The sequence below is a fragment of the Talpa europaea genome (assembly GCF_964194135.1).
Source record: "Talpa europaea genome assembly, chromosome: 4".
NCBI lineage: Eukaryota > Metazoa > Chordata > Mammalia > Eulipotyphla > Talpidae > Talpa > Talpa europaea.
In genome coordinates, this window is record NC_140070.1 from 113,763,855 (window position 1) to 113,908,033 (window position 144,179).

A 144,179-nucleotide genomic window follows, 5' to 3' on the forward strand; every position below is an offset into this window, starting at 1 on the left:
TATTTGTATGACTGTGTTAATTTGTTTCACTTACCCAAAATCAATTCTCCCTTCTCTTAGTAAGAGAATCAGTTTTCCTTTGGAGAATTACTGCTTGCTCACTCTAATCCCATGAGGTTCAAGTCAGACTAATGCTACCCCTGCGGTAGTAATTGATACTAACCCACTCCTGGCTTGCTAGAACTTTCGCCATAAATAGATGCTGAATTTTGTCAAATTTTCTTCACCTCGTCATACGATTAAATGTTTTTCCCTTACATTCAAATTAAATGATAGGATTTTGTTGTTGTTAAATGAAACTTGGATTTTTAAAATAAAGTCAACTTGAGTATGTACCTAAGTTACCTTTTTAATGTATTGATAGAATCCATTTGTTACTATTTTGTTTCTATTGGTAAGTAAAATCTACCTATATATTTTTTTATATCATCCTAGTCAAATTGTGGTATCCAGACTATGTTGACTTTATAGAACAAGTTTGAAGGTGCCTCCTCTACCTTTTGTCTGGGATAGTTTGTATAAGGGGTGGGCATTATTTCTTCCCTAAATGCTTAGCTGAATTATTCATTGAATCTATTTTAAACATGAGTATTTTCTTTTGTGTTTTCCACTTAAGTGATACCTTATTATTTATATTTTTCTGTTTCTTACTTTACCTCATCTGTCTGTTTTATCCCATTATGTCTCTCATGACTTTTAAATTTTGACTCTGAGTATCTATTGTATTTATTTAGTTTTAAAAATTAAAAAAATACATTCAAACTTATCCAAATAAAAAAATTAAAACTGAATACTAGCTATGCGTGTATTTCCTCAAGAAGAGACTCTTGGGATGTTTTCTCTTACTTTGTCCTCCTCCTTCTTTAAAATGATTAGAATTTTTATTCTGAACTGCTAAAATATTTATTTCAGCATTCCTCTTCTATTTTAAGAATGTGATTTACGTTTAAAAATGAGATTTACTGGATACATTGAAAATCAGTATTTTTCTTATAAATTTCTTCTTCCCCAATCTGCTTTCTTCCTCCTGATTAAATGTTAATGTAGAAGGGATACTTCTTCGAACCCTTTGTTAAAAGTTCCTTGATGCAAATTTTTGAATTTTCAGTAATTTGTTGGATAACCAAAAAATTCACAGTCCTTTTACATTAATAGTCTTAAATAATCTCCAATATCTTCTCTCTCCTGGGGTTGCAATAAGAGCTCTGATGCACAAATCATTTTCTTTTTTAAAACTTGTAAAAAAAATAAAACTTGTAATGTGCTTTTATTGCTGAAAATTAAATTTTCATCAGAAAATATTTGTTTATATTATTTTTATTAGTCATGTGTGTAATTCTGTAATGTAATTAAAAATGTTGGTCTTCATTCAATTCTAGGAAATCTTATTTTTGATTATGTTTCTCTATTCTTTCCTCCTTCTCCTCTGGAAATGCTTATCTTTGTCAATTATATACCCTGAGTCTATCCTTCATTTATTTTATTAATAATTTTCATTGATTTGTCTCATTTGCTTTATATTCTAAAATATATTTTTAAATCAGTCTTTTTAGATGAATAATTTCAACAGCAGCAGGTAGATGGCTGGGGGTCCTGAATTGAGGAAGGGAGAAGATTGTTGGATTTATGAACTATTCCAGGAGTGAGAGAGAAAGGGAGACACTGGAAAGAGCAGTGGTGGTAATTTTATGGGCACAACACCTGAGAGGAGAAATCAAATATTGTATGAAAATGAACAACAATGTAAAAATAAATAAATAGACAATAAAATAAATTTAATCCATAAAAAAAAGAGAGAGAGGGCCTTCCTGGTGGTGCAAGAGGTTAAGCACCACACTATGAAGCAATCAGAAACCTCTGCAGCACAAGTTCAATCCCCAGCCAGGGAGCAACAAACATGGCGCAACAGACCTCTCCTGTCTCGCCCACTGCTCCCCTCAGCAGCGTATTTCAGTCAGTCTGCCTGTTCTGCTCCCCACTCTGTCTCTGGTGAATCCTCTCACCCCCCGCATCTCTGGCCTGTACCCCAGCTCTTGTATGCATAAATAAATAAATCTTTAAAAAAAAAAAAAAAGAGAGAGAAAGCAGTGCCCTTCTTAGGACTGTTCCACCCAGGACAGCCAGCAGAGCTTTTTCTGGGATTGTGAACACTACTGGCTGGTTCACTCCAGCCTTTGTTTCTTGCCCTTAGATGCAAAACATCACTCATCACAAGCAGGTCCCAGGCAGTTTCTGCATCATCTCTATAGAAACGGAGACTGCAGTCAGACAGGTGAGACTCTTCCAGGCTTCCTTTCTTCCAGGGATGTTAATCATGTGATTAACTCCTCTTAGAGGAGTGCTAAGGTAAGGAATGTGTTTAAAACAGAGTAATTCATTTTCTCTCTATATCTTTAGAAAATATACTTCATTATTTAAAAACCAAAAGTAGAAATTATTTTTAAAGAGGGAACTCATGACCTCGTGGAATCAAGGTGCTGCACTAGATTCGTGACCTGGAGCCAGCCATGCCCACACTCCTCCTTGGTGAAATGGGAGAGATGGAATGGGCCTGGGCTTCTTCCCAACAAACTCATAAAAATCAAACATTACAAATATGGAGTTACTTTCTTATAAGTAAATTGCTGTGAGAATACAAGCTGATATTGCTGTTAATATCAATGAGTTAGAGTTATAATAAAAAAGAAATAGGCTGCCTCATACAGCAATAAGCTCCCTGCTACTGGAAACACTCATGAGGAGGTCGCTCAGCCCTGTCTCAGAGATCTTTGGGGAGATGGATGCATCGGACATTAGAATTGTTAATCTCCAAGTCCCTTTTCAATTTTCTAAACGTCTGTGATTCATCCAGCGCTTGGAAGTGCCATAGGCTTGGGAACCAAAATTTCCCCAAAGTTAAACTCAATTCCATAAATTTGAAATCAAGTAGGAACAAATTTATACTCTAATTTGGGATAAATGATGGCCTTGATGTGTAGCTAATACACAGACTTCTCGTTCACTGATGACAGAAACAAAATTACAATGGGAATTCTTCAGTGAAATAACTAGCTGCAGCCCGTTGTGATCATCCTGGCAGGCTGAGGGAGAGATGGAGCCCAGACTTCATTAGCAAAATTTGACATTTTCTCTCTCCAGCCCTAGGCCATAAGTCCACCTGGTCCTGCTGCCTCTTAAGCTCAGAACTCCAACTCTCCAGTGTGTGCCTACATGGGGTATAAGTGGTCGAGTTCACAGGTGTCAACTGATCAAGAGACACTGCCCACCCATGCTCAAATAAACCTCAGCAAGACTCACATCACTGTCAATATATTCTGAAAAACCAAAGAACCTTGTCTGACTTCCACTGGAAACTGACAGTGAAGCCCCCAAAATGCATGAAAACAAAAAATCAAGATGAAAATTGAAAGGGAAACTCAATTTGGCTGTTGTGGCTTTGCTTGTTTTACTGGATTCATTAATTAGACCTACACTTACCAAGAATCCTCTAAGTGTTGTGGCACTTGGCTCAGCACTTTGGAGGAGACAGACTATGGTGACATGACACATCTACTGTCCCTAAGATATTTATGGTAATTGGCACCAACAAACTATGAAAAAATAGATAAGTAGAAGTAGCAGGTTCAGTGAAGGAGTGAGTGGAATATGGGAAGGTTCTTTCTTACAAAGAGAATCAGGGAGTTTTCATGGCCAATTAGTATTTGAACTCAACCTTGAGGAAGGGGAGGAATCGGATGTGCCAGGATGAAGGAGAGCTGAGGCGGAGAGTCAGGTCAATGCGGGAATATTCATGACTGAAGGAGCTAATACACAGCATTTATCAAATGTTTACCATATGCCACAAGCTCTGCAAAGATCTTTAACAAATTAGTTCATTTGATTGAGAAAAATGAGATACACAAAGGCTGACTAGCTTCCTTGAAGTCAAACAGCTTAGAAGAGATAGAATGTATAAATTGTCTGATGGTGTTTTTTAGGAGGATGGTACAAATCACTGATGCTGAGTCGAAAGGACATTTGATGTCAAGCTTAGGAGACCAACGTATCTAGATATTGAGAAATTCCCTCTAGATCTTATTGTTGAAAAGGCTCAGCATATCTATCATTAACTAAAATTTTCTCTAGTCATAATGGTTGGGGAAATCTAATTCTTTCCTGTTATATCCTTTAATACACATTCTTTTTTTTATTATTTATTTATGCATGCATGCAAGAGCTGGGGTATAGGCCAGAGATGTGGGGGGTGAGAGGATTCACCAGAGACAGAGTGGGGAACAGAACAGGCAGACGGACCAAAATACATTGCTGAGGGGAGTAATGGGCGAGTCAGGAGAGGTCTGCTACGCCATGTGGGTTGCTCCCTGGCGGGCTGGGGATCGAACATGTGCTGCAGAGGCTGCAGATTGCTTCATAGTGCAGTGCTTAACCCCTTGCGCCACCAGAGAGGCACTTCTTTAATACACATTCTGAAGTGTGAACTTAGCAGAACTCTGAGATGATCCAAGGAAAGACTTCCTACTCTAAGTCGAACCCCTGGATTCTGGCTGAGGAGTGAGGAGCCTTGAGAAATTCCCTACATGAGATAGCATGTTCTGACCAACTGATAGAACATGAGATCTCACCACTTTGGACTGTATACAGTCTAATTATGTAGCAAATAGAATAGACCAGAACATGAATCAATAAAGCAGGAGTCAGCAAACCAAATTCAACTTGCCACCTGTTTTTGTAAGTAATATTTTATTGAAACAAAGCCACTCTCATTCATTTATTGCTGCTTGCCTGTAATAATGTCAGTTCTGAGTAGTTTCTACAGGAACTATAGTATGCAGACACTGAATTATTTAACTGTTCACAGTATAAGTTTGTTGTACTCTGAAATAGGAACATTGGACAATTCTACACATGGGAAAGAGGAAAAGGGATCATTTAATCAAATGCATTTTCTTACCCCTGACACATAGAAATGGAGGCCCAGAGAGAGAGATTTTCCTAAAGTCATAAAACTAGTGAGGGACCACAAATGGTGTCACTAACATTAGACTCCAGTTCCCTTCAATACACCAATACCAAAAAACTAAAGTGCCTTATTTTCTAAGCAATCACTCACTGACTAATTCCTAATGCTGGGTGTCCAATACTATGCTTTCTCAGGTGCTATGAGAGTAGTGAAAGGTTTTGCATCTTCCCATTGTGTGGCCTACACTGGAAGCATAAGGTTATATTATAATGTATTGTATATTATAATGTATTGTATCTTAATTCTCTCTTAAGTCAGCTTTTGAGGGAAAATCCCACAGGTCCAAAATTTCCCTTTAAATTCTCAGGAAGATCCCACAAGGGAGGCACTTAATGTCTCTCGCTGAGTCCAATACAACTAGTCAGCCATTCAGTCCTGGAACTGATCTTTGCATCTTGGTGAGGCCACAAGTGAAGTAGCTGGATTGCACTTAACAGTTATATAAATCAAAATGCTTTCCAACTCTGAGCTGCTGACAGGGAATCAGATCTGGTAAAGAACAGCAGGTTCTCACCTCCTGTTGCACATTCAGCTTGGCCTGGGGACTCTGTTTATCCAGTGAAGGGTCAGGTGGCATCCCCACATCACCCACATTTTATCCTGCTCTTTTCCCTCAAACTTGTATTATTGAGTGAGTGTACAATGTGACTCCACCAGATATTTGAAGCAATTTGCACCAGTGTGTGTTAAAGTTCTCTGTGTCAAGTAGAGATTGTCCATGTTGGGGATGTGTGTGGAGTGTATGTGTGTGCATGTAGGGGATTCTGACACAAATGTCCTGTGTGTTAAGATATTTTCCCAAACAGTAAAGTCTTTGTAGAAATAGCAGAAATTGATGTGGGTTTTATATCTGAGATTTATAGAATCTGAGAATCAGAATATTATTTAGGGGCCAAAGGTGCCCAGATTATGTGCCCAGTGCAGGAGTTATTGTGCCTGATTCTGCCTGAATCCTCCTGCTGGCACATACACTATGTCCTGGGGTTGCTCAGCTGGTGCTCAAACAACCACAATTTTCAAATGATCTTTGTATGGAATTGAACTTAGAGCTTCTAGTTCTGTCTCCCACAGTCACATAGAATCTCTCTTTTCTTAAGATAGTTTTTAAGAGTGCTTGCCCAAGTCAATTTTCCTGCCCCGCCTTCTGTTCTCCTGGTCATGGAGAATATGGATGGATGGCAGTAGGGCATGTGCACACATATGTAACATGTGTTGGGACATGTATGAAAGGGAGGAGGGAAGAGGATTTCAGAGATTTCTGAATTACTGAAATGTAAAAACCATTTTTGGCCTCCCTGGTGGCGCAAGAGGTTAAGCACAGCACTATGAAGCTATCCACAGCATCTGCAGCATGAATTCAATCCCCATTCAGACAAGAAGCTGACCCAAATGGCGCAGCAGACCTCTCCTGTCTCACCCACTGCTCCTCTTAGCAGAGTATTTCAGTCAGTCTGCCTGTTCTGTTCCCCACTCTGTCTCTGGTGAATCCTCTCACTGCACCCCCACCCCTGCACCTCTGAAAGTGAAAAAATAGGTAGGCCATACTGCAAGAGCATTATATGTCAAATTAAAAAGACGGGACTTCCTATAGGAGAATAACACAGTCCAGGAGTTTAGAAAGATTATTCTGCCTATATTGTAAAGGATATATTTGCAGGACCAAGACTGGAAGGGACAGTAGGAAAATACTGCAGGAGTCCTAATGTGAAATGAGGCTTGAGCAAATAGAGGTCACAAAGGCAGAGAGACAAAGTAACAATCAAGAAATGCTGATGGGGGAGCAAAAGACTAGGTGACTGATGCAGAGCTTGAAGAGGAGAGGCTTGAAGAGGGATGATACCAAGGTGTGACGGGACTGTCAAGAGATGGAACATTTCCAAAAGGCTGCACTACCTGAAATGCTCATTCCTTGGCCTCCCACCCCTCCCAAAGTACTCTCTGTAGAAAAAGAAATGATACATTAACTGGTATTGGCAAGGAAGGAGAAATAGGAGCACTAGCTACAGGCCAGGATAATTAACCAGCAAGCTTGGGATCAGCTGCTGTAACCTCAGCTCATCTGCCCCTGAAAATGCCAAGAGAGGATGGGAGGGAGGGGGAGTGAGGGCAGGACATTTTGCAAATGCTAAGGGAGCAGCTGAGCTCAGACCTTGGTGACACTTGGGTTTGATGTACTTGGCACTTTGGCTCTGTTTTCTGGAGTCCTTGGGGTGCCAAATGCACTGCATCCAGCCAGCCAGTTGTCCAAACATCACTTATGCCTCTAGGCCACTAATTACAGGGCTCCCCTTTAGCCTTATTGCCATACTCCATTAGGGGCTGGTGGTGACGTGCACGGGAAATGGATTGGAGGCCATTAGACCATTCAGGTTGAGAAAGGTCAGGGCTTGCCTCTTGGGAGAAAAGCCTAAATTCTAGTTTTATAATCTAGTACTTAAAGGAGGAGATAGAGCTCAGAAAAGAGGAAAGAGGGGTAAATTATTTCACTTCACACTGCCTGTTTGCTTATCTGTTACCTAGGGCATGAATAATGCCTGATTGTGAGGATCAAATAATATCAGAGGCACAGAAGCAGGTATTGAAGGAGCTGTTGCCACTGCCAATGTTATTTGCTCACCTGAATATTTAGACACATTGGATTGAGCATAAAGAAACCAAGGGATAGTTCCACCTCTGCCTGGTATGAACAAACTGACCTTTTATTTCAGTTTTGCCTCTGAGTCTCTGAGACTCAGTCATTGGTCCAAATGTGGCTTTACCTTCTTCCCAAGAGGAACTGGATGATGGGGGTCTGTCCAGCACTAGTTGGCAGGGCACTGTCTTGCTTTTTCTGAGTCTGGGGTCCTCTCCCTGAACTCAGTGCTAATGGGAGATGACCTGCTATTGGCTGAGTGATTGCATTGCTCTGGGCCACCTGCTGGGATCATTCAATACCTCCTGCTGATGGGCTCTCCCTTCATCGCACCACACAAGTCTCTGTCTGCTTACCAAGAACCTCACTCCTATGCGAGGTGTGAGTTGGCCACTCTAATGCAGCTTCCTTTCCAGGAGTATAAGGGGCTTATCTGCCTGCAGCCTGCCTCAGGCCTCTACAGTTTCCTGCCTTCCCCACTCCAACTTATAGCATAGCCAAGCTCATTTTGACCAGTCTGCTCCACCAAGAGATTTCAGCCATTTCTAATACTTCTCCCAGCTGAAAATTCAGAACCAGGGCAGTTGCTTTGGCCTAAGGAAAACCACTAGAACTCTCTGGGCCTTGTTCGCTCATCTTTGAAACAAGGGTGCCAACATCTGCCTTGAAGGATATTATCTTGCTTGAATGCTACTCCCCATCTATTAACTGAACTAAAATCCTACTGATCTTCAGGCCTTGGGTCTTAGATGTTACATCATAAAAGTCTCCCTTACCAACATTCCCCACTACTATTATGTGCTCTGATGATAGATTACTGTCATCTTTCGAAACTCCTTCAAGTCATGAAACTAATCATTATCAGCTTGAAGTGTCTCTCCCCTACTAAATCATGAAGTCCATGAGGGCAGAAATTGCCATGCTTGCCAACATTAAACATGGTACATAGCAGAAATAAAACATGTCTGAAGACTAACAGATGAGGTATTTGATGTGCCTTGCTCATACCATGTCTCAGTAAAGATTACTTCCTCCTCCCCTCCACTCCCTCTTCTGGAGAGCACCACAAGCTCAGGATGGGAGCTGCCCTCCCTGTTACCCCACCCTCCATCCCCCTACACACACACACACACACACACACACACACACACAGAGAGCAGAGCACCAGAGCAGAGCTGAGCTGGTTCGTGCCGGCCTTCCTTTGGGTCCCTGGGCTATCTGCAACCAGGTAGAAGTCACAAAATACTAGAAATGTGGTAAAAATGATACTCATCTCAGCAATTGTCCACCCTGAAATTCTCAACATCAAATTTCCCATCTGTAGATCTTTTCAAATACTGGTGCCGACACCCAACCCTTAGAAATTTTATTTCAGTTCATCTAGAATGTGCCCTGGGCTTTAATATTGTTTCCTAACCATCCCCCGCCCCCAACACCCATCCACAGGGACATCCCAGTGTGCAGTCGTGGGTGAGAATGATCCATTTTCCAGACATGAAGTTTGAAGCACAGGAGGGAAGGGAACTAACCCAAGAACCCACAGTAGCACTGGCATAGCTGGAGCTAGAACTTAAAAGAGTTAACTTTCCACCCACAACTCCTCCTCCTGCACCAAGTAACAAACTGAAATCCCCTTTATCAATTGCAGAGGCGGCTTTCCTGGCATCAGGCGAAGCTGGGGGCAGAGAGCTTGTTTTTTCCATCCTGGAAAATCTGTTATTAAAAACCTGTTTATGCAAGAAGGATATAATTAAAAGTGAATGAGTGTAATTCCTTTATCACAATGAATATTAATTGAAGGTAAACACAGCATCAATATTCATTTAGAGGAGGATGGAGGCTGCAAAGCAGACTGCTCATACTAGGGTTGTCAATCACATTAAAAAGTAATGGGACGACAGAGCCCCAATAGCAAAATGTTGCTCTATTTTCCTCAAATCCGCTTGGATTTAGAAGTTAGCCAACATGCAAATTTGCTGTCGGCTTGGGCTCCATGACCAGGGACATCTGTGTGCGTGGGCGCAGTCTGCCTTGCTCAGGGGCCTCTTCTGAAAGTTTTAAGCTGTAAAGACTTCTTAATGTGGGGATCAACAGGGTGGAGAGGCAACTGTCTTCTTCAACCCTCCTGCAGAGGGAGGGCCACACCCACCCAGAGCAGCCATGTTGTTCTGACTGTGCTAATGCACATAATTTCCCAAGGAAGAATTCCTCAGTCACAGCAGGTCCCCAGAACTGGCCAATCAGACTTAACTGGAGAGACTTTTCAAAGTGCAAATTTCCAGTCTCACTCTGGTCCAATGGAGTCAAAGTCTTTTGGGGTTGCAGTCTGAGAATGAGCATTTTAAGAAACTCTCTTATTAATTCTGATTTTTAGCCAAGCTCATGATCCTTGCTTTGCCAGGTTGGTTAAGGTCTTAAATCATTGATTTACTTACTCATCTGGTAAGTATTTAGTAATCACTAAACACTGTGCTAGTTATGGATGAGGACAGAAACAGACATGTTTTCTTCTAGTTCCTTCTGGTGGAGCATAAGAAATGCAATTGTAATGCACAGTGACACTGCCATCGTGGAGAGAGGAGTACAGTTGTATGGGAGCACCAAGGGAGGTGAACTCAACTTTGAATGGGGATCTCGGAGCACTTTGGGGAATATAGGTTTGAACCTCTACAAATGCATATTTTCACACTCATGCCCACCACCAGGGCCCAAATAACCCTCTACCATGTTCCGTAGGTGTCTCCCTCACCCACTTCCCCTCCACCTCCCCTCCTCTGGTTCTGCAGCCAGATATCAAGAATTTATTATTGGTTTGTTTTGATTGACTCTTTATTATGGATCTCTGTATTCCACATATACATGAGACCATCAGGTATTTGTCTTTCTCCTTTTGACTTATTGTGCTTAATTTTATCCTCTCCAGTTTCATCCATGTTGTTGCAAATGTATATTTTATAGCTCATTAATATTTCATTATATATATTTCTTTATATATATATACACACACATATATACATATATATACACACACATATATACATATATATATATGTATATATATACACACACCTAAGGCCCTGTCCTTGGGCACTTAGGCTGTTTCCATAACTCAGCTATTGTAAATAGGGCTGCAATAAACTTACAAGTACATACAACCCTTTGTGTTTTTGTATTCTTCAGGTAGATACTTAGGAGTGAAATTGCTGGGTGGTATAGTAGGTCTATTTTTAACATTTTGAGGAAATGCTATACTGCTTTGCCTAAGGGCTGGACCACTCTACATTTCTACCAACAGTGTACAAGTGTTCCTTTCCTCCACATCCTATTTAGAAGATTTTGAGATTTTCAGTTTTTATTTATTAATATTTGCTTTTGCTTCTCTTGCTATTGGAAATTAATCAGAAGATGTTTCTGAAGCCAATGTCATGGAAAGCTTAGTCTATTTTTCCTTCAATGTGTTTTACAGTTTGGGATCTTATATCCCTGCTCTTACCCAATTTTGAGTTAATATTTGTGTAGGGAGTGAGATGTCAGTCTGGTTTCATTCTTTTGCATGTGGTTGTCCAGTTTTTCAAACGCCATTTGCTGAAGAGACAATCCTTTGTCCAATGTGTATGCTCAGACCCTTTGTTGGAAATTAACCCTCCAGAAATGTGTGGGTTTATTTCTGAACTCTGAATTCTATTCCATCAGTCTGTGTGTCTGCATTTGTTCCAGTAGCATACTGCTTGATTACTGTAGCTTTGCAGTATATTTTGAAGTCTGGCAGTGTGATACCACCACTTGATTATAATTACCTTGTGCATTTTGATACCCTTTTGTTTAGTGTGTGTATGTACTGATAAGCATTATATCTTCCTGTGCTGGGTTTGTTTGTTTTTTTTTTTGTCTGCCCATTTTATTGTATTATATATTCTGCTCTAGAATAATTCTGTACTGTCTAGCAGTAGCAAACTGGAATCTTCAGGGGAATCCCAGGAGAGCACATTAGATGGAGGTGGATCCCACTCCTGAAACCCTACCCTGGCTACCAGCAACTTGGAAGCCATTTATTTGCTGGTCCTGTTCCCATGAATATTGTAGTTTTTGACTATACATTCTGCATGCAGGCCCCAAGGCCTCAGAGGAGGGAGGTGGTAGGTATGCCCTCAGTTTCTCCAAATCCCAGTCTAGAAAACACCTTGTCAAAAAAAATCTATGTGATTGGCAGTGCTGCCCTTTCCCCTACACTAGGGATAGACAAATGCCCTTGCTGGTAGTTTCTCTGTGAATACTGGCTAGATGTCATTTCATTTTAACTGATTTTTTTTTTTTTTGTGGGACCCTCGCCGGCAGCCAGGGAACGAACCTGCGCTGCAGAGGCTGTGGCCAGCTTCGCAGCCCAGCGCTCAACTGCTGTGCCACCACATGAGGCCCTTAACTGATTTTTAATTGATATACCATTAGTTTGCAAAACCATACAAGTTTCAGGTATGACTTCACACCTTGACGTATGCATATACCACACTGTACTATCAAAATTCTTCCACCCCTATCATTTTGACCCCCTGAACCCATTACTCTCACTCCTCTTCTGCTCTGGTAACCACCAATTTTTTCACAGTTTATGAGTTATTTTGTTGTGCTTTATTTATATTTCACATATGAGTGAGGCCATCCAATATTTGTCCTCCACTTTCTGACTTGTCTTGCTTAACACAACATAATCACCTCAAGTTCCTCCATGTAGCTGCAAAAGGTAAGATTTCATTATCTTCAGTGTTTCATTTAGTATATATATCACAACCCCTTCATTCAGCCTTCCATCTATTTTTAGGTTGTATACACGTCTTGGCTATCGTGAATAGTGCCACACAGTACACAGGTATGCATTTATCTTTTTGAATTAGTGTTTTCACACTCTTTGGATAATACCTAAAAGCAGAATTGCCAGATCATATGGTGTTTCTAATTTTAATTTTAAAAAGAACTGACCATTATGAGGTTGGCATTTACTTATGAGCAAAATTGTATCTACCAAGAGTTGAGAGAAAGAAAATATCTTATTAGAGAACCAATGTGTCTCCTGAGTAGGAAGGGAAGAGAGGAGGTTTGGATTTGGCACTGAGACCAGAGCAGTATTCAGCAAGGACCTTAAACTACCAACATAGACCTAGAAGTGCTTCATAGGCTCTTTTTAACCTAAGGCCCTGGACAGCCAATTTTATGAACTATTAATGAGTCAGCAGTGGTGTTTGGCTGTAAGTGGGAACAGAGCAACAGGCTGGGGGCCAGCTCTGACCACCAGGAGGGAGTGAGCCCTGTACTTATTCAAGTCTCATGTGTCCATTTTAGAAGAGACACATTCTCTTCTTTCTGACACTGGTCTTGCTGAATCAGTGTCCTTCAGTTCTAGCAGGGCCCACAGAGCTGCTCCATATCAATACTCAAGGCTCAGCTAGACAAAATGAATGACTGTCTCACATTCATTCTTTCATCTGACCCCTTCTAAATGACCTTCTTCCTTGAAGTTCCTGTCCTCTATTTCCCTGATTAGCAAAGTCAGCTAAACATTGGAATCACTGGGGACTTTTTAGATATACTGATGTTTTTGTTCCTCCCACAGAGATTCTGGTTTAATTAACATGAAGTGGGGTTTAAGAGATATAAACCCAGGTGACTCCAATGGGCAGCAAAGCTTGAGGGCCACAGTTCTTACTCTTAAATGGTCAACCAATGGGTGTTAGAAGGGAGTTAAGGAATTATTCAGCAGTTGAGGTGTTATCTAAGAATACTATTCCCGTATTGATAAAGGATGCTTGCTTTTCCTTTAATACTTATGTTGATGGTTTTCTTTGAAAACTCTAAAAGCAATTCACGCTTATTGCTGCAGTCCAAACAACACAATAACTATATTTTTCTATAATCTAAAATTACTTGCCTATATTCTCCCTCATTTATAACAGTAAAAAATTGACCTCTTTCTCCACATAGGGATCATTTTGGACTTGGGTCTAACATAATACTGATTTTTTAAATAGTTAAAATAATTAAGATTTGATTAAAAAAAATTCCTTAGTTCCTTTATTCCAGAATGTTTATCTCCCAAATGACTTTCTCTTGTATTCCTTTTTAATGTGCAAGACTAAAGCTCTCAGAAATTCTTATAGTGAAATCTGTTACAAATTTTTATGTCTAAAATGCTTTTATTTTGAATTAACGTCTTAATGGTCATTGGGTCATTATAGAATTCTAAGCTCAAAATCATTTCCTTTCATATTTTTGAAGATATTGTTCCAGTGTCTCTTGTAGCCATTACTGCCAATCAATCAAAGCTAGTTTTTTCTTAATCTGGTTCTTTCTTATTTGTAGATAATAATTGTTTTTTTTTCTCTGAAAGCTTTTAGATTACTCTCATTTTCCAATATTTCACTAGGATGTGTTTTGAGTAAGGTTTATTTTATTTATTCTGCTCAGAAATCTGGTCTGCCCTTTCGATCTAAAAAAACATATAATTTGCCAGCACTGGATTATTTGCTGTTTTTATATCTTTGATATTTTTCTCATTCATTTTATCTGTTCTCTGCATCTTTAACTCTTAATGTAAACTTCAACTCTATCCTCCAACTATCTCAACTTTTTCTATGTATTTCATCTTTCGGTTTTCCTAGTGCAATTGCTCAATTCAGTCCTACCATGTTCATTTTCTCTTCAATTATGTTCAGTCTGCTCATCAGCTCATTTATTTGACTTTATTTTCAACCGGCTTTTTTTTTTTTCATTTCTAGGATCACTAATTGATAATTTTTCTTAACATCTTGCTGTTGTTCAGTAAATGTAAATATTAATTTATTTCCCCCATTTTTATTCATTCCATTTTCTCTTACTTAGGATGCTAATTTTTCTGTTTGTGGTATTTTGTTCCTTTCTTTCACAAAGTTTATTTTCCTTAAATCTTTAATTCGTGGTAACATGATCAATTTATGAGCAATTGTTTTTAAGGCAACTTGACAGCGCTTTTTCTTTACCAAAATCTGACTCTAGTCCTGTGGTGGAAGATTGGGCTGTGTTCTAGGAAATGAATTGTGCATGCAATCAGAATTCTGAAATGTGGAGACTCCTAGTTATTCCTGTATGTTACATTTTCACTGCTTTAAGTTTAATTAATTCATTAACATGTTGAAATTAATTTAAAAATCTCTGTTAGAAAATATGGAAAGCATAAAAAAAGTAAAATAATATTAAAAAATCATCCATAATCCCAACACAATTAGCAATATGGCTCCAGTTTTGAAGTGTGGCTCAGGGAGGAGGAATTGTGGCAACAGTCTATGAAAGAGCATTGTCTGAGTCCCCAACACTAGCCCTCGGGACTTTTCTCTGATACAGGAGAACATTGCCTTTTTTTTATTATTGGTTGGAGGAACATGCACTGGCTGCATATCTAGGAACAGACAGTGTCTCATACAAGAAGCCTGGATGAACCTCCAGTTCTGCCTGCCCCTGTGCTCTCTCCAGCTCATAATCACATTGGTCACAGCACTGTCTGTCTCTAGAATTCCATGGCCTTTCAGAGCTGAGGAAATCATCCTGCATTTTGCTTGTCTTAAACAATTATTGTGGTATGCATTTTGTCATTACAAGTGTAGAGACCAGTCTGAGGGAAGGAAGCAGAGACTATGGGGCTATGCACCTGTTTCCCTACCTGCCTGGAAAATGCCCCTGAGAAGTCCAATATCACCTACAACTTGAAGTCCTCCTTCCTCTGTCCTGGCAGCTAGTCACTCTTACCTGTGTGCTTCTCAGCACCTACATTACTTCCCTACAACTATACTTCCCTACAACATTTTTATAGGCTATTTGTTTTGTTTTGTTTTGTTTTTTAATAGAGGCATGTTTTATTTATTTATTTGTTTGTTTGTTTGTTTGTTTATACATGCACTGGGTACAGTCAGAAGTTCGGGAGGGTGAGAGAATTCACCAGAGCCAGAGCAGGGAGCAGATCAGGCAGAAGGACCGAAGTACACTGCTAAGGGGAGCAGCGGGCAGCAGGAGAGGTCTGTGCGCCATGTGGGACCCTCCTCCGGTGGCCGGGGAGCAGCCGGGGATCGAACTGGCGCCACAGAGGCCGCGGCCAGCTTCGCAACCCAGCGCTCAACCGCTGCGCCACCGGAGAGGCCCGAGGCTATTTGTTTGTCTACAAATCTGTCTTACCTGATGGATTACAAAGTTCCTAAGGGTTCAACCCCCAGCACAACTTCAGCCACATAGCAGGGCTCAATAAGTTTGAGGCATCAGCGGCTAAAGAGTTGAATGAATAAACTTTACTGAGAAGTTCTACCAACTATTTCAGAAGCATTTTTTGTTGATAAAGAAAGACTGCTCCAAGAATAAGACAGCACAGTTTATACAACATGACATGTATCACAGAGTATTTCATAACTAAACCATTTAACCAGCCTTTCTTCTGTTAACACAGGCATTAATTTCCTGACTTACTATAGAATCAAGATGAAAGGCATGTGTATGGTGATTTACTCTAATGTCAAAATTACTGCCTGGGATTTATTCTATACAGTCCCTCAAAAGAGTTAATTCTCACCTTCTCCAGTTTCAGGGATATATCTGATTTCCAATTCACCCTATTTCAAATGTAAGATAATACTATTTTTTTATTTTGTTTTATTTTATCTTTTGTATTCAAATGTTTTAAAATTTTTTCTTACTGAACATTGATTATAGCATTATATAAGTTTTAGGTGTGTCTCATTAAAAATCTACTTATGTATATATTATATATTCAGTTTACCTATAAAAGTCCAGTTCTATCCTTTACCATACATTTGCCTACTTTTATGCAATTTACCCAACTCTTTTCCCTCCTCTTCTGGCAGACACTAATACGATCTTACAATCTAAAAGTTTTTGTTTGTGTGTTTTATTCAGTTAGTCCATTTTGTTTCTTCATGTGCCACATGAGTGAAATTATGGAGTCTTTGTCTTACTCTGTTGATTTATTTTTAAGATCCTTAAATTCAGCTGAGCTTCTCCCCAGAACTCCAGACTCTCATATACAACTGCCAATTCTATTAAAAATGACAAGCTTAACAAGTGCCAAATGGAACTCCCGATCTTACAAAAGCCTGTTCACCCCTATTCTCCATCTCAACTAAAGCAACTCCATTTTTTTAGATAATCAAGTCAAAATCTGGTATTCATTTTTTTAAAGATTTATTTATTTATGCATACAAGAACTGGGGTAGAGGCCGGAGATGTGTGTGTGCAAGGGGAGGGTTCAACCAAGACAGAGGCAGGGAACAGAACAGGCAGACTGACTGATATACACTGCTGAGGGGAGCACTGGGCGAGTCAGGAGCGGTCTGCTGCACCATGTGGGTCTCCTCCATGGCCGGGGATCAAACTTGCGCTTGCAGTGACTGAGGATGTCTTCATAGGTCGTGTCTTAACCCCTTGTGCCACCAAGGAGGCCCCGGTCTTCATTTTTAACTCCTTTCTATCTCTTCTGCCACAGATCCAAGAAGTGCTATAGACTGTACATTGTGTATATGTGTGTGTATTTGTGTGTAATTTAAATGCTTCTCATCCCTCTGCTGAGCTATAACAGTGTCTCACCAGGATTATAGCAAATGACTTCTAATTGGTCTCCCTACTTCTTCCCTTGCTCTTTAAACTCATTCTCAACACAGTAGTCAGAGACACCCTATAAAGCATAAGTTACATTAAGTCAATTTCCTCAAGTCTTCCAGTGGCTCCCTGCTTGATTAAAAAAAAAAAAAAGTTAAGTCTTTAAAGTGTTTCCCTAGGTTCTTCATGGCTTCTGCCTTTCCTACATCTCCTGGTCTGATCTACTCTATCTCCCTTCTACCCTCCACTCCAACTAAAGGGCTCCCTGCTGGCTCTAGAGCATCCAGGTTGCTCTCACCTCACCATCTTTGTACTGACTGATCCCGCTGCCTAGAGCAGTGTTCCTCAGGAACCACAAGGATAACATTTTACCATCTCCATCCCAACTCAGAAGGCACTTCCTCGGTGCGATCTACCTGGATCGACTCTGTGATGTTATGGTCCCTATTTTCATATATTCCCTTTCCCTTCCCCTGTCACATCACCTCCAAATTACAATATAATTGACTCACCCATTGTGGTTAGCATATATTTTCTGACTCCCTGTATCTAAAGGGCAAGGCTTGATTTTTCTGTTTTGCTTATTTATTTTTAAATGTGTAATAAGTGCCCAGTAAACATTTGTTGAGTGAGTGAATAAGTGAATGAATGAATGAAAGAATGAATAATATAAAATGTTTAGAATAATATCTGGCACAAAATAATTATCAGCCATCATCAAAATTACTTCCCATTACTTAGATCAGATTTTGTAGCATGAAAATCTAGGAGCTCGCTGACATAGTGCACCTTAAAAGAAAGACCTTGGGTGAGGAGGAAACATGCAGGTTAATGAAACTTATCCAAGGCTCATTTATTTCCAGTTGACTTTGCTCTTTCAGTTTCCAACTGCTCTCTTGTGCCAGCTGTGGATGGATCCCTGGGCCCTGCCCTGGCAGGGCACTGTGAAAATCACTGCTCTGTGCTTCTTGGGAGAACCTCAGGCCCAATTTAGCCAGCAGCAAATAAAAATTAATAACCTCAAAGAACTCTCTATTTTTGCTATTACTTCACTGCCAAGGTTTTTCGATCTTTAAGAGAAATTAAGAGAATTAGATCCAAACCCAAAAGCTGGTCAAGTAAATGCTATTAAACAAGGATGGGTAGACCCCACACTGTCAGTTGTCATGATGATCAGTAAAGAATACTAGCTTATTTGTTTTTGTTTTGTTTTTTATGGAAGGGTTGCAAGGGGATTGACTTAATGTGATTTATGCTTTGAGGGCCACTTTAACTGTTAAACTAGTGTCTAGAGAGCAAGAGTAGAAGTAGGGAGACAGGTAGGAGGCAACTGCAGTAATGCTTGTGAGAGACACAGAGTGCAGGTCAGGGTGGTGGAGCGCAATGACCAGAAATGGTCAGAGTCTAGGTATCTCATGAAAACGGAGTTAAGAGTATTTCCTGACTTTTGCATGTGAGCAAAAGAGGCTTCAAAATGACAGTACAGTTTCAGAACTGGGCCCCTAGAGCCTTCAAAATACCTCACACAACCCACAGGACAGCTTGATATTCAGAAAATTGGGTGGTGGGGGTGGAACTAGAGGGGATGGTTTGATTAAATTATTTGCTTTGTACATGAACACTGCAAATATATGTTCTTTAAAGTCGAAACAAATGTCCTTCAAATTTCCCAGAAATAAGAGAGAAGGGTTTATCCTCAGAATCCCTAATTATTACTTTCTCCTTTCCCTGCTGGTCTATGCTATGCAGGAAAATCAGTTTCCTGAATAATTTTACACCGAACAGAATAACTCAAGTCTAATGCATTGCTCAGCAAAATGCAATTTTAGTGACATTCACACACCCCCACCCCAAGTGAACTCCGACCCTCAACATACAGGCTTCATCTAATAGCCTCAGAGTTGATTTAAAGCCCACCCATTAAGAGGGGTGGGTGTCCAAAGGCCTGAGAGGCATTCTGGGGAGAGGAGAGGTACTGCATGCCACATTTCTAGACACCTGAGGTGTGGCAGAGCTCACTTTCTGGCCCAGAGGGGCTCTTGGACTTCTGCTGCAACTTGGCATTAGCCTGCCTTCCCCAGAGGAGTTGTCCAGCCTGGAGGGAAGGTCAGGGTAGAGACAAAGAAGGGTTAAGAGTGGGAAAGGGTATTCAAAGTCTCCCAACTCCCACTACTAATATTATATTACTTTATATATGCAAACTATGGGTGTGGGAATCTCTGTCCCATGAAGCTGTAAGGTCAGAAGGAAACCTTGTCTGGTGGCTTTTAGAAATCAGTTTGCTGGGAGATTGCAAGCTCTGTGGAGAAGAGCACATTCGATATAAGAGCATGGCTACTGCCAGTACCCAGGACATCCAGAATAAGTTGAGTTACAGCCAGGAGAAAGCCAAGGGCTCTTTGTATGTGTGATCCCTAAGCCGGGGCCACTGGTCTTAAGGAAGTGTTGAGGCAACGCCCAAATGGATCTGTGTCACAATCAGCTTTCCAATGCTTCACTGCATTCTAAATTAAAGTGCCAACTAGATTGTTCTTTAATAATGTCACCTTTGTGACCCTTCTCATTTGCCTCCTTCAAGAAACAAAATAAATGGGATTAAACTGGGAATTCAATAGGGGAATGTCTGTAATCCTGGCAAGGTCTAAGGGGCCATATCCAGCAAGTGGGACTCATAGATCATGGTGTGGAATCATTAAAAGGTAGGGACAGCTGTCCCAGCATGCAGGGCTGATACCTCAGACCAAGAAATACAACAGAGCAACTGAAAACAGAGGAAGTCTGGACTGAGAAATGTGGGAAGAGACAGCTCTCTAGGGGTCTCCTGGAACTGGATAATCACACACCAGTCACTTTTGGCCTTTGGGGAGAGACACGTGAACTCTTGACATGCTCCTCAGTGAAAAGAGAGAGCTGTTGTTGCTTTGCTACTAGGAAACTTTGCACATGCTGGATTCTTCAGATTGTGAGGTGGGATTTAGTTACCCTAATCACCTAACAAACTTCCAATGCAGGGAAAAGCCTCAGACATGGAGTTTAGAGATGTTACCTCTGGTCTTGGGGCTGATTGGGGCTGCCACTGAGTCTTTGTGATATGGACAAGTCAGTTTCCTTCTCTGAGCCTCAGTTTCCTCATCTGTTAAAGAGGATCCTTATAACCTCTTCAGCAGTAACTGAACTCAGTACAGTAGCAATGTGATTACTTAGATTAGAAACTTGTTTGGAAAAATATTGCCTAGAACTCAGGAGATGAGTTACTATTGAATTACCCAGGAATTGCCATTACCATAGTCTAAGAAAGAAATGCTAATAGCATGAACATAATTGGGTCAGCTAAGTCCTTCTGAGTAACAAATCACCCTAAAACTTCCTACCTGTTATGTTTCATAAAGCCACAGTCACCTAGTTGTCTGGTTGATATGGGCCTACTCAGCCATCCCGACTGGGTGAGTTCATGTGTCTCTGGCAGGTCAGCTGGCAGATTGGCTGAGTTCTCCAGGTCCCACCACATCTTGGCAGACATGTAGCCTGAGCATGTTCTTGTGAGTGTGGCATAAGTCGTAGAGAAAGCAAGTACTTTTTTAAGCCCCCTGCATGCATTAATTCTGCTATGGTTCTATTTTCTTTTCTTTTTTTTTAAAGATGTATTTATTTATGCATACAAGAACTGGGATGCAGGCCAGAGGTGCAGGGGTGAGAGGATTCACCAGAGCCAGAGAGGGAAGCAGAACAGGCAGACTGACTGAAATACACTGCTGAAGGGAGCAGCAGGCGAGACAGGAGAGGTCTACTGTGCCATGTGGGTAGCTTCCTGGCTGGGGATCAAACCTGTGCTGCAGAGGCTGTGGGTTGCTTCATAGTGCGGTGCTTAACCCCTTGCACCACCAGGGAGGCCCTCCCCTCATTTTTAAACAAAGTAGTTTCCCAATGCCATACCAAGTCAATTGTCCTTAATAATAATAATAATAATAATAATAGAGGCAAAGATTCAGGACTGGAGGGTGGGCATGAAGGTGGGCACCCAGCACTAGGTAGGGTGAGGGCAATGAGATCAAACAAAGAAAACCTTCAGGAGATGTGAAACACCGTGTCCTGCTAACATTCTCAACAAAATCCTACTTTTCAGTCCAAATACCAAAAAAAGACTGTGTGCTTTGTTTGACTATGCAGAATCATGTCTGTCCATGACTGTACCTGTAGTCCTCAGGGGCAAGGAGAGGCACATAACAGGAGCTCAAAGTCAAATAAATGAAACAAGAAAGAAGAGTCATTATTCCCATTTCATTTTTAAGGCCCAGTTAATATATGGCAGAGCCAGAATCACATGGAGACTCCCAATCCCAAGGTCATTGCTAGTTACCTTGCCCTATGAAGCTTCCAGGCCACGAGCTTTGGGAAGGGAAGAACCCCAAAAGCACAAGTGTGTGGAGCAGCTGTAAAGAGCACAAAAAGCAGGCAGAATCCCTGGAGCTTTTCAACACAAAGATTTACAGGGAATACTCAAGATGTGTGTAAGTACCTGGCAAGAAGCTCCTTGTCCATGCAGTGTAACAAAGGCACTTTCCCAGCAGGCAAGCAGTGGCTTTTCATTGCCCCCTGCAGCACAGCTTCAGAATGCAGCCTCCCTAGACAGCAGAAGGGCTCACCGGAAAACACAGTCCCAAACACATCATGATGCATCTAACTAATCTTTACAAGGTCCTCTACAAAGATAATAGCCATCATGAGATTTAGAATTCATCATGCCCAGGACTTCTCTAGAGTTTAGTCTTACTACAAATGAGGAAGCCAATGTGCATAACTAGCCATTGAGAGGGACTGCATGACATTAGGATCTCAAGACTGAGAATTCTGAATTGTCCATAGCCTGGGTCCCAGACAGAGGGTCTGAGAGCTCCTGAAAAGCTTATATATCATGAGTACTCTAGAAGTGAGTTTCCACTGACATTCATCAAATTCTCACTGGAGTCTCTGATTCAAATCCAGCCACACAAGGATTTAGAATTACAGCTTCAGGCCCTCAAGTGCCTGGCTCTCCTCAAAACCCCAGGGGTAGGGCATTGGTGCTTTCTTATGATCAATGGCACCCGTCACAGAAGGTAGCCTCCGAAATGCATCAACAGGCATGCAGAGGGCTGCTTTACAATTTTGTATTTAAAGACGCCTAATGAACAGTTGTTGTTTTTTTAAAAGTGAGGTTTTTGGCTTTTTTTTTTTTAATGAGAGTTTTCACTCACGTGTCTGGATGTAGGTAGAGCCTTACATAGAGATTAGTCCTGGAGCTGGTGTCACCCACCCCTCCTAGTTTGCATGGACCACCCCCAGGCTGAGATTTCAGTAATGAAGGCACATGCCCAAGTTTGTGCTGAAAGAGATCTTCTACTGCCATCTGGTGGCGAAACGGTTCACCACGTGTACCAGGTTCATATTTCTGATCTTTTCAATAATTTCAAAACTCAGTTCAAACTCCCCCCTTCACTTGTATGAAAGTTGAGTCCCAGGGATTGTATAAGCGATGTGTCACATGGCTCACCCGTGCAGAGTCAAGACGGAAGGCTGGGCTCTTTCCCATTGCTGTTTGACCTTTCCTACCTCTTCATTCTTTACCTAAAATGAATGGGAAAGATCTGGGCTGAATCTCCTCTATGTTCTCACATTTCTCTGCATTTCTTTCTGCAACAGTATTCTTTAACCAGGTTATCTCTACCCACTCTCCTTCACTCAACAAGAGATCCTTGGGAGCAGAGGTTGTTCACACCTCCTTGGGGCTAAGCATGGCACACATAAGCAAGTAAGTGAAGCTATGCATCCCCCAGGGGAGAGTGTGGGCTGGGAGCACCCACTGCTTTGTCACATGACCACCATGCTCCTGCTCTGCAGTCTAAGGTGCCTCTGCAGAGAATAAGTGGTGGTCCCAGCACATGGAGGTCCAGTCATGTAGGAGTCCCAGGAAGATCAATCACTGATCATGATACTGTGTGGATGTTTTATACTGTCTCAGCTGATCTATAACCAATGCTATGGTTGTATTTACAGGGCAGGGTGAGGGCCACCCCAAAACCCCCAAGTCTGTTCACTCTAAATGGGTTCTACCATGTGCTGCATCAAAACAAAACATATAGATCTCTAATGGAAAGGAACTTTAATACAATTAGTGTGCAACAAAGAAAAGACAAAGAATATCATTTCTAAATCAAGCACCCGAAGTTACCCATCCCCTCATGGGTAAATGCCCAGGCAAAAAGGGTTGGCCAAAGCAGGGCCACTGAAGTCTGCTGCAAGTCTAAGGCACCTCCTGGTGGGGACCCATGGGAAAGGGGCCCAACATGTCTGGGATAGAAGGAACAAAAACAAAATCGAGATAAAAGTGCCATTGTTGACCTCCCCACCAGTCTCTCACCCATATCTATTTTAACCTGTCCAGGACCAAGAAGCAAGCACAGTCTCTTCACATGTCGCTCTGCTCCAGGTGCTTCCATCAGGTCTCCTACGCTTCCTTCCTTCTCAGTCTCCTCTGCAGCCTCCCCTCCTCCCTGCTCAGCTCCACCCTCCCTTGGGTGGGGCAGGGAACCTGGAACCTCCTCTTTCCGGGGGAGGGGGGAGTGGAGGTGGGACCACCCTGTTACAGTTGTACCAGTCCTTGCGGTTCTATAACGACAGTGAGAGGCCCTTCATCAATAACTATCAAGACACTTTAAGAGAAAGAAGGTGTAGTTACAGGACCTGTAAAATATACAGCACACCTAGGACCACACAGCAAAGAGAGAGACAGCTCTTCTTTTATTGGGATGCAGGAACCCAGGGTTTTAAGAGTTCCCACTGTTGGTGAATTTAAAAGGGTGGAAATTTATTTTTTTCAAGATTTATTTATTTATACAAGAACTGGGGTATAGTCAGAGGTGCAGGAGGGTGAGATAATTCACCAGAGACAGAGCGGGGAACAGAACAGGCAGACTGACCAAAATACACTGCTGAGGGGAGCAGCAGGCCAGGCAGGAGAGGTCTGCTCGCCATGTGGAAAAATCTCCCTGACTGGCTGGGACTCGAACCCGCGCTGCAGAGGCTACGGACAGCTTCACGGGCACTCAACCTGCTGCACCACCAGAGATGTTCCTAGAGTGGAAATTCAAAGCAGGAGAAGAGCTAAAACAAGTAGCCCAGAAGGTCAGTTACTGAAATCAAACAAGTTTCCTAAAACAAAGGAGACTGGGGGTGGGAGAGTGGGGATGTGACCTGATTCTTTGTCTAGTCCTGGGAGTGGCCTCTTTGAAGTGGGTGCCTCAGCAATCAAAGCTTAATTCAGGCAATTGCATTACAAAAACAATGGTGGGGGGCAGGGAGTCAGAAAGTCTTAACACTTGGGGCACTTGAGAGCAAGAGTAGAACCAAATGAAACTGTGAAGCTCAAGGCAGTTTTGGAGTAGAATGTTTTAAGGTGGTTTTTGAGACTCCAAGATGAATTCAGGGGAAACTTGATGGAGGACATCTGAACAACAGAAACAGCCAGACCCAGAGCAAGGAGGTATATTAAGGGTTAACCAGGAATGCAGGGTACCTTTGAAAGGAGAGAGGGAAAACCCTGCCCAGAGCTGCACAAGGACCAAATCACAAAAGGCCTACAGTGCCTCCCTTGCTAGGGTTGAGAGCCCTGTGAAGAGCCCTGTGAAGGATTTTAAGGAAGAAAATAATGGATGGGGTCTGGGCAGTGGGGACCATGAATTGAGAAATATGAGAATGAGGAGTGTGGTCCAGGGAAGGTCCGTAAAGCCATTGTTTTCAAACTTTTATGTGCTTTAAAATTTTCAGGGCAAATAGTTTATAATGCAGACTCCCAGGTTCCCTTCCAGAAATGTTGAGCCAATATTTCTGTACTAGTGCCCCAAGAATTCATACTTTCAGCCAGAAGAAACTCTTCAGGTGTTTCTGATACAAATGGCTCCAGGTCATACTTAAGAAAATGTCAAAGAAGCCACCCTGTTCCCTCCCTGCCCCCCCCCCCCACTAATGAGGGGTGGAGCAGAGGGGCCCATTGAAGTATATATAACATGGATAACAGCAGAAAGACTTATGGAGAAGGGCCCCCCTGCTTCTTGACTTTGGACTTGCACCAAGAACTTGAGGGACTTGGAGGAGACACACACAGAAGAGACAGGTAGAGACATTTGGAGGGGAAACATGGGGAGGAGACACGAGGGGATGCTGACTAGGGCAGCTGTCAGGTTATCTTGATTTATAATTTGATCTTGTTCCTTCTGTTAGGGGGAAAAGGATGTCCTAAAGCTAATTCCATATAGGCTTTGTGGACTCCACCCCCACCCCAGGCCAAAGCCAAAGACACTGGGAACTCCAAATCCCATCACCACCAAAGGGAAGGTGGCTGGGACCTGAGGGTGGGGTTAAGCACCAGGTTGGTATAAAGCCAGACACGTGGGCTTTGGAGGGGTCCCCCATTTTGGATCTCCGCCAGCTCGCAGCGGCCGGCCAGCTCTGAGAGTGCTTTTTGGGTTTCCAGGTTGGTGGATCGGGTAGGACGCATTAAAGACTTTATTTCCCTATTTTCTCCCTGAGTTGTACATTTTCCTTATTTCCTTTTCCCTTGTAAATAAACCTTTTATTAACCTTTTGTGGGTGCCTGTAGTGGAGTATTCATAAGTCCCTTTAAAGTGCGCGGGTGAGGACCCACAGCCAGGCAACCCGTTCAATATCGGGGCTGCTCTTTCGGCCCAGACTTGCCTGCCACTTTTTGTAATAATGTGGCCCCCAGGAGGCACCTGGAGCAGAGAGACACGTGAACCTCCCCTTTTTCTGGGGACCACCTTGTTACATTTTCACCCTTTTCCCTTGGTTCCTCCCAGAGGGTGCCTGAGACTTGTGGCAAGTTGTTGACCCTGCTCCGGGCCAACCTGTTTAGCTAGACATTTCCTCATGACAGTACGGGTAACTCCAGGTGTTTTGTCTGGAATATTCTTTCTTCTCGTTCTGTGCACTGACTCCGTTAAAGTTCTATTGAGAGGAACTGAGACCGGGAGAACTTGGGGAACAGGAAAAGCTGAGACACGGGACAGTGGTTTTAAACAATATAGGAACAGGAGAAACAAAATTGCTCCCAGGAAAATAGAAGCGTTTTGCTGAAATGTTGCTCAGCTGGCCCCCACCTAGAGTAAGATCTGGTTACAGGATAATTAGGGAACAGAAAACAACCACCATGAAACTTCCCCACCACCTAGTGCCTAATCAATAGTCTGGCACATTGGTCAACAGGAAGTCTGACAAGATATAGTCACAGACAGGAATGTGTAAACGGGCATCCTCCCTTGGACCCCTCCTGCTGTCAGGAATTCTTTCCTCTTGCTTCAATAAACCCACACTTGCTTGCTCGCACATTTGGTGTGGCGGCTGTTACTCCTCAACTGACATGCACACCCAGACCCACAAGCACCCACTCTCCTAACACTTTCACATTGAAAAGCCTCCTTTGTCTTTGGGCCCACTGATGGCTGGATCTCTTTAGAGAGTGCAAGCCTGGGCGTCTGGGGTACATCTTGTGAAAACACTAATAGAACTGAGGGGGAAAAGGATGTCCTAAAGCTAATTCCATACAGGCTTTGTGGACTCCTCCCCCACCCCAGGCCAAAACCAAAGACACTGGGAACTCCAAATCCCATCACCACCAAAGGGAAGGTGGCTGGGACCTGAGGGTGGGGTTAAGCAGCCAGGTTGGTATAAAAGCCAGACACGTGGGCTTTGGAGGGGTCCCCCATTTTGGCTCTCCGCCAACTCGCAGCTTCCAGCTCTGAGAGTGCTTTTTGGGTTTCCAGGTCGACGGATCGGGTAGGACGCATTAAAGACTTTATTTCCCTATTTTTTCTCTGAGTTGTACATTTCCTCATTTCCCTTTCCCTTGTAAATAAACCTTTTATTAACCTTGTGTGTGTGCCTGTAGTGGAGTATTCATAGGTCCCTTTTAAGCGCATGAGTGAGGACCCACAGCCAGGAACCCGTTCAATATCGGGGCTGCCCTATAACAGCACCACTGGTGGAGAGGACCTAGGGCCGAAGCCAGCAGTAGGAATGGGAAGTGAAAGAGGTGCCTCCTCACGGTGGTAAATGAGGAGAAACAGCCCGAGGGGAGGGAAGGGAAAAAGAAACAGGCCGTGCCTGCCCCCCAAACAAAGGGAGATTGTTTTAAGGAGAGAATGGTTCCAAAAAACAAACTTAACATGAAGGTTAAATTAGGTAGGAACAAAAAGTGGGTTGATTGGACTTGCACAACTACATGCTCTGACGACTCCACCCAGCAGTGGTTTATTGGAAGAGGGGGGTGAAAGCCAGACACAGGGTAAGAAGGAACTGGAGAAGAGAAATACTGACATTTAGGAGATAGCATGCCTCCAGAAGCTTGAATGGGAAGGAAAATGAGAACGGAGCTGAGGCTGGATAGGAAGGGAATGATTGTGCTGAGGGGTGATTTTTTGTATTTTTAGATGGGAGTCTCAACTGCATTTCTGGCTGTGGGACATGGTGGATGGAGATCACAGCAGGGGATCCAAGAGAGAAGGGTGGCTGGGGAAGGGAGGCTCTCCAGAAACAAGCAGGAGTTGGGGAGAGGTCTCGAATCTTATGGCAGGGGGGGGGGGTCTCTCCTTTCCAGAACCAAGTGGGGAGAGGAAAGGCAAAGTGTGAATGAAAATGAATTTTCAGATTGATGAATTTGGGGACAATGTCATAACTACACAAGTTAATTGGTCAAAATTTGTGTTACTATAAATACAGATAGTGAATTCATTGGATAACTGAATGAAAAGTCAAAAAGATATTTAAGGTCTAGAATGAAGAGCTAAAAACTAGACTTAATAGTGCAAATGTAAATTCTACACTTGGTTTAAAAATTAGCTTCCTCAAGGCACACAGACCTCTCCTGCCCCCTGCTGCTCCCCTCAGCAGTGTACTTCGGTCCTTCTGCCTGCTCTGCTCCCCGCTCTGGCTCTGGTGAATCCTCTCACCCTCCTGCGCTTCTGACTGTACCCAGTGCTTGTATAAATAAATAAATAAGTCTTTAAAAAAAAACATAAAAAATTTTTTTTAAAAATTAGCTTCCTCAAATACATTAGGGCAACTTGACACAAGAGCAGTCAGCAATGTAGAACATTAACTGATGATATTCTCCACGTGACTGAGAAGGAAGATGGCTCTTCTAAAAGCTAAGAATTTGAGGTCAAGATGGAATCCCAAGGGTTTGTTAAATTCTAGCTTAGCAACTGTTACTCCCCACACCCACCTCTCCATCCTTATTCCCCTCCACTTTCCCCCACCCCCCTTCCTCACCACACACACCCTATTCTAAAGATTAGAGGGCAAGGAAGAGTGGAGCAGTGTAACATTTGAGACAACTAGTCTGTACCTGACCTAAATTTTTTTTTAGTCACTTATTTGTAAACCTTGATATATTCCATATAATTGGAAACAAGTTCCTTGCGATCTATCTCAAAAATGATTGCACTCATTTCACTAAATACAGCTCACAAATCTCCCTGACAACTGGGAAGCTTTGCAAAATTCAACAGACCTACCAGCCCCCCACTCCTCACAGATGTGGCCTGTGGAGGTCTGGGTGGAAGATGCTCACTGAATCATCCTGGTGATTAGTTAGGTTTGGAAGCTATAGAATTGATTAGGAAATCTTCAGAGGCATCTGGTTCCCATTCTGAGCTACTACAAAGAGACAGAACATCTTTCCTGGTATTTCACAAGCATTCAGGACTATCTGATTGTTCCTTTAGTGAATATGACAAACTTACATGTTTGAAACTGTGGCTAATTATGGTCTACTAATGGCATTTATTGATGTGGCATATAAAAATATAGGAAGTCTTGCTTAGGCCTATAAACTTTTCTTAGAAAAGTTTAGCTTTCAATATAAACTTAATCTTATACCCCTAACTACTCTTTTCTGTTTTTGCGATGACTAGTCATTATGAGCAATATATCTATGCATAATGATGCTGTGAATGCTATGAAGCAAGACTAATAAAGTAGTAAGAGGTGGTTTAGAGCCAATTCATCATGCCCAAAGAACTCAACACAAATGAACAAATCATTCATCATCTTTATGCTATAGGTTTCACTTTATTAGTTGTTATGTTTCTTGGAACTGTAATTTACATACCATAAAATAATCCTTTTTAAGTATACATTTTGATGACTTTCAGCAAATTTATATAGCTGTGCCTGCGTAACCATCATTTTAGAACTCATCCATCACCCCATAAAGTCCTTTCACACCTGCTAGAAACTCCACAGCCACAATAAACCTCTGATCTGCTTGCTGTCTCTATCATTCAGCCTTTGTCAGAAATTTTATATATTTATGACCAAAGTATTTAGTCTTTTGTGCTGGTCTTCTTTCACTTAGTATAACATTTGTGAGGACCATCTCTGATATATGTGAAAGTAGTTTACTTCTTCTTGGGTTTTGCCTGTGATCCTTTTTTTTCTTATAACACATTTTATCATAAGAAAGTTGGTACCTTCTCTACCCCATTTTTAAAGTAATGTCTGCATGTCATTTCAAGTAGGATCTAAGTTTACATGCTTATATATGTATGTACTTATTTTTGCACACGTAGACCCCTTGTGCCTCCACTATTTAAAAAGATTGCCCTTTTCCATTCAATTGCTTTGGCTTCCACATTTGTTAGAAATCAATGGATACACATGTGTAGGTTTATTTCTGGACTCCCTCTTTTTTTTTTAAGATTTTTTTTATTTATTTATGCATACAAGAGCTGGGGTACAGGCCAGAGATGCAGAGGGTGAGAGGACTCACCAGAGACAGAGTGGGAAACAGAACAGGCAGACTGACTGAAATACACTGCTGAGAGGAGCAGTGGGTGAGACAGGAGAGGTCTGCTGCACCATGTGGGTTGTTCCCTGGCCGGCCGGGGATCGAACTTGTACTGCAGAGGTTGCTATTGCTTTATAGTGCAGTGCTTAACCCCTTGCGCCACCAGGGAGGCCCTGGACTGCCTCTTTTATTTCATTGACCTGCATATCTGTTCCTGTAGGAAGGTATGTGTTGACTTGTGAAAACTTTGTTTCAGTTTTATGTATTAGAATCTGTGTGAAGTGTATTTCTTACTGAGAATGGTGTACAAATATTTTCTTGAAAAATATTTATCTAGATTGTGTCAGATAATATTCACGAGATTAAAAAAAAAAAAAGGAGTCCTAGAATAGGCTACTGGGACCCACATAATCACAGAACAGAGCAACAGAGCACAATCTCTCATTCTGCAGAAGGGGAAACGAAAGCCTGGGGGAAGGAGTCACTTATCCAAGGTGACAGCAGAACACAAAAGCCCAGGTGCCCTTCCTGGAAGCCTCCATCTTTCTGCTGCACCAGCTGTCCCTCTCTGCTCCTTGGCAGCCTCCCTCATCCACTGAGGTCCCGCTGACAGCAGCTGGCGGAGCCCACGTGGGTGCATGGCTGGGCAGGAGGCCCAGGGGCAGTCGCCCTCCTCCCTTTGAGTTTCAAACAGTGTCCCCAGACGGGCACTGCCCCAGTGGGTCTGGGTCCAGATTGCTGTTTCCTGTGCTCCTGTCCCTCCCTCTTCAGGCACGGTGGACTTGGCTCTTCTTCAGGACTCTTCTCAGAAGGGAAAAAAGAAATCAGCACCATCGACGTCAAATGTCTCTTACACAACGGCGGCATCTTGCCGAGAACCGTGTAAATAACCCAGGGACATATGGATTGAATTTCCCTCAACTTATCCAGGAATGTAATAAGTCAGGGCCATGGAAGAAGGCTGCCACTCGGCCATGGCACTTGTGGGATACTTGAAAGAGTCATCTTCCCCTACCTCAGGGACATCTTTCCCTGTAGATCTCCCAAACCTCCCAAGTCCCAAGAGTCCCTAGCCTCAGCAAGGCACAGGCGCTGGCTTGGCACCATTCCTGACAGACTGAGCTCAGCCACGATGGCAGAGTCCCAGGCAGCTCCCCGCTGCCTTCCTCCAGAGGAAAAGTGCACTTCCAACCTCTCAGACTGGCCAGACTGTCTGCCCCTTCATTCACTCACTCATCTGCTCACCCAGCATTTAGTGGCCATTGTCTTGGGAGTGGGAATACAGCAGTGAACAAGAAGTAAAATCCTGCCCTCATGTCCTAGTGAAAGACCTTTCTAGCACTCCAAGTCATCACCCTTTTGAATAAGTGTGAGTACGCAGCACTGGCAGTGTTCAAGCAGAGCCTGAGAAAAGACTCAAATATCAGATGAACAACTGGGCAGACAACCTTCAAGATATGCCTCCCTTGTGAGCATTTCTGCAGCTTTAAGTTCCTGGGGCCCTGAGCTTATTCCCTTCCAGCCTCCTGCCTGTGCAGATTTCTTTGACTAACTGAGGAGACCAGCCCCATACGTGGTTGTTGGAAGGCATGGTGGCCCCTGGAGAAGCAACAGTGGTGAAGGATAGAAGTGCCCTTTTTTTCAATTGAGAAAGCCCTTGTCATTTTTAATTCTTCCTTATTTCTGTCTTCTCTGTCCCTTCAGAAGAGATCAGAGAACTTTTTTCTTGAATGAGGATCAATCCGAAAAATAAAACAAAAACACACAAACATAGAAGTTGTGCATAAAATGTTCCTACTGGGGGAAATTGCCCAAAGGGGACCCTATGTTATTTCTTTTAAATGAATAAAAAATCTATAATGACCTCAAAATAAAAAATTTAAGCCCCCTAAAGATTCCTGACATACTATGCACACATAAGACATTGCCCTTAGAGAAAGCAGAGTGAGAAAGGTAAGGAGGGTCTATACTGTCTTCCCAACTTACCTGTGAATATCCAATTATTTTAAAATAAAAAGTTCAAAAACAATTTTTAAAAACACAAGAGGGCCTCCCTGGTGGCCTAGAGATTAAATCTCAGAGCTTTCACCACTGCTACCTGAGTCTGATCCCAGCCAGGGAGCTACCCACATGGAGCAGCAGACCTCTGTTGCCTCGCCCACTGCTCCCCTCAGCAGTGTATTTCAGTAGATCTGCCTGTTCTGTTCCCCACTCTGTCTCTGGTGAATCTTCTCACCCTCCACACCTCTGGCCTGTACCCCAGCTCTTGTACACATAAATAAATAAATCTTTAAAAATAAACAAACAAAAAAAGAAACCTTAAAAAAAAAAAGAAAAAAACACTTGAGCAGTTCTCACTGAGCTTGTCAAGAAGTAAGTTGAATCCTCAGGTCATCAATTCCCTTTCCCTTGTTTGCTTAAGACAGTGGTGTTCACACATATATCCTAACCACTTGGAGAACTTGTTAAAAACACAGATTGTAGGAGCCACATCCCCAGAGTTCTTCAGTAGGCCTGACACAGGACTTGAAAGAATGTGCATCTCTAGCAAGTTCTCAGGTGGTGCTGGCCCTGCTACTAACATGCATTCTTTGCAAACCCAACTATGAGTCGCAGGTTTACAAAGAAACATACCAGGGAGCTGGACCCTAAGGACTAGAGCCTGGGGAGAGAGACAGGAGGGGGTTTGGGAGATCAGAGCAGGACGCCTGAGAGGAGGGGCTTGGGAGAAAAGATCAGAAGGAGTTTTTCCAATTTTTCCACTTTTTCACTCCTTTCGTATCCCCAGTGAAGCACTTGCTCCTTCCCACCTCCTGTCACCCCAACCCCCCATTTTCAGTGCCAGGTGAGGTCAGTGCTCAGACTGAAGTGCCCACTGCACTGGAGGGCAGAATCGGGGAGGGAAGGAGGAAAATCTCCAAAGCCCAGGAAGCGCAAGTTGGGAGGGAAGTGGAAATTGAGTCAATTCCAGACTGGTTTGCTAGGGACATGTTGCTGGGTGGTTTGGGGGATCTGCGTAAGTAGGAGGTTGCCTGTGGCTGTGTTTGTCAACACCCATGTGCTCAATGGAAAGTGAGGTGGAGGATGAAGGCTGAGAAGAATAGCTAGCTTTTATTAAGTTTTTTAAGTTAAGTGCCCAGCCCTGAACCAAGCACTGCACACATTTTATCTCTATGAGGCAGGCATGACACCCATTTGTTCATGGAGTAACATTTCCCAAGTTACCCAGGAACCCACACCAGTAGAGGTCAGACTGCAGACCCTGCTCTCTCCATTGAAGGGAGGTGCTCTCTCCCACCTCCCAGCTCTCTCACCTTGGACAAGCTGTGTGACTTTGACCAAATCAAAGTTTCTGAGCCACACATTCTCTGTGACTAAAAACAAGTTGATGGCAACTACTCCCCAAAGGATTTTAAGGCACAGATAAAACAGTCAGGTGAGTCTGCTAAGTGAAATGCAGGTGATTTCTCTCAGCCCCATCTAAAGCTTAATAGTAATGACCCTGACTTCTGACCTTCACAAGGGAAGCCCCTTTGACCTTACCTCCGATTCTGGGCACCACTGGGTTAACATCTTCATCCTGTTTTAAATGAAGCCATAACTCACCAGTGTAACTAATGTTTTATTAGTATTAATTCCAAAACTATTACACCATGGAGCCAGTTTTAAAAGAATTGAAGACCAAAACAAACCCAGTAATAATGCCTGCTTTATAAATAATTTCTGTTTCAAATTCTAACTTAGAACAAAAAGCTTTTTTGGTACATTTCCTTTTACAGGGTATGATATAAAATGTTTTCATTGTATCTCTGTTTAGAATCCCAAAATTTTCAGAAAAATTCCATCATCACCACCACCACTAATAATTCTCTCCATTTTTACAGCTTCACTTGGTGTGTTGATCAGAGATGTGGATTACTGATGAGGAAACACACCCTGGTAAGTTACATGGATGCTCAAGTTCTTTGAGCTGTGTCCACCCATTCAGGTGGCAGGGGTGCAGACCCAGTGCTCTTTGTTTTAGACCATGTTACCAGCACAGACCATTTGCAAAAAGAGGGTGCCACCCTACCCAAAATCAACCACCCTACCCAAAACCCACTATATCCGCTATCTTCTTGTCAGTGTGTATTCACCATACCAAGGAAAATGCATCCTTAGAACCAAGACTGCCTCAGAGTTGAAAGGAACTGAGGAGATGGTCTAAGGATTAGTATGAGGCACAGGCATTTTCAGAAGAACCCAAGATCACAGGGCCTGAGAGGCTGGGAGCCTCCCCCACTTCTCTCAGTACAGAGATCTGAGCGGGGAGCAATTATCCAGGCAGCCCCAAAACTGCTGCTAGGAGAGGGTGCTGAACAAAAATGCATACAGTCTTCTCCACCAAACTCTGACTTTTCAGGGTGCAGCTGTTAAACACTTGAGGGATTTCTGGAACATCAGAATGTGAGAAAATGTAATATAAACTTTATCATATGTCACTGAATTAATAGTTCCTTCATAGAATCAGCGAAACGGAGTCTAAATAATATATTCATTTTTCAAATGGAGATACTGAAGTTCAAAGAACAAATATTACTTGTTCAAAGCTACATATTTTTCAGTATGATAAAGATAGTAACAACTACTAAATTTAAGAACTAGACTATGCACCAGGCACAATGCTGAGATTTTTAGGTAACATGCCCAAATAATGCTCAAAGGAATAAAGGAAGAAGGGATGCAAGTCTTCCTCAAGGTCAAACATGCAGGAAATGGCAGGAAACAGCCAGAACTGTCAAGTTTCAAACAAGCCTCCAACTCCATGCATCGCTGCCTCTCAATATGTGTTTGGGAAAGATCACTGGTGGGCAATGAGGGCGGGGAAGGCAGGGGAGTGACATGTATTAAAATTTAAGGTCAGTTCAAAGATGCTTGTAAAGTTCCAGATGACACAATAAGAGCTTGAGTTAGGACAGTAGCAGGAGGATAATGGAGGTATTTCAGCATTTGTGGAGGTATTTCAGCATTTGTCTGTCTCCTGCTGAGACCTGGCACACATGTCAACATGAAAATAAATGCCACCACCCCAGGGAAGCCCTGTAATATTTATTCTACAGAAGAAGCTATCAGCTGTGAACAGGATGGTCAGGGATATTCCCGACCTTACTCAGAACATCATGAAATGGACTTGGGGTACATTTCAGGGACAGCTTTGAGCCTGGACACCATGGAACACTCTAATAAAAATGGTTCACTTTTTTAAAAAGTCTCAAACCGATGAGGATGAAAATAACAAACCCTTTACAGACATGCTCTTGGACTCCTTCATCTGAGTCAATAAGGTCTTTTTGAAATGTCCAGTGCCAGGTTATTTCTAATATTCATTCTGACAGTCTCTTTTTTAATTAAACTGGTGTTTTTGGAGGATGAAGACCTGGAAGAGCACCGTGCAAGTCATCGCTGGGATCCACGACTGAAACTATTATAGGTGCGTTCCTCATACAGGTACGTTCCAGAACAGTTGACAGTATAAACTACAGGTATAAATACATGACTGTTACACAGATGGACCGAGCTCGATGCCCTGCAGAGGGAACGCACACTGGCTCTGAGACATGAAAAAAGACACAAGGGTAACGGCATTAATGAGGCTGTCCTAGCAGTAGAAAAAAGATAATCAGGTTGCTGCAGATGACTGTTAGGGAAGCAACCACGAGAGTCATTAATAGGACTCAGACACTGGTATATGATGTGACAGTGGTGTTGATGATTACATCTTCATAGTAAAATCCTGTACGGAAAGGTAAACCTTTCAGGCTTCTGATGGTAAGTGAAGTGTGACAAAAGGCAATGCTATAAACTGCCTGTTTTTCAGATGTCTTATTAGTCATTTAGATTAAGCAGATTGCACCCAGAGTACATAAATAATATAGCTTGGAAGAACACATTTGCTGGTGTGAAGAAATGTCATGTATGGGTGATTAATGCCAAAAGTTGGCTTCAAGTGGAAAAAGCAGTGACTTTTTCAATCATTTTGCGTTAGAGATGAAGCTACTGTAAATAGTGTGATGAGAGCACCTATGCAGAGTGTTTCTGGTTGAATTATTTTGTTATTTTCTACTAGGGAGTGGAAGTAAATTAGCAGGAAGATACCTGCTATGACTATTGTGCTTAAGTGCAGCAGGGCTGAGGTTTGGGCAGGGCCTTTCACATCTGAAGGAAGTCAGGGTGGAGGCTAATTAGGCAGATAAACCAGTGCAGCTTGAAGGAGTCCAGGTGGTGGTAGATTATTTTGGCTTAAGCTGAGAATGAAAACTTGCTGAAAATCTCGGGAGTTTAAGTAGATCTTATGCTATTGATACAATCAATTCATTTTGTCCCATGTGGCTACACAGTCTGCACAGAGGGCTCAGGATTTGCATCTGCTCTGTCTTATCATCCTGCAATTTATGAGGCTTTGATTATCCCTCCTCCTTCTTGTCTAATGAGAAGTTGGAAGAGGCTGTTGGCAGTGACAACAATTAGCCTGATAAGAAATGTAAATAAATATTTGAAAAATTAGTTACTATTTGAATGTGTATGTTATATTGAAAATTCTGTAATTTTCCATGTAGCAGAGTGCTACTGGGATAAATACTATTGAGAAATACTGTTATTTAAAGCTATAGGACAATAATTAGCTTGAATAGTTATTCAGTGTCGATTTGAGATAATGATTTCTTAGCCTAAATAAATGAATATTGATGTAGGATTTCAGCTGATAATAAAAGTATACAAGATAATAGTTTTTACATAAAGTGAGTGTAGGGTCAGGAATGGACCACAGCGCAGGTTTTCTATGATCCAGCAGACCGGGTAAAGGAGGAGTCAGAGGCCTCAGTGGTTTTTGCAGGTCTTTTATTGGGATTTACCTGGTACACAGCAGGCAAGGCTGGCAGGCCTCCCAGCCCCCAGCAAATCCTCACTCTGTCTGGGCTCTCCGGTGATCTCTGCTTCTGCTCTCGGCATCTGCTACTTCTTTCTCAGCTTCTCTTTCAGCTTCTGTTCGTTCATGGCTTCTGCTGACGTCCCCGTGACGCCGCCCTTAAAAAGCACAGCCTTAGCCCAGGTGAATCCCATCTACCTATGCCCACACCCTATTCCAGGTGCCCGCCATCAGGCATGCATTCAGGACCGCAAGGATCCATCATCTATCCTGATGGCGGGAGGGCAGAAAAGCCTGACATTTTTTCTTTACCCTACAGTGAGTATAGATTGTTTTTGTAAATGTTGGAGGTAATTGCTATAATTATTAAGACTAATATGAACAGTGAAATTCATGTAGAAAATGAAAATATATTTATTGCTTTTATTTGGAGTTGCAACAATTTTTTTTTGGTTCTGAAGAACAATGGCTTAATATCCTTCAAAGTTGAAAAAATCCACATTATTCTACATGATGGCATGAAATAGCAGTACTTGCATACTTTTTAAGTGAGTGAGAAGGTTTAAATTTTCATTATTAGACCTATAATTTAATGTTTTTAAAAGTGTGTTTGCAGTATATAGGCCCCAAAATAATTTGGGGATTAAGTGATAAAAGCAGAAAAGGTAATAGGTATAAGGTCAAGAGCACATTTTCTCCTGTGAATGATGGGTTAATATTATTAACGTGATATGTACATTTACTTCATTGTATGATGATCACCCCATAGAGGGAATAGAGGGTGGAATTAACTATTTCAATTCATATTAAACCATAAGAATATTCATGAAAATAATAACATTACTACCAATAATCGTCTAATTAGATTGATTGTTGGAAGTAGGACAAATTTGATGAGACTTGCCAATCAGTAATCATTATGTTGCTATTATTGAGAGTAGTGTTTGTGGCCTGTGGGTTAAAATTATAGTTCAGCTGTGAATTCATTTGTACATTGAGTTTTCTAGACAAAATAATATTGATGATGTATAATTGAAAATAATATTGACGGTAATAATGCCATGGGCAATTATCAGGACTGGGGCTCCCATATTACTTTATGGTAGTTGGATAAGGTTAATTACAATTACTAGTGCTACGTGTTTGATGGAAGAATATGTGATTAGTGATTTTAAGACTGTTTGGCATGAGTAGATGAAGCTGATTATAATTATTCCTCAGGGAAATGGTACAAGAGACGGATATGCCAAGCAGTCTGTTAGGGGACTGAGTATTGTTGTAATTTGTAACATGCAGTACCCACCTAATTTAAGCCATGCTGCTGCAAGCTCTGTGACCCAACTTCTACGTGTGCTTTGGTGCTAGTCATAACATTTAGCATTAGGTCATAGCATTTACTACTTGATTCTGTTATGCATACTAGTCAGAGGAAAATATTACATAAACTGTTGGATAATATTAGATGATTGTAAAACTTAATGAACCTATGATTTTCAAATAAAGATGAATGCCACAAGGAGTGGAGGCAGGTGATCCTACTGGTGTGTAGAATAGGAAATAAGGTCCTGTGTTTACTCATTCTGTTTGATTCCCTCAGCAGGTGATAATAATTGGGGTTGGAACTAATATGACTTCAAATAGAATATAGAATAAGGTTAGATCTGTGGCAGAATGTTCTATTTAATGTTTTGGGATAAAATTAGATTTCTGATATAGTTTTTGGGAGTAGGTGATTCTTTGGATAAGTGGACTTGACTGACTGAGTATTAGAGGGGAGCAGTCATGTTCATTAGTATTGATAAAGTTGCTGATATGGGGTCAAAAAAGATTAGTAAGAAGTTTGAACTATTATCATTAGGTTGATTTAGGAAGAATAAGCTAATAATGCTAATTAGTAGGGTATATAGTCTTAATTCAAATAACATGTATATTATTATGCTGGTGGGAATAATTTAATGGTTGGAATAATGATATTTAATATGGTAGAAGGTAAGGTTTTGTACATTATCATACTATAAGTGTTAGACGCTATAATAGTGATAATTCTACTGTAACTTTGCAAGTTGTGAATACTAATAAAATAACAGGTATTATACTGGTTAATGTGAAATGAATACTTGGGATTACCTTAGAGATAATATGAGTAGGGATAGTATCATTCCTTCTAAGCATAGCAATGAAGATATTAAATGGAATCTATGTATTAAACATTCCCGTAAGATATATATATTTTTAAAGATTATTTATTTGTACAAGAATCGGGGTACAGGCCAGATGTGTAGGAGGGTGAGAGGATTCACCAGAGACAGAGTGGGGAACAAAACAGGCAGACTGACAAAATACACTGCTGAGGAGAGCAGTGGGAGAGACAAGAGAGGTCTGCCGCACCACGTGGGACCCTCACCGACCGGCCAGGATTGAACCCCCGCTGCAGATGCTGCAGACAGCTTCACAGTGTGGCACTCAACTGCCTGCGCCAGCAGGGGAGGCCCAAGATATATTTTCAATGTTAGAATATTAATATAAAGTAAGGACATTTGGTAATTATGGGATTGACCATAATTTAATATGTTGAAATAATTTGTTTTATTTTAAGCTCATTATCATAGTTAACTCATTCTAATTTTTTTTTAAAGACTTATTTGTTTATGTATACAAGACTTATTTGTTTATGTATACAAGAGCTGGGGTAAAGGTCAGATGCGCCATGTGGGTTGCTCCCTGGCTGGCCAGGAATCGAACTTGTGCTGCAGTGTCTGTGGCTAGCTTCATAGGTTGCGTCTTAACCCTTGCGCCACCAGGGAGGCTCAACTCATTCTAATTCTTCTTGAATTCATGTTCATGATAGGCTTATAGCTACTAGTAACAATAAAATTAGTGCCATAGTAAGTATAGTTTTTAGATGATTAGCTTGGGATGCTCAGGGTAAGGGAGGAGTAGGATGATTTCCAGATAGACTAGTAGACATGTGGTAGCTACTAGAACAAAATTTATGAATAAGAGGAGTTGATACTATGATATCAAATCCTCATTCAGACGGGATTTTCCTGACTAGATGCTTAGTTTTTACAGCCAAGGTGCAGTGATGAAGCCTAAAATGTGTTAGTGAGTAATCTTAATAAGAGATGTATTACTCTTTCTTGAGCTAGTTAATACAGACACTAGTTAATTAGAAAGAAACTGCATGCCAATTAATCCTAAAAGAATATGATCTTCCTCAATAGCTAGAGACATACGGGACTAGTCAAAATACATCTACAAAATGGCAGTATCAACCAGATGCTTCAAATCTAAAGAATGATTATATGTGCAATGAAATTTAAGTGATGTAGGGAATACATAGAAAGGAAAAGGATCCGATAATTGCAGGTGACCTGTGGCAACCTATGACTACAAAGAATGTTGAACCATAAATTCCGTTTGAAATGCTAAATGTTCTATAATATTCTGAGACTTGTAATAACCTGAAATAAATTTCTAGGGAAATTGTAATAAAAAAGGTTTGAGTTAACTGTTTGTGACTACCTTGTATTAAACTATAATGAGCTCAAAGCAGTAGGTATTCTGGAAACTAATAAGACTGAACTATTTAGAAGTGGACTTCTGGGGGATTCAGGGGGAGAATAGCTGTGGGTAGCCAGCAGACACCTAATTCAAGTATTGAGACTAGGTTTGAATTATAAAAAGCTTAGAAGCAATCAGCAAAGAAGTTTTCTGAAATAATAAATAGGGTTATTTCCAAGATAGGTTTTTTTTTTTTTTTTTTTGAACAACTAGTGTGGTGGTGTGTGGCTAGAATGTGCTTTCTGGAATAGTATCTCATGCATTTGTATATGGTTACTATGTTGGCTAATAAGACTAAAGACACTTGGATGTGGACTGAAAGTGCAATCATATTTCCAAACAGATGTCATAAAGACTGATAAGACTCCTGTTTATGGACAGGGTCTGGGGTTCACTACATGATATGTGCGAATCATTAAATGTTAACATATAACTAGAGGCTTATTAGTAAGGCAAACACATCAACTTGAATTAAAGTTACTATAGACTCCAAGAATGGTAAGATTAAAATAATAAACATAGTGAACACTGTGGTGAGGCTACAATTTATTAAGGCTCAAGAAGTAAATTCTAGTTGGTGGTCGACAGTAAGGTTGGTTGTCTGTGGTTCTGAGACTATTGGTTGAATAAACTGACTAGTGAGTTCAATAATCAGTAGTACAGATAAAAGCAGGAGACAGGGCCCTACGGACAAGAAATGCTCTATGGAATCCTACTCAACAATCAAAAAAGATAAAGTCATGCCATTTGTAGCAATGTGGCAGGGACTGGAAGGGATTATACGAAGTGATAAAAGCCAGAAGGAAAAGATAAATACTGGACGGTTTCTCTTTTATGCAGAATATGAAGAAACCAAACAAAAGTCCAATGAGGACAAACCTTGATCTTAAACACCCAGAAGGTGGGAGGGAGAGGAGGAGGAAGAGGAGTGAAAACAGGAGGGGAAGAGCACATGAACTATGTCCAAGGTTACCAGAGGGGAGAGCAATAGGGTGAGCAAAGGGGATAGTGGGATCTATTGGCGGAACACTGGGGTTTTGGAGGATGTGGTGAAATAATACACATAATACACATAATAATACAAATAATACCCCTGAAATATATAAAGTGATGGAAATTAACATTACTTCAATTTAAAAAAGGGAGGGGTCCGACCACTATGGAGAGCTGTGTGGAGATTTCTGGACCTACTAAACATAGAGATTCCACAGGATCCAGCAATTCCACTCCTAGGTATTTACCCAAAGAACACAGAAACATCAATTCCAAAGAACACCTGCACCCCTATGTTTATAGCAGCACTGTTTACAATAGCTAAGCTTTGGAAACAGCCCAAATGCCCAAAAATAGATGACTGGATCAAGAAGATGTGGTACATATATACCATGGAATATTACTCAGCATTCAAAAAAGATAAACACATGCAATTTGCAGCAACATGGATGACGCTGGATGGGATCATGCTCAGCGAAATAAGCCAAAAAGAAAAAGAAAAATACCGGATGGTCTCACTCATAGCAGGGATCTAGAAAACTTAAATAAGGGACCAGGAAAATGAATATAAGAAAGTGAAAATCAAAATCAACAAAAACTATGAACCAGAGACACTTTTTGGGGGGTGGGGGGTGGGAGGGAAGGGATTGGGGTCAGAATGGGGGGATTGCAATTGTATGGGGAATATAAAAATAAAATTTATTAAAAAAAAATAAAATAAAAAAGGGAGGGGAATAACTGTGTCCTTAAAACAATTTGTAAAGGAGGTGCTGTCATTACTCCCATCTTATGGGGAAATGAAACAAACAACTCAAGACTCAAGAGTTTCCCAAATACTCTCCCTAATCCTAATGGTGTTGAACATCACATATTAGATGCTTAGCTATTAGGGTCTATTAGCATGTCTTCAAAAAAGTCATCCTTTCTCTCAGTGAAATATGGATAAAGACAGATGGTCCACAGAGTATTGTGCCCCCTTCTATGTGGTCTGAGGGCTGAAAATATTTTGAAGTCCAGCCTTTTAAAACAGTCCCCTGAAGGGTGACCAGCTTTTCAGAGATGTCTTTGCTATGAAGTATTTTTGTTTTCAAAATCCTGCTTTTAAAAAGCCACTGTCATTCAGGTCTGCTGTGTATGACAAGAACAGTGTTCACATTTGTCCTGTGGTTTGTGCGGAGAATGCTGACCGGCCACAGGCCCCTGTGCTCCTCGTGCCCCTGAACTTCAGCCAAGCTGTGCCCAGCACTGGGTCTAGCCAGGGGGTGTTTCCAAATCTATTCCAAATTGCTTTAGTCCAATCACATTTTCCCTACCTTCAGGAGTGCCATGAGAGTCGGGAGGCCTGGATACCCCCACACCTTCTATCTTCTTCCAAAAGGTATTTTTAAAAATTTTAAAAAGTATTATTGAGGTAACATTGGTTTACAACATTGTGTAAGATTTAGAGGTGTGGCATCACACCCTTCCTTTGTCCACTTGGCTCCATGTCTACTGTTGACTTCAACCCCTTCAAGAGTTCCCCCTCCTAACCAGGCCCACCTGATGACCTTCAGTGAGTGCTTGGGACTTTTGCCTCCCCGGACCCCTTCATCCATACAATAAATAAAAAGATAAAATAAAAATAACATTTTAGTGCTGCATTTGTATACAGGCAAATATAGTTCAGATTGCACTCATTACAATATATTCATTATTGTTTTATTCTTATTTTAAATATTTATTTTTAATATGTATGAATTTTTTATTTTTTTTTCTTTTCTTTGCATAGAAGAACTGGGGTGCAGGCCAGCGGTGCAGGGTTTGAGAGGATTCACCAGTGTAGGGAGCAGAAAAGGCAGGTCAACTAAAATACACTGCTGAGGGGAGCAGCGGGTGAGACAAGAGAGGTCTGCTGGGCCATGCGCATAGCTCCCTGGCAGGGGATCGAACTCAGGCTGGGGCAGTGATAGCGCTGAGACTTAACCCCTAGGCCACCAGGGAGGCCCTTATTCTTGTTTTAGAAGAAAATAAAATTAAAACACTCACATGGGCCAGGTTCTGTGGACACTGTATCTAAAGGGTAAGCCCAGCTGGCTCCCCTGCTGCTCGTCCTCCGAGTGCATTTCCTCACAGTTCCCAGAGGGACCTTTTATAATCATAAATTGGATTGTGCCGTTTACCTCACATGGAGTGCAAGACAAGGCACTAAAAGCTTTGTGTTATTATGGGTATAAACAAAGCCTCTTTCAACCACACCCTACACATAGTAACTGTTTGATGTATCACCTTCCACACTTTTTTCTACAAGATGCAGGGAAAATGTATACAAACTGTCTATGGCATGAACAAAATTTGTATTTTTTTGTGAGCCTATTGTTTTTTCATTAAATAGATGGTGTTCTGCCATACATACCATTTTTCAACCTGCCCCATTAAGACCCTGGATTTATATGCCATGTTTTAAGAATATGTTCAAATTTAAATGTTTTCTTGAAATAACAGTCTAAAAATAATTTGTTAAGGTCTTACTATGCGCAAGTCAAAGTCACTATTCCTTTTTTTTTTTTAAAGATTTATTTATTTATACAAGAACCAGGGTACAGGCCAGAGGTGTGGGGGTGAGTGAGAGGATTCACCAGAGACAGCGTTGGGAGCAGAACAGACAGATTGACTGAAATACACTGCTGAGGGGAGCAGCGGACGAGCCAGGAGAGATCTGCTGCACCATGTGGGTTGCTCCCTAACCGGGGATTGAACTCATGCTGCAGAGGCTGCGGATAGCTTCATAGGTTGAGTTTTAACCCCTTGTGCACCAGGGAGGCCCAAAGACACTATTCTCGGTTCTAAAATACAGCGGTAGACAAAAAAATAGAAAAATACTTGCCCAGTTGGAGATTGATATCCTGAGGGGAGGGGAGCAAACAACAAATAATTAATTAAAATTAATAGTATCTTAGTTTGTGCCATGATGAAAAATGAATCAGGATATGGGGACAGTAAGTGTGGGTGGGAATAGAAGTAAAACAGTGTCAGGAAGGAACTTGCTGCGAAGTGACATTTTTAAAAAGAGCTGAAGGGGTGGATTATGTGACTTTGTTGGGGGCCCATGGCAGAGGGGATCTAGCTTCCATTAGATTCTCAGTGAGTCATTGGAAAGATGAAGAAACTGAAGAAAAGAGCCAAGAAGCAAAAACCATTTAGAAAATATGTAAAGAAAGAATAATCTGCAAAGAAATGCTGGTAGCTGGTTGTTATTTTCAGAAACGCTGCAAAGTCAAGAGGACCTGATAGTGTGAAAGAAAGTGGAGTCAAAGGAGTGGATATTTTCATGAAGCTGAACTCTAAATATAGGATTATTAAAGAAGTAGAAACCTAGAAAGATAGGAGATTATAAACAGTCTCCTTCTCCTACCACCTTGTAGGGTGAATGGACAAAGGTGCCAGAAAGAGGGCCAGAACAACCCGAAGAAGGCTAGTTCTGGGTTTCTTTTTTCACTTAGTGAGATGAGGTAGAAAGCAAAAGATGGTGTGTGTAGGGTAAGTGAAAAAGTATCAGGCTTTTCTGCCCTCCCGCCATTAGGATTGATAATGGATCCTTGCAGTACTGAATGCATGCCTGATGGCGGGCACCTGAAGTGGGGTGTGGGCATGTGTAAGTGGATACACCTGGGCTTGTAAGGGCAGTGTCATGGGGATGCCAGCAGAGCAAAGAGCAGAAGAAAACAAAAGAGAATGCTGGAGAGCCCAGATAGAGTGAAGACTGGCTGGGGGCTGGCAGTCCTGCCAGCCTCCCAGGCCACCACCCCCAACCCCTCCCCCCCCCCGCACCCCTGCCTGCCCTGTATGCCCAGTTGTAAAGCAACCAACCCATTCTGAGCAGGTTTATGAACGGTTCTAGCAGCCACATGCTCTTCGCCGTGGTTTGTAGTCGCTCCAACACTCCTCCGTACACTCCACTCCTCCACCCTTAACACTGCACTACCACCACACCGCACTCTGCTGCACCACCCTTATATTATCAGTCTTTTAGCGCAGGTGTACCCACTTCAGGTGCCCGCCATCAGGCATGCACCCAGGATCACAGAGCTCCCTCATCTATCCTGATGGCGGCAGGGCAGAAAAGCCTGACATTTTCTTTACCCTACAGTCCACCCCCTCAGGGTTTTCTGCCATATAGTCTACGTATGTACAATTTTTTTAAGCAAACATAAACAGTGCAGCTCTGGACCACAAAAGCAAATACATCACAAAATGATTAAACTTAATTTTCCTAGGGGCGGAAGGACAGAGAAGTTACCGGTACCAGCAATGGGAGATCCCTCCCATCGGGCAATATACATGCCAATTTGGCATCCGAAGACAATATTGTTGCTGGCATCAGTGGCCTTCCAGGGCGTGAATACCACACTCGCTTTGCCAGTGAAGAGGCATCAGTGGGTTCTACATGCAGCAGGAGTGGAGAGCTCATAATGGGCCACAGAGTTATTACAAATGTCCCCTTGAGGATTGCCCGCTGATCTGTCACTCCAGGGTGGGTAACACGCACCCGCGGCGGCCACTGCGCACTCACCCATGGTTTTATCTGTAAATTGGCCTCCAGGCCACGACCCCAAGGGACTATCAGAGCCACCCACCGCATATGGGGAGCCTTCACTGTCCAGGGCCATTCCCAGTCCACAGTCTGCCCTGGGTCCACTCCAGTTGGGGCTGGCTATAGGATGTTGCCCTGCTGTCCAAGTCCCGGTTTTAATAAGATGTCTGATGTCTTTATTTGTAATTAGATGGGAGCAGCGGCACGATGTAGCAATGCCTCCACTGGAGCCAGGCCGCCTCTCCTGCTCCTCTCAATGTCTGCAACACCTCCCAGAGACGTCGGCTCCACCCGGCCAGCGTCTGAGTGGGGGCAGTGGCTCTTAGTCCTTGCTTCAGTAGGCCATTATACCTCTCTATAATCCCTGCAGCTTTGGGATTATAGGGACTGTGAAACTTCCATTCAACACCCATGTTCTTGGCCCACTGCTGCACCCGGGCTCCTGTAAAATGAGTCCCTTGATCGCTCTCCACTACCAGCGGACGTCCATATGCAGCACATAGGCGTGCCAGTGCTGCCAAAACTGCCTTTTGGTTCGCATGTGGAGCAGGGTAAGCTGCCAATAACCCGGTAGCAGTGTCCACACAGGTGACAGCATATTGTTGTCCATCGGAGCGAGGTAGTGGTCCAATGATGTCAATCTGCCAGCGTGTCAGGGGTACCTGCCCCCGCAACACCTGGCCTGTAGATGCAAAAGGTCTCCGGGGGTAAGTCCTAGAACATACTACACATGTTTCACATGCAGTCTGGATTTCTTTTAAAGTTACAGGTAGACCCCAGGCACGTACAGTGGCCCACATTGTCTTCTGCCCTGCGTGGAGCAAGCGTCTGTGTAGCCACTGCGCAACATCCCGCCCTGGGGCAGTTTCAAGCCATCGAACCCGGGCTAGGGTATCTGCCTCATCGTTGCCTGGTGAGGCTAATGGGGCATGTCCTGTGACATGATAAACAGTCACCTGCTTCTGATGCCCCAGATCCCATAGATCTTTCCATAGGGCCTGGCCCCACAATGGCCGATGCATAACTGTCCAGTCATTTAAATTCCATGTGGAAATCCACAGTGTCAGACCCCTGTACACAGCCCAACTGTCGGTACAGATTACTAGAGGGGAAGGCTCATGGGCCACCACCATCCATACTGCTCGCAGTTCAGCCCATTGGCTGCTCTGTCCCGTCCCGGTTTCGAACCAGATAGTGTCTGTTTCTGGGTGTACAGCCACCGCTGTCCAAGAGGCTGGCTGGCCCCGGCTGGAGCCATCTGTATACCAGGCCTCTGCTGGAATCGGTGCTCGACCCTCCTTGTAGGGACTAGCTTCAGGTTCGGCTTCTATACAGGCTTCTGAATTCAGTTCCATACTAGTATATGTCACAGGACCAAGAACCTCCTGCAACTCCACCCTTAAGGGGCTAGTTGACAGGGTGCAGCACTGTTCTAAGTATGCCCCCCACTTCGCCAAAGTGGGCGTTTGAGCAGTGCCACTATGGGGCTTTGTTGTCCAGTCCCGTACCCATCCAGCTATTGGGTAAGTGGTTCTCACTGAGACAGGGGCTGTGGCAGTTATACTTTCTGTGGCTAGTAAGGCTGCATATACCGCAGCTAACTGTTTCTCAATTAAAGAATACCTAACCTCAGCCCCCTTCCAGAGTTGGGACCAGAACCCAATAGGCTGTCGTAGCCTCTCTGATTTCTGCCAGAGTCCCCACCCGAACCCTTCCTGAGTAACATGTACATCGAGCTCACAGGGTCGGGCTGGGTCAAAAACCTGCAAGGCCTGAGCAGTCTTTATAGTTCGTTTGGCCGTGGCAAATGCTGTGTCTGCCTCAGCTGACCAATCCCACCTGGCTCCCTTACGTATTAACATATACAAGGGTCGTAAGAGCTGGGCCATGTGAGGTATAAATGCCCTCCAGTAACCCAGCAGACCCAGAAAGGCTTGCAGCTGCTTCACTGTGGTTGGAGTGGAGTAAGCTTGAATTTTATCTATCACAGCTTCAGGGATAACCTTTGTCTTACCCGACCAAACAACTCCCAGGAACTTAACTGACAGTCCAGGCCCCTGCAGTTTGCTTTCGTTGATTGCCCAGCCGCATGTTTTCAGGTGTGTTAATAAGAGAGGTACTGCCTTTTCCAGATCTGTAAGAGAGTCACTTGTCAATAAAATATCATCAATATAATGGTATAAACGCACTGAAGATGGCCTTTCCCACCGGGCCAAATCTGCTGCCACCAGCCCGTGACACAGAGTCGGGCTGTGCAGGTATCCCTGTGGCAGCACAGTGAATGTCCACTGCCGGCCTTCCCAGGTGAAGGCGAATTGGTCTTGACTTCCTGGGGCTATATCTATGGAAAAAAAAGCATTTGCCAGATCGGCTACAAAATGGTACATTCCCAGCTCGTGGTTCAGACGATCCATCAAATCTGCCACTGAAGGCACTGCAGCATGCAAGGGGGGAACTACCTTATTCAATTCACGATAATCTACTGTCATGCGCCAAGAGCCATCGGGCTTCTTCACCGGCCACACTGGCGAATTGTAGGGGCTGTGGGCAGTACTCACAATGCCCACTTTCTCCAGCTCTGATATTGTGCCTGTAATTTCTTTGTAGCCTCCGGGCAACCAATGTTGCTTGACTGGCAGTTGTAGGGGCGGATGCTTAGCGTGTCCTCTCACCACTGCCTTTACCACTCGCACTCTAAGGCGAAACTCTCCGACTGTGGTTTCTAGCCATAAGCCACGTAGTACATCCACCCCCAGGATGTACTCCGGGATGGGCGATACATACACTTTATACTCTTTAGGGGGTAATCGCCCAATCCCCAGAGATAGTTTACTGCTGTCACCTTGACACTCTGGCCTCCATAGCCATCAATATAACAAGTAGACCCATGAAATCTTTCCGGATTTCCATAGAGCAGAGTACATTCTGCTCCTGTGTCTACTAGCGCTAAAACCCTTTGTACGTTAGTCGGGGACCAGTGGATGGCAAGCTCCACATGTGGCCTCCGGTCCCCGCCCGTCCCCTGTGGACGGGTTCCTTGGCCCTCACCCTATTCAAAGGATATCAGGCCATCACCCGAGGACGGGGCTGGCAGCAAGTGGTCTTCCAGCCGCAGGGCGCGCGCCTGAGGCCTGGGGCTTCCAGGCTCCCCTTGAGCAGCAGTCCTTCTCATGGGTGTGAACCTCTGGTCTTCTCGCAGCTGCTGCCATAATTCCAACAAATATGCATTGGGCTGTGCGTCTATTTTAGTGCTATCTACGCCTGCTCTTATTAAATCCATCCACATTTGTTTACGGGTGACTTTTATAGGTTCTGTGATGCCAAGAGGCCTCCTTGCCCTCCTTGGCATTCCTTTTGACCTTTCTGAAACTACCCGTATTCCTTTCTGAGAGCGCCGGCTCTCAACTTCTCCCAAGCTGGCTATCATTGTGGTGACGTCATGTATCTGACGTCCCACATAGGGTGCTAGTACTGCCATGAGGGATCCAAAGGTAGATGAGGGGGCATCCTTTAATACCAAGTCTCTCATTCCTGCTGTGAAACGCTCGTCGTCAGGACCACGCGTATTCACATTAAACATGGCCTGCCGCATCCCCAATTCCCGAAGTACCTGCACCAGCTCGGCGTACGTCTGCCATCCGCTTACTGTCTCCGGCACGTCTCCCGCATCAGCCCATACTGTCCGTATGGCAGCCATTATCCACTCCAGGAGGGTGTGGTCGCCCTGGCCATAACGCCGGCTGTTCTGCAGCCTCTGTCGCAAGGATGGGTGTGAAGTCACGGAGGCCAGTCTCTCCATCTCTTGAGCCGTGCAAATAATCCCATCCACCCCCAGGTCCCATAAACGTAGCAGCCAGGCTGCCAAGGGTTCCCCTGGTTTCTGGCGGAACTGTTTGCCCAAGTCCACCAGTTCCGCCTGGGTGTAAGGTCGGTAGGTAGTAAATTCCGTCATCTGTGGTGGTCCCGCAGCCAGACCCCCTGGGGCCATGGGTCGCTGCCGCTTCATTTTCTGAGTCACCACTGGGCGGGCCCGGAGCATGGGCCCAGCCTCCTCCTCCTCTCCAGAGGAGTCCGGCATCTCCGGGGTGGCGGGTTGGTTTACCACTGCGGGTTGGGACTCAGGCAAAGGTTCAGCCTCCCTCTCCTCCTCTCCTGAGCAGGGGTCTGGCATCTCTGGAGTCGCAGGCTGGTTTGCCACCACCGGCTGTGATTCGCGCAAAGGGCCAGCCTCCCTCTCCTTCCTTCCTGAGACGAAGTCTGGCATCTCCGGAGGGGTGGGCCGGTTTCTCCGAACTTCTTCCTCCAGAATCCTCAAATGTTGTTGTTGTATCCGCATCTCTTCTCGTATCTCTTCTCGCATCTCATCCACTACTTGCTGGATCCTAGATTGCTCTTTCCGCCTGGACTCTCGCAGAGCCGTGAGAAACACCCATCCCCCGGCTCCTGCCGCCTCGCGGGCACTGCATCCACTCAGGGTTTCTTCTATTTCATACAGGGCCTGTTCCAAGTGCCCCGGGGATCCATCTACCTCTGGCCATTCCTGGGGAGGTGCCCACTGGGCGAGGAGGTCAGCCACCGGGTACCATCTGCTTGTGGCCGGCCATCCAGGGATCCTTCTCCAGATTTCAAAGGGTTTCGTCTGCGTAGAGCTGTCCTGCCTCGAACCGTCCTGCCGTCTACGCCAGTTGTAAAGCAACCAACCCATTCTGAGCAGGTTTATGAACGGTTCTAGCAGCCACATGCTCTTCGCCGTGGTTTGTAGTCGCTCCAACACTCCTCCGTACACTCCACTCCTCCACCCTTAACACTGCACTACCACCACACCGCACTCTGCTGCACCACCCTTATATTATCAGTCTTTTAGCGCAGGTGTACCCACTTCAGGTGCCCGCCATCAGGCATGCACCCAGGATCACAGGGCTCCCTCATCTATCCTGATGGCGGAAGGGCAGAAAAGCCTGACATTTTCTTTACCCTACACCAGTAAAATCCCAATAAAAGCCTGAAAAGCCACTGAGGGCTCCAGGACTCTCTTCTCCTTACCTGTCTGTTCAGATCATAGAAAACCTGCTCTGGCCCTTCCCGCCCCTACAGTGTGTGTGGCCAGAGATGTGCTTCCGTTACTACTGGCAAGCTTGGGCTCTGGTCTGGAGAAGAGCAAGGAAGAAGGTGGGATCAGATTAGGCTTAGAGGTGGGAGAAGGAGAGAATTGCACTCTCTTAGACAGAGACCAAAGTCAGTTCTAAAACTGATAAACCTAATGGCAGCTGAGAAAGCATGAAGGTTTTTTACTTCAAGAGAGGTCAAAACATCTTACTGTATGTCTTTATTTGGCAATACCGTGTGGGTTTTGTTTTAAAGTGCTCATGGACTGAGCTAGAAGGGATCACGCTCAGTGAGATAAGCCAGAAGGAAAAAGAAAAATATCTAATGGTTTCACTTATAGGAGGAATATAGGGGAACGAAATAAGAGATTAGGGGGGAAAAAGAATAACAACAATAATAATAACAAAAACTAGCCAGCAACCATAAATAAGAGACATTCTGCAAGGGAGGGGGAGGAAAAGGATCAAAATAGAGGAGAGAAGTGCACAAAGGACTTTGGTGAAGGTTCACAGGTGAATTGGTGGTGGGAATTTCGTGGGGAATACACAATGATGTAAAAGATATAAATTTAAAAAAATAAATTATAAAAAAAATAATAAAGTGCTCGTTTTCATGGAGGGACTGACAAGCTAATATAAAAGAGCAGGAAGAAGGGAGATCAGATCAGACCATTACCTAATTTCTATGTGACCCTGAATAAGGCATTTCTTCCCTCTGAGATTCAGTTACTTCATCTCAAAATTATTAGTCATATATGAAACATAAACATGATAATGTGTGACTTTATTGACATTTAAGGATACAGTGAGTAATAAAGGGGAAACTTTTTTTTTCCTGGAAATACATCCTTCTGTTTTATCCCAGAGCACATCCTGTTCTTAAAATTGCTTTGAGTCCATCTCAAACTGTAGTTCAGTCTTAGTAGGCATAAATAGTTATCATAAAGTGATCCGATAAGCTGTTTGAGTAGGAAAATATTTACTTATTAATCTTTGCTTTATATTGTTTTAATGTAAGCATTTTTAAAATCCAGTTATACATTTGTACTGCATTTGATCATTCTTTTTTCCTGCCAGTTTTATGAGTCATAATTGACATGTAACATTCACTTATTTTAAGGTGCACACCCCAATTTGATATATGTATATATTGAAAAGGGTTAGCAGATTAAGCTTAATGAGTATCCATCAACTCATATATTTACAATTTTAAGAAGACACCTAAGCCAGAATCATCATGGGAAATTAGAAATCAAAGCTGAAGAACAGACAAAGAAATCAAGTAGGATGTTGTCTCTATCTCTGGCATCTTGGCTCACAAACTTATCACAGTACTGGGCTGTTTTTATGGAGTTTCACCCTCTAAGCCATGTTACCAACATTTAGTCACCTTTACAGGTTTTTTTAAAAAAAAAAACATTTATTTATTTATGTGTAAAAGAACAGGGGTACAGGTGCGAGGGGTGAGACGATTCGCCAGAGACAGAGGGGAAGAGAACAGGTAGATTGACTGAAATACACTGCTGAGGGGAGCAGCAGGCGAGACAGGAGAGGTCTGCTGCGCCATGTGTGTTGCTCCCTGGCCGGGGATTGAACTCATACTGCAGTGGCTGTGGATAGCTTCATAGGTTGCATCTTAACCCCTTGCACCACCAGGGAGGCCCATCTTTACAGTTTTTTTTTTTTTTAATATGCACAAATACTCTCATGATATTATTTGTTTTATATTTTTATTTGCATCTACTCTGGATTTGTTGTCTTTTTATCTTTTTATTTATTCTTTTTTTTTTTTTTACATTTTAAAAGGAAAGGTTTATTAGGAAAATGAGAAAGACAAAGAGAGGCACCTGCATATTTACAGGTGGGCGAGAGAGCTGCCTGTTGTTTTTTTAATTCCACCCACATAAATAAGTTACTAAGTAGCAACTATAAATGTGGAAAAAAGATAATTGATTTTAAAATTGTTAAGTTCTAGCAGAATACTATTGCCCCCACAAAGCTCTACACCTGAGGCCCACCTTTCCTTCTTAAAAGGGAAAATAGCATTAACAGCTTAATGACACTCTCCTGAGACTTTCTTCTTAAATAGCACTTTCTTAAATAGCACTTAATATTTACTTCTTCTTAAATAGCACTTTTCTTCTTAAATAGACTTTCTTCTTAAATATTCTTCTTAATATCTGAGGTGAAAGAGAAGTGGCAGAAGGCAGGAATTTGGCATAAATGGTGACAGAAATTGAGGACTGACTCCTGCAACTCCATTTCTAACCCCTGTCTTCTTTACTGCCTGCCTCTGCTCTGTAAGTGGTAAGAGTATGAACTGGATTTCCCAGGCTTGTTGTGGTTGGTCGTGGCCTTATGACCCAGCTCTCGTCTGTGAGACCTAAACAGATGTCTCCTCCTCCTTCTAGTGTCCTGCTTAGCATATGGATATAACATCTGGGGCTGGAGCAACCATTTTGTAACCATGAGGTGACAACCATGAAAGGCTGTTAGAGCAAAAAGAAGGAAAATGTGCCAGATCTACTTACCTCCTCATTTCTTGGTATGTGAGGAAAATAAACTGTGTTCCATCATTATTCAAGATTTCCCTTATTACCTATCAAATAGAAACTTAACTGAGCCAGTATTTTTCTATGCTGTTTATGGAGTGCCTGAAATCAGCTTGATGCCTCTGGTGGTGAGTGTCTTGTGCTTTGGGAGAACTTCTGCCAGGAAACCTGGATTAGTCTGCTAGTATTGTCATAACAAAGCACCATAGAATGAGTAGCTTAAATAGCAGAAATTTGTTTTTTTTTTTTTTTTTTTTCAGTTTTAGAGACTAGAAGTTCAAGAGCAAGGTGTTGGCAGGTGTTTATGAAAGTTCTTGATTAAGGTGTTCTCTTGAGGCATCTCTCCTCAGCTCATAGATGGCCACCCTCTTCTGTATCCTCACATGGATTTTCCTCTTTTTATAAACACATCAGTTTTATTGGATTAGGGCTTGCTCTAAGGGCCCCATTTTAACTTAATCACCTCTTTGAAGCTCCTATCTATCTCCAAACAGTCATACAAGATATTGGGGTTTAGGATGTCCGCATATGAATGGGGGAGGGGTGCAAAATTTAACCCACAACTGAGCCTAATCATTTATTTTGAATAGAATGTATTTTTCCCTCTCCTAAAATCTTGCAGTCACATGATAGCATGACTCATAGGTGTTCAAAGTCCAGGATCAGGAAACTGCAGATGAGGAGGGAGAGTCCTGGGTTTGGGGTCAGGAGGTTGGGGTTCTAGATCACCATCTTCATCTTGCTGCCACATTTAGTCCCTGTGACCCTCAGAGTTAGATGTGAGTATTACATATATAATGCATAGGAAACTTACTGATGATATTTTATCAAATCTAAGATGCCATCAAATATGAGCCACCATTCTATTATATGAACCAAAAAAGGCAGAATCATATCACAGAAGCTTGTAAAATAAAAGATTCAGAAGACTGATACAGATTCAATGAATTTGAAACTCTGAAATGAAGCTAAAGGAATAATATTTTTCAATGGCGCATATTATTCTCATGATATGACAGACTCTGAAGCCTTTTCAGCCTAGCCCCAACATGTTGAACTATCCAAACTAATTCTAAAACACAATCTTGGGGACTATATATCAGTTTCATAGATAGTCTATTGGAAGCCTGGATTTCAGACTTTGCCAGCAAAAACTCAAAGACCAAATATTTTACATTTCCTAAGGCATTCGTGGAATTCCAGAAGGTCTCAGCTCAAGAGTTGCATATAACAAATAACTTTGGTAGAACACATAAACCAAGTCTGCTTCTAGCTGTAGGAATGCTGTAGCATTTTATCTCTTAGCAGCTTTCTGATCTCTTTCTCAGACTGTAACCTGCAGGCACTGAGACCACATCCACACTTCTACACTTTTCTGATTCTAAATGGCATACAGTTAGTTCCTTATGTGTATATTTTAAATTTTTTTGTCTGACTTGTTAAAGTTTAGTTGAATTTCCTTAAATATTATTTTTCCTATATAGCTATGATTGAATCCTGGGTGATGGAGTACTTTAATGACCACAGAAAAAGCAAGTGTCAAGATTAGAGAGCCACTCTGGACTCCTCGGCTCTCTTTCCAAGTTATTAGCAACCTACCTGACCATTCCCTAGTCCTCACACCATGTTTATTTGTGTTCCATGATCTCAGTTGAGGTCAGGCCCCAGATTTTACAGGGGGATAGACTGATGCCCTCCTAACCTCCCTAGTTAAAATAGATCATTTATCCAAGGTCATATACAGGTTAACCTACCTATGTTGAGTGTACCCCCAGACCACCATCCCTTCCATTTTTCCCTCTCCCCATGATCTGTCAACACCACCTCAGGAGTTGCTATCAAAATCACAGTGCAATACCACCAATCTAGCCCAACCAACGGGAAACCACCCTGAATTCCACCCAGACTGTCCACTGAGCCACACAATTTCTGTTTGCATGCAGATTCCATCTAAGTCTTGGCTAACTCCCAGGGACACACTATCAGATCTGCTGTATATTGGCAGAATGTTGGCTTAAAACATATTTCAAATGCCTCCTATTGAAAATTGGCAGCCTTGAAAAAACATGGCCAGGAAATTAGTCTGGAAGGTTCAATTGCTTTATGAATCTTTACAAGGAGAAGCTGATGGCTTCCCCCCACCCAAATTCTCCCCTTTGTGCATCTCCCCGTGCTGTGCGTGCTGTAAATTTAGGCAAGGGACTACGGCTCAGCTGCCGTCCACGTGGGGGGGGGGGTACCTTCTTTACGGGCAGGGGCCATCCACACAGAGCAGGATGTTTGCTGCCAAGTTCTTTCTTCTTCATTTTTAAAACCCTTGTGCATTCCAAGGGAAATGTTGTCCATGTGTTTCTGATTCATTTACACTTAAATCATTAAAATGTTGTTTTGTGAGAGTTATTTGATGTCTGTGGAGCCTTTAAGTCTTCTTAATGGGCCTTTTAAAGGCTTTTTCTACTCTGCCTGAAACAGAAAGCAACATTTTGCTAAAACAGTGCCTAGGCTCAAACTTATTCTTTCACCCCCTGTATTTGCACCCACATTATCAACCACAGACTCCTCATCATGACGACTTGGCAAGGCTGACATTTGTAAGGGTTAACATAGAGAAAATGGATCAAGGTGAATTCCGGCAGAGATTCAAGACACTGTTCCCCAAATGGCGAAAGTTGCGTTATCAGAGGGTGCAAGTGTACGCATTTGTTGCCTTGGATAGAAATGCAATTTCCAACCTCAGGACTCTTCTCATAATGCTTCAGATTGACTTTCTCTGTGGCTGTCATGTGTTTTAAATGCCATGGGCATTATGATAAATTGGTGAATAGTCTTACTATTGTAAGACTTACTAATGGCGAAGAGCTCAGCTACTTCCCACATTACTTTTGAGCTGTGTGATGCTGAGTTAGTCACTTAAGCTCTCTGGGCTGAGTTTCCTCAGACACTTGCCTGGAGACAGACAGATCAGTAAATATTAATTATCAGTGATAGTTGTGAGGGGGAATAAAGAGCTGGAAAACCTTGGCAAGGTGTAGGACCTGAGCCACAGGATTCCCATTTGTAAAATGTGCACAGTAGTATGTGGAGTGATAGAAATGTGTGTGGGAGTGATAGAAATGACATTTGTGCCCGGCACTGTGCCGAGCACAGAGAAGGTTCCCAGTAAAATCTATTCTTGGTGCACAGATGCCGCTCTCTTATGTGTTATTGGTCATCACCAAGGAGGAAGAGATATCTTATTGTTCAGCTCAGCTTAGGTCCGGAGTGTAGAGATCCTGGGTAGAGACACGTACACAGGCCCCAGTCTATCTTCACCCATGGGGTATAGGGTTTTCTCGCTGCTCTCTGGGCTGTATTAGACCACCGCACACTCTGACTTGGTAAACAGTGCAAGAACAGCTTGTGAGCGGGGAAGAGCAGCTAGCCCTTTGCAGGACCTGGTGCTTCCTCGCAGCCCCAGCCAGGGGCTCTGTGCGCAGGGAAACCACGGTTATTTACAGACAGATGGACTGAGGCTTCAGCGTTTGGGTCTTTTTTTTCTCTCCTAGTGGACATGTTAGTATTCCCTTCTTAGTTCTTTTTTTTTCCCTTCTGTTTAATTGGTGTTCTTTTACTGGTGCTCTGAAGAAGAACAGAGAACTATAGCCATCTGGCAAAGGAGATTGAAGGGAAAAATTAGACTTTGTCCCCCTCCACTGTACACACACATACACACACACACACAGATACAAATGCTTATCTGACTCTCAGTGATCTCTTTCAAGAGCTGGAGGCAGCCACAAGGATAAAGAAGCAGACTGGAAGAGCAGATCTTTTAAGGAAGAAGACATTCTGTTCCGTCAGGTTCCTCTGAGTGTGTATAAAAGCAAGCCAGGAGAGAGAGAGAGAGAGAGAGAGAGAGAGAGAGAGAGAGAGAGAGAGAGAGAGAGAGAGAGAGGAAAAGGCAGAGAGAGAGGGGGAGAGGGGATCTGTTGCAGGCAGGGGAAGGCGTGACCTGAATGGAGAATGCCAGCCAATTCCAGAGACACACAGGGACTTCAGAACAAAGATAAGGCATCGCTGACACCACACCCGGGACAAGCTCACAGACAAGTCAGGCTGGGGGGACCAAGGTCTGGCAGCCAGGAGTACCCCAGGCAGGAAAATGAGGTGAGTGCCAGGGTAGAAATGGGCAAGGTGCCCTTTCGGGGACCAGAGTGCAAGAAGCCTGTTGGGTCTGACCTTGTCTCTGGACAGACTCACCTGCATGTTCCACGGGTGGGTGGTGTTGAGCAAGTTTCTCCTCAATCCTGGGGGCTCTGAAAAGGGGAATATGGGCTGGGAGTCCTCCTGGAGACTCCACAGATGCACAACTTGAGACGGAGACTTTGTGCAAACCCTGCCCCACTCACGATGCAGAAGCTCAGATTTCTGCCTCTGCCCGCACAGGGTGCTGCCTGCTGGCCAATGTGACTTTCCTCCTGTTGCCCACAAAGCTGACTTTTCATTTTTGTCCTCTACAAAGAGCGTTGGTTTATCTCTTCCCACGTTTTGTGAGTTAGATACGTGTTTGTGTGTTTATTTGTTCTGGCCGGAAAAGGAACCAGCTTCCCACAGCTCAGCTCTGTGATTTCTTAAACCTTCAGAAGTTTGTCAGCCTCAATTTAGAAAACTAAAAACCTGTCCTCGTTTTACAGTTTGCTATAAATTTCTGCATTTCTCGCTGAAATCAGAGGCAGCTGATGGCAGGAATCGGGCTATGAATTGCACCAAAAAGCTCTTAAAGGGACACCACAAATTTCAAAAACAAAAAGAAAGTAAGAAAAGAAAAAAGGGATATTTGAGTGCTGAACTGAAGACTGGATTGTTTTTAAGCTTTTCAATGCTTCTTAGTCCTCAGCCTGTGCTTACTCGGCTTAGGGTTATTTGAGCCTTTTTACTAGACACGCTTCATACGTTTTCCTCTGCAAGTCTCAAAACCCAACTACTGTAACTATTTTTACTACTTACAAGTGTTAATGCTGTTAAAAACACGGAAGAAACAGGAAAACACTCTGCACATGTGTTAAGTCCCTACACACCTCTTTCCTCGCTGATTTTTTTCTCAATCGGAAAGGATGTCTATGGGTTTCTTTCCTGCAAAGTCACCTAGCAACTTTTCTGACTCTGGGTCCAAGGAGGAGCTTCACGCTGTGTTAACCCTTTGAGTTCAGATTACCTGTAGTTTAAACAAGTAATCAGGTCTTTAAGGTCTATTCAATCATTTTAAATCCACTGTAAATTTTACACCTGCCAGCTAGTTTCATTTTCCTTTCTCCTGAAATAGAGGAATTTTAGGAGATATTTACACCCTTCCACATTTGATTGATCTGTTCACTATCAGAATGTCACCAACCACCCAGTGCTCACTCATATCGAACTTCAAGACTGATTAACAGTTCTGTGTCTCCGTTTGTTTATTCCTTAATCCGGAATAGCCTTCCCTCTTATTTTCCACTTGGAGGACCTCGGTCATTCAAGTATCACCTCCTCTGACAAACGCTCCTCCCCCAGCATCTCCTTTCTGCTGTCTCCATCCTTTGAAGCTACATCTCTATTGTCTTTGAAATATTTGTCCATCTTCTCCTCCAAGACTGAATGTTTCTTAAGGTACAAGATTGATATCTTCTTCATCTATGCATGACCAGGGCCTAGCACAATCTGTTTCCTATTAAGCATTCCATGAGTATTGGCTGTATTGAATTCAATTTTATATAGCAAAACTACTACTGGGAATGTACTCCACCAGAAATCTCTAAAGGGTCTTGTATCACAGAGATGCAGCACTTTAAAGTCTTCAAAATACTTTCTTAGACACTGTTTCACAGGGTCTTCAGATTTTGGATGAGATTAAGCTTTATGGAGAAATGAAGATTACAAACAACTAAGCATCTTACCCATAGTCACACTGATGATCTTGAGAAAGCCAACTCAAACTTGGATCCTTGGGCTCCAAGTCCATGATTTTTTGTTTACTATATTCCACCAGACTCAAAACTATGTTTATTACTCTACACCAGCAGTTCTCAATCCTAGCTGCATGTTAGAATCATCTGTGATGCTTTTAAAAATACCAGTGACTAGACCTCACACTCCAGACCAATTAAACAAGAATCTGTTTGGAAGGGGCATTTGTATTAGTATCTTTTTTTAATTTTTGCATAAAGCCAAGGGGTTTTTTAATCATTTTTCACAGTATTAATTGCTTTGGCCAGATGCCTGGGCATGAGATGGGCATGGACCCAGCTTCTTCTGTGAGCTTTTGTTATTCCTTCTTCTGTTGAAGCTATTCACCATATGGTATTGGGCATCACACGTCACCTCTTGTGGTATCCTTTTGATCATCTGTCAAAGAAGGGTGTTGCCCAATGGATCTTCAGAATCTCTTTCAACTCCTGTTCTCAAAAACAGTGTTGGTGTGGTGTAGATTGAAGTGAGGGGTATGCATGGAGGAAAAGAGAGTGCTGTTCGGTCCACCATCAGAGCAGTGTGAGGGCATTCATAGCCTTCCCAATAGTCTGCTCCTACATTGGAGCCTATGGAATCTCAGTTTTGTATATTACTTTTGACATTTCAAACAGATGCAGCTAAACTTTTTGATTAGCTGGAGAATAGATAGCAGGTGTCGAGAATTGTACAGCCAGTGCCTGGTGCATGAGGAAGTCAAAAACATTCAGAGATTATGATGCGGAATGAAAGCCGCCACTTCAAGTTGTTTGATTTGCAGCCCCTAAAGCAAGCAAGAAGCATATGCTCAAGCCCATTATGTGAAAGGAGATATTTGTTTCATATGTTTGAAACTGTTTTGAGATGCAAACAAAATAGAACAGAAAGCTTGTCAGCCTGCCTCCCACGCTGACCAGTTGTCTACCACAAGCGGTTCTGGGCCTCCAAGGCGGGATGGCGCTGTCAGCCACCAGCCCTTGATAGAACCAGTGTTAGGACATGCAGAGTCCCCTCCCTGTGGTCTGGACAAAGCAGACATGGAGAAAGTTGACCTTTCAGCTTTACATAATCTGGGTGTCGCTATTGCAGGGAAGGGTGATTTGGGAGCCAAAGCTCATTCCTAACCCCTGCTTTTCGGGAAAGCAACATGATGGAGTAATCATCGCTAATATTTGCCTAGGGCTGGACAGTTAACAGTGTGCTTTCCAAACCGTCCTTACTTTGATAGCAGCCCTGTGGGAACTCATTAGTATCACCACTTAATGGATGAAGAAACTGAGACCTTAACTGACTTCTCCAAGATGGGTCAGATAAATAAAGTCAAAGGCTAGACTAGTATCCGGTTCTTCTGATCCAAAACCCATGCTGTCCCCTCCCCAGGCAGAACTGAACCGGAACTCCCAGCACTGGCAGCAACCTTAGATGACAGTGGGTCTGCCTGTGCCCTGAATGTCAGTTTTCTGGACCCAGCTTCCTGCTAATTCACTGGACAGCTAAGATCCATGCCTTCTTTTTCTCTACCTCAGAGGCTCTCCCTCCACAGACTGGTTAAAAAAAAATAGCTATTGAATTAAAACATCTTGTTTCCTTAGTTCCATCTCACGTATTGCTATTGAGGGACTTTAGAAAAATTTGAAATACGGCCTCCCCCGTGGCGCAGCGGTTGAGCGCTGGGTTGCGAAGATGCCTGCAGCCTCTGCAGCGCCAGTTTGATCCCTGGCTGCTCCCTGGCCACAGGAGGAGGGTCCCACATGGCGAGCAGACCTCTCCTGCCGCCCGCTGCTCCCCTCAGTAGTGTACTTCGTCCTTCTGCCTGCTCTGCTCCCTGTTCTGGCTCTGGTGAATTCCCTCACTCTGCCGCACTTCTTACTGTACCCAGTGCTTGTATAAATAAAATAAATAAATCTTTAAAAAAAAAAAAAAGAAAAATTTGAATAACTTCATTACTTTCTTTTTATTGAAAAAAAATAGTATAAAATCCTGCTAGACAAATTGGAGCATTTCATATGCACAAAAATAAAATTAAGAACACTCATGTTCCTACTTCAGCAATAACTGTTGTTAGTAGCTTGGTGTATATCCTCCTGGGCCTTTTTGCATTTATATATTTACATTTTACATAGATATTATATGAGATAGGTGGCTGATCTATGTATACAGCTATAGTTATCTTGTGTCTACATACTCCAAAATTCACATGTACACATATATGCACATGTATGCACCTGTGTACAGGAGATTTAGGCCTAGGGAGAAACAACTTCCCGATTAGCAAACGTGTAACTGTTAATTCAAAAATATTAGTATAATGTCCCAGCATTGATTTTCTAGGCTATATAAGACTCTGGCTCCACTTTCATCATTCACTCATCATCCATTATCCTACAGGCTCTGTACTAGGTCCTGTACACACATCATCTCTAATACTTATGTGAGCCCTGTAATTAGAGATTTTAATTCTCATTTTACATATGAGGAAACTGGGACTCAGAGAGATTAATTGCCCAAGATTTCACGCCAGTGAATACAAGCATTAGGATCTCAACACAAATACATCTAACTCCAGAGACTGTGCCTAAGGCAGGACAGTGTGATGCATGCTCTTTTAGAGACACCTGTGGGGAGCTGTGGAGTCTGGAAGAGTGAAGGAGATGCCACATCCAGGGAAACTGAACTGGGAGAATAAATAAGACAAGAAGGTGAGGAATGAGCAGGGCATGTGCAATGGGCCCAGGCATGTGTGAGCACGGCATGCTGGCGGAATGATGTGCCAGAGCATGGCACTGAGATGAAGCTGGCCAAGCAGATAGCACTAGATGGAAAAGGCTTATCAGCCATGCTGGGAGCAGATGCTTTATCGTGTGTTCTAGAATATCAACTATGGCTGGAGATCGCTAAATGGCATAAAATGTGGGGGCTGGGGAGCAGGGAGGTCAGCTAGAAAGCAATAGAAATAGACCAGATCCAAAACTTCAAACTAATTGACTGGTGAGAAGCTGATAAATTTCCAAAACATAGGAAGCCAAATAAATAGGACTTAAGGGGGAAGTTTATGAGCCAAGTTTGAGACGCTTGAGTTCAGGGTCCCCGGGTCTCACAGGGAACAATCTATTTGATGCATGGTGTGGTGTATATTGACCATTAGGGTTTGACCTTAAAATGTAATTAGGAAATTTATATTTTCACCTGTAAAATGATATGTGTTGGAATCCCAAAACTGGTACTTGCTAGAAACATTGATTACTATTATTAAATCTTCAATTACTATTATTAAATATTAAAACTGGAAGAATGCTCAGAAATCATCTGTTTGCTATAGTATGCTAGTCCCTGTAGTATAGACTGGGTAAGCAGGGCTCAGAGGAGAAATGTAATTACAGCAGGACAGTGACAGGGATGGTGTCTTGCTGTGAGTTGAGTTAAGCGGTGAGGACCTGTGTCCCTGAATGTAAGTAGATCCATTTGTCTTTCAGGTGGCTTCTTCTCTGTCATATTCTGTGCTTCTCCTTGTCGAAGGCTTTGGCCCACACTGTGGAGCTGAACAACATGTTTGGCCAGATCCAGTCGCCTGGCTACCCAGACTCCTATCCAAGCGACTCAGAGGTGACTTGGAATATCACTGTCCCTGAGGGATTTCGCATCAAGCTTTACTTTATGCACTTCAACTTGGAATCCTCCTACCTTTGTGAATATGACTATGTGAAGGTGAGACCCTTATGTTCTCTACTGGACCAGGTTCCCTACTGGGAGCTAGGGAAGCTCAGATGTGTTAAATGCTGTGCTCACCTCCCAGGGTGGCAGTCCAGGGAGATACACAAGAGATGAATGAAGCTTGGGGCTGTATACCAGGTAAGTCTGAGTGGGTAGACCAAGAAAGGACCATGAGGGAAACTGACATGAGCAAATTGTGACTCACCAAACACAACCACCCTTTCGCTTGTGGCCTCCTTTTTAATTTTTCCACTAACCTCTGCTTCAAAGTCACCTTTAATTCAACAAGTAGAAAAGATCTGAGACACCAGAGTAAACATTAATCAGAATGAAACATAGTTACATCCAAAGTTGAGGCCATAGAAAGCATTGTCCAGTTCCCTAAGAAATGATGGAGTATTTGGGAAATGCAGAGGTTACAGTAGTAAACTAGAAGGCCAAGTTGAGAGGCTGGGTTGGGGTGAGATTCTGAAGGGCCTTGAATGTCATGCTCAAGAGTTTGAATTTTATCAGCAAAGAGCATGTGCAAGGGACAAGGCTTGAGGAGGATATTATTAGAAGTGGATTTAAAAGGAAGAGGGCCTCCTTGGTGGTGCAAGGAGGTAAGAACAGAACTACGAAGCTCACTGCAGCCACTGCAGCACAAGTTCGATCCACGGCCAGGGAGCTACCCATATGGCACAGCAGAGCTCTCCTGTCTCTCCTGCTGCTCCCCTCAGCAGTGTATTTCAGTAGATCCACCTATTCTCTTCCCCACTCTGTATCTGGTGAATCTTCTCACCCTCTACACCTCTGCCCTGGACCCCAGTTCTTGTATGCATAAATAAATGAAACTTTAAAGAAAAAAAAACATACAGAAAATGAATAAAAAATTCTTACAACATCAAAACAATACTCCTTAGAATTTAGAGAGAAGCCTAAGCAGGGCCTTGGATGGGAAGCAGTTCTCCTATAAAAGAGCAGCTGAGGGGCCTCCCTGGTGGCACAGGCGGTTGAGCGCAGCACTGTGAAGCTGTCCATAGCCTCTGCAGTGCCAGTTCGATTCCTACCAGCCTAGGAGCAACCCACATGGAGAAGCAGACCTCTCCTGTCTCGCCTGTTGCTCCCCTCAGCAGTGTATTTCGTCAGTCTGACTGTTCTGTCCCCCACTCTGTCTCTGGTGAATCCTCTCACCCTCCTGCACATCTGGTCTGTACCCTGGATCTTGTATAAATTAATAAATAAATCTTAAAAAAAAAAAAGAGCAACTGATAAGGTTGGAGAACTTCTCAGAGTTCAAGCGTATTAACATTGTCTCTGACTCAAAAAGGTGTAAAGATCTAAGCACCTACATCCAGTCCCCCTCTCTCTGACTTCCTAGAAGAGGGTCTCATCAAACCACTCCAGAGTAGACTTGGCATATTTTTAGTATTGCTGTTGTCTCCTTTTTCCTCAATCTGTAATTTAATGATTTTCACAAATTGGATCAAAAGCAAGAAAGTGAATGTCTAAGGTATCTTACACTTACAATCTCCTTCAACCTTTAAAACAATCCTAAAAGATAGGTACTACTATTTCATTTCACTGGCAAAGAAAAGCTTGAGAGGGTGAAACATCCCCCCAAGGTTGTACAGCTAGTAGTGGTTGTCAAGGTTCCTCACCCACGTCTTGTGATGTTGAACGCCATGCTCCTCTGGTTCCCTCACACTACTCACAAGCTGTGCTCCACACTGCCCCACGATACTGTAGGGACTTACATAGCCAATGAAGTGGGTGGGAGGATGAGATCTGGTAAGTGAAGCGTGCGAACGCCTACCCAGCTTAAACTCACTTTCAAAGTTTGGTGTTGCTTATTATATACATTGAGTCTGCATGAAATATCCCATCTACAACCAGGTTTTTGTGTTTAAAATTAGTGTTCCATTGCAATTTCTCATTCTCAGCACTATTGACATTTTTAATTTTTTGCTGCGGAAAGCTGTCTTGAGAATTGTGGTATTTTTAGTTTCATCTTTGACATGTACTCACTAAATGCTGGGAGCTCTCTCCCTGCAGTTGTCACAACCAAAAATGTCTGCAGACAATGCCATTACCCCTGAAACAGCAAATTCTCCCCATTTGAGAACCACTGCTCATGGCATGCTGCTCCTCTTTGATTGGCTTGGGCTAGAGACTGTGAGAATTTGGGCTACAAAAGGTCTTTTAAAAGATCCTTTATAAAAAGAGATAAACCGGGGGCCTCCCGGTGGCACAGTGGGTTGAGCACTGTGCTGTCCACAGCCTCTGCAGTACAGCCGGCCAGGGAGATTCCCACATGGTGAGGCAGACCACTCCTGCCTCGCCCGCTGCTCCACTCAGCAGTGTCCTCTGTCTGTCTGCCTGTTCTGCTCTCGACTCTGTCTCCGGTGAATTCTCTCACCCTCCCATGCCTCTGACTGTAACCCAGTTCTTGTATAAATAAATAAATCTTAAAAAAAAAAAGAAACCTAGAAACAGTCATTGCAAGAGATGGAAGAGTAAGGACAGTGAAAGACTGACATGGAAAATGAGAGGAGGTGGAACTGGTCACTCTAAGAGATGAAAGGGTTTGGGAATCTAGACTGCATACAGCTTCTTTCTGTTGTTGTTCCTTGCATTATGGTTATTGCATAGAAAAAAATAGGCAATACCATTCCATTTCATAAATACCTGTTATCAATATGTCAAAATTATGGTAACTGATATAGTCTTTTGTGTATTCAAGGTCACACTCATGGGGTACTCTGACTAGCCAATGGTTTTTATCTTTAGGGTGATTTTTTTTCAGCATTTGATTTGACCTCTGATTTTTAGCACTATTGAAATTTATGAATAGATGAATCATTGGAAAGATATATAAAATTTAATATCCTCTTAAATCTCACTGAAAATCTAGTTTCTGTGCTGGAAATAGGCTGATCCTTTCTTGATCTACCTTTCCCTAGTAGATGAGGTTGTCCAGAAGCCTGCTGTGTTTCACTGTGCTCAGCATTGCTTCTGGACAGGATACTGGGTCAGTTTCAAGCCAAATTTAACTGTTTTTTCCTTGACATACAACTTACATAAATTTATTAAAAGTGGAGCCAACTTCTCAGCATCACAAGGATCAAGCAGGGGATATTCACTGAGACCTAAATGTTCATCATCCAAAACTGAACTTCCTGATAAAAAGTTCACTTATATCTTCCAGGATCTAATGCAACCTCTGAAAATAAGATGGTTTATGGATAGATACCATTAAGTTAAGTGGAATCCCCCAGCCCATTTTCCCCAACTAATGCTGGTCATAAAACCATGGCATTCTCAAACAATTGGGCTGAGAGCGATCTTGGCCAGAAAGAAAACGACCAGACAAACATGACTTAATACGACAGTGCGTTCCAGAGATTTGGTCAAGGCTAGGTGTGAATTTCCTAACTGCTGCTTTCCTGTACTTTCAAACATGTCAACCATCTAGAAATTTTGTCAGTGAGAACAATGATTTTATTGGAAACAGAGTCTTCAAGATATAAGAAATTACAGATTTTTTTCTTTAGTTATGACAGTGACTTACTGTCATGATTTCCCACTGCCTTAACCCCCAAGTGACTCAGTTCATAGGCTCTGAACAATCATTTCTCACAAGTTTTCTTTTTGTTCAGACAGGTACGGAGTTTGACCTTGTTAGGATTCCTTTACCAAGATGATAAACACGCTATAGAGGATTGAACTCATTCCTTTGCCCTAAATAAATTGAGTTCTTGGCAAAGCAGATTAAGGTGCTGACATCAGCTGCATTTCATAGTGGAAAAACATGACAAGGTACTTTTCAAGGGCAGCAATGGAATCTGAACACTTCTTCTGACACTGAATTAAGCTGTAATTCATTTTCACTATAATACGCATCTGCCCTAACCATGGCCTTTCTTTCTGAGCAATATTTTTGAAATTACTTGATAGTTTCTATCCTGGGTGGTAAAATCCTTTCCTGAAAGCCCAGCAAAATGGACCTAGGCCCTCTGGAAGGGCAGCATGGCTGTAGACCTTGCCTGGGATTTAGGAAAATGCCTGTTGGCATCTTAGATCTGGCACGAACTCCCAAATGACCTGGCATGGAAGAAAATCTTAGGAACTCTCTGCTCCCAAATTAAGCCTATGATCTCTGAGCTTAATGAAGAGTCAGTCTACCTGAGGCAACTCAGATGATGAGCTGCCCACCTGAGAGGGGCCCAGCTGTCCTGGCATCTCTGATTCAGATACATTTTTCTAATTCCTTTGAAAGGTTTTAACACGTTGGGCTGGAAGGGTAAGATATAATTCTCCACTTGTCTTACACAGCTGACTCCCTTCCAGAATGCAATCCTAAGCTTTGGGATAGGCCTCCCTGCAGAGCTTCCAGCAGCCATGGGGCCTCAGCTGGCCAATCTTCCCAGCATGCTGCACCCTTGTTGGCTGACACATGTTGCTCATGGGGAGACAGGCCTGTGCTATTGCCCACGAATGCCTGGCACAGTTCCCCTCCTAGAATCAAGCACTCACAGCCTATAAGGGTAAGGACCCTTTGGAAACTCATCTCTTCCCACAATGTAACAGCTATCACTGTCTTCAAATATTTTCTCCCCAGTGAAGATTTTCTTTTAACATGTCTTCATATAGGCCAGATATAGAAAACAGACAGAAGTGAAGTTGCTTGGGTTGAAGGTGACCCTCTACCTCATCCTCCTCAGTCACCTTGCAGGGATACATCTTGAGTTTTGCTTATGTCTCCCTGGCACTGATAAGGAAACTGAAGGTAGGGACAAGGCTAGCACTCTGACCTCTGAACCCCCAAACCCAGAAGTCTGACACATATGGATGAATCCTGCTCACTTTTTCCACTTACCTTCTCCCACCACCCCCAGATTATGTACTTCTCCTGGCTATGAGTGAGAAAGAAGCTCTTCCCTTTCCTCCTGAATAATATGAATATGCCAGGCCACCTCCAGTTAACTAAGCACCCCTCTCCAATATTCTGTTTTTTCATCTGTTTTTTCATTCAGTGAGAGAATAAAGTAAAATGATCTGGAAAAGGTACTTAGCAACCAGGATCGCTGAGAGAATAGCAGATTCACATATCTTTTCAAATTCATTTCATGGCATCTGTTCCTGGGAAAAGGAGACAATTAAAACCTAAGTTGAATTTTTATTCTCTCTCTTTTTTGTATTTCTCATGTTGGATGAACATAGCTCAACTGGCATCTGTTAAATGCTCACATGACATAAAACCCCTGTTCTGTTGATCCTACTTCTTTGATGAAATGAACATTTCTTCCTTCCTTTCCGCTGTTAGCCCATTAGTTCCAATTCTTTATACTCTCATCCAATCTATGGCATTAGTGTCCTAATTGTCTACCAGCTGCCAATCTCTACCCATGTCCAGAGAGAATTTCTTAAAACACTGCATTGATTGTGTCACTCTCAAAATCTTTCAGTGCCCCCTCTACACAATTGTCTATGGAATGAAGTCCAAGAACCCTATTAAAAATCGACATGAACTAGACATTGCACCAAAGACTGCGTCCTGCCCTCAAGGAGTTCACATTTTCATAGCGTGTTGTGAGACAAGTAATAAATAAGCATTGCACACAGTAACACAAGCAATATGAGGGGTATGTAGGTTGAGGGTATGTCTTAGTGGTCAGGAAAGGCTTCAGAAATAGTTGATGTTTGAGATAACTCTTGATGAGTAAATAGGAATTCATCAATGCAGTCAACTCCCTAAGCATCTTCATCTTCCTCAGCATTAGTTTTATCACCAGTTAAAAAAATTCATAATGATCCAGTACCTTCCTCACAGTTTGCAAGAGGACTGCAATGAAGCAATGCTGTAAATGGAATCAACCGTGTTGAATAGTTCAGAGATGAGACTTTAGAGTCAGTCAGAGGACAGGGCTCAAGTCCTGTCCTCACTGTAAATTGGGAATAATAATAATGCCCCGCATGGACTTACCGTGACTGCCAAGTGAAGGGAATGCTTTAGCTCAACAAATACTATTCTAGTGGTAATAATGTCAACAGCAGGAGATTAAGTGCCTACAGGGATCACTGGATGCTCCATGAATGTCATTTTTCTCATCTACTCTGATTCCATCACTAACTGATTATACATGACCTTGCTCATGTCATTTTTTTAAGGTAATTTATGGAAAAGTGCTTTAAAATAACTTCAAATGCAGGAAATTGCTTATTTCTCCCATGTTTTTATGTAGTAATAACACAAATTTATGAGGGTTTATAATCTATTGCCTCATATGATCTTCATGGAAAAAGGACAGTGATTATTACACCTACTTTAGAGAAAAGAAATTGAAGCATACAGAGATTGAGTGTTCCAGTCTCCATAGCAAGGTCAGGTTTCCATTCTGGCCTTCTAACTCCCTATGCCATGCTTCTGTGTCCCCATTTGGCCCTTCACAGAACAGGTTTTCTTCTGAAAGTGACTTTGATAGATGTCTTTATCAAGGAGTAATGTCTTATCACTAAGATATCACTCCCTATGGAGGTCCCTGGAGGGAACTTAAAGGGTCCTTGTTGTCTATCTTTTGTTTCAAAGAATCTTTCCTTTATCCTAACTTGATTTTTTTTTAAGATTTATTTATTTATGCATACAAGAACTGGAGTACAGGCCAGAGGTAGGGGTGGGGGTGGGGGGGAGGTGAGAGGATTCACCAGAGACAGAGTGGAGAGCAGAACAGGGGGATTGACTTCTGAGGGGAGCAGCGGGTAAGACAGGAGCAGTCTGCTGCACCATGTGGGTAGTCCCTGGTCAGGGATCTTACTGGTGCTGCAGAGGCAGCGGCTAGCTTCATAGTGCTGTGCTTAACCCCTTGCACCACCAGGAAGGCCCCCTTTATCCTAACTCGAGGAGGGAAAATATTTCACAAAAATAATAGGAAGTGGAAGCTAAACTATGAAGCTTGGGAAGGCACTCAATTTATCTGTCTGTGGTGTGCAAACTTGAATGATGAACTCAAGGTCATTCACTCTACTGTCAGCCCCACGTGCTCTAGGCCCATGGCTGGGTCTTATTCCAGCAGCAAGCATACTTCTTGGCAGTGTACTGAAAGGAAAGGGCAAGTCACCTCTGCTCTGTGCCTCAGTTTCCTCATCTGCACAATGAGGAAATTGGATTATCTGACCTCTCTGAGCTCTCCCACTTCTGATGGTCTACAACTCCCTTTGCAGCGCTCCTTTCCCCAGGGCTCCTTGGACCAGTTGCATCCTTGTGAGGAATTGGGGGTTAAGTCTTCCTGAGGTCCAGCTTCCAAGCTGCCTCTGCTGACCCCGCTCCTAATTTCCCTGAACATTTTGTGTTTACTTAGGCCGTGTCCTCGACCTTCAGACTGTGACTGACTCCAGCCACAGCAACAGCTCTGTTCATTCTCTGGGAGTGGACAGAGGCCTTGGCCCCTGAAGGAAAAGAGAAATGGATAAATATTTCTCATGAACTTTAATTGTAGTTCCCAGAACAATCCCTCCAGTTAGAGACACCAGGTCCCAAACAGCAATTCGAGCTGATTCAGAATACAGAAATGAAAATGAGCTTCAGAAAAGTGTGACAAAAGCAAATTTTATGCAAGAAGTACAAATAGCATGGCTAGGAGTGAATAAAGCAGAAGGAAGTTCCCAGAACCAGGGTAGAGAATGTGGTTGAGTGTGAATGAGTGTGAGGTATAGCACTGCAGAGTGTGGATCCACTTTGGTGTGCTCAGAAAGGACAGGAGAGGCATTCCTGTATTCATGCTCAATTTAACATTCATTTCCACTATAGTGAGAATATTTCAAGTTCGATATATACCAATTATATTTAAATGAACATTCACTTATTCAACTTATTCAAATAGGCAGCATTATTCATCGAATGCCAATTATTTATTAGAGCTTGGGGTACAGCAACAATTAACACAAACAGAAATCCCTGCCAGCAGTGTGCTTACATTACACTGGGGAAAACAGACAAAAAACACTAAATATAAATCATAAGCAAATTATAGAGTAATAAGGTGATGGGTATAGAAATGAAACAGAGCAGGGTAAAACATGTCTATTTGTATCAGGGTTGGGGAGTATAACTTAAATATGTTAGTCAGGGTAGTTCTCATTTAGAGAAGGACATGTGAGCAATGACTTGAAATACATGAGAAAGTTAGCTGTGTGGTCTCTGGAGGAAAACCAGCAACACAGCCAGTGCAAAGGCCCAAAGGTGGGCAAGTGCCTGGGGTGTTTAAACAACCACAGGAGGAAGGTGGACATGGCCATTTGACTGCAATGAGAGGTCCAGAGATGGGAGAGTAAGACAGAGAGGAGCAGGTCCAGGTAGGGGGCAAGAAAGTTGCTGCCAGACCCCGGGGACTGGGCAACGTTTGCTAATGCTGATAGGCAGTGTGGCAGGATTCACGGGCTGCTTTCATTTGCTTGCCTGGCCCTTAGAGGACAGTGTGTTTATGAAAAAAAAAGACTAAAGACAGAAGTGTGCTAGTCAATGATGAACAACAGGATCTGGGCTGGGGTGTACCGGGAAGAAGGGTAGAATAGAGGTCACACCATTTACCACTCAGCTGTACTAGACACTAATGATCTCAACATGGATAAAAGTAAAATGCTAAATTAGTTAGGAGGTGATGAGTTTTCTAGAATTTGCTTTTAATATAATTTATTTAATTGTAAGTTTATGAAACAATTTTTAATGACAGCTGTGTATAACAACAGGGTGGTAAAATCCTTGAAAAGTTGGCAAATAGGCCTTTTAAGCTGGTCTAAGCTCATGCTTGGGGAGGTGAAGTGGCTCAGGACAGCTGAGTGGGGGAGAGGTGACAGACCCTGCCATTTTTCCTCTATTCCAGCACCCTCCTAGAATTTCCAGGGGAAGAGTTAAGGATGTGTATTGGGGCTGGGGAGAGGCTCCTGGGCAGAGCAGAGGAAGGCCCCAGCACCACATTCCTGGAAGCAGCCTGTATGGCCTCTCTTCTCAACACACCACTTCCCTAATCACTGTTCTCACCGCCTAGCCTGGCCACCTCCGCAGCCCCAACTCCCCCTCCAGTCTTAGCACACCTTCAGCTGGGCTGCCCAGCCGCAGAAAAACACAGCAAGGCTTTGTTTTTTTTAGTCCAGAACTGTTAGGGGCCCAGCCTCCCAGTCCCCAAGGGGATTTGCATGTGAATGAAAGAAGGGGTGGGGTGGGGAGTCATTCTCCAGCCAAGGAGAGTGAATCCTTCCCCCGTCTTCATTCCCAGTCACCATTCCCAAGTGCTCCCAGCCCCACCCCCACAGCCAGCCCCAGCCTGCTGGGATGGTGGGCACTGCCAGTTTCCCACCTGCGGGATGCCTATTTCCCAGGCTCTCAGAGACCCTCCCAGCCAGTTTTCTTTTCCCTGTGTTCCTGCTGCCTAGAGACCATCCCTGTTTCTGTTCAGAGCCCTCGCTAGGGCACAAGGGCAGTCCTTCCAGGAACAGTGGGACTCCTGGACTTTAAGGACCTGCCAGCTGCTTTTTAGGCCCCCACATTGTTAATGACCCCAGCTTTATATATACAAGTATATAAAGGGGCTCATCCAACTCTGTTATGAGGTTTTCACTCTGATTAGCAAATAAGTAAAAACACTCTTCTGGAATATCAGTACACCCGAGCGCTGACCTTGACTCTGCCATTACCTGACTCGGACTTTTAACCAGTTACTTCACTTTCCTGAGCCTCAGTTCCCCCATCTAAGAAAAGAAAGAGATAAATTCGATGGTTTGGTGTCCTCCCCATCTCTGACCTTCTATGGGTCTCTGATTCCAATTACTGAACCAGGGCTGGAAGTGAGTACATCTGAATTTTTTCTGCTATTTTTTGGCTATGTGGTGTTGGGAGCTCATGTCACCTCTCTGGACCCAGAATTGTGAATGTCTGCTTAATGCATATTTAGTATAGGACTGACAACAGAGGCAAGTAAGATTTAAAAGGTGAAAATACCCAGTTACCCAGTCAACTGGAAAGTTCCATGGGGAGAGGGGGAGGGGGTTACTTCTACTCTTACCATTACTGCTACTGTTATAGGACAGGGAGAGGGGCAGCCCAAACCCCGCAAACCTGCCTATTCTAAATGGGTTCTGCCATCCGCCGCATCAACACAAAACATAGGAGACTTTAATGGGAAGGAACTTTAATAAAACTAGGAAACAATACAGGTAAGGCAAAGAGTCTAGTTTCTAAATGAAGCACCCAAAGTTACCCATCCCCTCATGGGTAAAAGTCCATCCATATGGGAATGGTGCAGAGCAAGGCCCCAAAGCCTGCCACAAGTCTAAAGCATCTTCCAGTGGGGACCCACAGAAAAGGGTCAGAAACAACCAGACAGGCCCGGCAGGAAAAGAGCAAAATCAACATCAAGATAAAAGCTGCCATTGTCTCCTCCCCACGGGTCTCATCCACATCTGTGTCACCCCATCCATGACCAAAAGACAAGCGCAGTTTCTTCACGTGTCTCTAGGCTCCATGTGCCTCCTCCAGGTCTCCTGGCTCCATCCTGCTCCTTCCTTCCTCAGTCTCTTCTGCAGCTTCTTCTCTCCCTGCTCAGCTCCACCCTCCCTTGGGTGGGGCAGGGAACCTCCCCCTTTCCTGGGGACCACCCTGTTGCACTACTACTATAGCTATTAATGCAATGATGATGATGATGATGATGATGATTTTATGAGCAAAGGACTTGAACCAGGACTGAAACATTAATGTCCAGCCCCTCTCAAATAAAGCCAACTTGAGCCTTAGACCCATCCCACTACTGTGCTATTTTTACTTACCTGCTTTTCAAAAGTTTCTGAAAAATAACACCTCCCCCCAATACCCCCCCCCCCCCCACACACACACATGCTTTCTTTTCCTAGTTCCAGGTTCTTGTCTGGTGTCTGGTGCCTATAACTTGCTCCTTCTCATGATCTTTAGCTCCAATTTAGAGAACTTGTGGTGAGGGAGAACTTTGGAGCACAGAGCACACACCTAATGAGACAGGAGTCCTGGGTCCCGAGCTGTCACTGAGTCATTCACCTAAATTCACACATCTTAGAGAAATCCTTTGACACAGGAAAATGCAGAAGTTCTTAGACTTAATTCTATTGTCTCATGCATGGAAGAACTAGTGATCCCTGATATAACTGTAAAATAAGAATAATATCATTTTCAAGTCTCCCACCTCCCAGACTGCTAGGGCATTTGTAAAATGCAAAGAATCAAATCAAAGAACCTGCCACCTGACAAATGAGGAGATGGGCTGCAAGGGAGCCATCAGCCTGGAATCTGGTTAATGCCTTTGGTGAGATTAGAAATGAAGCTGTGAAACCTGGAAACAAGAGGTATCCAGGGACAGATTCAGATTCTTAATTCTTCATCAAACCTAGGGAACCTTTAATTGGGAGTCCAGAAAGGTGTCATCTCAGTTGGCAGGTTGGAAATCAGTGGTCCTGTTTTTTCTCACCAACTTCCTAAGTGCCAGGAACCTTTCTAAAAATTTACATGTATTAACTCATATGTTCACAACAGTACTGTAATATGTGTTATTAATTTCACTAATTTACAGATGAGAACACACACATATACACACACAGAGTAAATATTGGCTTTCTAGGGGCTACCATAACAAATTACTATAGGTAGTTGGCTTAAAACAACAGAAACTTATTGTCCCACAGTTCTGGTGGTTAGAAGTCTGAAAACAAAGTGTTGGCGGGTCTCTAGAGGATACTCTGAAGCTGAAAAGGCTCTAGATAAGAGCCCTTCCTTCCTCTAAAAGCTCTAGAGAAGAACCCTTCCTTCATCCTGGTAGCTTTCTGGTAGTTATAGGCAATTCCTGACATTCTATAGAATGTGGCAACGTATCTCCAGTCTCTGCCTCTGGTTTCACACTTCCGTGTGGGTCTCTGTGAGAAAATATTCCTCTTCTACAAGAACACCAGTCATTGGCTTAGGGTTCATTCTTATCCAATATGATGTCATCTTAACTTGATTATATCTACCAAGACCTATTTCCATGTAAGGTCCCCATTCAGTGATACTAGAGGTTAGGACTTGAACATCTCTTCAGAGGAGTTGGGGCGGGGGGCAGGGAGAGGAGCACAATTTAACCTCCAACACAGAGAGCTTACGGAATTTTCCTAAACTTCTAATCATTGGTGAAGACTCATGTTGAAAGAGATTTAGTCTCAGTAAGGGGTAATAGCCAAATAAATAAAAAACTTAAAATATCTGAACGCAATTCAGCTGAATCTCTTAAGAATAAAAAAAAAGGGAAAAAGATGTTCTTATTGCAAACCTCCTTAAATTCCAAATTCCCCCTTTCTCTCTCCATTGTTCCCCTAAATTCTACCTGAACTCCAGAGAAAGAAACTCTTCCATCTCCCCTCATCCATTTACCATAAACCCCATCCACTAACTTACTCTTGAGCTTCATAACTGCAAAAACTTTTCCTTGATGTGAGGCCCTGCCTGCTAGACACCCCCATAGGTGAATTTTAATTATTCTGAGTTTCTTAATTGTGCTTCAGAATTTTCTCACCATATTGTTGGGTAGAAATAAAGCAGAGAGGGCCTCCCCGGTGGCGCAGAGGTTGAGCGCTGGGTTGCAAAGCTGCCCATGGCCTCTGCAGCGCCGGTTCGATCCCGGGCTGCTCCCCGGCCACCAGAGGAGGGTCCCACATGGCGTGCAGACCTCTCCTGCCGCCCGCTGCTCCCCTCAGCAGTGGACTTCGGTCCTTCTGCCTGCTCTGCTCCCCGCTCTGGCTCTGGTGAATTCTCTCACCCTCCCGCGCTTCTGACTGTACCCAGTGCATGTATAAACAAAACAAACAAACAAACAAATAAATAAATAAATAAATAAAACATGCCTCTATTAAAAATAAAATAAAATAAAGATTTATTAAAAAAATAAATAAAGCAGAGATTCTCATCTCCTTTTCAGCTCTGTTGGGATCCAAAGTCTAGAGCAAATGAGAGGGGTGCAGTGCATGAGCCATCCCTGACCAAGACCACTGAGGAAGGGGAGAGAGAATTAGGAGGTGTGAGAGAAGGCAGGACTGGAAGCCAACCTGGAACCTCCAGACTGGCTTAATTGCCCCTCCTGTGTTTCCCTTTGTTGACTTGAACTGACTGATTTTACACCATTGGGTGGAAGTTAGAGAAAACTAGCTAAAGCCCAAGTTTCTTTAAAATAATTTCAAAACATTAAAATGTAAGGGAAATAAAAATTAGTTTCATCGTAGTTCCATGGTTAACAGTTGGCTTTAATTCATATCCCTTTTTATTTTCAATCCTTAGTTTCAAACATACCTATAAAGTATGTGCATTTTTTCCTTTTTCATTCAATATAACCTACTAAGAATGTTTCTATATTATAGCAAGTTCCCCATTAATTGTGGTTGCCTTTATCTTGGAACTCTATAAAGAAGGAAATTCTAAGAAAGGTAGTTCCCAAATTAACTATGCTGACAACAGGACAGCCCATCATACTTCCTGAATATCTGCCTAAATTTACCCTGAAAACCTCTTCAGGTGCCTAGAGAATACGTCAGAAGACTTGGCAACATTAGGCCCTGTAGGATAAGTCTCCCTTTGCCTCTTTCCTTAAAGGATCCTGAGTGTTATTAGAGAGGCAATTAGGATGCTGCAATTGTTGACCTGGAGCCACTTGCTAGATAATGGCCTTGACCAATTCCTTCAATTATCTGAGTTTCAGGTTTCTCACATAAAACCAAGAGTAGTCACTGCTGAGCTAACTTCTCCAGACATTGTTCTGAGGACCCAGTGGCTAGCGATGCCTTTGTTAAACTCTGGTGAGATGATTTTAGGGACATGTGGAGGGCAGTCATAGCTGGCCTCCACAAAAATCTGGCCAACTTCTTGTTCTGCCTTAGCTTTACCTAAGAAGTTTCTACTGAAATAGAAAATTCTGCTGTTGGGCCTCCCTGGTGGCTCAGGCGGTTGAGCGCAGTGCTATGAAGCTGTCTGCAGCCTCTGCAGCACGGGTTTGATTCCAGCCAGCCAGCGAGAATCCCACATGGTGTGGCAGACCTCTCCAGTCTCGCCCGCTGCTCCCCTCAGCAGTGTGTTTCGTCAGTCTGCCTGTTCTGTTCCCTGCTCTGTCTCTGGTGAATCCTCTCACCCTCCCACGCCTCTGGCCTGTACCCCAGCACTTGTATAAATAAAAAATAAATCTTTAAAAAAAAAAGAAAAGAAAAAGAAACTTCTGCTGTTTCTACTGAAATAGAAAATTCATAGAAAATAAAGACTGATTCTTAGATAGATATCTCTTCCCAGGTTCCTATCTGCAATTGAGCCTCTTTTCTTATATCAGGTGGGGTGTGTGTGTGTGGAGTTTTATACTATGGGTACTGCAGGCCTTCACAGTTCCTTCTTGCTTCTATGAACTCACTATTACCTTCAATGCTCTACCTAATTCTACCTATCTAAATCTGATACATCTTTCAACCCCCAGTACAAGAACATTCTCTCCTTCCTGATGTTTTTTGACTCATCTCAGATGGATGCAATTTTTCCCTTCTTTAAACCCCTGGGGCTTCACATGTGTTAATACAATAGCTATGCCCTAACAATACCCTAACATACACAAAATTCATTACTTATTCTCCTGCTACATTTCACATTCCCAGGGCAGGCAACAAATGAGTGATTTTTGGCATGTTCTTGCTATAGGGGAAATAGAACTTGGTATATAAATATTTGTTTAATTCAGCTGAAAGAAAACAAATGAAAGATATGCAGTGGTGGTGCCCTTAATAACAGGAAGAGACATGGTTGCCCGTAATCAGAAATAGAGAGGGGGCCTCCCTCGTGGCACAGGGGTTAAAGTCTCAGCGCTATCAAGCTATTATCAGCCACTGCAGCCAGAGTTCGATCCCTGGCCAGGGAGATAACCAACATGGCATAGCCGACCTCTCCTATCTCACCTGCTGCTCCCCTCAGCAGTGTATTTCAGTAGTTTTGTCTGTTCTGTTCCCCACTCTGTCTCTGGTGAATCCTCTCACCCCCTGCACCTCTGGCCTACACCGCAGGCTTTGAATGCATAAGTAAATAAATTAATTAAATAAATCTTTTAAAAATCTTTTAAAAAATAAGAAATAGAGAAATGAAGAGTCTGTGATTTTCTAACCAGATTGTTCTCTATTATTATGAATTTTTCATCTTCATTTGATAAACTACTTCCCTCCCTCATGTTAATATGATAATTCTATAAATGGAATAGTCCAAACAGAAGTCTAAGCTCAATCCTATGCCTCAGTCTACTCAGAGGTAAATTATTCTTGTAGAATTTTACATTTCATAGCAGGGGCCACAAATATTAACTACAACCAGTGACCCCTGTGTTTAGATTATGGCTGGAGCTGTCACTGAGCCACATCCTCTCTGAGAGACAGTCCATATACCCAAGATAAGGTGTCAAGAGGCCCTAGAGTCAGAAAAGTTGTTTGGCAAAGTGTCTGTGTCTTTTGTCATGTATTCTCGGAGTTGGTAAGTTCCTTTCTCCAGGGTCAGAATAGTTTTGTTCCAAAAACAAAACTGATACCAGGAAATGCTTGTGGTTATCTCTCCAACTGTGAGCGAGTTACTTCCCATCTCTGTCCCTCCCCCCCGAAAGGGGGGGATTGAAATAACTCTTATATGTCCAGATAGAGCTCTGATATTCCAGAACTCTATTTTGGTCTGGCCGCTGGCTAAATTCCTGGGGCTTCAGGCTACTGACCTTCCCTCCCCTGCTTCTAAAGACAGATGTGGTTCAGATTTTCCCATGGGTCCAGCAGGGCAAGACCTTACCTGATTGCTGGAAGAGGGTGGCTCTGCAGGTGATGACTGTTCATCTGCAATCACAAAAAGATCCTTAAGCCTGAAATTACAATGAGGAAGCTTACTTATCACAGAACTTCATTAGATCTCCCCCAATATAAATTATTTCTGAATAATTTCACTGGAAAGTGTGCATGCTACAGGTACTGTAGTCCCAAGAGACCTTGAGAATGACCAATAACAGGAAGGAAACTTCTGTTTCCAGAAGTGTTCATGCTCAAGGCATGACTATTCATTGGTTATTGATTTTGTATTACATGATTATAGACCACAGACAAGTTCAAGCCCATCAAGCTCTTGAGTAACAATATGTGTTGAAATTCCTGCTCACTGACTTCTCTTCTGATTGGTTTATTTAATGCATGGATATGAAGACTTGTCAGAAAACCAGTAGATTAAAATTAAAGGGGAGCCTAGAACTCACTTAAACCACTGTTTTACCAGCTGGATAAAAAAAGAGCTAGAGAGTGGATCCCCATAAAGCAGCTTATCAAGTGTCAAGAATAGGGCCAGGACTTCCAAATGCCAGGTGCATACACCTGACATTATTCCAAAGCAGAGGTCACAAAGATAATGCATTTCAGTTCATGCTGACACTCACAGAATAATCCTTTTCCCAGACCCTTACTTTAAAACTACTTTGTCTTCTTTTTACTAAATTCTAACAAAAGTACCTTAACTGGTTTCTATTTTACAACATATTTAAGTTAATAGGCTGACATAAAGACAGGAAATAAAGTGTTACACAGAGAATACCTACAAATTGCCAAGGCATTATATTTGGGAGATGTTCAATGCAGGATGAGCAATACCACACAACCAACATCCTCAAGATGGTCGAAGTTCATATCCCTTTCCCTGGATAACCAAGAAATATTAGCATGATTTACCCCAAAGAGCAGGGATTTGTAGAAAGCAATTTTAAAGCATTACACCTAAAAAAAAAAAACCAAAAAAACAAACAAACAAAAAAACCCTTTTACTTATAGGTAGATGAAACTTCAGCTATCTGGAAAACTCAACTAACCAAAATCAGCCAGCTGTGATATTCAAGGAAGTGACATTTCAGCTGGGTGTAGATAGGCGTGTTCTACAGAAATAAGCTGGTGTGAGTTCGGCTAGTATCTGCAGACAAGAGGAATAAATAACAAAGCCATGATCTCATCTTCTGTTTACACTTCAGTTTCCAAAGTTAGTGATTAATTGTCCTTGTATTTTGTTGCCAGGGCAAATTGTTTTTCTTTAAAACTCCCACTTATTTTAAATAAATAAATCATTAGTTTCAAAACAGAAGTGTCAAATGTCAAGATACTTCTGACATACTAAGCTAATGAACAAAACAGTGAATTCATTAGAAGCTACTACAGATAGGCTTTGAGAACTTCCCATTAATGGTTTTGAAAGGCAGCAGAAATCATTCTTCTTGGTAAGAGATTTTCTCATGCATCTGGGTTAAAATATCACCAGAGGGCTGCAAACACAAATACCAGCTTAAAGCAATCAAGCTAGGTGTAAGATAATAAAATAGCCAGTAGCTCACATATTGGTTATCAAATAAATATACCAACCAGCTTCATCTTGTGCTTCCCAAACCAAACTCACACAAAATAATCTATAGACAACCATTTATATCTTTGCTTTGGTCTTTGAATTTACACAGGCCATTTTTGCTCTTCCAATGTAGGGAATTCTTTTAGCAACTCTGCAATTTTGCATTGAGTTTTAACACAAACACACAGAAAATTATTTCTGCATGATTTTAGCAGTTTCTGAATCAAGACTACCTATTCAATATAGTCCTGATTATATGTTCCTGGACTTCCTTGTTCAAAAGTTTTCATTGTCTTCCTTTAATCACAGAACTAAGAATCAGTTCTTGTTATTAAGGCACTCAAGGTCAATCATAATCTAGTTTCAACCTATGCTTCTTTAGTACATCTCCTGCTACAATCCCCAAAGACTCCCTGCTTTCTCACTGTCCCATAATGGGTCTTGCACTTTTAGCCCTTGATAACAAATATTTATTGGGTAACTGCTATGAGCCAGGTCCTGTTCTGTGCCCTAAAGACATGTCTATAAACAAAACAAAGTCTCACTCTCCTGCAGCTTACATTCTAATGGGAATTTCCACCTCCTCTGAGTATATCCCCACAACTACGTTCCTGCCAAAGCACCTTTCACACAGGCTAAACTGTGTATGTCCATTTCCCTGTCTCTGAATACTGCCTCCTTGTGCACTATGCCTTGTTCACTTCTCATCACCCCCATTCCATGTCTTGATCAACAGCTGCGTATACTGAAACTCAGTGTATTACTTTTGTTGTATATAACATTTATTTTCTTTGCAAATGTAGTCAATTCCTACAAAATATGGAATATATATAATCTATCTGTGAAGTTGTCTAACTTTTTAGAATTTTACCATAGAATTATTTTCAACAAATAAGTCATTTGGTTGTTAACAGAAATGACAAATGTCAGGCTTCTTCGATGGACCTAAACAAGATAAATGAACTAGTTAATTAACCAATAAGGCAACTTTCCTCAAATCTCAGATTCCCTGTTCCCCTTTCTCAGGGTTTTCCCAGTTTCCTGGTCATCTCATGGCTAACCTCTTTTTCTTTTCTCCTGGACACCATCAGAGAAACTAATCTGGGAAACTGCTCATCTCCTTCCCTTTCTTTTTGACCCCAAAGGTAGAAACTGAAGACCAGGTTCTGGCAACCTTCTGTGGCAAGGAGGCCACGGACACAGAGCAGACCCCAGGCCAGGAAGTTGTCCTCTCCCCTGGTGCCTTTATGTCTGTCACTTTCCGATCAGATTTCTCCAATGAGGAGCGATTCACAGGCTTTGATGCCCACTACATGGCTGTGGGTAAGTTGGGCGACGGGGTAGCTCATCCCCACCTGTCTCTTTCATCTATAAAAATTAAAATTGCCTTGTGCTCTCTTCTTCATAGTGAAAACCTGTGTGCTCACCACATAATTTTGCCATTAATCTCTTATTGCATTTGCTCACTCATAATTATACAGCTATCCGTCATCTATTCCTTACCTCTTCTTTTTTTGATGCATTTCAAAGTAAATTGCAGACATCAGTACACTGCTTCTTAAATATTTTAGTGTGCACATCACTTCGTAAAGTTCAGTGTCTGTTCACATTTTAATGTAATTTTGCATACAATGAAATGTGTAAATCTTACACACATTTGTTTTGAGAAAGTTATGTTTATGTGTAACCCAAACTCTTATGTCGAACTTTACCAAAAACCTAGAAAGTTTCTTCCTGTTCCTTCCTAGTTGAATCTTACTCTCATCTCCATTAAAGGAAATGACAATTATGATTTTTTTTCTACCACAGATTAGTTTTGCTTCTACTTTCCACCATAGATTTGTTTTGCCTCTACTAAAACTTCGTATAAATGACCACACAAAGAATATATTTCAGTGGAGAAGATTCTTTTACTCAACCTAAGGTTTGGGAGATCCAGATATGTTGTAATACATCTATGATTTGTTCCTTTTCCTGGAAGAGCAATTTTGCACTGTATGACTATACTACAATTTGTTTATTCTCCCATTGATGGATGTGTGGGCTCTAACTACTCTCTCACTAATCAAGTTTCTACGAACTCTCACATATTTTTGTGAATATATGTTTTCACTTCTACTGGGTTAAAATCTAGGAGCTGAATTACTGGTAAGTACATGTTAAGGTTTATGAAAATGCCAGACCTTTTCCAAAGTGCTTCTACCATTTTATATACTCTGCGAGAGCTCTGCCTGTCCCATAGCCCCACCAATATATGGTGCTGTCAATTTTTACATTTTTAACTACTCTGGTGGGCATATAGTGGTACCTCATTATAGTTTTAATTTGCATTTCCCTGTAACTAGTCATGTTGAGTATCTTTTCATGTGCTTGTTGGTCATTCAAATTTCTTTTTTGGGAAATATCTGTTCGAATTTTTTAATGGGGTTGAGAACATACATCTTTTTATCTTTATATTTCCAAGGCCTAGGACAGGGCTTGACCCAAATTAGGGACTTAGAAAGAGAGAGGCAGCAAGGAGGAGTTAAGAGCCTATGCTCTGGAGCTAGTCCTTGGATTTACATGGTAACTCCAACGCTTACACCCTGCGTGACTTGGAGGAAGTCCTTTAATGCCTCTAAGTTAGCTTCATTGCCTGTAGAATGGGAATGATTAAGGTCCTGCTTGCTGTTATTCTAACTTCAGAGGCTACCACATCACCAAGAGTCAGGTTGCCTGGGTTTGAACCTAATGTTCTCTGTGACCATGGGTAAATTACCCACCTCCTCTGAGTTGCAGTTTCCTCATTTGTAAGTGGAGATAATGGCGACTTCTAAGGTTTGCGTGAGAAGTAACAAGGAACTGCGTGCACCTCCCAGCACAGTGAGCATGTCCGCAGAGCAGTCAGCACTGGCTGACTGACTGACTGAGGAGCTCTACTGCCCTGCAGATGTGGACGAATGCACGGAGCAGGAGGACGAGGAGCTGGCCTGCGACCATTACTGCCACAACTACATCGGGGGCTACTACTGCTCCTGCCGCTTTGGCTACATCCTCCACACCGACAACAGGACCTGCCGAGGTAGGACCTGGAGTGGGGCTCCGCATGTGACCCTTCAGCACCATATTTCCCAGAAAGATTAGGGGAGGCTCAAAGGAAGGACAAATGTGCAATAGGAATAACATAAAGTGAAGTCAGATAGCTGTGCCTCCAAAACCACGTGGATGAAGATGCTGAAATGCCCACCAGCATCTGATTCTCAAAGGACCACATTTGAGAAGCCCTAGCTTCCAGGCCACCTTTCTTCCTGGGCAGCCAGATATTTCTGCTCTGGAGTCCCTCTGGCCTCTGCTACTGTAAGTAATAGGCCGAGCCAATGACATGGAAAACCTGGTTTCTCACTCCTCTTCCCCAGAGCCATGAAGTCAGAGATAGTTTCTTTTCCTCTTTTCTTCCATGGCCTCTTAGGTTCTTCTGTGATAGAAGAACTACAGCTCAGGGTCTCCCTGGTGGCCTAGGGGTTAAGTCTCAACGCTATCACTGTGATTGACTGAGTTCCATCCCTGGCCAGAGAGGTGACCCACATGGCACAGCAGACCTCTCCTGTCTCGCCCGCTGCTCCCCTCAGCAGTGTATTTCAGTCAGTCTGCCTGTTCTGCTCCCCACTCTGTCTCTGGTGAATCCTCTCACCCCTTGCAACTCTGACCTACATCCCCCGTTCTTCTATGCAAAGAAAATAGAAATATTAAATTTTTTGTTAAAAATAAAGAAAAAAAAGAACTACAGTTCAAAGGAGAGAAGCGGGAGGCAGGAGGCTAAGACAGAGAGCACCGGGGGTGGGGTGGGGGGGGACTCATTCCTTCTCTCTGCTTTCATCTCTCACCAATGTGCCTACTTTCCTGCCTTCTCAGGGTGGGGTCAGGGATGGAGAAATAGAAGGATTCACCTAACTTTCCATGAGAAGCTCCCGTGAGTGGGGTCATAGCCACATAAGCCAATGGTGAGATGGAGCGATGCTTTGCAGGACGAGTGACACAGCACAGCCAGACTTGTGTTGCCTGGAAACAAACATGGCAAACACTTCCCAGAGACAGTGATCCTTGACAGAAATGAGAGAAAAAGGAAAAGGGGTGCATTCCGGCAGGGGAACAGCTCCTGCAGACATTCAGAGGCACGATGGATATGGAATGCCTGGGAATTAGCAGGAGCTTAGCTTGACTGCAGAGTGAGGATCTGTGTTTTAGAAAGATCACTTGGAAGCTGGATGAAGGATCTTGGGCAGAGGACAAGGTTGAAAGCAAGAATTCTTTTCTTTCCTTCTTCAATAACTTCTGCTCACTTCCGAATAAAACCCCTATATGACCCATCAGTGTAAAGCAGCCACACACAGGCGTTTTCTGGAAGCAGGTGTTATTTCCTATGCTTTTTATTCGGTAAATATTTATTGAATATCTACTAAGGTTAATTATGATCTTAACTCTAGCTTAAGAGCAAGCAAGTTTCTCAATCTCTTTTTATTATCATGTATGTCCCGAGGAACCTTCTTAAGCATTATCTTTCTAATTACCCCAATCATGGATTTTTACTGCTGCAGATATGCTGTGAATAGGCCTATGTAGTGTATGTCTGCCTGCGTGTTCAAGCAAAAAGAGTAACACTCTTCTCCCAGAGAACCACTTTTAGTCCCCTTGGGTGATGTCACCCACGCAAGCATGCTGGAGCTGGGATAGAAAATTAAAACTTGGGGATTCAAAAAACCTCTATCTAAACCTCCTTCTGCAGCTCATAGTTTTGAGACTCCAAGTTAGTCACCCCCTCTCCAGAGCCACAAATCTCTCATGTGCAAATGAGCACAATGAACAACAACTTAAAAAGGACTGACAACCCAGATCTAGGATGGGACAGCTCAGGATGACGGTTCAGTGGAAAATAAAGGGATATTGGTGAAGCTCATCCCTGACCAGGACCGCAGGACCCTGGACTCTTCTTGGCTGAGGAAAATGCAGTAGGAAACAAAGCAGAATCCTCAGACTCATGTAATATAGTCTAGTGGGGGCAAGAATATCCACAAACTAATGTGTTACAGCATGTTCAGTGGTGGTCAGTGTCAGGAAAAACAGAAAGCCAGACCAGAGAGAGTGCGTTTGTGAGGGTCTGTGTGAGTCGAGGGTCAGGGAAGGCTTTGCACAGAGACCCAGTGGAGCTCTGGACTGAAGAGTAAGCAAAAAAATGGGGTCCAGGGCATCCCTGGTGGCGCAGCAGTTGAGCACTGGGCTGTGAAGGTGCCCACAGCCTTTGCAGCACCAGTTCGATCCCCAGCCACCAGTGAGCATCCCACATGGCACGCAGACCTCTCCTGCCTCCCCTGCAGTGTACTTCGTCAGTCTGGCTATTCTGTTCCCTGCTCTGACTCTGGTGAATTCTCTCACCCTCCCGTGCTTCTGACTGTACCCAGTGCCTGCATAAATTAAAAAAAAAAAAGTTCCTTAGAAAAAAAATGGGGTTCAAACTTTCCCTGCCTCAGAATCCTTCTCAGACCCTTCTTGCCCCCCACCAATACCAGAGAATCCCATGAAAAGCATTATCCCCCTCCTAGCCTTTGAGTCTTGACTGCAAACTACTAAATGTGTGACCTTGGGTAAATCACTTCCCCTGGTTCAGTTTCACTTTCCCCATAGGCAAAATGGGGATAATGTGGGCCTCCCTGGTGGCACAAGGGGTTAAGACACAGCACTATGAAGCTATCCACAGCCACTGCAGTACAAGTTCGATCCTCAGCCAGGGAGCTACCCACATGGTGCAGCAGACCTCTCCTGTCTCGCCCGCTACTCCCCTCAGCAGTGTATTTCAGTAGATCCACCTGTTCTGCTCCCCACTCTGTCTCTGGTGAATCCTCTCACCCCCCACATCTCTGGCCTGCACCCCAGCTCTTGTATGCATAAATAAATAAACCTTTTTTTAAAAATGGGGATAATGACTGCTCCCTGCTCACTCCTCAGGAACACTGGGAAGATGGTGCCTTAAGAAGGGGGTCGCTGTGGTCATGGCGGTGTGCGCCACCTCACTCCTGTATGTTTCCCACAGTGGAGTGCAGTGACAACCTGTTCACGCAGAGGACCGGTGTCATCACCAGCCCTGACTTCCCCAACCCTTACCCTAAGAGCTCCGAATGCTTCTATACAATCGAGCTGGAGGAGGGTTTCAGGGTCAGCCTGCAGTTTGAGGACATTTTCGACATTGAGGACCATCCTGAGGTGCCCTGCCCCTATGACTACATCAAGGTAAACATGCAATGGACACATGCTCTGGTGAGGCTGAAACATCTTGGCTGAATTGGGAAAACTGATAGTTATGGCTCTCATCCTTCTCACCAGGACAAGGGGTCATGCAGTTTCCTTCTCCAAAAGTAATTATTTAAAATAACATCTATCCCTTTAACCAGATCCAACCTAGGTTCTCTCCTGATCCAACCCTAGTCCCTTAGTCACCTGCAAATCCCTTTTGTCATGTAATATCTCATCATCACGACATAGCACCGGGCCATCTTAGAACGCTGCCAGCCACGCACGGGAGCCCAGTGCTAAGAGCTTTATCCTGCACTGAACTTCTCAGGGCTTCACTTTTCCCCATCCAAAGGTGGTGGGATGAAGATGTCACCCAGGATTGTCCAAGTCACCATCTCTCTCGGTCCTCAGAGATGGAAAGAAAAAGAGTAAAAGGCAGGGGCCAGAACTGGGAGAAGGGAGGTCTGGATCAGCTGAGAGGGCTGTTCCCTTCCCTCCATTGCTGCTCCATTCTAGTCCTAACCTGTTATCTCCTGGTCAACTGCAAGTCTTCCTAGCTGGTATTCTTGCTTCTATTTTTACCCTGTAAAATCTAATCTCCCATTGTATCAAGGCTGATCTTTATAAAAGCCAGATTCAATCAAGAGTGCACTAACTTTCTCAAGACATGTGCTATGGCCCGTGCCATAGCTCTCCCTTTTTTCTACCCACACTGGTTTCCTGTTTTTAAAACTTGACGAATTCCTTCCCGCCGTTGGTCCTAGCTCTTAGATATGTTGTTTTCTCTGCTGGGAAGTTATTTCTCCTTTTCAATGACAAATTCTTATTCATCCTATATGGCTCAAATCCAGTGCACCTCCTCCAAGAAGGCTTCCTTGACCACCTTTTGAAAGTTATTATCTATATTATTGTCTGTTGCATATGTGATGCATGATACAGGTTACATAGATTTTATTACAGAGATTAAAAACATAGCATGTACTTATATTCCATATGTATATCACCCTGTGCTGTTTATAACCCTATAGTTATTTTGTCTATTATTTAATGGTAGTATTCCCCAACTGGAATGTATGTCCTTTAAGAACATACATCCTAACCTGCACACGTGGACAGGAGTCAGCCTAAGCCATAAGATGTTGTTCATCTCTAAGCAGAGTAATAGCCTACCATGTCCACTTCCAGGGCCACTGCATTTTAGAAATGGGATGGCAGAAATGATGCTGTTTGGTTAATGGTAACACATGGTAAAAATGCCAGTGAACACCATGGGGTCTATATGGAGGCTTCCCGAAGTACTCCGGCCCTGCGACACCCACTGCTGCTCAGATAGGGTCCTTCTTCTCTATCTTGCCTCTTGCAGATTCAAGCAGGTTCAAAAATGTGGGGGCCATACTGTGGAGAGAAAGCCCCAGAGCTCATCAATACTCAAAGCCACAGCATCCAGATCATGTTCCGCAGCGACAACTCAGGCGAGAACCGGGGCTGGAGGCTCTCGTACAGGGCGACAGGTACTGTGACCTCCCCCTTCCTGGGTCCTGCTTAAAGGACAAGGGATGTAAGCCTGGGGCTTTCCTGCGGAGGTTTGGGGGGTTCCCGGCAATGCCACTGGGATTAAGGCATACTCTCCTTTGTGACTAGTTTCCCATTTATAAAATGGGGTTAAGGACAGGAGAGGTAGCGTATTTGACTAGATTGGTAGTGCTCAAAACGAGCTACCCTTTAGAATCATATGGGGGGATTTTTCTTTAACCTGGTTTTCTGAACTCCACCCCTTTGCCCCGCTGGTCACTAGGCTTGGGCAGGACCCTCGAGCCCCAGGCTTCTCCACACTGGGGCTGGAATCTGGATGTAGGCCTAGAGTATAGAATGCTTCATTACGGTGGTTGACCCCCAGAGACTGTAGAGGAAAGCCCACAGATCTTAAGGCAACTAGTGCTGACCCAAACCCTGACAGAGCCATGTGACTCAAGGGGTCTGCAGAAACTGCAGGAAGAAGAGGCAGAGCTCAGGAACAGGACCACAGCTGGATGTGACTCATGCAGTTTATAGACTGAATTCCTGGCCCTGCCTATGGTATCACATTCAGGGCCCAGTGCTGGGAAGAGGAGTGAAAATGCTGTTTACAAAGAAGTTTGTCGCAGAAAAAAACATCGAAGTTGAGGCCAGATCTGGGAATCCTGTCAGGTGCAGCCTTTTGAAGAAGTCTGTCAGAGACATAGACATGGTCACAGTCTCTAACACTTTGAAGATTAGTCCTGGGAAGAAAGAGTGATAGGGGGAGGGAGAAACAAGTGGGAGGAGTCCATCCTGATGGCCCAAGATGGCAAACTATGCCAGATGAGCAAAAATTACAGGGGCACAAATTTCTATTGAATGTGGACACACTCTCTTCTTTAATCATAGGAGTCATGTGGAAGGCTCAGCCTGGGAGGTATCAGAGCTCCCTGTCACAGTAGGAATGCAAATAAATATTTGGCCTTTACTCTGGAGGATGTTGTAAAAGAGTGCATCAGACAACGGTTGGCCTCAATGACATTTAATTTCCTCTCCAGCCGTGAGTTTTGATGAAATCTAGTCAACTACCTCATTTTACAAATGAGGAAATGGAGGTTCAAGTTGGAACGTGACCTGCTCAAGTTTCCAGAGTGAATCTTCTCCAGGATCTAGAAGGTCCAGACTTCCCAATACCTATTTTCTGTGGTTTTCCTACCGCCATCAAACCTTGGGTCTTGGAGCCAGCAAACTTCCTGTCAGACTTTTCCAGCAGGTTTTTCCCTGACTGCTCCTCTATTGCTCCCCACCAGGGAATGAGTGCCCAGAGTTACAGGCTCCTGTCCATGGGAAGATTGAGCCCTTGCAAGACAAGTATTCCTTCAAAGACCAGGTGCTCATCAGCTGTGACACGGGCTACAAAGTGCTGAAGGTACAGGCCCTCCCTTGGGGGTTGGGATGGGAGTGGGGGGTGGGGCAGGCAACTCACCAGAGAAGCTCTCCAGAGCCTCCCAAAGCAGATGGGCTTCATTTTATCATGGTCCCACAGAGTATTTCACAGCTCCGCATAAACCTCCAAAATACTCCAGAAATTCCAGGCTTCTGAACATCTAAAGCATGGGTCCAAGACTCTCCTTCTGGAAATAGCATGAGGATCTCTTTTATCAGAGCATGGGCTGGTTGAACAACCTTGCAAAACTGTCAAGCTTACTTTAGGGAAACTGGGATGGGATGCAGAGATCTCAAAGGTGGCAGGCGGGCACTTTTCACCCTCCTATCCTCTGAAACAGTGGTGCTCCCAGAATCAAGGCCATATCTGAGATCAGTCAAAAGCCTGTCACCTGGGTGAGTCCAATGTGCAGTCAAGCCAGAGAACCACCGCTCTCAAGAAATGGTTCTGCACATGGGGCCCGGGACCACAGCACCATCTACTGGGAATGCATATTCTGGCAGGCCAGACCCACCGAATCAGAAACTCTGGGGCAGGGTACAAACCGGAGATGCTGATGCTCAGCCACATTTGAGAAGTACTGCTCTGAAAAAGAAGTGAAGTGTATAGATCTCCTTCCCTTCCAAGGCAGTTGCTCATGACCTGTGCCTCTCTCCAGAGTTCCGTGGGGAATATGAATTCAGTTTCTCCCTTTCCCTTTTCTCCAAACTCACCTTGGCAACCCATGGGTAAACATCTCAGTCAAGGACAGTCAAGCTTGGAGTTTGATTTAGTTTTACTGGGAAACAAAACAACCACCAACCTGTTCTCCCCACCTCTCCTTCATGTTTCTTCCTAGGACAAGGTAGAGATGGACACCTTCCAGATGGAGTGCCTGAAGGATGGGACCTGGAGTAGCAAGGTCCCCACCTGTAAAAGTAAGAAAATAAAATCAGTTGATTGCAGGGATAACGAGCTCCCCAGCACAGGGGGAGACCATGCAAGGGGGAAATTTTGGCAGGTGCGTTGATGGGAGCCGAAACTCAATAGACACATGACTGTTGGACCAAAAAGGCTACTAATGCCCCTTTAGAAATCAGGCTTGAAGATTCTAAAAGAAACTTCTTATTGGTCCCAGCTTACTTTCTAGATACTCATTTTATGTCTACTGCAGACAGGTTGACAAATTTGCTAAAGGCATAGTACGGCTCCAGGCTGGAAACTAGCTCTGACGATTGCTAATTCAGGAAATTATTTTGCACCTGTGCTCAGAGCCAGTGACTTTGCCACCTCTCTGTGGCTATCAGCCTTATCCCTGGAGTCCTCTAGAGCAACTCCTGTTCAGGGCTGTGCAGCAAGGGCTTGAGGTCAGCAAAGGGGACATGTCTTAAGCAGGAACACATGACTGCACTGGCTTTTGGGATCCAGAGATCTTGACTTAACTCTGCTCCTAATACAGTGGCCATGAACAATGTCCTTCACTGCCACGGTAAAATGCAGAATTAGGAAGAACCTGAATATTCTCAATTGTATCTCAGTGGTTCTGAAATAATGCCATACATATAAATCATGTAGAGAGCTAAGTGAAAATACAAATTGCCAGCCACCACTTCCTCCCCCACCCAGTGATTTCTAGAGCAAGATTTACAAGGACCACAATTTTAGGAAACTTATCTGTGGCAACAGTGATGAGAGGAAGCATAGCGACAGAAAGAGGGAAGGAAAGAGAGAATGGGGGAAGATTTGCTTTCAAAAGAAGTGAGTAGTCAAGAAGTAGGGTTGGTCCCAGCCACCCTCATCCCCTGAGTTCACATAAACTGTGGAGTGCTGTCCGGGTCCCTTCTCCTCCGTGGCCAGTGCCTAGAAGGCAGGCAGGTCCTCCCAGGGTCCCATGGGAGGCACTCTCAGGGGAAGTTGGGTCTCCCTGAGGCAAATCTCAGGCCATTTGGAGCAGAATATGCTTGTTTTTTTCAGTTTTCTCTTTTATAGGATGATGTGGCTGGAGTCAGAACCCAGGGAGGGAAGGGGCGGAGGAGGGACTGCATTTTATGACTTGAACAAAAAGTTTCCCAAACTTTTACTAGATGCCTGTGCAGAGAGGTCTATAGGGAATTCAGCTGGAAAAGACACAGTCCAGACATCAAAGAACTTAAATGCCAGCCAACACATCTGCCACCTCCGCCCACACGGGGCTCATGTGCAGTGTGGTGACTGAGTTCTACTGAGGCACTCTCCAGGGCAAAGCAAGGCTGCCCTCAGGGAGGACAGAGGGAGGGCAGGATGTGGCTTGGCAGCCAGGAAGTTCTATATTCAAATCCAGACTGGACCCATACAGGGACCCAAAGCAATTTGCTCAGATGATTTTGGCCTCAGGTCCTGAATTCTAGATTGTTCTGAGGGCTGAGTTAATAATGTGCATCTCATACCTTGGAGCACCAGAAATAAGGAAAAGCTCAACTAAAGCTATTTCTTCCCATAACTCAACCTTCTCACTAGGAAAAGTTTCGCTTCTCTCTTTCATGCTTTTGGAAAGTAGGAAATGCTAATAATATTTTTTTCCCTTGATGAAACATAGGTGCTTTTCATTATAACAGATGTGTTGGTAGAGTAAGTAACAGCATTTGATGGTATCATTTTGTGTGACTTATGTTTGCATACAAAAGAATACCCCATCGTTCCACACTAAAGAGGAATTTTTTTCCCCCTATTAGGACGTAGTTCTCCGATCGTAGTCTCAACTAAAGTCTTACTAGACAAACTTGACATCTCTGCCTGTTCACTGAGCAGATATTTATGAGCATCTCTCCATCCCAGGCATGTGCTAGGTCTCAGCGGAGATGTGAAGTTGAACAAGGCTGAGAAGATGCGAGTCTCCCCTGCCTCCAGAGATGGGGGAAAAGTGTTGGGAGTATACAAAAAAATGTGTGTACAGTGATGAAATGAGCACTGGAATGAGAAGTGGAAATCTGGAATGTCCTGACCCTGTCTCCACCTTGCTGTGGTGATATGAACAAGTCCTGCTTCTGCAAAATGAGGATTTGGGACAGATAGATGCAAAGCTTTTTCCAGGGCCAGAATGATACACATAATCCTCAATAGCTAGGATTTATGACAGTGCAAATTCTCAGGCTGGTACCAATTCTGCAACCCAAACTGTCCTTCACACTGGCTGTATCCTTAACTGTGCCTCCTAATCAATTCTGATGAAATGATTTCTGTATTTCCTGCATGACTGTTTCTGCTTTGCTGGCTAATTTTTCTCTTTCTCTTCTTTCTTTCTCTCTCTCCCTCTCTCTGCATCCTTTCTCTGTATCTCCTGATCCCTCTTTGATCTTCACCATGGTTGCAGAAACAGAAATGGATGTGGAGAGCGAACTCAAGTCAGAGCAAATGACAGAGTGAATGACGGGACCCCACACAGTGCAGACATCCAAGAATGGACTCCCCACAAGGGCCTGGGGCCCCAGAGCTACTCCACCCCTCCCTGCCCCACCAACTCTCCATATCCTGGTTTAGTGTGGATTAGAATGGGTGCTGCACAAGGCGACACAGTCAAGCAGTTGAAACTGCTGGGTGTATGAGAACAATTCTCCATTTGTGGGTTTGCCTATCATTCAAACTTTCTCTGGAAAATGATGAAAAGACAATGGGGCATTTTATTTTTTAACAACTCTAAGTGGATTGTACTGCTCTCAATGGAAAATATCTTTGGTCTGAGAGACTCAGATTTAATATACAGTCCCATGGTTTTATGCTGACCAGGTCAAAGTGGACCTGCTCTCTACTCCACTCCATACTTCAATTTTAAAGTGGGCCAGAATGCCTGTAACTTTATGACTTCAATATTTTTACCTGTCACCAGTTTGGTAATAGCCATGAGTAGGTGAAATTAATAACTCATATAGCATGGATTTTAAGGAAATATAGACATGTTCTCCCACTACAAAGTTTCCCTTCCACTTATACCCAACCCAAGGTTGACATTCCATCATCAGAGGCTCTTTCCTCTTAGGCTTACAAATTTCTGAAAATTCACTAATTAAAGTTTTTGAAAAGCCAGGTATCACAATTGAAGGCATCAGTGCTCAGTTCTGGTACCCTCAGACATCACTGGGTCAAAAATAGTGATAAAGGAAGGGCTGTGAGGTGGCAGCCAGCATGCTGGGGATCTCAGCTTCTGCCTGGAAAACACCTGGACATGCGTGTCGGAGAACATGGGCACTGAATCCACCGTGACTACTCTGATAGCTGAATGACCTTTAGATGAGGGCAGCATCCCACAAGGGTGGACAGGGAGCACTGTGGGAGCAGAGGTGCCCTCCTAGGGCAGGAGTGCCTTTAGGAGGGGAGATGAGGCGATCACTAATGACAAGAGTGAGTTGAATCAGTTTCGCTAAGCATGCAAGTATAACGGCTAAAGGAATCATAATTTAGGTAGAAAACTTGATATGGACACAAACAATTGCAATGTCAGGTGACCTAAGATACCTGCATCAGAGAGAGAAAAGAGGAAGCCAGGAGAAACGAGGAAACAGCGCTACCCTCACAGAAGAATGAGAAAAGGCTTTCAAGAAGAAGCAATGTTTGAGCAAAACCTCGAGGGTGGCAGTGGCAGGAGCAGGGACCGCAGGGCCTGTGTGGGCGAGGCAGCAGGGAGACAGCGGCACCGTGAGGGAAGGACAGCTCACCAGGGGAAGGACGAAGACAAAGCATTGAGGAGGGAGAGCATCCCTGGAGCCTTAATGTTAGGGTGAGCCAATTGCACGCAATTCTCTAGGAGGCCCCAAAACTGTGGCAAAGCATGCACAGGACAGCAGGTTGAGAGATGTGTCTGAAGGAAAGCAAACAGCAGCTGGGTGACAATGGAGTCGAGGTGTGGAGAAGCACAATGAGAAATGGTGGCCCAGGGTGTGATCCCAGAGCATGGATGTGACCTGGGGGAGCTTTAGATGGAAGGATGAGAGAATTTCTAAAACACAGGAGGAAGATTACCTGATCAAGCAGGGTCTGAACACAATATCTTGGAATGTGCCAGTCAGAGCTGCTCAAAAGCCCCAGAGTAGGGAAATTGCCTCGAATTTCCTAAAGACATGGGTTTGGCCAGCACTGTAGACTAGGGCAGAGGTGCACCACTCCCTGTAGACTAGGGCAGAGGTGCACTCACGTAACCCACACTCAGTGACCTGTTTCCCACAATTATCACCTCCTCTGTTTGGTTGTAGGGCCAGTTTTATTAGTAGACAAGGTTATTTTTCTAGAGTGAAGTGAAAGCTGACCCTCCATCCAGAAAATATCCCCTCCCCCCAGTGCTGGCCATAGAATAGACTCTCCATAGCCTGGTCTGCTGGCCATGTCTGAGACCAAGCCTGGAATTCTTTCATCTGGAGCTAGGAACGAGGTCTGCAGATACCTAGAGCAAAATAAACTGCCAGACCAAAATTATAGGAGACAAGAACAATACCAAGATCCTGCGCCAATCAATGGCATTTCCTTAAAAAGGAAGAAAAATCTGCTTTGTCTTTTAGTGGGAAAATACATTTAAAACTGCCTATAGCTTTAAATAATAAATATTGTCACCTCTTGTTACCTAGTGCTGACCCTCACATGCTTTCCTGAGAGAGTCTCCCTTCGGATGATCAAAACAAATGGGAAAGATTTGTAGAGGGTGTTGGAGGTCAGGACAAACATGAACCAGGTCTTGGCCTTCACCTTCCTTTTGGTAAGAGCTAACTCATTTACTCCCATTCTCCATGCCTCTCCTCCACCCGGAAGGGCTTGGAGTTCTCCAGATTTTAAGTTAGAAAACTCTCTTTTTCAATTAAAAAGATGAATATGGAATCCTAAAGTTAAAAACACAATTCTGAGCACCACCCGAGAGGTAAACATCCCCCTCTCTGTTTCCCAAGGAGGAGGGAAAATCTGGAAACTCTTCCAGGGCTTTGCATGTGGTTCTCTACAACTATTGGAAGATTGACAGCTGGTGTCCGCCATGACCCAGCTAATAATGATTATAGGCTAATTTAACTAGAAAACAGACCCTTAACAATTGTTGGTTTGGTTTACTTAAAAGAACACTGAGTTTAAGGTCAAGTCTAGTTCTCTGACAGTAATTCCCTGTGATCTTAAACTAATTACATCTCCTCTCTAGACTCTGTACAGAAGATATTCGAGATTGCCTACCTCTGTTGTTGAACTGAAGGCACAAAGCCAAAAACCATGCCAGCAGTTTTTGAGAAAAGAGCCAGTCGAATGTGAGGTCACCTGGCAGGAGGCTGAAGGCAAGGCTCTCAAATCAGTATCCCCAAGGATGGGGCTTTGGGCATATTTATGGGGTCAAAGAACAACTATAGAAAATGCAGGTTGGTAGTGTCTGGTTGGTTGCTTTCTAATAAATCAAGCATAACTCGAATTTGGATCCAGAACTGCAACATGCTGAGCAGCCCTGGCTTCTGAATGTTGTCCCTCTAGCCATGAGGCGGGCACCTTAGTCCCATCTTCCAAGGCTGTGTTTAGTCCAAGGAACGAGATGCCACCCAAGGAGAGTAAACACTGTTCTGGGACTGCACTCTGAATACAACTTGTCAACTTATGGAAGATTGGGATTTTTCTTTCCTTATGTAAAATGAGTTGGGGTATTTTTGCAAGCCCATCGTTGCAAGCCCATCCTGCTGTTCTTACATGATAAGCAGAAATAGCAGATGACCAGTATGACCAACACAGTTTCACATTCAGGTTCCTTTCCAATGGTGAAGTCCTACGAATCCTCTATGACTCTTTAACTCTGGCATAGGCTGTTAGATTTACCATTAGAATTTCTTTGGAGATGAACACTACCCCTAACAGAAGCCCCAAATGGAGACTGATAAATTGGCTCCCCAGTCTCTGATCTGGCTCATGGCAGATGCATGCAGGACTCTGTCAGTGTCGGCAACTCCCCTTAGACCTGTCTGGACTGGGAAACTCCCCCAAAGCCATCTCTGAAGAACAGGCAACTTTGGTCTTATCCTACAGCCAGCACCAATGTCCCGTCATCAACAATTGGAAAAAATGAGCAGGTAAAGACTAAAACCTGGTTCACCCCGGACCCTGCCTCCTTCCTTCTGTGGCCAAGGGAGTTGCCTGCACAGTCAATGGGGTGGGGCTGGACTTACGAAAGAACCAGCTTCCTTTTGTTTGTTTTTGCTTTTGTTTTCCATGCCAAGCTCCAGTGTGAGCGTATTAACTATCCTTACTCACTTAACATGTGGTTGGGTCTGGAAGAACTAAAGAGTTTTTACTTCATATCAGCCAGAATTTTCTTATTGAACCAGGACTTCATGCTTGAGCAGAGAGATTAGGAAGGCTGCACAACAAAAGGGGAAGCTAAGGAACAAGCCTTTTGGGGAAGAGCCTGGGTCTGCTTGGCTCTCAGCAGATGTGCCCCTGTCCTGGAACTGACACAGGGCCAGGTGTGTTGCACCCAGTAGCACCTTCGTGGATGGGCCACCCAAAAGCAGGGTCCCTGATGACCGCTCAACTTGTACCTGCACAAGCCCTCTGGCACATTCTCAGACTATAGCATTGCGCTCTGAGGTTTTGTGCCATGCAAAACTGCACATCCCCCCAAGAGAGACCCACCAAACAGCACCAGAAGAAGTGCAAAGAGTAATCCATCATCTCACTCTTGTTTCTTTCAGTTGCAGACTGTGGCATACCGCCAGAGCTGGAACATGGTCTGGTCACCTTCTCATCCAGGAACAATCTTACTACATACAAATCTGAGATCAGATACTCCTGCCAGAAGCCCTACTACAAGATGCTTCACAACATCACAGGTGAACCCCTCCATGTTAAGCCAGTCCACTCCGGCCTCAAGCCCTCCAATTCAGGGTTGGTCAGGATGCTGTAACAACCTGTCTGCTGGCCACAGCCTGGGAGGAATTGAGAGGAGAAACAATTGGAGACATGTCTCACTCCAAGAGTTAGGCCTTGTGGCAGCTCAACATCCTAACATACACTCACAGCCCCAGCACAGAAGGAATGCCTGGGGAGATGGGAAGGCTGACAGAGTGACACTGCTACAGAGTGACACTAAAAAAATTGCCCTATTTTTCTAAGCCTCCAAATCCTCATTTGTCAAATAGTAGCGAACAGTGATAGTGTTCAAGAGCTATTGTAAGACCCCAGGAGAAGGTGCAGTCTGTTAAGTGATGATGATGAAGCCCCAGCTGGAACCCAAGCAGGACAGTTAGGAGGAAACAGCCCATGTGGGAAATAGAAAATACCTCCATACTGAAGAGTGTAGAGTTTGTTTTTAAGAGCAATGGATGTCATTGGTTATTTTGAGCAGGGGAAGGCCGTGATCAGATTCCCATTTTAGAAAGATCCTTTAGTTTCCACAGGGGACTCAAAGAGAGTGGCTTCAGAGACCATTCAGTCTTGTCATCACCCACAATAGAGTATTAAGAACCCAGATCTGTTTTCTGCGTGCCTCAAACCAACCATTGTCTCCTTCTCCAATCATTTTTAACTCTCCCAGGTATATATGCATGTTCTGCCCAAGGAGTCTGGATGAATGAAGTGCTGGGAAGAAGCCAGCCCACCTGCCTGCCAGGTACCTCACCCTCCAGTCCTTTTCCTCAAGGACTACCTTTCAAGGCCTTTGGGCTGTGAATGCCCAATGGATTAGTAGGGTGGGGGATGACATTTTGATTGATCATCAGGGGTCAAAGGTCAGAGACACCTAAGCTCACACCTTCTTAAACCAACCAACCTCGATATCCAGCCTGTTTTATCTGGCTCAGAGTTCCTGTGTCTCCTCTCTCTGCAGTTCTGCCTCCTCCCCACTAGGTTTTCACCCAACACAGCGTATGTGTGTGCACCTGCTGTGTGCCAGGGAAATCAATTAGACACCTTGTACTCAAGCTCTCCCTTTTCTGAAGGGAGAATGAATGACAGACCAATAAGAAATAATTATAACACAGAGTAAGAAGTTCTTCTAAAGAGCAACGTGTTGAAGTTTTTCTGATTGCTGCCTCCAAGTGTCTCACCTACTGACCTGACTTTAAAATGGAGAGAGAATTTTGTGGCAATAGGAAGTGTCACTGTGCATACAGATTTGGGGAATATTTTGTGGACATTTACTTTAGCATCAAAGGTATAGATGATTTGCATTGCAATCACAGTGCGAACATATATTCAAATTCACTAGTGAGAACATGATAGCCCTCAAAATGCACGATGTATGCTCAAACAAATAATCAACAAAAAATAATTTATTTTCTTCATGACATAGAACTTTACTTTTAAAAAAAGTAAGAATTATAACCAATATTGAATAGTAGTCAAAGATAAAACCATCAAGACATTTGAAGTATTGAGTAGCATCTTCATATTACTGAATTTGAATGTTAGGGAAGCTGAGATACTATATTTTTGAATGGTACATTTTAGTAGCCTTCAATATTTGCTCATTAAGCTTCTAGATGTTAGATTACAAAGGAAAGACCATGGTGTTGTCAACTATTAATCTTTAAGAACTGAAAAAACTATTAGCATAAAGTTTTAGTTTTGGCCATCACGGGTGCTTCAGGATCTCAGAGAAAGAAGTCACTGCACATGATTGTCTGGGAGTAGAGGGATGAAGACTGGTTAGGAAGACTTCATTTAGGAGGACTGTATGCCTGAGAAAGGACTCATGGGAGATAGAACCAGGAGAGGTCAAACCATCCACATTTTGTAAATGCCTTTATCACTATTAGGCTTTGCTGGTTGCACAGCCACAGACTATAATTAATGAAGTCTAAGAGAAGATGGGAAACGGTGGTGCTGTGGCAAACTACAGGTTCAAGTCCATATTTCACTAGAATACAAAGAAAACACTCTGCAAGTGTGTACCATCCTGGGTGTTCATATTGCAAAGGGAAGATGTTCTAGAAGGGAAAGATGCACTGAGCTGTAGTCAGGGGTCTGGCTCCTTGACCTCATGTTGCCACTTCCTGACTGATCTTTGGTAAGTAATCTCACCTCTCTGGGGCTATGAGTCCAGACCTCAGAAATGAGGGAGCAAGACCATGTGGTCTGTGACATTCTATGACTCTTAATAACCACTGCACTCTATACTTATCCAATGCATCTCTGATACAATGAATCATGAAACTCTTATAACACCTGGTGCTAGGAAAAACCAAGCCAGAGACTTCAAATTCTGACCTCTAAAGCTCTGAGATTAAACCCAGAATGGAGAAAGACATTTCATGTAGCAACACAATGTCTACCTTTCCAGAAACCGGGGAAGAAAATATTATTTATCCCCTTATTTTACACATAAGGAACCCAAGGATCAATGAAGTGTAATGATTTGTCCAAGGACAACCAGAGGAAATTAGGGGCAGAGCTGGGAGGGGAAACCAAGAATTCCTGTCAACACAAGCTATGCCGAGCCATTCTTGACTCTGATTTTGTTGCATGCCTCTCTCATGAACCCAGACTTCCAGATATCAAATTTTGTTTTAAGGGCCTTTGCTCATTTGGACTCTTCTGGAGTCCAAATCCAACTTCAGTGCAGCTGAGGTTCTGGTATTTTGAGAAGATTCTTTTGTGCCAAGAAAGACCAGATAAGAATGGTAGTAGGCAAAAAGAATGGTTCCATTTCAATGAGCTCTCTCAAAGACTTGTTGCATCATTCAACTTCTTAAAAGGACAAGAGCATTTCAAGAAGAAAAATAAACTTCAGTAGAGAAAAGGAAGCTGGAGTCAGAAGAAACAGGCTCCACCTCTGGCTCTGTTACCAATGACTTTCAGAAACTCACTTGCCTTCTCTGACCCTTGGTTTTCCCATCTGTAAATTAGCTGTTGTACAAGCTTCCCCATCTCGGACATCCTGAGAGCTGGCATCTTGGTTGGAGAAAGGCACAGTTCAATGCTGGCTTTGTTGTGATCATAGATTCTATCACAGAAATGTCCCCCATGAGGGCATTTCTGTATGAAATAAGTTGTTAAACAGTCACACACACCTGCCTTGAGATGTCACTGGTTACTTAAAACTTGAAGTCTGTCCTTTGAATATGAAAGGCCAGGTCACAGAGCGTTAGCAAAGGCCAGCTCAAGTCTGGCCTGGTATAAATGACAGGGTGCCTCAGAATCAAAAAAGAAGCATGTGGCATCAAAAAGAAGAGCCTCTGAAAAGCATGAGGTTGCTGAAATCCTATCCTCCCAAAGTTGCCCAAAAACTCAAATGCTCCTTGGTCTAGAGGATTACTGAAAGCTTCTCGGAGCCAAGGAGTATAGCCTGGCCATTGTAATCAAGGGAAGGCCCATGCTCACACCAGGCTTACCTCCCTGGTCTAAGAACCCTGCCTGGGAAGGTCATGTGTGAGCTTGTTTTTAGCCAGCAGGGGCAGGTACTGAAGACCCTCTGCTCCTGGGCCAGAGGATTTGGCTCCAGGAGGCTGGTGGTGCATGTGCATGCTCGGGGTACCACTCGGTGGAACGAAGTTTGCTCAGACCTTTCTTCTTCCCCTGAAGGTATACAGGACTCCTGGGTGCAATGATGGGTGGCTCAAGGCAGAGCCCATGCATCATTGCTGGTAGATTATGCCACCTTTTTATGACATTGGATAGTCTGGGCATCTATTCCTTTAGGTGGAAGAATAAAAGGTTAGCTACCACGTAGTGATGGTCATTATAAGGACCTTGTGGGATGTCACTTGTGGAATGACAGGTTATTGATGTCAGAATCTACTTAAAGCTGATGTTTAATTGCCATGTTTACTTGGCCTAGTTGTTTAACCTCTCTTAGTCTAATCTGTTAATGTTTTACTCACCTATAAATGAAGGTGACTAGGGCAAATGAAATGAAAATAGTAGGAATTTGGAATTTCAAGGATCCTTCAACATCATTCTCAATACCAGCTGCTTCATTTAGTAGATCAAAAATTGAAATCCAGAGAAAGAAATGAACTCACTCACAGTCATAGAAGAAATAGGAAAGAAAAGTCAGGTCAAGGTCTCAGACATCTTGGTTCACAGTTCAGTTTAGCTATGACCTGCTAGACAGCCTTTTAGGTTCCCTCATTCTCTCAAAGCCCATGATCTATGGCCTTCAAAAGTTTTCTTAGTGCCTGTAGCATGGACCACTTCTGGGATATGAGATGGCTTTCAAGGGAAGAAGGAGGAGACATGGCCACTGCTAGAGGGAGTCTTGGCCTAAAGATGGTCCAAATCAAAGTGATCTTGGCTGGAAATGGTCTGGGATGGTAGGATGGTACAAGGCCGAGAACAGCATGGTCTGTCCTGCAGAGGTCCCCAGCTATAGAATGGTGACTAAAAGGACATGGGGCAACAAAGACCTGCACAAAGCTCTCACAGGTCAGCAAGGCCTAGGCAGAGTAGGGTCTTATGGTGGCATAATCTACAGTGGGTGAGATGTTGAATTTCTCTTGATGTGTCTTTTCACATGGCTGAGCTGACCAATCTCTGTCTTTTGTCCCCGCCCCTTGCAGTGTGTGGTCAGCCCTCCCGCTCCCTACCAAACCTGGTCAAGCGGATCATCGGGGGCCGGAATGCAGAGCCTGGCCTCTTCCCATGGCAGGCCCTGATAGTGGTGGAAGACACCTCGAGGGTGCCAAACGACAAGTGGTTTGGAAGTGGAGCCTTGCTCTCCGAGTCCTGGATTCTCACAGCAGCCCATGTGCTGCGCTCCCAGCGCAGAGACAACACCGTGACACCGGTCTCCAGGGAGCACGTCACTGTCTACCTGGGCCTGCATGATGTGCGGGACAAATCAGGAGCTGTCAACAGTTCAGCGGCACGAATTGTTCTCCACCCTGACTTCAACATCCAGAACTACAACAACGACATAGCGCTGGTGCAACTGCGGGAGCCCGTGCCCCTGGGGTCTCACGTCATGCCTGTGTGCCTGCCGATCCCTGAGCTGGAAGGCCCAGCGCCCCACATGCTGGGCCTGGTGGCTGGCTGGGGCATCTCCAATCCCAACGTAACGGTGGACGAGATAATCAGCAGTGGCACGCGGACCTTGTCAGACATCCTACAGTACGTCAAGTTACCAGTGGTGCCCCACGCAGAGTGCAAAACCAGCTATGAGTCCCGCTCGGGCAACTACAGTGTCACAGAGAACATGTTCTGCGCTGGGTACTACGAGGGTGGCAAGGACACGTGCCTTGGAGATAGTGGTGGGGCCTTTGTCATCCTCGATGACTTGAGCCAGCGCTGGGTAGCCCAAGGCTTGGTGTCTTGGGGGGGGCCTGAAGAATGTGGCAGCAAGCAGGTCTATGGGGTATACACGAAGGTCTCCAACTATGTGGACTGGGTGTGGGAGCAGATGGGCTCCCCACAAGGTCTCGGGGAGCTCCAGGTCGAACGGTGAACTGACAGACTTTCTCAAGGCCTGCCTGCCCTGCCCCAGCCTGTCAGGCTGCACCACACACTTCCAACAGCACACTCCATGTTACCCACCAGGCCCAAAGGAATGGAACACACTGCTCCCATCTGCCAGAGACAGCCCCCCGGGACCCTGAGAGGCAGTTGTGTGGTAAAGGGAAAAGGGTCTCAAGAAGAAACTGGCCCAGGGCCCTGTACATTCTTTCTCCTCTCATGGCCTCACTGTTCCCAACAGTACAATGAGGAAGCTAGACCTCCTGGCCAATGGTAGGTCCTGTCTGCCATGCTCCCCCCATGGCCTTGCTTCACTCCATTCACTTATCACTCCCAATGGTTACCCCTGTTGGTACAGCTGAACTTGGACCTAATTATTAGAAAGTATTTCCTCGCATTGAGCTGGATTCTAACTCCACTTATTTTCCCAGCTCTGCCCTCTGGGCCCAGATAAGTGCAGGCCTTCTAGGAGAAAAGCACTCATGTTTCAGGAGACAGAGATCATACCCAGAAGCCCCTCTCTCCTAGTGTAAAAGTCTTATCGTGATGTTTCTCTCCCAAAATCTTCTTGGAGCTTATTCCTTACATTCTCTATTAAAGGAAGTCCAAAGGACAAAGAGAACGCTGGGGAAACGGGAAGAGTATAGCAGTGGGAGGCTCCCCAACCCCTTTAAATTCCTACTGTCAACTTAGAACATGTCACTTGGGTTCACATGTCACTGTTGAATAGCAGCTGACAACACAGGCAGCTGACAACCTGCCTCTCCAAGTGAGCTCAAAGCCTTGAAACATATAATCTGGAAAGGCTACCTGAGCCCCAGCTCCAGATGTGGCGACTCCACAGAACTGCTTGCAGTAGGCCCACACTGGAATGCACCGCGCTTCTGGGCAGAAAATGGAAGAAGAATAAACTTAGGACATTAGGAGTAACTAATCCTGCAGGCTGCCCGGCATGTCTGCAGAGAACCCACACAGCATGGGTGTTCAGAAGGATCCACCCCACCAATTTCTTGAAGCCAGAGTCAAAGGAAGCAGAGACTCAGTCATGAAATCAATGAAGAGACAAAGAGCTCAAAGTCCTGAGAGCTGGTCCAAACTCTGCCCCCTACTGGCTGCATAACCCTTGACAAGTCACTTTCCCTTTCTGGACTTCAGTCTCCCATATGTAAAAGAAAGGCATTATACCCCTTCAGAGTCCTTCCTACTCCAGCGCTCACTACTTCCACTGCCAGCAACCTCTCCCTGGCCTTCCCCAGGGCTGAGCATCCTCCTTCTCCTTGGAGCTCTAGCTCCTGGGGATTCTATTATAGAAAGGCAGTCGGAGAAGCCCCTCCGACAGATTCTGAAGGAACGATTAGGAAGTGCCCACTTTTCCAATTGGCTCATCAAAGTACACTCCTATGTCAGTGAATGGTGCATATAGAGGATGCTGTATTTTGTATATTTTATATCACAAGCTTCACTACTCTGTAAAGTGCCTCTGCACTCTGTTTCTATTATCAGGGGTATAAAGTGGAAATAAACCCTCTATGGATAATCAATAGCCTTCATGTGGGTTTGGTTATTGCTGTTTGTATATTTTGATGTTTCGAAGCGAGATAAAGTCAAAATCTCTCGGGCCTCCCCGGTGGCACAGCAGGTTAAGCACAGCACTGTGAAGCTGTCTGCAGCCTCTGCAGCACGGGTTCAGTTCTCGGCCAGCCAGGGAGAATCCTACATGGCGTGGCAGATCTCTCCTGTCTTGCCCTCTGCTCCCCTCAGCAGTGCTTTCCGTCCACCTGCCTGTTCTGCTCCCCACTCTGTCTCTGGTGGGTCCTCTCACCTTCCTGCGCCTTTGGCCTGTACCCCAGCTATTGTATAAATAAAAAATAAAATTTAAAAAAAAAGTCAAAATCTCCCTTACAGTACAACTTCATCATCTGGATATCATCCAAGGTGATGAGGCATGGAGTTGTTTATGGACATGTTTCCACTTAGAACTGCATATTCCTACACTGAAGTGCCACCATTTAAGTCCTTGACTTTAAGGAGTTCAAACTACAACGCAAGGCAAGGCCATGTGCATCCAGGTCTTATCCAAGCAAAAGGAGTTAAACGTCAATGAGGAATAGAAATTACAGTATCGTGCAAATTTATAGGAGGGAGGGATGCAGACCCCTGAAAGAGATCTGCGTAGTTTCCAGAGAGGTTCTGAAGAATGCACTGAGAAATGAGAGGAAGATTCAGAGCCGGCAAAGACCAAAGCAGGGAAGCCCCTGGTGACTGGAGTGGGGGCAGTGAGAATTGAGGGAGAGAACCGTGTCTTAGAAGTCATTTTCTGTTTGCAGTCTGCCCTGTAACCAGTGATTCTCTAATTTGGGGATATATCAAACTCACCTCTGGTGCTTATTAGACATGCAGATTCCTGGGTCACCCACATGGGAAGTTCTGAATCAACAAGTCTGTAAAAAGTGGAGGACAGGGTGACTGAGCTTGGGAAAGCATTTAGGAAGCTGCTCTGCACCCATTCTGGAGAGAGATGGTAAAAACCCACCTAATTTAGGTTATGACAGTGCAGATATGGGGGTGATTAAATAGTGTAATGGGCAGGGCTTGGGGTATCACATCATGTACAATGGTGCAGGCACTGCAAAATATGTTAACGAAGGCTCTCTGTGGGAGGCACTCATGGTGTGTCTTTGCTTTTGGCTTGTAACCTAAGGAAAGCATCATTTATTTACATGATTGAGAACTAACAGAAGCATTTTGTGCTTTATACTGTCTATGTAGCTGGTTTCAAGCATTGTCATGTGTTTTCAGATTTTCACTTTCCTCCAGATAGTATGTTGTGGCATACTAAGTAAGCCACACTGAGCAGTGGAAGGCACAGTGTTGCATGGAGAGCTCGATGTAACATGGAACAGAGGAGGCACCCTCTGCTTCTCCTGGTGTTTGTTCTTGTTTTTTGCCTTCCCAGCTTAGTGACTGATTCAATATGGGGGTTGAAGGAAGGGAGGCAACCAGAATGGGGTCTATGCAGGCATTAACAGACATCTGGAATGATGAAGGGGAGAAGGTTGGTAAAGGGCAGAGACCAGGGCCTGGTTTTGCTGTGCTTGAAGAGTCTGAGTAATCCAGCTAAAGATGGAAGGAAGGAATAAGCAAGGAAGGACTACTTCAGAGAAGGCAGATTAGAAACACTGATGGCAAATTGATCAGGGTGTAGGTGGTTTGGTGGCCTGGGAGGAGACAGTGAGCTCTGCTGGGAGTTTGCAGAGAAGAAAAGTGTGGACGGCAAGGAGAACAGAGAAACTCTGAGAAAGAGACAAAAATGAGAGATCAGAAACATAGGAAAATAAGGACTTCAGAAGCCCAGGAGGCTCTTCGATCTCTCGGACAGGGACCCAGACTCTGCTGTGGACTCTGAGACACAATCCAGGCAGCAGTCACTCTGCTTGTATTTAAAGTCCCTAGCCCTTCCCTATCTTTCACCAGTGTCTGTCTGTCTGTCTGTCTGTCTCTCTCTCTCTCTTCCCAGGTTTCACCTACATTTTTATCTCTTTCCTGTGGGGGAAACCACCCTAACAAATCTACTTCTCTGTGACTTATAGTCTGAATTATATGTTTATATCTCTGGGGTTTACTTCCTTGAAATCTTCACATCTCTCATTATTACCACAAAGGTTGACTTTTCAATGAAAATCTGTATTTCCAGACTGTTTTCTGCTTTGCTCTTCAAAAGTCAAAGTTGTGTCGAGCCTCATATCACCAGTAGATGTCCCAGCTTCATGTCTGACTCCACATTCCATACTATGCTGATGTTCCACTGAGGCCCAGAGTCATTGTGTCTCCGCTTGTGGTCGTGGGTATCCAGAATATTCCAAGGGTCACTTGATGTCCAAGTCTCTTCAGAAAAACTTTCTTTTTTCAAAGAAGGGAAGATGAAAAGATGTGGAGACTAAGTATCAGCTTCTTTTCCCAGAAGTTAGACTATGGAAGGGAAGAGAGGAAGAGACTGTGGAATAAATGGAAGCAGGGAAAGTGGAAGTTTGATTTTAGGAAGAAAAGCCTGGACCATAACTTGGAGGCATAGGCGAAGGACAGATAGAAGATAACAGGGGAGGGGCCAGAATAGGAAGTCAGGCCCCCAGGTGAGTGAGGCGATCCAGATCCCAGAGTGGGTTCTGAAGAGAAGATAGTTTTCAGCGAGAGCAGATGGAAAGGAGGCTGGTCAGGGTGTCCCCACCCAGTGGCCTCTGAGGATCTGCTGGGTGTGAGGGCAGCCGGCTGAGAGCGCACAGAATGACGACTACGAGGGACCATCAGGTACCTGTGCAGTCACCTATGACTTTCCCCAGGGTGCCCAGTGGGCTGGTGACAGCGGCAAGACAGGCAGTGACTGCTGGGATATAGGGGCTCGGACTGCGAGTACCCTGAGAAGTCATGGAGGTCAGTGAGTAGTGCTGGCCAGGGGAGGAGCCCAGAGTTGGAAGCTGGACACCTAGTCTTGCCACTAACTCATAAATTAACTTTTGTCAAGTCAAGTCCCTTTTCTAGGCCTCAGCTGCTTTAGCTCTATGACGAAAGGCACAGCCTACAGTGTTCCCAAGGGCCATTCAGTTCCCAAGCTTTGTGTGTCTGCGTCTATGAATCTAAATCACTGGAAACAGAGTATGAAACAGACACATATTTTTTGTGGAACCTTCAACCCCCAAGACCCTGAGGAAGGGTTTTTCTGAGAAGAGAGCCCTGTGGATGGAGCCTAAAAGATATTTGTTGGTCAAGATTCTTTTCTTTTAAGTGATGGAAACCCAACATAAACCACTGAAGGAAGAGAGGGATGGGGAGGCAGGGAGAGAAACGGTAAGTTCACGTAGCTGAGAATTCCACACCAAAAGGCTGAGGTGTGGTTAAATCAAGGGGCTCAAAGATCGAGGTAGTTTCTCTGGCTTCACTTATCTTCTAGCTCCACTTTTCTCTGTTGATAACATCACTCCCTGCACAGTCTCCAGGAGGTGATCACTAGCAGATCTGAGTTTATGGCCAGCAGCTTATCAAGCCCAGACAAGAAAGGCCTTCTTTTTTTTCTAATAAGTTTAGCAAAACTGTCAATTCAGTCTTTTGTCAGTGTGGTCAGGGTTACAGTCCCATCTCTGAGCAATTCTTGGGGGTGAGACGCCTTCTTCAGTCAAGTCTGGGTCTTATTCCAACACCCTAGAACTTAGAAGCTATAAGGACTAATAAAGGGAATAGGGGAGCTCAGCGAAAATTGGGATGCAGCTTCTGAAACTCGCAATGGGTGCTTGAAGATTGAAAATAGCAGTTGTTCCTAACAGAGGGTGATAAGATAGGAGCTCTGCCAAAAGATGGAGCCCAGATTGTGATCTCTATTTCCCTCCCTTGATTGCAGTGTGTGGTCTCCCCAAGATCTCCCGGACACTGATGGCCAGGATCTTCAATGGACGTCCGGTCCAGAGAGGCACCACCCCCTGGATTGCCATGCTGTCTCACCTGAATGGTCTTCCCTTCTGCGGGGGCTCCCTTCTAGGTAAGGAGAAACTGGCAGTGGTGGGGACCCAGGGGTCAGGAGCAAATGAAACATTTTTCCTGGTGCTGACCAAGATTTCTTCCATGAGACTCACTGTCCCCACCACTAGTAAAGTCCAAAGCATTCTTAGTTGGAGCCAGGAGGCATGTGTCTCTGTGTTCTGAATTCTCCAACCCACAAACACCTACTGAGTCGGTCTCTGGCACTGGGAAAAATCAGAATAAAGCCCCGAGCAAGAATTACACATAAGGCACTTGCATGTGGCACAAAACTCAGGTGTGTGCCACACCTGGAGAGAAGCAGGAAACTTACCCTGGAGGAGTTACAGGGAAGGGAAACTTACTACCACCTTAAATGCCACTCTTAGGGATTCAGATTTATCCTGAACAAGGCTGCAAGTTTATAAGCATGTTTTAAAAAATTCTCTCCAGGGGCAGCACAGAAAGAAAAAGGGTTAATTTGGACACCAGATGAACATCTGGGAGATGTTCAGAAAGGGAGCTCCTATCACAATAGTGGGGAGGGGAGTCTTCTTCCTCTCAATTAGGACTGGGGACTGAGAAATAAAACAGATCCCAAAGCACTGGGAAATAGGATTGTTAGAATTTTATAATAGATTGAATGTGGGTACATGTGGGTGAGTGAGTGGGAAAGTGATTGTTGCAGGGCAGGGAGAGGGGCAGCCCAGACCCCGCAAACCTGCCTGCTCTAAATAGGTTCTGCCATTCACCGCATCAGCACAATACATATGAGACTTTAATGGAAAGGAACTTTAATGCAATTAGGAAACAATACAGGAAAGGCAAAGAATATAGTTTCTAAATCAAACACCCAAAGTTACCTGTCCCCTCCTGGGTAAAAGTCCACCCAAGCAGAATTGGCCCAAAACAAGGCCTCAAAGCCTGCCCCAAGTCTAAAGCAGCTTCCAGAAAAGTGTCAGAAACACCCAGACAAGTTTGGAGGGAAAAGAGCAAAATAAAAATCAAGACAAAAACCATCATTGTCACCTCCCCACGGGTCTCTCACCCACCCACCAATTGTCTCGCTCACCTGACTCACCTCCAGAGTATAGTCAGGTGGGAGCAAATCCACCAGGGATCCCATGGGAAATTGGCAGTCCATGACCAAAAGGCAAGTGCAGTTTCTTCATGTGTCTCTCTGCTCCATGTGCCTCCTCCAGGTCTCCTTCTTGTTCTCCATCCTGCTTCCTTCCTTAGTCTTCTCTACAGTCTCTTCTCTCCCCTCTCAACTCTACCCTCCTTTGGGTGGGGCAGGAAGCCTGGAACCTCCCCCTTTCCTGGGGACCACCCTGTTACAGGATGACTAGGGGCTAATCCTGCCTTAGTTTGGTCAGGGTGATGGAAGACCATCCCAGGTCTGACATCACAAGAAAAATTCATAGCAATCTAGAGTTCTGGCCAGTTCTTGATCTGATCCCATCACAGAGGAAGGAGACTTGGGTATGTCCGCCCATGCCAGGGCAACTCCTGAGCTGCCGGGCTCGCTTTCCTGACTCACCTCCTCCAGAGTAGAGTCAGGTAGGAGCAGATCCACCGGGGATCCCATGGGAAATTGGCAGGGCCTAGGAAGGGCTGTGATCTGCTTGCTCCAGGAAATGTGAAATGGCAGCTTGGCCTTAGACCCCCTCCTCGAGGAATTCATTGATATATTCCTACAAACAGAGATAAAGGGTCATCTTCTATGGCGCCTCCAAAATCTGCTGAGTGAATATAGACATCCTTGCTTTTCCCTGGACCTTGGGATCCACATCTACAAAATGATCAGAGCAGTGGTGGCAGTAGACTCATTTGGGGACCTTTTGAAATGTAGTCGTGTGTGTGTGTGTGTGTGTGTGTGTGTGTGTGTGTGTGTGTGTGTGTTGGGGGGGACCTGCGCCTGTGACTTACTTGGTCAGGCTTTAGACTCAGACGTTGGTTTTCTTTTTATCTTCCTCAGTGGTGGGGATGTGCACCCACAGTGGAGAAGGACCTGTCTAGATCAGTGCTTTTCAAATGTTAATGTGCCTGGGAATTACTTGAGGGTCTTGCTAAAATCCCAAGGTTTTCCTATTGGATGCAGATTCTGATTCAGTAAATCAGAGATGGGACCTGAATGTCTGCATTTCTAAGCTCCCAGGGGAGGTTGATGCCATTATTCCAGGGATCACACCTTGAGTCAAAACACCTGAAGGGCAGTCAGTAAGCCAAGACCCCACCTTGGCCTGTGGGGAGCTCACCAACCCTGGTTTGGAAAAACTCTACTTAAGATGTTAAAAAATATATTCATTTTTAACCTGGGCTAGAAGAGACAGATGAAGTCACTGAGTTAAGGGATCCTCTTAAGAGCAGGATCATAGGAATGTCTGCCCTAGGGGTGAAATGCAATAGAAGGGCGTGCCCTGGAGTAGTCTGAAGGCCTCAGCTGGAGACAGTGGGAGGCAGGATAGGCAGTGCCAGCAGTGTGTCTCTTTCTGTCCTCAGGCTCCAACTGGATTGTGACTGCAGCTCATTGCCTCCACCAGTCTCTCGATCCCGAGGACCCAACCTTACTCGACTCAGACCTTCTCCGTCCTTCTGACTTCAAAATCATCATGGGTGAGTGAGGGGCAAGCTGATACCTGAAGCCATTGTCATTGTGGAAATGGGGTGTATCCCCCACTCCCTCAATACTCAGGGCAAGGCACCTGGGATGAAATCACACAGACCTCTGATACAAGGCAGGAAGGAGTGAGTTCTGTGGGAGAGGGACTGATACAGTGCCATGGTAGCTCGTGAGGAAAAGATTTCTAATTGAAGAATCTAACGCAAGAATCAGAGGGATTTTCATACCAAAATTGCAGGTCTTTAGGCCTAGTCTCCCAGCCAGGAATGGATCCCAGGCTGCAGGGGCAGCACTGAGTCCCAGCCACTAGACCACCACAGGTTGGCGTCTCATGAAGCTGCAGCAGGAATTTCACAGCCGCTCAGGCAAGCAAGTGAGAAGAGGCAGGTTTGTTTAGAGAAAGAAAAAGTTTATTAAGGAGAAAAGGAGCAGAAATAAAGTGGGACTCCCAGGCCATGGAACCAGGCCAGGGAGGGCCAAGGAAGCCGAAGTGGAGTTGTGTCTCAGGGTATTTATACCTTCTTTCCCTGATTATTCTAAAGCTTCACCAGTCTCTCTGTGATTGGTTAGTTCTAGGTGGTCTCACTCACTGCCTAAATGTCTCTGTGCCCAGGACTAAGTCTCTGTGTCCCAGACCTTATCTTGACCTTAGACCTGGGGTGTTTGATTAGCCCCTTTTGGAATTTGTTGCCCTTATCTCTGGAGCCTTCCTTAACTCTCCTCAAGTCCCTGCACTGCCCTTAAGGCTGCCTAATTATCCTTAACTTGCCCTAGGACTCAGTTCCATGGAGGAGGGAACACATGGCTTAGACACTGAAGGGTGACTGTATGGTTTGAACAATTGGCAATGGGCAACAGAGTGAGTATTATAAGGCAATGGCATCAACTCATAATGAAAGCCAAAGATGGCAGCCCACAAGAACATGTGGGGAAGACCAAGAAGGGGGCATTGTTAGCACATGCCTGCAGGCACCCAGGAACCCAAAACTATTAAGGGGTGCATGCTCTAAATAAGGTCTTCAATCTGCCACACAAAAAGTAAAGGGAGCATACACTTAGTGTGAAAGCTCTTTAACAGAATTGATGTGGATAGAGAGGGAGGAGAAGAAATGATACTCCTAATAATTGTTTCCCAATAAAACTCTCAAATTTAACCATCCTTTATGGGCAAATAGCCAAGCAAACTAGGTCACCATAAAGCACCTTCTGGCAAGAAACCACAAGAAAGGGGTAAGGCAGGTCTGGAACAAAAGAGCAAAATCGAAGTTCAAATCAAGACAACAACTGCCATTGTCTCTGCCACAGACAGTCTTCCCACATCTCTTTCCAGTATCTCTACATGTCTCTCCTCCACATGTCTCCTTCTAGTGTCCTTCCCAGCAGTACCAGGGTGCAAGTCGGGCCACAGAAGCAAGAACACAGGCTTGCCTGCCTTTCATATGATGTAATCTGCTCGTTCCACCCCTAGTTCCCAGTATCTCCCTTCTGTAACAGGATGACTGGGAGAGGCGGGTGAAGGGCAGGAAAGAGGGTAAGGCTGGAAATTTGGACTGGATGGGACAGGGGCTAACAGGAAACAAGGGATAACTTCATCCTACAGGCCTCCATCATCCCCATGACTCACATGCCTTCTTCTTTTCAAGGCAAGCATTGGAGGCGCCGGTCAGATGAAACTGAACAGCACCTCCAGGTCAAACATATCTTCCTCCATCCGCTGTATGACCCCAACACATTTGAGAATGACGTGGCTCTAGTGGAGCTGTTGGAGAGCCCAAAGCTGAATGACTTCGTGATGCCCATCTGTCTGCCTGAAGGGCCCCCACAAGAAGGTACCCCTCCCCACCCCCTTCCTGCTTCTGCTGAGCAGCTGGTGCCTCCACAGTGCTGGAGAGGCTCTAGTGCCAGCTAAGCCAGTTGGCAGTGTCAGTGTCAGCTGTCCCCTGCCCCCAAACAGTTAAGTCATAACAGTTTCTGCAGCAACATAAGTGGTGGACGAACAGTGTAAACAGCAGGACTGGTCAATTACTGCAAGTACTCTAATATCTCAGGGTCCAAATAGGAAAACAGGAACCAGCCTAGTTTTTTAACAGAGAGAATTAATATTGGGTATTGAGGGACTGGAGGAGGGAAAGGCTGAGCTGGTAGAAATATACTCACAGGAAGAAACCACCACTTCAAGGACTGGGGCAACAAAGGGAAAAGGTTGGAGTTAGAACCTAGGACCTTAGAAATGGGCACTGGAGAGCAGGAACTCAAACTTTTGCACCGGAGGCTGATGGTACTGAAAACCAGAGTTGGGAACAGCTGGCTACACTGAGGGAGAAACCACTGCTATTGAATGTCAACAGCACGAGCAAACCTTCTTGGAAGTGCCCCTATTTTCAGGAACCCTGACAAAGTGGGTTATCCGTCTTATCTGAAGCATCACAGCAGGGTGTAGAAGGGCCTCCCTGGTGGCACAAAGGGTTAAGCACAGCACTATGAAGCAATTCACAGCTTCTGCAACACTAGTTTCCAGCCAGGGAGCAACCCACATGGCTTGCAGACCTCTCCTGTCACCCGCTGCTCCCCTCAGCAGTGTATTTCAGTCAGTCTGCCTGTTCTGTTCCCCACTCTGTCTCTGGTGAATCCTCTCACACCCCCCCATCTCTGGTCTGTACCCCAGCTCTTGTATGCATAGATAAATAAATCTTCAAAAAAAAAGAAATAATTACTCTATCAGTGCAGGACCCATTTTACATCACCTTAAGAGCTATTGATTTCACAGACTTCTAGAACAGCAGTGATCAGAAGGGTTTTGGAGGCTAACAAGCTGAGCCTCTTTATTTTATGGAAAGGAGACTGAGACCCCTCAAAGGGGAGGAAAGAGGGGTTGCTAAAGGTGGTACAGCTTACTGTGGGAAAAGCTTTTTATTTTTTCACTTTTTATTTATTTTTTTATTTATTCATAATTTTTATTTATTCACAATTATTGATTGAGCACCTCCTAAGTGCTAGCACTGTCATAGGCGTGGGGATATAGCAGTGAACAGTACATGAGATCACAGCCCTGGGGGAGCTTGAGCTCCATGCTAGTTGGGAGAGAAAAGGCAACTGAAAAAATAAGCCAGCTGAAGTCATAGGAACAAATACCCAAACCTCTGCTGCTGGTAACCTCCCATCCAAGTCTTTTTTCCTGCCAGCTGCATTTTCCTTTGGGGCCAATTTTGGTCCTTCCTCCATAGGCAAAGGATGATGGGCTACAAGATGCAAACCTCTGAAACACCCACCTTCCCAGCTCTCACTGTGTCTTCTCTCTCCCAGGGGCCATGGTCATCGTCAGCGGCTGGGGGAAGCAGTTCTTACAGAAGTTCCCAGAGACACTGATGGAGGTAAAGTTCAGTTTTTACCTCACACCTCTGCCCTGTATCAGACCTTCCTGCTTCATGTTGCTCTTTAGGGGGTTGGAAGACTGGAAACAGGGTGGGGATAGAGATGCAGGGACATACTCACCTCCAAGGCTCACTATGACCTTGAATCCCAACAAGCTCGGTCTATTTTACATGGCAGGAGCGCTAGTCTGTAAACATCATTCTAAGCTTCTAGACCTTATTAAATGCTCAGCTTAAAGAAAACCTTCCAGAAAACAGTAGGTTTGGACACCCTACAGTAGGTATGGGCCGCCCAACAGCAGGTATGGGCCAAAGCAGAGGCCTCACTGAACTTAATTGTTGCATTCAGAAGTCCATATTCACATCATTTGAGAACACTGAAACAGGAGTAAGGGCCGTGACTCCAAGTCCTGGCTCCTACTAACTCGCCGGGCAACCTGAGAGTAGCCATTTTGCCTCTCAAGACCACCATGTTGTATCAAACTGCAGTGAGGGCGACACTGGATAGGTAGCAGGAGCTGCCTGCTCTGTCTCTCATGTCTATGTCTCATGTCTCTCATGTCTATAAGCCACAGCTAGTGTCTGAGTCCTTTAACAAACTGTACTTTAAAATTTTAAGTTTGCAACAATCATTAGCTCCCAGGGGTTTATTTGGAGTCTCTTATATACCAGACACTGTACTACCTGCTAAGGATGCTGAGACACAAAGGGAAAAATCTGTTTCCTGGGTTCCTTGGACTTACAGGCAAGTGAGCGAGATAGAAAGTAGTTACCAATGTGATAAAAGTAATGAAGAAGAAGTACAGACACTCCAGAACAAATAACAGGGAACCCAACCTTGTTTTAGGGGCTCAGACGGACTTCCCAGAGGAAGAGAGACTTAAACAGCATAAAGGCAGGGAGGATAGTGGCCCCAGAGGGTTTGTAGTTTATGAAGCATCTGCTCATCATCTCCTCTTTCTATGACTCAGATGAAGAAAGGTGTCTCAGAGACAGAGTCTCAGAAGTCCAAAAAACACAGATTAAGCCTCATGTCCCAAGTCCCACAACTAGAGGGGTGGGAGGAACAAAGACTGATGTAGGTTTTACATACATTGCCATACTAGAAGCAATGCATGAGTCAGGAAAATATTATTATCTCCATTTTATAGATGAGAGAACTGAGGCCCAGAGAGGGCAAATGCCTTTTCCAGGGTCACACAGCAAGGTCAAGACAGATTGTACCAGAATAAGTGTCTCCTGATCCACCATTCATTGTTCTTTCACTTGCACCATAGGGCAGTTTCTGAGATCAGATCTAAGGCAGACCCAGGCTCACCCAGGCTCATCCAGGGAAAGTGTAGGGAGAAGTTAGGTCTAAGGGTGCCAGAAAAACAAGGAAGCTTCGGTTGGGAGTGGGGACCAATAATGGCTTTGGGTTCCAGATTGAAATCCCGATTGTTGACCACCACACCTGCCAAGCAGCGTATGCAGCATTGAAAAAGAAAGTGACAAAGGACATGATCTGTGCCGGGGAGAAGGAAGGTAAGGCAAAAAGCTGGCACACAACAGGGCATCACACCCAGGGAGTGGTGCTGAGCCCTGCAATGGAATGGTAGGAGACCTCTAATGCTGGTAGGCTGAAGAGTGGAGCAGGAGGAAAGGGAGCTCATGAGAAGCAGGATTCAACTGGACACAGTGCCAGAGAGCAGCAGCTTAGGAATTTCCATCATTTCCTTCCCCAAGCCAAACTTTTTCCGTATGAAACAGAAAGTCATGATCCTGAACTTTCTAAAATCATTGAGTTCCAAGGAGGCCTGACCTCCAACTGCTCAGAGCCCAACTTTGGGTCAAAAGGTCTAATGTGCCCCCTAGTGCCCTGTTCACAAAACTACAAATGAGATGTGGGGAGAAGGAAGCACTTTGAATTTGGGACTGGGAGAGAACACGCTACTTTTAAACTGCATTTCTCTGTGGGGGACTACACCTGAGGGGGGGCAGGTAAGCAAAAAAAAGAAAAGAAAAAAAAGCAAACGTTGTTTAAAAATGAACAATGATGTAAAATATATATAATTTTTTAAAAAAGTATATGAGAAAATGACAATTAAAAAAATAAACTGCGTTGTTGTTCCTCTAGGAGGGAAGGATGCCTGTGCAGGCGACTCTGGAGGGCCCATGGTGACCCTTGATAGAGAGAGAGGCCAGTGGTACCTGGTGGGCACAGTATCCTGGGGCGAGGACTGTGGGAAGAAGGACCGCTACGGAGTATATTCCTATATCTACCAAAATAAGGACTGGATCCAGAGGGTCACCAGGATGAACAATTGACTTCAGAGCCTCACCGCTGCAATGCATGTCCATGCCATCAGCAGCGGAGCATAATTATCTGGTGCAAGATGCCCCTCACCCCCCTCATTCAGCCCATTCATTCTGGCCAATGAAGGGGGAGTCTCAGCCCCCCCCCCCTTCACTCTCTTTCAAGAAGTAGAGCAGCAGAATGGTGAGAACACAACCAAATCCAGCCTCTGTCACTTACTAACTTTGCAACATGAGCAGGTAACTTCACCTCTTTGAGCCTCAATTACTTTTTCTGTGTTCTAGAAACAGCATACCTGACCTACCTCACAGAGTCTGAACAGGATCAAAATAACTAATCTAAACCTAGTCCTTGGCACCATGCAGGCATAAACTAGGTGCTCAATATCCTTAGCAGAAGGCTCCTGTATTTACTAGGCAGATGAAATTCTCTTGTAAATCTTGTTGGGTCTCAGGGCTGATCAGTGGTGTATCTTTCCCTTTAAACTTGACTGTCTTCATCTGGCCCCAGGTGCTCTCTGTTTCTGTGCTACCACTCACTTTTCCCAACCCCAATCCCTGCTCTCCAGAAAAAGGGACAACATTCTTAGTCTCTGGCGTACCCCATGGCAGTGAATTTACAACTGAACCAGATGTCAAACACTGAGTGGGCCTGGAGAAGTGAGGATAGAAAAGAGATGGGTGGTGGATTGGGAAGTCAGATACCAGGTTCAAAAACAGGCTCTGTCTCCACCCGCCTCCACCCTGTCTCACTCTGGACAAGTTCCTGCCCTCATCCCAAAAAGTCCTCCCACCTCTGCAATCTAGGCTCCAGTGAAGCCTTTTTCCCCATAATAAGATGACTTAAAGTCAAAGTAGCCAAAAGGGAAAATTTCCTTAGTTTCAATAGAGCCCTCATACAGACAAAATACTGCTGCTTTTGCAACACACATGCAGTCCGGAGCTCTGAGGAAATGCTGGCAAATGATCATTCCTTATTCCTAACCAGAGCATCTGCTCTAGGCCTTTGTCTTCCTGAATCTCGAGCTACACAAGGTCGGCCCTGGCAGCCTTCACCAGCTTCCTCCCCCATGACTAACCTGATCCCCTAGCATTACAAGTTCAAAAGTGTTTCCCAAGCAGAAAACCTCCCCCTGCCTAAAGCCACCTCCTGTCTCAGGAAGCTTCCAGAGGCCTCCTCCTCTCATGAGCTCTGAGATGTAAGTCCTTCAAGGGAACAGAAGCCTCAAGTCCTTGTTTTCTGCTCTTACCAAATCGTTCCTTGGAGATTTTAGTTCTTGACCTGCACTGTAGCTGCTGAACCATTCAGGATCTCTGATTAAAAGATGATACTAAGCAATGACAACATCCTGACATTAGCCCTAGGCTGACTTCGCAAAGGCAGCAATTTATGGCCTGCCTCTGGTCCTAGGACCACATCCTTCTACCTCTCTGTTTATTCTGTAATGGGAAGATGGCAGAAGTACCCAGCTCCATCAGACATTTGCCAAGCAAGTTGGAGCCTTATTTCAGAACCAAAGAAGTGTGAAGCAAAATTTTGGAATGGCCCTAAGCCAATTTCCATTTCCTAGCACTGCCTGGGCACCCTCATGTCTGTGGTGACTGGTACTAGGGGCTGCCGAGAGAAGGCGAACATGGTTCATACCTTACAGTCCTAGAAGGAAAACTGACACAGACAAGAGAGACTGTCACAGTGAACACCGCGAAGTGATATGTTTTGGAGCAACACAGAGACAGAAGGAAGGCCCTTCTGGTATGGCCGCCCTGGATAAGGAAGCATCAGGAAACCTTTGCAGAGGACATGGTTTTAGAGCTGAGCTTAGGGGGAGGGTGGTAGGGGACACTTTTCCACAGGTAAGATAGAGGTAGTCCTTCCAGATGGAAGGAAGATAAGAATAAATGTCCACTCATGCTCTCCCCAGGTTACATTAGCTTCTCTCACAAAAATGACACATCCAACAGACTGGCAGTTTAATTGTGGGACCAGAGCCAATATCTAAAAGACCCTTTCTCCATTTAGTCAGGCAAACAGGCCTTGAAACAACTTCAAGATCTACGTACAAGTACTGACTTCTGGCTGGACCCAGATTATCCTGTTTATTTTCTCAATTGCAAACTTATCCCTGTTCTGAGGAACTTCCTCAATGTGCCTTGCAACTTCTGCTTACCCTTTATCTAAAGCATTTATTAGATGACCAGGCCCTGCTTGACTGCTAAGATCCAAGAAGCCCAGCCCTCTCACAGAGTCATAGGAGTGCTGTTAGGACTGTCTTGTCTAATACTATGACCTCATTCTTGACCACTTCTAGAGATGGGAAACTCACTACCTCCAATGCATCCCCTACCAACTTTGAAATGTACCCCCTTAGTAAACGTCTCTCTTGTATGCAACCAAAATCCATCTCCTTAAATTTAAAGTTCTGATTCCAAGCCATGAGCGTTGTTATTATTAGCAATGATGATCACGCTAGATTTTATTAACAACAGATATTGTTGTTCTCGTGGGTGACTACACATTTGCTCCAATAAACATCTGCATTGAGTCAAACATCCCATAGGACTTGCATATTTTTTCATGCACTGATGATTCTGGTGAATTGTGTTTCCATTTATCTACATTTCACTGTACCTAATTAAGATCACTATATCATGAAGAGAGAGACTATTCTGGGAAGATTGTATTATTGACACAAAAGCATGTCTTAGATTTTCCAGATCAGTTCTGTTTAGATACCTTGTCCCTATTGATCCTGTAAGTTATTAAAATATACCAGGATGCCAGTCTTTCAGGTTCCAGATTACATTCTTTGATCATCATCCATACTTAGAATAAAAAAAATTGTTTTTCAGATTGTAAATTCATTGTTGGTTCATAAAATATGGATCAGAATATGTCATAGTTGATCTTGTTCTCTGCTTGAATGAATCATAGAGTCAGCACCAAGAAGCCCTTATGTAAAGGTAGCCAAGGAGCAGGGAGGAGAAGTCTAGACCACTCCTAGAGAAGAAACAGTGGCCAAGCTATGTCTACCATGGGTCTTGAAATCAAGAGACTAAAGTTCTATTAAGTGAGATCCCTCATCCAATTATAACTTGGGTGTTAAAATTCCCCAGATGATTCCAATGTACAACCACTTTGAGAATGAGGTTTGCAGGCTATCATGCTGAATATATGTAACCCCTGAAGAATTTTGGAAACTTATTTCCCAAGTTTGGACTTAATTCGAGTCACATAACCGTTAAGTAACAAAAAAGGGAGATGCCCCCCTGTTCTAGCCCATGAGCCAAAATATTTCTCTGACTCCTAGTCTCCATCACTAAGATGTTTCAAGACTTGTGTTTTCCTGAGAAGAATGGTGCTCTCTTACTTTGCAGCGGTAAACTGAAGAAGGAAAAACATGCTAGGTACAGGCAAACAGTTGGGAAATGCAATGGCAGTGGGTGTTTGGGTAACATGAGTAACATGTAATTCCTAAGCATGATGGGTATAAAAAGACTACCTTCAAGACTATCTGAATTGTTGCATTGGATACTTGACTCGGTTTTGGGAATAGGGAGGCAGGCATTTAAGGACTTTGAACTAAGACAGGTCAGTTACACTTTTCAAGCGGAGCAAAGAGTAAACTGAGGGAGAAGAGGCGAAAAGCAGGGAGATTCAAGATGGTTTCAGGACATCAGGCAATGACCCCTCTGGTCCAGAATGGAGTCCTTGGAGAAGGAGAGCAGGAATCTGCCTCCTGGGACTCTGAGAATTTAGCACTGAACATAAAGAACCTGCTTTTAGGCGATCCCCTCTGTTAACATGTGAGGGTGAATTGGTAAGAAGAGGAGAGGAAACAGGGCAGGGACACAAAAGCAGGAATAGATTTCAGGTCCCTGGTTTTTCTGTGACCTGCTGGTATCAGTGCTGGTCTCCGGAAAGGAAGCCAAGGATTCTTTGAAATTGAGGGGAGGAAACAAACAGGGAATTTTCAACCATCTCCTGTATCTTGGACATGTTGACCTTTTTTTAAGAAGATAAGGAAAATATCATTTGGATGCAAAACACAAGTACAATTCCTAGCAACGAGCTTCCAGTCACAGGCAAATGAGCTGGGACCATTTCAACATCTAGACAGATGAAGTCTCAAAAGGAGTCTTCTCCAAGGGATGGGGTGTTAGGACAAAAAGAAGGTGTGTGGGTGAACAGACCATGTCCACCACCAACATCTGTCAGATTATGATCCCCAGTCCAAACCAACAGACCAACACCAATCAGAGCACCTAGGGATCTGGAAGGCTGCATATAGATGCAGTCCTGGTCCAAGGTCTTAGAAGACACTGACCAATTTCAAAAGTGAGGACACTCATCTCCCCCTGAGCTTTATCCTATGATATTCCTTCATCTTGCCCATCTCCTAGAACTGTCTGGCTTATTTCATCCTTGTCTATTAAATGATCACACATGGCCCAGGCTGGCCGACAGGATCCAAGACAACAGAATGCTCCCTTTAAACAACTCAAACAACATCTTCTTTTGGTCTGAGTTTGCATGTCCAAAGCCCAAATCCATGTTTGCAGTCTAGACCTCCCGCTGTCTTTTTATTTTAGTGTATTTTAAAATTATGAAATACTTCAAACATGCTGAAATAAAAAAACAGAAACAATTCCACATCCTGCTCAGACTTGACGAAATGACAGAGCCCATGCAGGAGACACAAAAAGGATTCCACCCCGAACAGTGAGTTGGTGTCGTGAGAAAGGAGGTGCTTTGGGCCAGGGAAAGCACTCTGAAAGCTGGCCCTGAAGAGCTGAGTTCCAATTCAAGCTTGACTGAATCTTGGCTCTGAACACGCAAGTGTATAGTGCTCTCTGCCTCGGTTTCCATAGTCCTTCTGTTGGGTTGTCCTCCCCAGTCTCTCTACAGGGAGAGCCCCAGGGCTCAGTCCTTGGGCCTCCTTTCTTTTCTATCTATCTTCACTCCCTGAATTACCTCATCTGCTCTCATGATATTTAATATCATCAAAATGCTGATGACTCCAATTTTCCTCAAACGTGGGTTTTTCCTTTAAATTGCAAGTGGGAATATTTATCCACCACCTCAGCATTTCTCACACTAAGTGTCTATCTAGCAGATTGCTCAAAACACCTCTCATACATCACATGTCCAAATCCGAGCTCCTAATATTGGCCCCAAATCTGTTCCTCACACAGATTTCCTTGTCTTAGAAAGGTAACGCTATTCTTCCAATTGCCCAGGTCAAAAGTTTTGGAACCTCTTTAATTCCTTTTTTCTTTTGTACTCCACATCTCAGTCATCAGCAAATCCTCCCTGCTCTACCTTTAAAATATAACCAGAATCAATTCTATTTGTTCTCACCCCACTGCAGGCTGCAGCCTCAAATGGGCCACAATTGCCTCTTCCTGGATTACTGCAGGAGCCTCCTAGATAATCTGCTCTTTCACTCTCGTCCCTGTTGGTACAATGATGGTCAATTGGACAACATCACCCATAGCTCAAAGCTTCCAATGGCTTCTTGTTCCATTCAGATTAAAAACCAATGTCTTGACAATGACCTATGACTTACATGGCTGACCCCATTATTGTTCTGATCCCCACCACTCTGATGATGACTAAGCCTGAACTCCATTCCCACCATATTGGCATCCTCCAAATTGAACATTCCAGGCTGCTCCTACCTGGGAGTCCTTGCACATGGCATTCTCCTTACTTGGTTTCTTCATCTTTTTTCAAAGGTATGCCTTCCACATCTAGCCAATCTAAAATTATAACTCCATCCCACACCCTTGCCTAATTGATTCTTCTCCTTAGCACTGAACACTAATATACCACACAGCTGATATTGTCCAATTTGTCTACTAGCCATTAAGTTAACTGATTTAATCAGTTTTCTCTCCAGTATATCTCCAGTGCCTAGAACACAGGCTAGCCCATGATATGTACTCAGTAAATATCTGTTGAATGGGTGAAACTTGAAGTGGAGAATATCTTATTACATCAGCAAAATTGTATGACCCTATTAAGACAGGAGTGATGAATTGTTGGGCTTATTTTAGAAGTGAGGGGATAAGACACAGACTGAAATTCCATTACTACCACCTAAGACCTCCTGTAAATCTATGTCTTTCAAAATATGAATGCCTTTAAGGGTGATCCAGTCTGCACAATTTTGCTGGAGGAGAGGAACAGAAGGGATGGAGTAGAGAGGGGAGAGGAGGGGAAGGGAGGGGAGGGGAGGGGAGGGGAGGGGAGGGGGAGGAGAGGACAAAAAAATAAACAGCAGTTTGTGAATAGGGTCAGAGCTGATTGGACCCTCCAGTTCAGCTGACTTCTTTGCTTCATAAATGAGGAAACAAGGGAAGGGGAAGACGAAGTCCCCCAAGGCCTGCAGCCTAGACGTCAAGACAATGGCTTAACCAGGACTGAAACTCAGGTTGCCTAGCCCCTGGGCCATTGAGATTTTTATAACACATCCACCATCCCATCCTATCCTCACAAGACCCTGTCCCAAGACAGCCGTACAGCAGGACGTTTTGTGTCCCTGATGTATGTGGCAGTATCCACGCAATGCCAGAAATAATTCCAAGGGAAATTCCTTAGCTAGGAGTCCTACAGAGAACCAAATGGGACTTGGAATAGAGCTGAATTCCTCCTGGGTATTTCAGCCAATGGGAATGGAGCCCAGAAATCACTGGTGTTTTCTCTTTGGAGCACTTTTTTTTTTGTTTTTTTTTTTTGTTTTGAACAGTTATCATAAAAGAATGGAGTGGCTACCATGCCTCTGGAAAAAAGAAGTCACTGCTTTGAAATAAATATGAGTGGAAGGAAAGAAATGTTTCTACGTATATTAAAATAAACCAGTTCTAAGCCTTGGACTGGGAAGTTAACCCTTGTCTTCCAATCTTTTTTTACTACAGCTTTTACCAACAGAGCTGCAATCACTAAGAAAAGGACTCCTTCAGGACTCGGAACAAAGGCTGCCAACTGAAAGGGAAAAAAGGAAGAAAGAAAAGAATGAGCATGTGCTCCGTATTGGACAATATCACACACAGGGTATTATTTATTCTTTACAATGACCCTCCAAACTAGACAGTATTATTCCCATTTTAATGAGGAAAGTGGGACTCAAAGAGCTTAAATAGCTTGGCTAAGACCATTAAAGCTAATAAGTAGAACTAGGTCTCCAGTATCTCTTAACCCCAGATTTTATGATTTTCCCTTACTCGTTGTTGTAAAATCTTAGCCAAATTTCTCATTTTCTCTGATCTTTAGTTCATTATCCATGACCTAGGGCCCTAGAACAAGGCATGTCTAATCTTTTACATCTCTCATTGTGCATGGACTTAAGATGTTGCGAATTTTCCTTATTTGGTGATCTTCTTGGTTATTGGTTCTCAGGCCTCCTAAGAAAAGTTCTTCCATTGGGTTGGTTTCTTGCCCTAGTGAGTTTGAAGGGCATGATCAAGAGAGCACTTCTTACTTATCCCACACTGAGGATTTCAGTCTCTGGCACCACAATTCAGTGCCTGTAGGTCCCCTCCTGGTGTGAACAGCAAGGCCAGTGTGCAAAAGCTCCAATGGGAGAGGCTGGGATCCTGAAGCACCCTGAGGAGTTTGTTTATAAAAGCTAGGGTACCTCTAACAAGTTCATCATGTGTCATGTGGCCTCGTGTGCAAAGAAAGAACTGTTTCAGAGACGATTTTGCCAAGACAAAACTAAAGAAAGAAATGTTGTGGCTAAGCCAGTGAGCAAGCGTTGAACTCTCCATCTGTAGCAAGTGTAAGGGATAATAAGAAAAGCTATGCAGATGTCTTCCTACAGAGCAGGAGGAGACTTACTGCTTTAGGAAAGAGTTCTAGAATAAAGCTAAGTGAGGATTGGACTCCTTGCTCTACAACTACCTGTCAGTGGAAGCTGAGGAAATCACTTCTATGCTGTGGTCACATTTTGTCATCTGCAAAGTGAAATGGTTGAGACTTTGATGATTCTTCCAAATCTAACATCCCAGGATGCTGAAAATCTTCCTTTCCCCAAATAGACCCTCAGAAGCATAATGTCTTAGAGCTGGAAAAGAAGTGAGAGGATATGAAAGAGGAAGCAGAGAGAGAAATGCAAGTTCTTAACAGAAGCACCAGTTCTATTCTTGCATGGAGGACATTGATAGGAAATAGCATAGGCTGGAAACTGAAGGTTGAGTTGGCCTTAGCCTGGCAAAGAGAAAAGTAGGACGGATAAAACAGCATGGGTGAAGCCTCATGACAGCCCCGTGTACAGGATGGGTTACAGGAGGGAGAGAAAGGGAGTGCAGGTAAGAGTCCATTGCAACAAAATGGCATGTTGGGAAGCTCCAAGTCTGAAAATGATGTTTGCCCATGGAAACATAAAAAAACAACCTGAAACTAGTTAAATCACTTCATAGGAATTCTGGGAAATGGTCAAAGCAAATGCCCAAGCAAATCAAGCAAATGCCCAACTGAGAAAAAGGCACATTTCAGGACAGTAGAAAATCTTGTGGTGTTTTTATTTGCCTTTAACCCAACCCCACAGACCCCAGTTTTGGTTTGAGGGAGGCAGCACCCCAGTTTCCAATTTCCCCCTCAACCAGAGGGAGAAAAGCAGACTTTGTTTGCAATTATTCTACCTGTATGGGCTGAACAAGGGGCTGGTCTCTGTCTCACCTAACTCAGATCTCAGGCAGAGGAAGCAGAAGGCACTGTTGATGATAACTCACTGGTTCACTAGTCACTCAGCAAATATTTATTGAGCACTTACTATGTGCTCAATAGAGGTGAACAAAATGTACAATATCTATGTTTCTTGGAACTTATATTCTAGCAAAGTGTATAACCATAGACAAGAAATTAGAGTAGTTCCCCCCCACCCTTGTCTATGAATTTAGTTACCTACAGTCCACCATGGTCCAAAAATAATACATGCAATATGATATTTTGAAAGAGAGAGACTGCATCCACATAACTTTTATTAGAGTGTATTATTATAGTTGTTCTATTCTTATTGTTAAGTTGTACAGCACCCTATTTGTCAATTAAACTTTATCATAGATAGGTGTATATATCAGAAAAGCACAGTATATATAGGATTTAGATGCATGGTTTCGAGCATCCACTGGGGGTCTCAGAATGTGTCTCCCACGGACAAGAGGAGCTACTGTATAGCAAAGTTTGATGTGCCTCCAGGCAAGGATGGTGGTGCTCACTCAATAATAGATACTCTAAGAGCAGGATAAAGCCTTGTGGTGGACAGAAGCAGAAAGGAGTGAGTAAAAAGCTGAGCCCAAGTCCTAGAAATCCAAGGGAGATCATTAAGGAAGATCTCAGGTTTCCATTATTATAAAATTGGGTGGAAGAGGAAGTTTGTTCCTCAGTTAGAAGTCATCAAACCAGGCAACATAGTTGGATCACTTGGGAATCTTATTCTAAACCTGATACTGAAGCCCTTTGCCCAGAAATTGTGATTCTATTCTTGGGCAGAGGCTGGGCACTGATATTTGTTTACAAATGCCCCAGGATTTTTTAAAGGGCAGCAAGAGTTAGTGCTTTTGCAGCAAATAGAGCTCTTTGACAGGAGGGCCTACCCCTCAGTACCCTTTGAATCCCACCACATCAGGTCTCACCCAATAAAAGGTACTCAGGGTATGTGTCCTGGATAAAGGAATGGATATTGTGTGGATAAAGTGGAGGAAGTCAAGTACTACAATCAGGGGAGGGCACATAAGACTTGCCTTGTGCCGAGTCCTCTGTATGACTGACCAAGGGCAGCCTGTGTCCCTCACTATGGACAGTATTGGCCCAGACCTTGAGGTTGAAGTCAGATAATGTCATATGTGGGGCCTCAGAAAGAGGAAAGAGGAAAGAGGAGATGAAGGAGTGGAAGGACTACCCAAGAGCCCATTACAAATTAGGGACAGTGTGGTGAATCCCAAGCACACATTAATGACAACTAAGCTTGATTAATGTATCCCATCTTTATTAAAAAGTGCCCCTCTTCCCTCCATCCCTTCAATGGTGGTGAATTTGCATTAAAAGGGGGAGCACTTGGGGAAACAGGGAGAGTGAGTCAAGTTATTAAGAGAAATAGGGTGAATGAAAACCCTCAAAAGAGCTGTGAAGCATCCTGCATCTGGCTCTATCCACACCTCATTCCAGATTCTGACAATCAGAAAATCTTCTCTCCTCCCACTCTTGACCATATAGCATTGCATTTTATAGCAATGTAGGATTCCTCCACATATTTATGCACTGTTCCATGGACAAAGCACTTCACATCTTTAATGTTCCCTCTCTTGCTCATGGACCCCCATTCCAATGGTTTTAGGTGGACAGTTGATTTTTGGTGAGGAAGCTTCGTGTATGGCCCGTGTGGGAAAGGCTCTTATCTAGGATTCAGCAAAAAGCCTGGAGACCATGTCCCTGCTCCTGTGTTCTAGCCATCAGGACTTTTGAGAATCAGGCAGACTTGGTACCTGAACTCTGAACTCTCTAGTACAAAGCAGTGTCAATCTACTTGTTTCCCAAAATTGTGTGTGTGTGTGTGTGCATGTGCGCGTGCACTTTACTGCTAATACTCTACCTTCTATAGAAAAATCTCCCTTGAATTCTCTGCCAGTTCACATTCAGAGAGAGGGAAGCCTAGCTTTATGGGACTCCACCTCAATCACCATCTTTGATCCAGACAGATGCCAAAATCTACCCTTAGGGGAGGGAAGCTGGAAGTTGGGAGTCTGGTGAACAGAAGCAAAGAGACTGTGCATGGAGTACCAAAGGGTCAGCCTAGTGGCCCCACTTCTCACTCTGCAAGAGGAATCTCTGCTGTGTGCATGGGTGCAGAGCTGTGGGTGCCGCTTATACCCTAGGTAGAGGCTAATTTAAGGCTGCAGCTCCAGATGTGGCAGATAATGAAGGTGAGGAGTGGAGGGTTAACAAGAGAGTAAGGATGAGCTCATCACTATGAAAAGGCCTTTTCTGATCACCTACCTGTCGTTTTCAAACTTTTTAAAAAGCAGTGGAACATTTGTTCACACAAAACTCTTAAATGGAACTCCATCTAAGAGTTCCCTTCTGATTACTGCCAGAGGAGGAGGAGGTAGGAGCTGGGGCAGAGTGGTTGGACCGGAATAAGAAACCCACTCACTCAAATTATATTCAAAATCCAAGAGTCCCTGAGACACTGAAGCAGGATTTTGGAACCCTTTCAAAAATCAATGAGCTTAGCCCAAACCTATAATTTTAGAATAGAAAAAACTTTAAATAGAAAAACTGGGTGTTTTGTCCCAGGTGCCCTTGAATCAGTGGCAGCGCCAGAGCTAGAATCTGATCCCTCTCCCAACCAGGTCTCTCTTCCTCCCCTTCCACTAGCTGGATGGCCCCCACAGCTCTCGGGCCCCATGAGTCCCCTGGACCCACCAAGGGAATCCTAGACTGAGCTGCGGAAGGAGAACTGCAGGTAGATGATCAGCAGCAGGACCGTGGCCCAAAACAAGCACCAGGGGATGGAGCAGAAGTTGCAGCCAGAACCTGCCTCGGCCTGCGGCTTGGTGGGGCTGGGAGCCCGGGAAAAGGTGTAGGTGGTCGCCTCCTCCTCCAGCAGCTTCTCGCTGGGCTTCCAGTGCACGATGCCTTCCTGGCAGGCCTCGCAGAATTCGCCCCGGTGCCGCCGGTGGTCTTGGCGGCTGGCCACGTGGATGCGGTACTGGCCGCCACGCTCGCCATAACACTGCTCGCGCAGGCTGGTGATGAGGTTGTCCACCAGGCTCTCGATGTTCTCCTCCAGCATGCTCGACTCGTCCAGCCGCGCCGTGCCGCACTCGTAGCACAGCTGCTTGAAGACGCGCATGCGCACCGAGCCTGCCCGCTGGGCACGGTCCAGGTACATGTGGAACAGGATGACCACGTGGGGCGATTGCCAAGTGTGCCAGCACCAGGAGCAGTGGAACCTGCAGGGACAGGGAAAGGAAGGAAGACAGGATGGAGTGAAACAACTGTAGAATAGAAAAAGGGGTGAAGGTCAGTAGGCAGAGCTAGGAAGTGGAGGTCCTGTGTTTAGGGCCCCTGGTTCATTAGCTTTCCCCACTTGGCTGCCTGGCCTGGCCCTTTGTGTGTGCTACTAGGATCGGATGCACTCTCCAGGACACACCTGACATCCAGCACTGCTCTGCCTTGCTAGCTACCTCCTCTGTGCTCTGCTGAGGACTCTGCTCCCTGTCTTTCAATCCCCTCAGGTCATACACCAGGGCCTTGGTTCTAGGCATCTTTCTTCATCTCTAAAATGCACACAGTGTACTAGATGGACCCTTCCTGCTCAGCCCTCCTTTGACTCTGAGTGTGGCAATGACCCACAACAGGAAACATATAATCACTCAGTGCACACATTGCTACCTGACTGTGAACTGCATAGTCCAGTTCAGAATTCAAACAATATTGTTACCACTTCTCAAACTCCAGGCTAGTGCTGAGTTTATGCATCCCAAGGTTTAGAAGTAGTCTATGTGCAGTCTATGTGCAGAATGAACTGCTTGGGGCCACCTGAAGGTCAAGGCCACAACCAGACCTGCAGGACCCACAATCCTCTCCACATAGCCCTATAAGCCCTTCAGGCCTTGGAGAAGGCACCCACCTTCACCCCATCCCCACACTGCCATCAAGTGCCCAGCCTTCTGTATTCCTCCCATCATCTTGTTTAGGGACTACAAGGTTTAATTCCCATTTCTTTTAATTATTTCCGCTGAAGGCTGTTTCCTTTTTCTCAAACTAGATTACAAAAATTGGGGTGGAAAATGTCAGCCCTGGTGTACTCATAGAAATCACCAAGTTAGCATTGGTATGTTTTACTCTGAGACACAGAGAATAAGAAAATGATCCTTGGCACATAACTAGTTAGAGACTGAGTCCATCCCCAAACAGACAAAAAGTGTCAACAGATGTTGCTTAAATTGAATTGAATGGACTGAGCCAGGGCTGGAAGGAAGGCCTTACTTCTGACTCCAGGTTGCAGCACTCAGTCTCCCCTCTGTGGCCCATAGGGAAGTCTTCACTCAATACACCCATGGACAACTGCTCAACAGTCAGCTCAGATACCATTGCTCATATGAACAACCCATGACCTTGTTAAAATGAGCGTTCTGATTCAGTAGGTCTAGGATGGGGATTGAGATTCTGAATCCTTAACAAGTTCTACGTGATGCTGATGTAGCTGGTCCATGACTACAAGGCAAGGTTCTAGGCCTCCTGCAAAATGGGAAAACGAGGTCAAAGGGAAAAACTGAGTTGCTCAAGGACCATGCAGCTGAGAGCAGGGTCAGTTTATAGCGCCGCTCACGTGTTCAATATTGCATATTAAGTCAAACTGAGTTAAACATACTGAAAGCAAACTTTCAAACTTTTCCCCGGACCAGAGTACAGGCCACTTGTGCTCTCCCCCCACCCATGGTCCTTAAGCCCCCCTTTTATTGGTTTTTAACCATTTTAAAGGATTATTAAAATTGGAAAATATTTTAAGTATTCAAAGAACAAATAAATATATATCACTTTTTTTTTCTCCCAGAAAACTGACTCAGAGAGCGAAATTACATGGGTGCTCAGTGGAAGAGCTGGAATCCAACTCCAGTGTCAAAGTTCTGGTTAGGGAGTCTCCCTCCCAGCCTACACCAGCCCAGCAGTGAGCCTGACCTGCAGTACCTGGGTTCTTGTTTCTGCCTCCTCTTGGAAGGTGCCCCAGGGGCAGCCCGCAGGACCCCTACTGACTGGGCTACTCACCTGCCTGAGGCGTGCAATTCCAGATACTGCTTCCAACCAGGGGCCAACACGTTGTGCTTGAGGTTGGGATCTATGATGAGGTCCCAGCTGTCTGCTGGCTTTGCTTCCTCCATCTTCTCATAGAAGACTTTCTTCCATTCACCTGTGGTCACACTTTTACACATGGTGTCGTCAGGGGCAAGGGAAGGCAAGCTCCACTTGAAGGAGAATGAGGGGAGCGAGGGCAGGTGCAGGGCTGGGCAGCGCAGTCTCCACGGTCTAAAAATCCTCATCGACAGGACCAAGGAGAAGCAGGACCCAGCTCCCTCCTTTGTCCGCAGTGGAACCTGTTTCCAGGGCAACCAGGCAGGGTGCCAAGAGACAGAGCTTGGGGAGGCAGGAGTCTCTGAAGAGGTGTTTCAGGGCCCTGAACTGAGGCTGCTGAGGCAGGTTTGTGGATCTAAATGACCCAGATAGGGTGGTAGACTAGAAGAGAAGCTGAGTTTCAGACCATCTCTCTCTAGCCTGCAAAGAACATGCGAAAGCAAAGACCAAGGAGCAGGCTCAATTTCACCTTACTGCCCCTGGAGGCATCATCAGCCTCTGGCTGCTATGGTAACCATGATGCCTTAGGGAGCTGAGGAGAAATCAGGGTTGGAAGATGAAGAACTATTAATAATAGATGTAGCAATAATAATAAACTCTGCACCCCCACCTATCTTGTGACTGTCACTTAGCCATTTACAAAATACAATTGGAGATGTCTGGACCCACTGTTCTCATTGCCACTGTACAGGTAAGGAGCCTGAAACATCCCTGGCTTATAAATGGCAGAGAGAGCACGTATACAAATCCATGCTGTTGACCCCTTACCAAATCACTAATCCATTCATTTAAAAATATCGATGTCCCAGACTCTGCCAGGTGGTTGTAAATAGGTATGTACCCAATAACCAAAATGCAATGGGATGCAGGCTGCAGTAGCCGTGTATAACAGCAGCCACCTGTATCAAAGGTAGAAGCTATTGCATCAGCTTGGCAGGAGTAGGAAAGATCATTTTCAACTTGATTATAGAAAAGGAGTACAATTTCCAAGGGAAAAACAGCCTTTATTTTAGGTATCTCTCATGCTGTTTTTAGTAAATTATTTTTCCTTAAAAAGGGTTTCTGCAGATTTATTATTAAAGAAATGGAAACTATAGATAAAAGAGGCACAAGTAAGACTCTGCCCAAGATGATGACTGTATTGATATATGCCACTGCCCTCCATTATTCTGCACATGGATATATTTATGTCTGTGTGTATAGGCACGTATGCATATGTATACATGCCACCTTGATAAATTCTACATACTACAATGTGATCTATTTTTTAAATAACTATATATTAAATATTTGTCTAGGTTCTTAATGTTAGTCCATAGTAATATCATTTAGGCTGCTTATATTCTACTATATGGATGGACACATTTTATTGAGCCATATTTTAATGTCCCCCTATTTGGGGCCATTAATTTTTTTATTACAATTATACACTTGCATCTATTTATATAAAACTTGATGAAGCTCATGGACTTGAATTGCAGGCATCATAGACAATGCTTGATAGGGTTGGATAACATATGTCTTCACTCCATTTTCTGCAGAAGCTTGATGTGAATAGAAAAATCTGAATAGGCTTTCCAAATAGTGGGATTAATGAATTGTCTGAAGAGCCTGAAGATTAGGGATGAAAAGAAGGACCAAAATCTCCAATCTGATATGGAAACTGACTTCTATATACTCTTCCTGCCTCTGCATGAATACTTAATGCCTTGACTTACCTTACTTTAGCCTTGCTTTATTCATCTTGGCAAAGGAATAATAACAAAGTAGTATCTGTAGTGATTAAAAGCAAGTGTTCTGGAGTCATTTGCCTGGGATTTTTTTAAATTCCCTTATATTCCTTTAATTCCCCATGTTCTCCTAGGTCGTTACTACAATACATTTAATGTATATCATTTCATTCTGGCAAAATGTGTTGAGGTTTTATGTGAATACATTTTTAATTTGCATAGTAATAACATCCCTATGTAGCATTTACTATGTATCAGGCATTGACCTAAGTGTTTTATACATATTAATTTATTTCATCCTAACAAAAATCCTGTGTAGGTAGATAATAGCAGCAGCAGCTGCTCCATTAAAAAAAAAAAAAGATAACTTGCTCAAGATTCAACAGCTAATAATTAGTGGAACTGGGATTTGAACCCATAAGGCTGTCTTCAAAACCTCAGCCTAATCACTATACTGCCCAACATGGCATCTAAGATAGAACCTTTGCTAAATAAATGTGTCTTTGTACTTTCTCATCAGTAGATATGGCCATTCCAGACACCAGTAATTGAAATTCATATCCTTTTGGCAAATGGTTCACCAAACCACTTTGAAGACATATACTCTGGGAAGAAGGTGAGTTGCCCTTGACCCTCCAGGCTCCCTGTTACCACTGTGGATGCCACCTCTACTGCTGAACTCAGTTGACCAACAACATCCTCAGAACCCTGATGCCCACTGTAGACATTTTAGAACTGAAAGAGAAATTCAGCTTGAAATATTACCAGCAGAAACATAGCGCATAACATCATCTCAAGGTACAATATCTTCTGTGAAGTCATAATTATTTAATGACAAGCCCACTGGCACCATGGAGACAGCTGAACTGGAAGTCAAGAAACGTAAATATCCCAGCTCTGCTACTGGCTGACTTTTGGCTTTGAGAAAGTCACTTCTCTTCTCTGGGCCTCCATTTGTTCATCTATTCAATGAAAAATTAGAGTACATGATAGTCTCCTCGGACTGTAGCCATATATAGTTTCAAAGAGCTATATACTTGGAAACCTGAATCCTTGGAGGGCAGGAGGAAGGATGGCAATCCTAGGTGGAGGAGAGAAACTCCTAATGAAGCATCCAGGTTGTACCTAGAGTCAGGGTCAGTCTCCTTGGGGGCTGGTCTATAATTTAAAAGCATAGGGGAGGTGTTACTCCACTAGATTTGTACTGGACATAGTAAGGACAGAAATTAAATCAGACCCACTGGATGTAAACACTGGAAATGACTTTTAAGTTCATTTAAACTTATATTCTTTAAGTCAGTTTTTTTGCCTGTGTATTAAGACAATCAATGTCCAGAGAAATAAACTGACTTAAGCAGCCTCAGAGGTGTGATGGGGGCAGTCACTAGCCAAGATCCAAGTGCAACTTATGCACATTTCCAGAAAGTTTATGATGCTGAGAGGAGCCAATGTATTATCCAGCACCAGGAATGAATTCTGTAGAAGTAGTTTGCAGATGTTGCTATGATAAACATTATGATGAAAAAGAAGAACACAGAAGGTAAGAGTCACCAGTATTGTGTGTGTGTGTGTATGCGCGTGTGTGTAACCAGCTGATGCAATCCCCATTGGCACAAATTAAGTTTAATTTAAAACCTGAGCTTGCTATGCAGAAGCCAATGTAATACATCCTTCTGCATAGCAGCATGTTTTTTCTAATAAAATAATATTTTTAGCAGGATGTTTTTTCTAAAAAAATAATATTTCTTGCAAATAATTCTCTATCAAATGGGTTCTGCTGCCATGAAATCCCCATTCAGTGAATGCCAGTCTGGATAGCTTTAAAGTCAATGGTCTTAACTTGGCCAAGTTCTTAAAGATTGTGATCATAATTTAAATCCACAAGATATCTTAAAACTAGTAGTTTAAAACTATTTAACTAATGAGCTTAAAACTAACAGTTTAAAACCCAACTTAAAACTAAGTCCCCAGCTAAAAACAAAGTGTTGGAAAAAAGGGAAACTATAGAATATCATGTTTCTAATTTGTTTGACTCAATAAGAAATATTTTATCAAGCTTATTATTCTAGTATTGTTTAATAAAATGTCACAAAAATAAACATTGGCCTTGAAAAGATGCACTATTGAAAAGTGATTCTCAAGTACAGCAATTTCATATCCCTATGGAACATGTGGAAGGGAGAAGGATAATTTGTGGGGCTGGATCAATGGCTACAAGTTTATACTGGCACCAAATGACTGAGGATCTTATTCTAACTGACAGTTCCACAACAAAGAATTTTCCTTCCTGGAATGTCCCAGTCTTACTCAGCCAGAACAGTATGTCCCTCCAAATCTGTTGGTTTATTGGTGTAAAGAACCCACAGAGTCATCTTAACTTTCTGTCTAAGGGGACTATTTCTTGTTCCTTAGTGGAAGTATTCATTGCTTGGGGACCAAGACCTCTAAACATGCCCAGTCCAAATTTATGAAGACAGGAAGAAAAACAAACAAACAAACACTAATGAACCATTAGGAATAATTTTGAGTGAGCTTTTCCACATCTTAATTCTTATAGTTGGGAAAAATAGCAGATTCTTGGTTGCTAAATCAGAGCATCCCAAACATTATCCCATCCGTGCAAAGATCCTATAAATGAGTCTCCCAAAGGTCTTCCTACTGTTCAGTCAGGCCAGCTGCTTCAGGAAGATTGAGAATATGGTAAGACAAGTAATTCCATGAACATGTGCCCAAACCCAAACTTCATTTCCCTTATAATGAGTTCCAAGTCTAAATAACGCTATCTGGAATATCATAATGGTAGATAAGCTATCCTCCAAGTCCACTGCTGAGTGCTGAGCCTCCAAATACCAATAACAGAGATTGACAATGAACCATTTGGGGGGGCATGATTCCCTGGGGATACAGTCAAACTTAGTTTCATTACATTGAACCGTTTCCATGAGGGAAGGGGCAGAGCTTTGTTCTCACTGCAATAGACAATTACTATAGATGTAGCTTTGTCTTCTCAGTGTTTCTGTCACTTGTGGGCTTCAGAATGCTTATTCACTATTGTGGTGCTCCTCTGCTTGCCCCTCTCAACTTATCTGCTTAGGGTTTCTTGCTGCATAGTGTTGATTTATAAGAAGGAACATTCAAAGGAAAGAAATGGGAGTTGCCAGTTCTCTAAAGCCTGAATTCAGGAATCCCATAAAATCACTCCCATCACATTTCACTGATCAAAGGAGTCACAGGGTCAGCCAGACTTGAGGAGGAAGGAAATCAACTCCATCTCTTGATGGAGTGGCATGTGCCTCCGGGAAGGAAGAAATTGGCAGTGGTTACCTCTGGAAACTATACACCTCAGTGCCTGATCATTTTTCCTGATTCTCCAGAAAGCATAGTGCTTTCAGAAGGCCATGTCTAATTCTATGTTTAAAGTAAAGGTGACATCATTTTGCATAATAGTCAGCTAAACATAAGAAGGGCAAAGTAGTTAAATAGTAAACTAATACCAAAAAGCCCAACCCCCAAGCATAATCAGAAAGGAAAAGTAGGGCTACCCATCTTGGAACCAAGAAAAGGACAGCATCACAGGTCCTCAGCCACCACTACCACTCACCCCTGCATGCCCAAGCACAAGGTCTAGGACCTCCATACTCTCCTTCCCCTACTCCTTTCACTGTAGCTATTGAGCTTCTTTCCCAAACCACCACTCTGTTTGGGAGGCGTATGTGCCCACCTCCATGCAGAGCACTATCAGACCCACATCCATGCTTCGGCCGCATATATCAGTCATGGTCTGAATTCAGTCATTTATTCAGTCATGGTCTGAATTCCAAACGACCCTAGTCTCTATGCTCATGAACATCCATCTCCATAAAACTGTTTTTCTTTGTGCTTATTTTCAAATATATGACCTTGTCATTGAGAAGGTCACCATCTAGGACAGGTCCTATAGCTTTTAACAAGAAAATAGTGCCACAATCCAGGAGGTTAAAGAAAAGTATAGTTAAGAGAAATTGCCAAGTCATCAAAAACAACTATCCCCCTATTGATATGCATATTAATATGCAGCTTTTCAACTCCAACAATTTGAATTTAGATGGACTGTCTAGGAGAGAAGAAAGTTACAGTAGATTACCAGAAAGTCTTATGGTGCTTGGGTGTCATTCTCATGGAATTCAGTGAGCATCAGCTGTCATTGTAAAGCATTTTTCTTTAACATAATATCTGAGTCTTTCTTCAAAATGCTATTGGGGGGGTTAATAACTGAAACATAATTAACCATGAGTTGACCATTGTTGACTCATTGGTGAGTACATGGGCATTTACAGTACTATTCTCTCTACTTTTTAAATATACTATATAGGAAAAAATAAACTTTTTTTTTTTAATTTTAGCTCATTGTCTTAATTTTTTGCTTTCAAAATAATGAATTCATGTATCTCGTATCTAGTAGCTGTAGGATTCTAGTTTAATTCTTGGTCATCTGAATTTTTCCATGTGTCTTCCTGTCACAGTAATGTCGAAACTTTTATATAACATATAACCTAAATATGTTCTCCTACAACTTCACATATATTTACCAATAAAAGTCTGTATTTGGAATACATAATGTGTAGGTAACAAGCAATTCTATTATCCAGACACCTGGTGTAGTGGCAGGAAGGCCACAGAGCAGGGTATCTAGGATCCAAGCAGACCGGGTAAAAGGAGGAGTCCTGAAGCCCTCGGTGTCTTTCTCAGGCTTTTATTGAGCTTTACATGCATCGCAATAACCAGGTTTATGGCAGGCAGGAGTGCCAGAGGGCCAGGAGGCCACTAGGCCTCCTAGCCCCCTGCAAGTCTTCACTCTGGGCTTCTCTGGCTTCTTTCTCCACTTCTCTCTCCTGCCTCTTTCCTGCTGCTTCTCCTTCTCTTGGTGACTATCCCAATACTCCTCCCTTGGCCCACAGAAGTAAATAAGACAGTTTGCAACACAGTAAGGACTGCAGGTGCCCCATCAGGCAGGGCAATCCTAATAGTGGGAGGGCAGGAAAGCCTGAAAACCATTTACCCTACAGCTGGCTTCTCAGGCCCAAAGAGTTTTCTACTAAAGAAAAATTGGACAGTCCTGGTGAAGCATAAAAGTTAAAGTTCCATTCATGTAATATTGGTCCATTGGGTGATTTTTATATGCTAGATACAGCACCGCCTGTGTGGGCACGAATACAAATTATTTTTCACTCTGCTTTCTCCAAAACTAGTGTTCAGGTCAAAATCCTAGTAAAATAAAAATAAAAGATCTCAGGAATCCCCAACATCTAGATTCCTGTTCAACATGCAGTAGATAATCAATAAATGCTTATTGAATGATTAAAAAAATAATTTATTTCTTTTCTTTCATCATTGTTAATTTTTGGACAGTATTTCTCCCCTCAGGTGTAGTCCTTGCAGTTCTCCCACCTCCATAGCACCCGTGATCCATCACCACAGTACTTTGTTCTATTCTTTCCTCTGTTTTGACTTCTTTCTCTCCCCCTCCCCTGCTGGATGCTGCAGATCTTTGGTCAACTTGTAAGTTTTGTCTTTTTTCCTAACCCTTGTTTGATTTCTCTATATTCTGCATATAAGTGAAACCATCTGATATTTATCTTTTTCCTTTTGGCTTCTCTCACTTAGCTAATCCCTTCCACCTCCATTCATGTTGCTGTAAATGGCATGAGTTTATCTTTTCTGATTGACGAGTAGTATTTCATTGTGTGTATAGACCACATCTTCTTGATCCAGTCATCTGTTTGGGGGCATTTAGGTTGTTTCCATATCTTAGCTATTGTAAATAGTGCTGCAATAAACATAGGAGTGCAGGTTTCCTTTCAAATTAGTGTTTTAGTCTAGTACACTTACTCTGATTTTGAGAATGAATAAGTTGCGACTATAACAAAAATTCTGATAGTTCACAAGTCTCTTGAGAGCAGGATAGTGGCTTCCAGGACCATGTGGGCTAAGTACATTTGTCTGGGAACCTGGGGTGATTTCCAGGGGGCAGGGTAGGATCTTATGGATCCTTAGAAACATGGCTACCATCCTGCCTTCATAGACCACCTCTCAGATTAGAAAACTAAGTCATACATTATCAGCCCTTCTCTCAGTGCAGAAGCAAAGAAACACATCTACACACTTCTCTACACAGGCTGAATAACCTGCCCCCTGGAGACTGTTAAGGCTTGATTATCTCATTCCCACTCTGAGGCAATAGCAGTGATATGTCCCTTGGGTAATAGTATCTGTAGACATTTCACAGATTACTGAGCTAAGCAATTCACCAGAACGCCACCTCTTGTTTTATTCTTTAAACATGAAAGCTAACACTTTACTTTTGCTCCTGGGCTACCAGGCAACCAAATCCTGGCTTCCCCTCTACCTGACTGTGTGCCAATTAATTTAATGGTATGATCTCCCTGGGCCTCAATTTGCTACCTATAAAATGGACAGACAACAATGCCTACTTTATAAACGTGTGATATTTGTATGAGGTAATAATGTCAGAATACTTAGACTGGTATATGGTATGTAGCAATTGTTCAACAAATGTTAGTTGTTATCATATCATTTCTGAGCTAAAATGAGCTTTAAAGGTCATCTAGGTCAACTGTGAATTCCAAAGAAAGAATCTTCTAATTTTTGCCTATATTTGCAACATCTCCTTGAATAACTCCTCCTACCATCAACTCACTACTTTACAACCTGCCTGATCTTGAAAAAGTGCTGCCTTCCAGTAAGCATTTCCATGCACTGAGATGAGCCATTGTTTTCCTGTTTCAGCATATGATTATCTTAGGTTTGCCTTCTGGACCCACACTAACTGTTGCATCCCCCAACTTCATGGCATCCTGCAGATACTGAAAGGCAGCAGTTAGGGTGATCCTTGAAGTTTCCCAACCCTTATGTCAAGGCAAAAAGCACAGGAATGGTTTTGTGACTAAATGTCCATTGAATACAGGATGCCAGAGTCAAGAAGTGTCCAGGGAACACCTCCAGCAGCCTACAAATCCTCTATCTTCCAGGTGTTGATAATGAAGACTTCTCCAAGACAAGGAAGCTTGAGCTTCTGTCCTTCTCCATTCTATCCATCTTATGCTTTAGCCCAGCTTTTTTAAGGATATTTACTTTGAGAAATGAGGACTTCTTTATTTACAGTGACTTGGAGCTTGAAGACATGAAAAGACTTTAAAATACTTCAAAATGAATCCTTCTGTCTACATTCTTGCAGTACTAACCCTCACACCAACCCACCAAATCTGGCCTTTCTCTCAGGGCCAAGTCAAGGCTATCTTCCCCAGGGAACCTTTTCAGATCCTTCCTTGCTGATAATATGTCCCCTTCCTGGCCTTTTTCTTGCTCTTTTAATATCTTGGTCATTATCTCCTTGTATCTGGTATGAAGATGAAATCTATGTCAGACTACCCTTTGCCTCATTCATCACTAGGGCTGCAGAATTAAACAGTGTATCTTATAGGTGAAGATGAAACACCCATGTTATGCACATCCCCTCGACATCACTCCAACTGCCCACACCGATCCCTCCTCTGTCCAGATACTCCCAGTGCTCAGGAATACAGGCTGCAGAGGGTTCCCAAAATCCAAAGACTGGCTGATTTGATACTCCAAAGGCCTACCCCTCCTTACCTGTTCAGGGATAACTCTGAAGTGCTTCCTCAGCTCCCAAAGTCCCTATAGGATAGGCTGAGACCCAGTTGCAGCCACATTGCATGCCAGTTTCTTATCTTCCCAACCCTGCCCTCTTTACCTCCCTTCAGAGCACTTCCCAGTAAACTCTACATGCAACTATACATCTTGGAGCAGGTTTCATAAAAACTCAATCTCAGATGCCCTCAGACCTTATACAGGGTATCACCACTGCTACACACCTGTGCATCTGGCCTGCCTTAGCAAGCCTCAACAAGTGAGTGTGGTGCTCAGGAATCTGATGTGAGAGGAGAAGTCAAATGCTTCAAGGGAGGGAGCTACCAGAAGAAGGACTTCTCCCAGGAGCAGCAGAGACTGCATGGGCATCAAAATTTAGACTCTGACTCCCTCCGTGACACAGGATGGAGAACATAATGAGGGAAGATTGAAAGATACTCACACAGGGTCTCCCTGGTGGCTCAAGGGGTTAAGATGCATCCTGTGCAGCTATCCTCAGCCACTGCAGCACGAGTTCGATCCCCAGCCAGGGAGCAACCCACATGGCGCAGCAGACATCTCCTGACTTGCCTGCTACTCCCCTCAGCAGTGTATTTCATCAGTCTGCCTGTTGTGCTCCCCACTCTGTCTCTGTCTCTGGAGAATCCTCTCACACACACCCCACCCCACACCTCTGGACTGTATCCCTGTACTTGTATGCCTAAATAAATAAATCTTAAAAAGAAAAAGAAAGATACCCAAACATCACACTTAGCAGGGCAAAAGTGAAAGGGATAAAGAGAAGAGAGGGAGAGTAAGATGCAAGGGAGGGAGGGCAAGTGGGGCAAGTAGAAGGGAACAAAGGGGAAAGAGGTTTGAGCTTTACTAGGAATGTAACTGGAAGAGTCTGCAAAGCCTTGTTTCCTCATCCCTTGCCTGTTTTGGAGGGTTGGGTTGGGGCAGGAATAAAGACTCCCACCTCTCGGGGCACTTGTGAGGATGAATGAGATAAATACAATATACAGAAACTTTACATTCTTTTTTAAAGATTTATTTATTTAGCACACAAGAGCTGGGATACAGACCAGAGGTGTGGTGGGGGGCTTAGAGGATTCACCAGAGACAGAGTGGGGAGCAGAACAGGCAGACTGACTGAAGTACACTGCTGAGGGGAGCAGTGGGCGAGACAGGAGAGGTCTGCTGTGCAATGTCTGGGGATCGGTCATGTCTGCTGGCCGGTCTGGGGATCGAACTCGTGCTGCAGTGGCTGTGGACAGTTTCATAGGTTGCATCTTAACCCCTTGCACCACCAGGGAGGCCCTACATTTTCTTTTAATACCTTGGGCTGAATCTAGTTTTGGACAAAAAAGGAAGACGTTGTCTTCAGGGTAAATGTCAATGTTAGCACAATAACCCAGTTCTAAATTTGGCCAGAGGAAGAAATACATCAACTCAGATTCCCAGATTAGAGCTGAACAAGAAAAAGGGTGAAAGCAGGGGACTCTGATTTGCCCAGGTTACTGCAGATGCAAGTTTAAATCCTCTCTGGAGGAAAGAATCTGAACTAAGGTCCAGGTTTTCCAGGGATTGAGATCAACTAAATATAGGATTACAAAACACTTCCCTCAGGGAATGGTTTTCCAGTCAGCCCACAAGGCCACCAGGGACCAGCCCAGCAGGCTGCTTTCCCTTGAAAGAATCTTGTGCAGGCAGGTGTGAGTGCTCCTGGGACTTTGACCGTGGGCAACCTGACCTGAGTTTCTCCTTAGATGCAGCTACGCTTGCCAGTGCTTTGACAACCTGGCCTTTTCTGTTGAGCTAATGCATTGGTTGTGCTGAGAGTCAGGCTTAATTTTCCATTGCTGTGTTGTTGTTTTGCCAGTGATGAGAGTTTCATTTCAGAAGACCTAGATTTAAGCATATGTATGTAAGTATGACTTGACCTTGTCTTACAGATCTGCTTGTAATCAGAAAGAAACACACCTACATTGTGGGTAGGTGGGCATGAATGTTTAATCTGGTACATAAATATTCATTCACACATCACTGATTTCACACTGCCAGCTGACTGAAGTCTCAATCTAGTATTATCTATAAGCTCATTTGGTGATTATATTATGAAGACAATGGTAAGTTAGGAAGTTCACAATTTTTATTGGAAATGCTAATTCATCGTGAACTTATATTTATATTCCCTATTCCAGTTTCACATTATATTTTATTTATCTTCTTAGATTTTATGCACTTCTAAATTCTTCATTTTCCTGAAAATCACACGGGTCCACCTCTACATGGCATTATGTTCAAGATGAAAACAGCAATGTAGAGAAATATCATTTACTTACTTTTCCAAAAGAAGACAAAAGTGATCAGATCCTCAAGCTGCACCCACATCTCTCACATTCCTGTTTCTTCCCCTCTACTTTTCACTTTCTGGGTCCTCCAGCACCTCTTATTTACGTCCACCTTTCCATCTTGCCCACCTCCAGCCTCTGTGGCCTCACTTTTCTCACCTCTCTCCTAGGTCATTCATTTTTCTCTGCCATGAAATCCTCCCTGGCCTATTCTCACAAGACTAAAATCTGGTGTGGCAATCACAGGTTTGGGTTACAAAAAATGGGGAAACCATGGAGGAGAGTAAGATGATCTTGGTATCATGGTATTCATTTTGGTGGGTCAGGGGATAGGACAATAAATGGATAATCTCTTATTAAAATTAATTTTCACAACAGAGCCTTATTTCTAAAAATGACAGTTATGTTCATGAATTAATTTAGTGCCTCTAAATCATTATAATAATAGTGAAAATAAAAATTAATTTATGAAAAAAATTTAACTAGCTTTCAAAGATGTAGAAAATATAACTTGTTCTATATTTTTAATAATAAAAAATTTAATAAAATGTAAGTATTTTTCTACAAGCCAGCAATTTCATGTTTAGAAATCTATGCCTAAGATATTTTGGCAATAATAAGAAATGGTGTACATAAAAGTCTGGTCATTACAGTGTAATCTACAGTAGCCAAAGTCTAAAAATTACCAAAGGCTTATCAGTAGAGTATGCAGAGCTCTGGAACTGAACCAAATAAAAAAGGATTGTCTCTATACGTTGTTATGTGTTAATCTCCAGGATATAGTCTTAACATTAAAAAGAAAGAAAGGAAAGGAAATACCAAGAAATAGAACTATATATAGAGATTGCTGTCTTTGATCTAAGAATGAGATATAAATGTTTACATATATTAAAAATAAATAGGATAAATTTAAAAAATAAAGTCAATCAAAGGAAAAGAGAACAGATAGAGAGATGATTCAAAATGCATTTTGCTGTATTGTTTTTAGTTGGATCTATATCATATTTTACACAAATATAAAATAAAACTGAGTTTTCCACAGATTCTTCAAGACAAAAAAAGACAAATGACACTAAATTTATGAAATTTGTGGCTAGATTACTCAGAGAATAATTTCAGTGTTTGAAAACATATTTATTTGATATTAAATTAATATTAATACAGGATTTCCTATATATCAAAAGGAGGTCAGGTAAGGAAACCAAGCTAAAAAGTTAAATTTTTTAAAAGATTTTATTTTTATTTATTTGTGCATATAAGGGTGCGGGGATGTGTGTGAAAGGATTCACCAGAAGACAGAGGGGGCATGAGAACAGGCAGATCTACTGAAATACGCTGCTGAGGGGAGCAATTGGTA

General features: G+C 43.7%; 2 protein-coding genes across 2 annotated transcripts; one reads left to right on the forward strand and one right to left on the reverse strand.

Moving 5' to 3' along the window:
• Positions 1-19,606: 19,606 nt before the first annotated feature.
• On the forward strand, positions 19,607-117,245 carry MASP1 (MBL associated serine protease 1; the record flags this gene model as incomplete). The annotated part of the gene is made up of 17 exons (XM_084232702.1): positions 19,607-19,677; positions 30,889-30,999; positions 63,243-63,474; positions 82,024-82,201; positions 83,808-83,939; positions 86,943-87,139; positions 88,506-88,653; positions 89,950-90,068; positions 90,925-91,003; positions 97,742-97,879; positions 98,584-98,658; positions 108,829-108,966; positions 111,447-111,560; positions 113,211-113,396; positions 114,871-114,938; positions 116,363-116,462; positions 117,055-117,245. The coding sequence occupies 17 exons, from the start codon at positions 19,607-19,609 to the stop codon at positions 117,243-117,245; spliced, it is 2,277 nt and encodes a 758-aa protein (XP_084088828.1).
• Positions 117,246-128,668: 11,423 nt separating this feature from the next.
• Positions 128,669-131,279, reverse strand: RTP1 (receptor transporter protein 1; the record flags this gene model as incomplete). The annotated part of the gene is made up of 2 exons (XM_084232348.1): positions 128,669-129,188; positions 131,008-131,279. 2 exons carry the CDS (start codon positions 131,277-131,279, stop codon positions 128,669-128,671), a joined length of 792 nt encoding a protein of 263 aa, XP_084088474.1.
• Between the last annotated feature and the right edge of the window lie 12,900 nt (positions 131,280-144,179).